The 144,179-nt window shown below is 42.7% G+C and overlaps 1 protein-coding gene across 1 annotated transcript; it reads right to left on the reverse strand.

The window, feature by feature from the left end:
* Nucleotides 1–2,434: 2,434 nt before the first annotated feature.
* On the reverse strand, nt 2,435–101,364 carry LOC124722410. The gene is made up of 5 exons (XM_047247578.1): nt 100,887–101,364; nt 96,666–96,788; nt 93,371–93,499; nt 77,212–78,183; nt 2,435–2,736 (listed from the first exon to the last, which is right to left on the reverse strand). The coding sequence occupies exons 1-5, from the start codon at nt 101,362–101,364 to the stop codon at nt 2,435–2,437; spliced, it is 2,004 nt and encodes a 667-aa protein (XP_047103534.1).
* Between the last annotated feature and the right edge of the window lie 42,815 nt (nt 101,365–144,179).

A 144,179-nucleotide genomic window follows, 5' to 3' on the forward strand; every position in this document is an offset into this window, starting at 1 on the left:
AAATCATAGCAACAGTTAGTACTTCATGAATTATTTAGTCATCTGGAACCCAGTAAGTCGAAATTTCAGCCACAAGAATGTACTCCTAGACGTGATAACTGAAACCAACAACAACAAGAGAAAAATGAAGATAAGTAAAAAGTTTTTCTTTTGTATATCTTACACCTCTTGAAGGTTTCGAAATCTATGAAGAGACAGGAAAAATTAATGTTGATGTGTGGGAGGGTAAGATTACAGCATGCAATGTAGCTATTTGCACAAAGAACTGTGTTCCTCACAGAGTGCTTAATGGTAAGACTCTACAGGTGTTGTGGAAGGGAAAAGTATCTTGTTTCAACCATTTAAAGGTATCTGGTTGTTGAGATATACCAGTTAAAAACAGAAGAAAGTGGGATGCCTAAGATAAAGAACGTTTTTGGATATTACAGTGAAATGACCAAAGGTTAAAGACTAATTGATCCACAGAACCACCAAAAAATTGTGAAAGTGGGAGTGTTGTTTTCCTGGAGAATGAATGCATTACTTACAGTACCAGGACACCAGCTGTATATAATGAAGGTTACTGTACGTTCTCTTCAAGTGAAAAAGATGCTCAATTGAAAGAGGCAGAGGAAGTAGTAGAAGTTAGCAGTGCTGGGAGTGACAGAGCCAACACTGATCGAGATCCACACTACATTCCAGATGCTCAGTCAGTAGCAGACATTCAGGAGACTGAGACGCAGTCGACAGACCCTGATACTATAGAAGAGGACCAGCCACTTGGAAGGTCAGCTCGTGTACCCAAATGCAATGAGTACCCAGTTTACGTCACCTATCTGGTAAGTGATGTTTCCAGTTTGGGAGAAGATGCCATGAACTTGGAGGATGTCATGTCAAGGAGTGACAGAGGAGACTGGGTAAAGGCCATGAAAGAGGAAAGAAATTGTTGCCAAGGAGTTTACCCAAAAGTTTAATACCGATTATTGTGAAACCTTTTTATTAAAAGGTCAGGCAAAAGTTTTGCAATTGTTGCTTTGTAGATAGATAATTTTTATGTCTTGTGTAATAACAGTGTGATGAAAGACAAGTTGTATCAGGCTAGCTGAGCATTTTGAAGTTAAAGATTTAGGAGAAGGAAAGTCCTGTCTCAGTATCTGTATAACTAGAAAGTGGGAGAAAGGTAGATTATAACTTGAGCAGAAGTGTTATATTGCAGATGTGCTGAAACTATTTGATATGTATGATTGTACTCCTGTTGGAACACCAATGAAATCTGCATTAGGACTTTCAGATGTGCAAGGTGATAAAGTTCACATTCCATGTCAAGAAATTGTGGGATGTTTGCTATATATCAGTGCTAATACAAGACCTGACTTCTTATGCAGCTAGTGTTTTAGGTCAATATAATTGTAAATTTACTAGTACGCACTGGAAGGCAGAAGAAAGAGTTCTTTACTATAGCAATCGTACTATGAATTATGGCAGTGTATTTGACAAATGAGATTTCAAAGATCTGTAAGTAACTGGGTTTGTTGGCTCAAATTTTGTAGATAATTTAATTACAGGGTTATCACAATTCACAATATGGAAGTGTTTTTCTGTTGGGGAAAAATACCATTTCCTGGGAAAGCTAGAAACTGCTGGACAAAAAAATGGTTCTGAGCACTATGGGACTTAACTTCTGAGGTCATCAGTCCCCTAGAACTTAGAACTACTTAAATCTAACTAACCTAAGGACATCACACAAATCCATGCCCGAGGCAGGATTCGAACCTGCAACCATAGCGGTCACGCTGTTCCAGACTGTAGCGCCTAGAACCGCTCGGCCACTTTGGCCGGCAACTGAGGGACATTGCATAGGCAGCTTTAAATTCTGTGGCTAAAGAGGCATTCTATTTGCAACAGCTGATAGGAGAATTGTTAAATAATAAGCATCAAAATACTGTAACCATTTTCCATACCAAGAAGAATTCTGCTAGACTACCCCAGAATCCTGTATTGCACTCCAGACTTAAAAAATGTTTGTACTAGGCCTAAAGGACATTTTATTAGACAACGTGTAAGAGGAAGTGAGATTGTTCATAAGTACTGGCAGTCAAAGGTAATGCCTGCTTATGTATTAACTAAACCACTTACTAGAGAGCAACACATGTATCTTTTTCATAAGCTGAAACTGTCGCCAGATTAAGTTGTAGTGAGGTTAGGTTGGTAATCTGGCTCCTTGGTTCATCTTGATCATTGCCATTTACAAGGTATGGGCTATCTCTGAGTAGTAGTTCTTTCTCTGTGTGTACCATGTGACACATATTCTGTGAATACAAGTATTACGAACAATGTAATCGTTATTTATCTTTATCGCCACAAACCTCGCTCTGCTAATAGCGCTCGAGGAAAAATAAAGAGCTTCAGAATGTGTGGATGTGCACAGCTCTGTTGGGTTTCATTTAAACGAAACTTACTCCGACATTGGATCTTCGCGCACGGATAAGGAGATGGCAACACTAACAGCAAGATCAGCTGTTGCACGGTCGGCCATTTGGATGACGTCACTGGTCTTCCGCTGATGGCCGCCACGGTCCAGCGGCGGTCGGAGCGGGATGGCATAAGGGGCAGGTGGGCATTGTGGAGCACTGTACTTCATGAAGAGGTGTGTCAGCTGCAGCAGATGTGCCGGTCGTGGCATTGGCACTTCCTGTGGGCCATCTACCAATGTCTCAATTGCCTGTGGCGCCCGGCGTGGGTCGCCGTACACAGTCGCTGCAACAACCAGTACAATCATGTTACTGAAATCAAACTATCATTCTTCTTTAATGAGTCACAGAAATTTTTGAACGCTCCACTTTGGTTGGAGGTAGTTTACCACTAAATTTCTCCTAACTCTATAAGAACAGCACAAATGGTCACAGGTTTATTTTGCCTGTGGGAGAGCATCACGTACATGCTGAAAAAACTGAACTGTCAGATTCTTGTAAATAGGCGCAAATTATCCCGTGATAGCCTACTTACAAAGTTTCAAGAACAATATATTCCAACCCCTTACATATCGCTCCAGTAGGGATCTCAAAGACAGCTATAGAATGTGAGACTTAAGCAATTACTGCTGATGACAGAGAAAGGGATTCATGTGAGATTTTTCTGAATGTCTTCGCTGAAAATTAATTCGCGCAGACAGTTACATGAAGTCAATGTCTTAGGCGTCCTAGTACCGAACTAGCCCGAACTTTTCGTACCAGTAAACGTTAAGCAGGGAACCAGTGATAGCATCAATGAACCAGGAGAATTTAAAAAAATAGGAAATATCTAAGGACTCTACGTCAAATATTCAGCTCTGAGGACGAAGATATGGAGCATAAATAGTTAAACTCAAAAGATTTGAACAAGTATGTACCGAGAAAAGTACTGAAAGTTAGAAAAGAACCACTGTGGTTCAGTAGCCGTAATAGAAAATTGCTGCACGAGCAAAGATAGCTGCATCTCTGATTTAACTGAAGTCGAAGCCCAGTGGGCAGGCCTGAATGATGTCAAAATGAGCGTGAGGAGAGTAGTAGGAGAAGCATTCAATTAATTTGAAAGTAAAATCTTCCCAACGATGTGACCAAAAATGGCAAACAAATTTGGTCTTATTTAAAGTCTTATGCGGATCGAAATCACCTTTTCAGTCCTTCTGACATTATACTGGCGCTGAAACAGAAGGTGACAGAGAGAAGGCAGAAATATTGAAATTGCTCTTCTGAAATTGTTTCATCGTATACGACCGTAATACGGTTTCTCCTTTCAATCATCGCAAGAACGCCAAAACGACAGGAATTGAGATAAGCTATCGCGGAATAGGAAATCAACCAAAACTGCTCAATGGTGGTAAGGCAGCTGGACCGGATGAGATACCTGTGAGAATTTGCTCCCCTCTAGCAACAGCGTATCACTGGCTGATGGAGTAGCAAAGGGTACCAAGATATTGGAAAAGATCACAGGTCATTCCCTTTTTCAGGAAGGGTTATCGGTCACATGTCAATGATCCTGAATGTAAATAAATGTAACTCGTTGTGCATAACTGGATAAACAGATGCATTACTGTTCGATCAAACGATTGGCGATAAATACTTGGAAAGAAAAATAACAGTAAATTATATAGAAGAAACGATTCAGTGCGACCTAAAGTGTAATTATCTCATACAACTAATTGTAGGAATAGCAAATGGCAGGCTGAAATTCAGTGGGAGAATCTTAACGAAATGTAATTCAGCCACGAAAGAAGTGGAACACAAAACACTTGATAGACCGATTCATAAGTATTATTCGTCAGTGTGAGACCCTTACGAAATTGGACTAATACAGGAGGTGGAGAAGATCCAACGAAAAGCGGCGCTTTTCTTCGTGGGTTTGTTTAGTCGGCACGAGAGCGTTACGCAGATGCTCAAAAAACTCCAGTAGCAGACGTTACGAAAGAGGCGGTATGCATCATGGACAGGTTTACTATAGAAATTCCGCGAGAGTATGTTCCGGGAAGAGCCAGACAACATATCACTTCCCCACATACGATTTCGCGAACTGATTACGACGAGAAAATCGGAGAAATTAGAGTTCATACGGAGCTTTACCGGCAACCATTCTTCGCGTGCGGCATTCCTGAATGGAACAGCAAAGGGTGGAAAAGATAGAAGTGCCAGAAGTCCCTAGTGCCTTGGGTGTCTAGGGTGGGTCGCTGAGTATAGATGTAGAAGCACAGAAGACTAGCTACGGCACTCATTCCCCTCGTGCTCCACGGAAGAAGCCTTAATAACTGGTACAATGAAGCATCCTCTTACATGCACTTCACAGTGGTTTTCAGAGCATACAGAATGTCCTAGAGGTGTTGCGACAGACTTCGAGTGCTTGTAGAGTGTGTCTTGAGTAGCAAATCGAAGAGTTAACCCGTGTCTGGAAACGTCATCCAACTACGCTGCAGAGCGTCGGGTTTCCATACATAGTTTATTTTTCTCCTGGAGCCCTTTAGAATCTCCACTGTTTTTCGGTATACAGGAGATAAATAAACTACAGATGGAAACTCTTGTCCGAAACTATCATCCACAAGGGTAACAGGGCATCGCATTCATAGCAGACAAGGCCTTTCCACGCAGCAGCTAGCTTCATCTTCTCCAATGGCGATTGTGATAGTCAATACGAACTGTTTAACAAACAACATTCCGAGACGTTCCACCTATTGTCCGTCAGCATACAAAGTCATGCCTGCTGCCAAAGAGCTAGCCTAGTGGTAGGCGCTGGGACCTATAACTTCAATGCTCTGCAGCATCGTTGGATGACGTTTTCAGACGCCGGTTCACAGCCTCGATTTGTTCCTCAAGACACCCTCTACAACCCCTCAAAGTTTGTTCCAACACTTCTGGGACACCCTGTAGATGCAGATGTAGGAATTATAGATGACTTGTTCTCAACCACACTAGCTACCACTTATGATGCGACTGTTCAATCGCGAACTCAGTTAACTGGTTTTAATCACGGGTGTGAAAAGCATCTTCATAATCGGCAGCTGATGAGGAGGATGGGAGAGTTGATTATCCCCACCACAAATCCTACCTCAGTATCCTCTATGCAGTTTCCCAGGTAGCAAGAAAATTATGTTACAGAGGGTTTCTCGGTTGATGACATCCAAATTGGTTACCACGTTGATTGGGTTCGTCATAACAGACTACCAGGGACAGACAAAGAGTTAATTATGACCTGTAATAAATGAAGTTCTGTAAATAATGTTTTTTCTGTCTGCAAGTACATGCCTTCAGTCCTGATACACACTGAAATCGTCGTGTCAAAGTACTATAACATGTCGATAGAAGAATCAACAACAAAATGGCGCAGCCCTTTGATAAAGTGAAGTATTGTGCGTTCATTCATTTCTCTGCATTTGAAGAGGGACAATGCTGTAATAATCCATGGTGAGTTGGTGGAAGTGTATGCAACAATACACCAGCGTACGACACTGTAGTCAAGTGGCAGAGACGTTTTTAACGTGGTCACACGAGTCAGAATGACGAAGATGAAATTAACAAACCATCACTCAGTGAAGAACTGCGAATCGCAAAAGGTGGTGGCCCTGGAGATCTAAGTCCGGCGTATCACCGTCGGAGCGGTAGTGGAAAATGTAAAAATGGGCGGAAATGTGATATTTGTCTCTGATCAATACATACGACTTCCTCAGCCGCCTAATTGCCATGGACGAGTGCTCTGTGTACAAGTATGACTCCGACTCAAAGAATCAGAATAAGTAATGGAAACATGAGGATCCAATACCGATGACAAAGGTGAATACCCAGACTTCATAGGGCAAAGCTATACCGACTTTTTTTTTTTTTTTTTTTTTTTTTAACTGCCAGGGTGTTTTGCTAACAGACAACCCTCTTGAGAGCAAACCATCAGAGGAGCATATTACCTACACTTCTTACGAGGTTACAAGGTTGCCTAAGAGGGCGTGTTGAAAAGTAACACCTCCGAATTTTTTGTGAAAACTCTCAAAGCTTTTTAAATAAAACAAACGTTATTAACATTCTACATCTTTATTCTTCATGTCTACATCTCTATTTCTCAGTATAGTTATCCTGGCAATGAACACATTTCTCCCAACGAAAGACTAGTTTCTTGATATCGTCACCGTAGAATCACTTTGTTGACGGAGCCACAACCTCACCTCTACTTGCACCGCTTCATCACTATCAAAGTGAAGTCCTCGGAAGTGTTTTTAAAGTTCTGGAAACAGATGAAAATGGGACGGAGCCAAGTCAGGACTGTATAGAGGATGATTGATGACAGTGAATCCAAGACCTGCCTAGGGCAGTGTTGGCTCAGGTGACTATTAAATTAGGGGAGTTATGTAGGAATTTCATCAAAGAGGATCAGGTAGTGTTGTGGGTGGGGCTGGAAGTAGTCTTGATAGGGACGGGGAATATTATGTGGTTGATGTGGCATACTTCCCGTTTCAAGTGGTCCGAGGCATGCTTAATAAGGCTAAATTCAGAAGATACAGTAGAGCATTCAGTTCGGTTAGTTCTCGCCCCCTGGGGAACACGTAATTGCATTATCGTCTTGAAAACCTTTAGCCGAAATACCCTTTAAAGCGATGAAACGTGTTGGATATGACACCGACCCAAAACGTGATTGACACACCCTGCTGACCTGTGAGACTGCGTGTCTGAGACGCGTCGTGGTCTCTTATCACCTCCAACTCTCCTACGGCGATAATCACGCCCCAGACAAGTCATGCACTTTTCGGTAAAGAGAACATGACGCCATTGATTCACACTCTATTCCAAGTCGTCCAGGTCATCCCTTGATCACCTACTATGCGCACCACTGTGCTAAGTAGTTCATACTATTGCTCCTAATGAAACCTACAGACCAAATTGATCGTTGGGAGAGAATTATGTTGCATGTTGTTGGCCACGGACGACCACGGAGAGGCAATTTTTCAATATTTTGTGTCCCGCTATAGCGGCTGAGTGTTCGAATGACGTCGCTGTTGTGTACGTCAAGTCGGTGGGTAACGTCGCATATGACAACCCTTTCTGTTGCAAAACGGCAACGAGCGCACGCTTTAGGTTTAATTTACCTTTAGAGGGAGGTTGACAAATTCTACATTGTATACGAATCCACATTGTGCCGTTCACGACTGAATGTACAGCGCGTTCTACCGAATTGCACTAAGAATTTAAGCTCATTCTTATTTCTGACACACAACTTTTCCCTGCTGTCAAAAGAGTATTGAGAAAGAGGTTTATGATTAAAAAAAACACATACTATGCAATTCACGAGGGCTGTGTAAAACTTTTTTGAGCAATTTATCATTAATTTAACTTAATTCCACTTACCACAGAGCGTTCTGGTGTCCTGATAGACTGAAGGTATCACATCTATTACCACGAGTCCACTTCTTGCACACTTCTTAAACCTTTGGAACTTTGAACGTGGATATCTTCTTCCCAGTCCGGTAGTTGGATGGACAGCCCGGAACACAGCGCTTATTTACTATAAACAGAGCTCTGCGCGGCTAAAATAAATGCTGTCGCATCCACAAGTCTTTATCAGTATCGATGGATGTTAAAATTTTGCAGATCTCCTTAAACCGTTCGTATCGAACGCTTTAAGGCGATTTGCAAAATTTTTTTGCCGGTGCTCCGACGGTAGTCCCGAACTTTTGTCTGCTGGAAACTAACCTTGTAATTTACGTTCTATTGACTAATAATGTAGAAGACGATCTGGACAACACATTTTAATACAAAATAGGCTAGCATTTTCTTGATACGTTCCTTGAGTTACAGCTCCCTGTCACAGTTACCGAAACGGGACATTTCCGCAACAACAGGAAGTAAAATGAAGACATTACTGGTTGTCATTTATTGTATAGTGTCAAACGTTTGTAAATTAGCTCATTTATTAAATGTACGTTAATTCAGCACAAAATTAATTCGTGTTAACGTGTTACACTTCTTAATGTAATAAGCGTTTCTTTGTGCACTTTTAAATATATGTTTAAGAGACATGTTGAGAGAATTTCTGATGTTATGCAGTAGTTATTTATGTAGTATGCGAACCACAGAGAGAAGTCGAAATATGGAACGAAATTCCAAAGGAACAGCAGTCACTTCTCTTTGTGGCAGTTTCCCGTAATTTTATTAACGACAGCTGTTAACACAAACGAAACAGAAATGACTGAAACTCAAGAATGTACGTGAAGTAATTTGAAAAAGCAGAAATATGGAAATGTCACCATGTTGACACTCGCAGGTATCGGCAATTCATCTACCCACTCCAGACTGCTTCCATCCGAAATAGTGGAATTCCATCCCGAGTGACTTAAGTATATGTGGATACTGTCTGCAAAATGTGGCGTGAATGCATGTAGTAAGACGTAATAAATTAAAACAACATGCCTTGAGACTCGGGCTCCGTTTCGAAAGTGTTAACTTTCAACAACATTATTATTATTACTGTAGCTTTACACACAGGGCGTGGCTGTAATCCAGAGAGTAAATATTATTGTTGGTAACCGCGATATAATAAATATACTTTCAGTGACTCATTAGTCGATGACAACCCACTCGTTGTTTAGTGCCATTGTCATTCTGCGAATCTACTCTGGCCTTGGGTGACAGTATCGTCTCACACAAAGTTCAAGTACGACACAACTTTCAGACGATGGAAAACGGATTTCGGGAACCGATTTCCGCTGTCGTGTTTACATGTTAGCCCTGAATCGACTTTGCTGAAACATCGGTTTTCCGCGCGTCATTTGTTTTACGCGATTGGTGTCAACTGGCAGCAACTTCGTGATTCATATCCATACAAATGATAAAAATTGATGTACATACGTACGTATATACGCACGCATGTATGTTCCACATCTCCTCATAAACCACTGGACAAAATACAACCAAATTTGGTAAACGTCTCTCTTACTACCGAAAGTATCGCTGTGGGGGTAAGGACTGCTTACCTAACAAACTGGTAGGGGTAGGGAAGAAAAAGAAAATGATGAAAGGAGAAAAGTTTGTCACTTAATATATTTTCGTTGTTCATGCAGTAAAACTGCCACATGAAGTATGACATTTTAATTTATTACTTCTTTACTACTGAATGTATTTGTGAAAGGTTTTGGCAGACAGTATTCACGTATACCACTGAATATACCCGAAAAATTAAATCATTGTACGACACTTAATTCAGGAGACACGACATAAACGCTGAATGCGAAAACAGAAAAATATATATTGTACGACACATAGATCAGTAGATGCGGCGTCATATACACTGTGATGCGTGAGAAACTGCCTCACCATGCATGACGTTTTAGTTTATTAATTCTTTACTACATTTTAATTTATTACTTCTTCACTACGTTTTAATTTATTACTTCTTTACTGCGTTTTAATTTATTACTACCTTACTACTAACATTTCCGAGACTGTGGCTACATATACCACAGGACGTACTTGCAAAATTATATCGCTCTACAGCACATAGTTCAGGAGATACGATGTTATAAACATTCAGCTGCGTGAAAACGAAACTGTAGGGCGATATTCGCTAGACATGCAGGTGAAATATGTGTACAAATACGAGTGAAATTTGTTAAATATTTGTCAAATTTACTTGATGTCGTGTACGAGCAAAGCCACAGGTAAAAAGCTCATTCTAAAGCCATGAAACGATTTCAATCAATTTGGTACATATGTTAGTTACAATCTGGAAAGTATTAGTTAGAGTCTGGAAAGAAGTACTGTAGGTGTAAGAACCACCAGCCTCGTATTGAGATGTGATAATGTAGAGAGAGAAGGCAAGACGAGGAGACTGGCAGGCAGCGAGACGGGAGAAGGAGATCGGCCCAGATAGAGGAGGGGAAGACGGAGAGAGATGGGTGAAGGGGAAATGGACAGGGAGAGGGGAGAGGAAGAGTCGGAGAGAGAAAGGAAATGGGAGGAGATTAACAAAGAGAGAGGACAATAGGAGATGGATAGAAAGAGGGGGAAGGAGGAGATGGACAGAGAGTGGGAGGCGAAGGAGATGGACAGAGAGGGAAGGAGCTGATGGATGGAGGAGGAGGAATGGGATCACAGAGAGAGGGGCAGGGGGAGATGGACAGAGAGAGGGAAGTATAGGAGATGTACAGAGAGAGGGGAAAGGAGGAGATGGACCGAGGGAAGAGGGAGGAAGAGGTGGACTAATAGAAGATTGGAATAAATAAATGCCCGGGCGATGCTGGGTTTCTCAGCTAGTATTTCTAATAAGCAAAGAATACGGTTTTAGTACGAATGTAAGTGAACTCGTAAGGAGGAGGAGGAGGAGGAGGAGGAGAAGAAGAAAGAGGAGGAGGAGGAGAAGGGTGAGATTGTTGAAGAAAACATTTTGAAAAATTGTATCAACTGCAATTAATGAGCGCGAAACTATTTTACCACAAACAAATCGATCATGCGCGTCGCGGAAAAAGTGCGAAACGTGTTGAGACCTAGAACGGTTACAAAACTCCCTAATGAGTAAAGAAACCTTCTTAATCCTGGAGTAGAACTTGCGAATACTTTATGGCCTGCCAACAATTGGCTGTTTTCCTATGTCAAAAATATGGTTCGTATGGTTGTTATTCGGATTGATTACAACATTCAGATCAAATTTATGGTCAGTATTCTCACAAAATATCTGTTATTTTCATGTAATTAAAGCTTAAAAATCATTAAACATCAGGATTTGGTCACGCGATCGAAAACGCACTGTTATTGGCTGAAGCGCTGTTGACGTCACAGACTGGGAGTAGAAGCTATACGTGTGTTACAGGAGTGTTAGCCAAAGTTTCTATGTTTTTATGTACTTTTCCAGCAAATAGTTTAGCTATTTAGTGATGGAAAACGCATTTACAACTTTTGAGTGATAATAGAAAGGAATTTTGTTAACACTAATAGTGGACACCTTGCGAAAATTGATGTGTTTATGCTTCACTTATTTACAGCGGCGATATGTTGTGCAAGGACGGACATTATTTTTCTTGCTGCCTGCAACATCATTAAACCCGCTCAAAACTAAGGAACTGGGGAACTTTTGCTAATGGGTCCATAACTTATATCTAGATTGTCGACTATCAGTCATGAAATACGACCCAAAGCACAATAAAATTGTTCTTGGCAAGCTGTAGTGCTGATTTGCGGTGTACAATAAACTCAGCTGAAAAATCTGCAGCAGCACGCTGTCTGTGGCACATCGGATAGCGTATGTAGCTGTGGATAAAGAGCACAGGCTCGATCGTGCTAAGGTTATACATTTTAAAATTTTCACACGAAATATGAAAATAGCGTTAGCAAGAACTAATCGTAGCAATTGTTTCGATGGTGGGATGTATTGTATACAGCTTCACATTAATCTTAGTCTGAAAAATGGACAACAGGGGATAAACGCATTTACTTTGCTTACAAGCAATTACTATTTTTGGAAAGCACTACTAGTAGTAAAGATATCACCATAGTCCTACAGTACAAATAGGTGTAGGACTATGAGGTTTTGTATGCGGAGAGATACAATGGATGTACAACATGCAGGTAACACAAACGTAAGGGCTGTGCTGATTCTGTGTGTAAACTAGCGTCAGTGTGCGAAACAAAATTAAAACAATAGGGATCCTAGCTTGAGAGTACGGTGATTTGAAAAAAAAAGCACTGTTTCTAATAAAGTAAAAAGTGTGTGCTCACATTAATTAGAAAATATGTTTTTGAACGTCACATGTGAGAACAGCTATTGCAAATGTAAGAGGATGTAAATGCCATGGAAGATACGGTAGTACTCTGTTTCTAATCGGTGAGGTGAAGTTTTGTGATGGTGGTTTCGTTTTCATATGAAAGGACTGTCGATTTGTGTCATAAATAAGTTAAAATATTATTACACGCAACATTCGAACCAGCGCCTTGCGGATATCATCTTTCAATATTCAACGTTCCACCGCCCTATCAACCGAGCTACCAGCGGTGCACCCGTAAGCGGAATAACGATAATTCTTACTATAAGTTTAATTTCGACGACTGCGCTGTCTTTTGTAACAGTGGGATAGCGTATCTCTCGTGTACATGAATGTTAACTTCAGAGTGCAAGGCAGTTTTAACTAAGTGAGAGAAATTGGGCATCGATGTGGCAGCGTTTTGCCGGTACGGAGCAATCAACTTTTACAGACCTTCTCATCCTCTGAAACACTCAAAACCAATTTTTCAAGAGTTTTTATGGATGTATTTGTACAGTGTGGTACCACACACCGTTTGTAAACCATTTTCCGAAACGTGCATTCCAAATCGACGTATAACTGTGAGTTAGCTTTTGACAGTAGGGGCAGTGAGCCAGCCAATGATGTCACAGGCATCACATGATTAGAAGGGAGAGTTTTAGCGGGCTTTAAAATTATTTGAATTTAATTTCCGTTTTTATAAAAGAATACTGAAGTACAAGAAGGAAACAAGCATGCTACGAGCATAAAACGAATTAATTAACTATTTAAGACGATTTCCAGGAAACAGTCAAATACTCTATTGCGTATGAGAGTCTTTACCACTAAAAGCGGGCGTGGTTGTAGCAATTCCCCCTCCCCCCTCCCCATCTTGATGGTCCACTGAAGACTTTCTCTTTCCTTCACTTCACATACAGTTATTTCGTTCACAGTACCCATCATTTTACACTGAAACGCCAAAGAAACTGGTATAGGAACGCGTTTTCAAATACAGAGATATACAGGTAGAATACACCTATATAAGACAAAAAGTGTCTGGCGCAGTTGTTAGATCGGTTACTGCCGCTACAATGGCAGGTTATCAAGATTTAAGTGAGTTTGAAGTGGTGCTTTAGTGGGCGATGGAACACAGCGTCTCCGAGGTAGCGATGAAGTGGAGGATTTCCTGTACGATCGTTTCACGAGTGTACCGGTAAAACATCAAACCTCCGACATCGATGAGGCCGGAAAGAGATACTGCAAGAACGGGACCAACGACGACTTAAGAGAATCGATCAACGTGACAGAAGTGCAACCCTTCCGCAAATTGCTGCAGATTTCAATGCTGGGCCATCAACAAGTGTCAGCGTGCGAACCATTCAACGAAACATCGTCGATATGGGTTTTCGGAGTCGAAGGTCCACTCGTGTACCCTTCATGACTGCACGACACAAAGCTTTACGCCTCGCCTGGACCTGTCAACACCGAAATTGGACTGTTGATGACTGGAAACATGTTGCCTGGTCGGACGAGTATCGTTTCAAATTGTATCCAGCGGATGGACGTGTTCGGATATGGAGACAACCTCATGAATCCATGGACCGTGCATGTCAGGAGGGGACTGTTCAAGCTGGTGGAGGCTCTGTAATGGTGTGGGACGTAAGCGGTTGGAGTGATATGGGACCCCTGATAAGTCTAGATACGATTCTGACAAGTGACACGTACGTAAGCATCCTGTCTGATCACCTTCATCCATTCATGTCCATTGTGCATTCCGATGGACTTGGGCAGTTCCAGCAGGACAATGCGACATCCCAGATGTCCAGAATTGCTACAGAGTGGCTCCAGGAACACTCTTCTGAGTTTAACACTTCCGCTGGCCACCAAATTCCCCAGACATGAATATTATTGAGCATATCTGGGGTGCCAGAATGAAATTTTCGCTCTGTAGCAGAGTGTGCGCTGATATGAAACTTCCTGGCAGATTGAAACTGTGTGCCGGACCGAGACCCAAACTCAGGACCTTTACCTTTCGCGTCAAATTCTCTACCGACTGAGCCAGCCAAGCATGACTCAAGGCACCCCTTCATTAGGGGGCGAAAAAGAGTCACATTATGAACGTTAGTGCGAAACTAGTTGCAGAATAATAAAACAAAAGGTTTTATCAGTTTTCTGTGGTTATTTTACAGCAAAATGTGTTTTATGCAAACTGTGGCGCATTTTTTAAAATGCTTCCATCACAGTTCTGATATACACTACCGATCGAGACGTCACAGTACTCGTGTCCCGTACTACAGTGTAGCTCGAGATAAAGAACGCCAGCTGGGCAGCCATGGAAGCTATCCTATACATTTCAGTTACATATCTAGTGTTATATCAATCCCAGGAAACTTACAAGAGTGTCTCTAGATTTTTAATGACATTTCTATTTTTTTTGCTTACAAAAACATACTATACTGTTGTTTCAAACAGAAATCCAAGAAAGTCCTGATGGTTGTTACAGTAAATATTACGGTTCTCTGTCAACAATTAAAATATGTACAGGTAAATTTTCTGTAATTGAAATGCTATTTTTACTGGATGTTTTAAATAAACAAAATTATCTCTCATTTCTTTCAAAGGGTCTGCTGTTAGCTTACATGCGACATTCCGTTAACGAAAGCCTAGAAAGCTGCATCCTAAAACGCCAAGGACGCCTATTTTCTGGTTATTGCAAGAATGTTTGTCCGTTTGCGTTACAGTAAACGCTTTGTGACATGTGGAAGGACTCCTCATCATGCAGGTGAGGATTACTCTGATTTAGGGTCTTACTAAACTCTCCAAACGATCAAATTGTTGCAAAAATGCCTATTTCCCAAATTCTGTTATTAAGTCGCGGAAAATTCTGGCTATGATTTAGTGTACTTTTCATAAAGCTAGTTTTAAGGATAGCAACGGTAGGAAGAAAATTTTTTTCCTTCAATTTCCGTAGCTCACAAATGGTTCCGGTAAAGATGTTTTCTAACTAATAGACGTTCTCCATCTAGAGCATGTCCCGCAAATTCTTGTCATAAATTCCATTGTGATAGGTATATTACATATTTAATCCAGAATGATAATTCAAATAGTTTCAGAAGGAAAAGGTGCTGACGAAACGAAATTCAGCACCGTATTGTTAAGTACACCATACATACACGAAATTGACTTCCAGTGCCAACCATATCATGGCACATATGTTTTCCGACACCCGAGTCGGCTTATGTGTCCTCAGAGTTCTCAGCTTTGATGATAGAGCTTAGTTCGGCAACAGTTAGAGAAGAAACACGTGGTAAAAGGGGTGGCCATCTCATAAAGCGAACTTGTGGGTACATAGCGGCTCTTTATCGTTAATACAAACAGTGAGCGCATCCAACACTGTCACTGCAGTTGACAAAGAGCAATCAGTTACTCGTTGAAATATCATGCAGAAAACTTGAACCACACACCCGGCTGGACAACTGGAATTAGTAGGGTTGTCAAGAAAGTAAGGTTCACGAGGACTGTAAACATAAATAAAATATAGTTGTGTGGAAACATTTATTATTTAGCTACTTCTCAGCTCATTCATCACCTGAACTGAGACATTCTCCATACAATGCCATTACCATTAGGTTTATATATCATGTATATAAAATTTTATTAATGTAAGAAGTTGAATGGCTGCAGGGAAAGGAGAGAAACTTTATTAAGACCAATGCATCAGGCCTGGTGTCGAGTGGACATCAGAAAGCGGGTCAGCAATCTGTATGAAGTGAGATTTTTTGTCAGCATGCAGAGGAAACAGTGTGACGTAATGGCTAGGCGAGCGACCAAGCTGACTAGCAGACGATGGAATACTGCCAGAATGTTCGAGAACGTTCCGGTAGGTTCTGGAAGAATCGTTAGTAAGATCTTCGGAAGAGTCAGGGAAAACGTCTCTAGAGGAGAAACTCGCATATAAGTCCCTTTTTTTTTAAAAAAAAGTTTAGAAACCGCCAGTACAGGGGACCAATCCAGTCATTACTATGGATTAGGAGAAGTGATTACCAGGAAACAGCTAGTGGCAGTATAACAGCTGAGTCATCGGGAGCAGTTAATACAGAGTGCCGGCCGCTGTGGCCTAGCGGTTCTAGGCGCTTCAGTTCGGAACCGCGCTGCTGCTACGGTCACAGGTTCGAATCCTGCCTCGAGCATGGATGAGTGCGATGTCCTTAGGTTAGGTAGGTTTAAGTCTAGGGGACTGATGACCTCAGATGTTAAGTCCCATAGTGCTTAGAGCCATTTGAACCAAACATTTAGTACAGAGTGACACTTCGATGCTGATCCACTAAAAAAAATCAGGTAGGGAAACCATGTGTGCCACCTGTAAGTGACTCGTTTAGATTCTTTTTCTGTGTGTTATCATATTTTAACTGTTTGTGAATGGTATTTTCTGAGCTGAAAGGTGAAAAACTTCCTAAAAGATACATTTAGCTACGTCGGCGTACTGGACCAAGTGTCGTTAATTCACAGCGCGGATTTGAGATAGATCTGGCTCATTTCCTCATACTGGAAGCTAGCGCGACACGTGTTGAATTATCGGAACAAAGTGTAACAGTATAAGCAGGTAACACACCTGTGAGGAAGTGTATAGATCTGACTCGCTTAGCGCCCGTATAGCTTCTTTCCTAAAGGAGTAAGCTCTTGTTACAACGCAGTTAACACTGATGAGGACTTTCATGAAAGACCAAAACTTCCTTCAGGAGGAGTATCCCAGTTTAGTTGTTTGCTTTATGATGATGTATCTTATCCATGAGGGATATGTAAACATGCTTGAGGGACCGGAGCTCAAACTTCGATCCATTAGCAATTCCCAACTTTTTCGTAACCTCCGTAGAGCCATTCCCACTGATCAGTTTGTTCTGCCGCCTCCGCAGTAAAGATGTGATAAAGTTCAGTGGAGGAGAACAGCTTGGGGCGAGTCATAGAAGGCAGAAAGAAGGAAACAGAAATTCAGTAACTGTATGAGGTGGTTTAAATGATGGAATGCTGCACACAAAAAGCAAACATATGAAACTTCCTGGAGGATTGAAACTGTGAGCCGTACCGGCACTCGAGATTGGGACCTTTCCTCCGGAAGTTTTACTCCCGCAAGGTATTACGAGAACTTCAGTGAAATTTGGCAAGTAGGAGAGAGGCTGGTCGTAGTAAAGCTGTGAGTGCTTGTTGTGAATTGTGCATCGAAAACTCGGTCGGCAGAGCACTTGCCTGCGAAGATAAAGATCCCAGTCTCGAGTCTCGGTCGGGTACACACTTGTAATCTGCCAGGAAGTTTCAAATAAGCGCACATTTCCCTGAAAAGTGACAACTCACTCTGGGAGCCCTAAGTGGATTTATTCCACTCAGGAAAATAGTTCTGACCTCTCATAAAAGTCCAATTTTTGTCCTGTTCGGATAATTGCTTTGTGGCGTGTCTTTTTTTTGCCTTAGAGTGTGCATTATTGCATTAATGTTTCGGTTTAGGTTCGAGGTAGCCGATGTGAGATTATCGGTGTCATATACAGTATACTGCACTGACATTTACACAGAGAGTCGGTGACTTGTCGCGTTTTACCCTATGTGATTAAAAATATCCAGACACCCCCCAAAAAATACGTTTTTCGTATCAGGTGCAGTGTGCTGCCACCAAATACCAGGAACTCCATATCAGCGACGTCAGTAGTCGTTAGACATCGGGAGAGAGCAGGATGAGGCGCTCCGTGGAACTCACGGACTTCGACGTGGTCAAGTGATTGGGTGCCACTTGTGTCATACATCTGTACGCGAAATTTCCACATTCCGAAACATCCCTAGGACCACTGTTTCCGATGTGGCAGTGAAGTGGAAACGTGAAGGGACACGTACAGCACAAAAGCGTACAGGCCGCCCTCGTCTGTTGACTGACAGAAACCGCCGACAGTTGAAGAGAGACGTAATGTGTGATAGGCAGACATCTATCCGGAAAATCACACAGGAATTCCAAACTGCATCATGATCCATTGCAAGTACTATAATAGTTAGGCGGGAGGTTAGAAAACTTTGATTTCATGGTCGAGCGGCTACTCATAAGCCACACATCACATAGGTAAATGCTTGGTGTAAGGAGCGTAACCATTATTGGACGATTGAACAGTGGAAAAACGTTGTGTGGAGGGACGAATCACGGTAGACAATGTGGCGATCCGATGGCGGAGAGTGGGTATGGCGAATGCCCGGTGAACGTCATCTGCCAGCGTGTGTAGTGCCAACAATAAAATTCGGAGGCGGTAGTGTTATGGTGTGGTCGTGTTTTTTATGGACGGGGCTTGGACCCCTTGTTGTTTTGAGTGGCAGTATCACAGCACAGGCCTACAATGATGTTTTAAGCACCTTCCTGCTTCCAACAGTTGAAGAGCAATTCGGGGGTGGCTATTGCAGCTTTCAACACGATCGAGCACCTGTTCATAATGCACGGCCTGTGGCGGAGTGGTTACACTACAATAACATCCCTGTAACGGACTGGCCTGTACAGAGTCCTGACCTGAATCCTATAGCACACCTTATGGATGTTTTAGCCGACTTCGTGCCAGGACTCACCGACCGACATCGATACCTCTCGTCAGAGCAGCACTCATAGAAGAATGGGATACTATTCCCCAAGAAACCTTCCAGCACGTTTCCCTGTGAGAGTGGAAGCTGTCATCAAGGCTAAAGGTGGTCCGATACCATACTGAGTTCCAGCTTTACCGATGGAGGGCGCCACGAACTTGGAAGACATTTTCAGCCAGGTGTTCGTATACTTTTGATCACATAGTGTATTTCTCGTCTGTTCACTTCAAATTTGCCTAGGGTTCTCTCATGTAGAGTACTTGAAAGTTATTATTGCCCACTTTTCCAGCTTGTGCAAAAGAACTGAGACACAACAAAAAATGATTCAAATGTTTCTGAGCACTATCGGAATTAACATCTGAGGTCATCAGTCCCCTAGAACTTAGAACTGCTTAAACCTAACTAACCTAAAGACATCACACACATCCATGCCCGAGGCAGGATTTGAACCTGCGACCGTAGCGGTCGCGCGGTTCCAGACTGAAGCGCCTAGAACCGTTCGATCACAACGACCGGCAAGAGATAGCATCTGCATCGTAAAATCACCTTACAATAAGCGCATTACTTACATACGTAGTTCAGACATAAACCTAATGTAATCGGGTAGCGACCATAATGCCAATATAAAGAGTATTCCAAAATGATACCGAAAAACTTGGACGTACTGTGGAAGGTACTTGAAGGAACAAGTTGTTGTTGTGTTGTTGTTGTTGTGGTCTTCAGTCCTGAGACTGGTTTGATGCAGCTCTCCATGCTACTCTATCCTGTGCAAGCCTCTTCATCTCCCAGTACCTACTGCAGCCTACATCCTTGTGAATCTGCGTAGTGTATTCATCTCTTGGTATCCCTCTAAGATTTTTACCCTCCACGCTGCCCTCCAGTACCAAGTTGGTGATCCCTTGATGCCTCAGAACATGTCCTACCAACCGATCCCTTCTTCTAGTCAAGTTGTGCCACAAACTCCTCTTCTCCCCAGTTGTATTCACTACCTCCTCATTAGTTATGTGATCTACCTATCTAATCTTCAGCATTATTCTGTAGCACCACATTTCGAAAGCTTCTATTCCCTTCTTGTCTAAACTATTTATCGTCCATGTTTCACTTCCATTCATGGCTACGCCTAATACAAATACTTCCAGAAACGACTTCCTGACACTTAAATCAATACTCGATGTTAACAAATTCCTCTTCTTCAGAAACGCTTTCCTTGTCATTGCCAGTCTACATTTTATATCCTCTCTACTTCGACCATCATCAGTTATTTTGCTCCACAAATAGCAAAACTCCTTTACTACTTTAAGTGTCTCATTTCCTAATCAAATTCCCTAGGCATCACCCGTTTTAATTCGACTACATTCCATTATCCTCGTTTTGCTTTTGTTGATGTTCATCTTATACCCTCCTTTCAAGACACTGTCCATTCCGTTCAGCTGCTCTTCCAAGTCCTTTGCTATCTCTGACAGAATTACAATGTCATCGGCGAATCTCAAAGTTTTTATTTCTTCTCAGTGGATTTTAATACCTACTCCGAACTTTTCTTTTGTTTCCTTTACTGCTTGCTCAATATACAGATTGAATAGCATCGGGGAGAGGCTACAACCCTGTCTCACTCCCTTCCCAATCACTGCTTCCCTTTCATGTCCCTCGACTCTTATAACTGCCATCTGGTTTCTGTACAAATTGTAAATAGCCTTTCGCTCCCTGTATTTTACCCCTGCCGCCTTTAGAATTTGAAAGAGAGTATTCCAGTCAACATTGTCAAAAGCTTTCTCTAAGTCTACAAATGCTAGAATCGTAGGTTTGCCTTTCCTTAATCTTTTTTCTAAGATAAGTCGTAGGGTCAGTATTGCCTCACGTGTTCCAACATTTCTACGGAATCTAAACTGATCTTCCCCGAGGTCGGCTTCTACCAGTTTTTCCATTCGTCTGTAAAGAATTCGTGTTAGTATTTTGCAGCTGTGAGCCGGCCGCGGTGGTCTCGCGGTTCTAGGCGCGCAGTCCGGAACCGCGCGACTGCTACGGTCGCAGGTTCGAATCCTGCCTCGGGCGTGGACGTGTGTGATGTCCTTAGGTTAGTTAGGTTTAAGTAGTTCTAAGTTCTAGGGGACTGATGACCACAGCTGTTAAGTCCCATAGTGCTCAGAGCCATTTGAACCATTTTGCAGCTGTGACTTATTAAACTGATCTGTCAACACCTGCTTTCTTTGGGATTGGAATTATTATATTCTTCTTGAAGTCTGAGGGAATTTCGCCTGTCTCATACATTTTGCTCAGCAGATGGTAGAGTTTTGTCAGGACTGGCTCTCCCAAGGCTGTCAGTAGTTATAATGGAATGTTGTCAACAAGGAATAAGTAGAGTATGTGAATTTATGTCCCTACACCCCATCCAACAAAGTTGCGAAGCATCGAAAACTTGGGGACAGTGGCAACCTATAGGCCAATCGATCAACACTTCGTGTCGTGTTCTCCACCTGATATTGCAACATTGGCAAGATCCATACTAAAAATATAGGCATTAAGAACTCGTCAGTTTTCTTTAACGCTTAGGAAAGGAAACATAAACACGAACATAAAATATAATTAGTGACCGAGAAGTTTCCGTCTTAGGGCGTTGCTGCAACGTATATGCAACGTACTGTAACTCCGATGCGGGTATATAAGCACCGACATATATGCAAGGGATCAGAGTGACATTCGTGCCTTACCAACGTGCTCGCAGTAAATGAGAAAACGTAAACTATGGTGACATTACCAAATGAGTAAAACAGGAACAACAAACAAAACCAGGTTATGACTACGCTGCGCCGTTAAACAGAGTTCAAGGCTCTAGTTGCACACGTTCGTGTTCCATTAGAACGCTCGAGTGCTGTTCACAGGTTTTCAGGATCAACGTCAGCAAATTTTGCTCCACCACACCCGCACTGATCATAAATTTATGTGCAATGGAAACATTTCTTCTTTCACAAGCATTGATTAATTTTTCTTAAGTTAAAAAAGCAGGCAAAGATTAAAAGTATTAACAGTAAGACTGCACACTTGTCTTGGACAGCAGCGAGTTGACATGGACATTAGAGGAGAACGGCAGAATCTTGCTACTCGACATTACCTATCACCAGCTGCCCCCCCCCCCCCCCCTTAGGGAAAAAAAAGATCTTCAGAACGCGCACTTTTATCCTGCCCTGTCACAGGACAGACGTATCAGTTTTAAGAAAAGCGGAAATATTTAATGGATACTGAGTAGTAAGTTGACCCAGAAACATTTGCTGTGAAAAGCCAAAATTATCACACCGTGAAACTAATACATAATATGAGTTTCCGCCTACCTCCTTCCCCACCTAGGTTAGATCCTGGATATACTCTTAGCAAACAACAGAGTTTGGAAGCTATGGCATCTTGCGTGATAGTAACCGTCTCCACGGGCTGCAGACAATGAGTACGAGGCATCGATCAGAGCACTGCTCTCTGCATAACTATTGGGACTACTAAGTACGATATCAGATGTTTCGTTTGAGATAAACACAAATGAGCCAAAACATTATGGCGACTACCTACCGCGTGACTGAATGCCGCCTGGTGGCGTGGCTGTCACGTGACACGATAAGGAACGTATAGAGGGTATCCTGGCAACCAGCCCTCTGACCGAACACGCTGAGCTACCAGGACTTGAACCCAGGTCTTCTGCTTACTAGACAGATATGCTAATCACTACACCACCGTAGCACTGTGCCCACTACAGCTGCACATACTACCGTACTCCAATGCACTGCCTAAAACACACTGCAATTCACACTTTCAGGCCATTTTCCCTTTCTCAAACCGTCGCTATTGCGGAGCTATGCGATATTGGAATAGCATCTCAGCTTTGTATGTAATGGGGAGATTCTGCCGGTACTTCAGGCGTAGGAGACCTGGGTTCAAGTCTTGGCTGTGGCACAAATTTCAATTTATTGCTTCAGATTCAATCCTTAGCGAAGGTAGTGTTGAGACTGATATGTCTTCAGGAAAAATCCCAACAAATTAATAGCATGTTATAATATTTTTAACTGTTGTACACATATACGTATGTAAACACGACAAGTTAATGAATAATACAGAGCATAAAAACAACATACATTGAATGTTTTCTATCTCGGAAACCATTCGGGATAGGGCATAAATCCGTATGGAGGTTTTTTTTTTTTTTTTTTTTTTTTTTTTTGCTTTAAATGACCGTTCCTGTCATATCCATGAATACTGATCATTCCTCCTGGGACACCGTGTACAACCGGAGCAGAGACGGATGGGGAATCATTCTTGCGACGATACAGGCTGCAAGTGGGGAAATGTACAGACATATGCAATTTTGACAAAGGGCAGATTGTAATAGTCGAGAGTCTAGGAACAAGTATCTCAAAATCGGCGAAGCTGTCAATAGAAAGTGGTTGAAGGACAGTGAAACCACGAGTTGGCGACCAGGTGCTGGACATCCACACCTCATCACAGAACGTAGAATAGGAACCTTGTCCCTCTGTAAAGCAGGATAGGCAGCGGTCTGTGGTAGACCTGACGACAGACAATGCTGTTGCTCGCACAACTGTTTCAGAGCATACCGTTCATCACCCGTTGAAAACGGGGCTCCGCAGCAGACGACCCATGTCGACCTGACGACATCGTTGATTACAATGAAGTGGACACAGGGTCATAGAGATTGGACCGTAGACCGATGGCACGTGTTACCTCGTCGCATGAATCACGTTTCTTGTTGCAAAAGGTCGATTGTCGTATCCGTCGTACATGCGCATGGCTGCTCGAAACGGGCATCGCGCCACGTACGCTGGCCGATGGGGGCAGTATTGTGCTATGTGGGACATTCACAGGGGCTTCCATGGGATCTGCGGTAGTAATCGAAAGGCACCATGCCTGCTGTTGACTACATGAGCATATTTCGGACCACCTTCATTCCTTCATGCTTCATGTCTCCTCCGAAGTTGATGCTATCTCCCAGTGGGATTGCAGTCCTTGTCGCAAGATCAGGATCGTGTTAACATGGATTGAGAAGCATGATAATGAACTCACGTTTGCTATCTGGGCCGCTAGATTTGCCGATATGAACCCGATGGAGCTTATCTGGGGTGCTATAGGGCACCTGCTCTGCGCCCACAAACGATCGGCCCGTAAGTTTCGTAGTAGATATCTGGTGCCACATACCTCCGAAAAGCAACCAAGAACTTTTCGAATCCAGGTCACACAGAATAGCTGTAGTGGCAAATTCCAAATGTGAAGCAACATGCTATTAAGCAAGTGGTAGTAATGTTTTGGCTCATCGGTGTATATCGTCTTCTTTGCTTAACATAGATAAGTAATATCAGAGCAGAACTGAAAGCAGCTACAGAGGTGCGTCATTAACATACCTATTCGTGGGAGATAGGTCCAATGTAGCTTTTGAACAACAAAATGAATAGCTGGAGGGTTAAACAACAGTGGGGCGAGCATCTTTACGCGGTGCTCTGCTGGAACTGGCTTCACTGCCACTGGAAGCTTCTCCAATGGTTGCACCGTAGTACCTGCCACATATTTTGCAGAACGTTGGCCTCGACCTCGTCCTAAATTTTTGCCCATACGTCGCCTCTGTTGTTGCATCTTGGGCTGTGGCGGAGCTTGCTGTGGAAATTGTTCCCGGTTTTTTTCCAGAGGCGTCTTTGGCCGCTGCGCTGCATGTCGAATGGATGAAAGACGTGTCACCTGTTCTGCAGACTGAGCAGGAGTTGTAGGTGCAGGCTGAGCGCAGCACTGAGCTGTAGGCTGTGGAGAACATTGTGCCGTGGACACGACTGAATATTGGGCAGGGTATCTTGCAGACCCTCTCCTGCAAGGTCGACCTCGGGGCCGCCGTGGACGTCGCTCCGACGGCGTTCCCGCAGAGGTTCCCTGCAGTGACGGCTCCGTTTCTGAAGTAAGATTACGTATTTTTTGTCGTCCCCTCTTTGGTACACATGTAGAGACAAGCTGCGGCATCACATCTGCAACGTCTGACTCGTGCCAAAACGGTATCTTGTTCGCCAACGACTTTGGCACGTATGTAGAGTTCGGTGGTGGCATCAGATTCGGCATGTGATCTATGTCCGGGGCTATCATTTGATTCAGTGATGGTTTTGAAATACATGTATGATTATGCATTGCCTTCAGTACTGTCTGTCTCGAAGCCAGGGGTATGAAGGGATTCATCACATCGGTGGATGTAATCTGATGCCCGTTTCTAGAAACTGACGGTGGCACTGTTTTCGGCATTTCAGGCACAACTGAGAATGATGCTTGCCAGGTGTCATGCGTGCCAGCGCGGTCCTCTGCAAAAATACCAAACAGTTCTACGGTCCAGGAGCGAATATTCTGAAGTATAGTGAAAGAAACATAAAGTAGAAACGTAAATATAATTACTGATGAAGTAATTATGACAGCAGCAATATAAGATCTTCAAAAAGATTTTCCATTAATTATCACGTTAAATATGAGGTGTCTAAATACAAATCCTGATATTCTTAGTCCTCAATGAAAATAATTTCATATGCCCGCTACGAATACACGCCAGTACTCCGATTAAATTGTTGGTAAACATTGTAAAAAAAGAGTTATAAAATGTGTAAACTGTATGGTAAAGCAAATGTAATGAATATGAACTTATTTTCTACACAAATTAAAAAAAACAGTCAGTATAACTTTTTTTCTGGTTTGAAAAGATTGGAAAACGTGATGTAATAAGCGCAAACTCTATAGCATATTTTACCATACAAAGAAGTAATACGTTTCTATAACCAATCAACATTTTAAAAACATAAACACGTATTTTGAACAACTGTGCTGTAGTTCTCAACTAGCTGCTTCGAAACTGCATTATGAGTTACCTTTAAAAATACTTGTCGAGAGATCGATCACTTTAAAAAATCATTTTCTTAAGGAACTTCTTTTCTGCCTCCCAAAATTGGAACTGTTAATGTAAGAATTTCAGGATTGCATTTAGACGCCAAAAATTCAGTTTATATGTGATATCTGCACGAGTGATAACGTCGTTTTTGCAACCATAAAGCAAATGTGACACATACATACAAACTAGCGGAAATTGACACCGAAAATTAGAAAAGCTAATTTACTTTCGTGAAAATGCAGCTGACTTGAGAAATTAGCTGGCAGTATTTAGTTCGTCATCACGGCCGCAAGGGAGATAACGAGTTACGTCCTAATTAAGAGCACTGTGATCGTTGCATCAAAGATTTCTGATACATTGGTGTGGGATACTGCACCACTAGATTCCAAGTGTGGTCATATTCCTGGCAAAAGTATGCCGTGTGTGTAGTGTGTAGAAACGCATTATGTTCGATTTTGTTGTTAGATGGGAACAGTAATGCGTGAATAGAGATTTTTATGTAACGTTGATTTCCGAATTTCCTTGGACACACGCTTGAAGCAAGCAAACATTATTGGAAATCACAAGTAATGGCGTCACGGCACGAAATGATCAAATGTAGAACTGAATTTCGCACAGTGGATGTTCCTGTTCAGTATCTGCTTCACTATCCCTGTAATCATTTGTTAACGTCAATCCAGCCCTAAAAATCGTTGCAGTTGTGTTCGGGTGCAGTGGTTCTGACTGTCCTTTATTCTCGACGACACGCTAACCTTCTCATGAAAGTGCAGCACGGTTGGCCGAATATATTGTGTATCTCTCCTTGAGCGGATGCAAGAACTGTGGGTATTGTCCTCTTCACTGATGAGTCACTGTTTACTCTTGAGGGTATGTCTCACCTACGTTCATCTGGCGCGTCACTGGGATACGTTAAAACCCCAACATCATTTTGAGAAGGGACTCATATGGCGACGCCATTTTCTTGTGTGAGCCGGTATTCCGTTAGGAGTGTGTACTTATATGAATGTCTTTAGTAGGAGGTTGGCTACGACTGCAGTCTGTAGGAATATCACGCCACAATATATATTCATGGTGCAGATGTACATGGGATCCACATGATGGATGATAATGTCCTGCCACTCAGGTATCTGGGAAATGAGCACGTCACGTATCTAGAGCTCTAATTTCACGTCAGACCGTTTGTAAGAATACGAGACAAAAATTTAGTCACCCGTAAGAGCCATCAAGCTAAGATTATGTAACACCACCTCCACCCTTGATAATGGCCTCAATTTGGTGAGGCAAAGCGCCTAGAAGTTTCTTCAAGTCTGCCATTTAGAGCTGATGATTAGATGTTGGTTGCTATGTTTCAATCACAGCTCCAAGTAGTCCATGACACTTCTAGGGGATTATAACGGTTGATACATCGGGCCAGCAGAAATGCGATAGGATGACTGATTGCTCACCGAACATCTTGTCATCTTGGAAGACGGGACGTTCATAGAATACTCATAAGAGGATGTAAACAAATGGCTACATTTCGTAATCGTGATTGTTGACACAAATAACCTGACACATGTTCATGTTAATATGAATTATTGAGCTCAGGTCATGGTACGAAAATCATCCCCAAAACATCACCGAACCACCTCCGGCCTGATCTATACCCACCGCACATGGCGGGTTAAACGTCTCATTGGCCGGTAGTGAACTCGGCGCATCGTACTTTTGAAAAGAGGGAAAAATCACGACTCGTCGGACCACACTACACACCTCAAATCAGCTTCTGTCCAGTTTCAGTATTGTTTGCCCCACTGAAGGTGAGCAGCGTTATATGCTGTTGAGATCAACGGCCTTTTGCGAGGTACCAGAGTCCAAATGTCCAAAGCATGCCGCTCCCTTCCCAACGTTTACTCGGAAACTAGTTGAGATGAACTCGCATTTGCCGACAGCCAGTGGTCTGGAACCGATTTTCATTGACAAGGCTTGACACTCGTGTCCGGTTCCTGACATTTAAGTTTTTTTTATGAACATTGTTTTTAACGTACTGTGAAATGTTTACTAGTGGAACATCATTCTGCATAGACACGTTGGACAGAATGCGTTGATACAACAACAAATAGAGCAGCTTCAAGGGTACATCCAAACACGGTACTTCCTTGCTGTCACTCGGTGACGTCTTCATGTCTACACATCTTACTGGACTGATTCCTTTATGGAATCACGGAGTCATGGATTCCTGACTGCATAGGTACATACCTTCAGCATCGTGACATTCGCCAGCTGTGGAGGGTCACATGATCGCTTGGTACCAGTGCTACACCAGCTACAGAGTTCCAAATCGACCACTTTACTCTTTTAAGTGGATGACTAATATTTTGTTCTGTGAGATTACACATGTGGGATCCATAGAGCGAAGAATTCCAGCTCTAATAGCGCCGTAGCGAACCATTTTCGATTTCTGGTTGTCTCTTGTTATGCTGTTGTGAAACAACTGCATCCATGATAGAAACCCTGATCCAGTTTGGAAGCGTTCTATATTTTGTATTGCCATGCGAGTACATGGGACTCCATGCTAACATTCTCTATACGATTGGTGGAGCGACACAACACCGAGGAAGAGTCCCCGGGGCCCACTGTTCATTTCCGGTATACCTCGCACACTGATGGGCAGCACGTAAGGACGAAAGTAACTTCCGCGTGATGTGTCATCGCTAAGTAACATAGCTCGATTAAACTTGGACCATGCACAGAAATAACTGCTACAGTACAAAGTAACTGAAAGAAATGCGCAATCTGACGAACAGAAATGACGCTGTTATCCAAACACAATAATTACGCTGAAGTCACCACGATCGTTCCCTGGACAGTATAAAAGGCGGGAGATAGTTCTTAATAGGGTGTATAATCACCACGTACGGGACTGCATGCTCTGCAACGTGCTCCCATGCTGACCACAAAATAGGTAAGAATTCTTGTGGTAGGGCGTTCCATTCCTTCTCTAGCGCGGCTGACAACTACTGGATGGTCGTTGGTACATGTGCAGGTACTGCAATAAGTATCCCCAACGCATCCCACACGTGTTCGATACGGTTTAAGTCGGGGGAACGGGTAGATCAGTCAATCCGTTGAATATCTTCTCGTTTCAAGAGCTCTTCCACCTGCACTTTTCGATGCAGTCACTCATTGTCATCCACAAAAATGTAGTCAGGGCCAAATGCAAACGTGAAAAAAGGCACACAGTCTCACAATAACGTTGACCGATGAATTTGCCGTATTCAAAGGTTTGGAGGTCATTATGCGCATGCAACATTATTATTTGCCACACCTTACAAACAGGACAACCAAAACGATCATGTTCGACAATGTTACTGGTTGCATTACGTGCTCACACCACTTGCCATATGAGGAACAGTGTCGAACATGATCATTTTGGTGGTCTTGGTGTTATGGTGTGGGCAAGTACAATGTTGTTTGGGCATATTTAATCCCGTAGAGCACGAGTGGAATGCGCTATGGAGACGTACTGAAGCAGGCCCACACCCACAAATGACCATCCAGAAGTTTCCAACGCGAATATGGGAGCGTGGTGACCACACTCCCTATTACGGACCATGTCCCGCCTTCTGTAATGTCTAGAGGATCATCGCAAATTGCGGTGACCTCAGCGTAATTATTGAATAAAGTCCCCCCCCCCCCGCCCCCCCCCCCCCGGTAGCTGAGTCGTCAGCGCGGCAGAATGTCAATCCTAAGGGCTGGGGTTCGATTCCCCGCTGGGTCAGAGATTTTCTCCGCTCAGGGACTGGGTGTTGTGTTGTCCTAATCATCATCATTTTATCCCCATCGACGCGCAAGTCGCCGAAGTGGCGTTAAATCGAAAGACTTGCACCTGGCGAACTGTCTACCCGACGGGAGGCCCTAGTCACACGACATCTACATTTTTTTTTATTGAATAAAAGTGTCGTTTCTGTTAGTCTCATTGCATATTTTTTCAGTCGCCGTCTGTGCTAGAGTGTTGCAGTTGTTTCTATGAACGGAAAAATTTTAATGTGCTATGTCACATGGCTGTGACACATCATGTGAAAGTTACTTTCGTCCTTAAGTTTTGCACTCACGTGTCACAGTTTTGGCAGGCCACATTTTAGTATGTACAATTTCATCGTTTCTCATGATGTTTCGTCTGTTTAAAAAATACCCTCACAAACATGAGTGAACGTATTGGTTCCATAGAACTAATTATTTGAGTGACTGTTAACTGTCATGGGACATCGAATCATAGCCCCAACTGAGGTCTTCCTTGGTTCTTTGTTTCTGTTTTCCGCTAGTATATGTATGAGTTTTTCGTTACAAATTACACATGTCGACATATTTATCACTCAGGCAGAAACACTAATTTAGTTTTGACAAGGGCTGCGAAGAATTTGACCACGCATTGGCTCAAGAAACCATGCTGACTGACTGAAGAGATTTAGGACTCTATAAGTGAATTCCATTAAATTGTCAGGAATGTCATGTTTTATACTTACACAGTTATCCTACCGGAGACATTTGAAGCGCTTACTATCAAAAGTTACTTATAGATGAGGTCCAAAGTGAGTCTCATACACTTTGTTGCACAGAAAGTGCTAACCTATTGGATTTCAGTGCACACAGTCAAAACTGAAATGGAATAAATAAATTTCAATTTCTTGAACTGCTACTAGAATCTGAGCAACCAGCGAAAAATTTGGTCAAGCATTAGTCAGGCTTACAATTGGCCAGCTGCTCACTTATTTGAAACCTATATTATTTGAGTTAGGTATTTGTGTTAAAGAATTTATCATCAATGGGATGTTGATGAGCCACCACTATATTTCGCTCACTTACTGCGGGACAATCTAACTAATAGTAATTGACGGGATGGTTTTGTTATGAAGGTACAACTCTATGCTTTCCTTAAGAGCTATACTGAACCCGGCTGGATTTGTTTCCTTAAAAGTACGCCTGGCATGTTTATTATTCAAATGTAAACAGTGACTAAAATTTCGTTGACTAGATTTTGGCACAGCTTAAGAAACCGATTCCGCTGCACATGGCTTTCAATGAAGGTCCAAACGTACGGAAAAGGTTCCTAGATATGTGAGTGGCTCGAAGACATTTTAAGTAGCATAAGGGGCAGTCCAATGAAAACGAAACAGTTGGGAAAAATTAAGCAAACAGTTTATTATTTCGAAAGTAATCGCCGTAACTGTTCATACATTTTCCCACTGTGAGACGAGACAGTTAATGTCTTCATGGTAAAATAGCTGCGATTGTCTACCGAACCGTGATTGTACCCAAGCATGCACCTCTTCATCCGAAGTAAATCGGTGGCCACGAATATCTTTCTTCAGGCTTCCAAAAATATGGAAATCCCATAGGGAGACATCGGGTCCACATGTTGCCATGATTCTTTCGACTAAGCTGCAGAAATTTCACTGGGAAGCCCTTACACATCATCCATACAGTCCCGATCTCTTACCACACGATTTCCATATTTTTGGAGCCCTGAAGGAGGACATTTGTGGCCGTCGATTTGCACTCTGGGTACAATCATGATTCCGTAGGTAACAGAAAAATTTTTTTTTCCATGAAGGCAGTGACATTCTTCACTCGCAGTGGGATAATTAAATTAACAGTTATGGTGATTACTTTTGAAATAATGAACAGTTTATTATTTATCTCCACCTGAGTCGTTTTCATTAGACTGTCTCTTATAGAATCCAGTATGTTGTCCTTGACGGTGAGTGTTCATCTTAGGCAAAAGTGTCGTCAGGACTGCCCCAGAAAAGTGTGAGAGGACCGCTCTCGTTCTCAACATACATAAATGATCTGACAGTTATGGCGAGCAGCAATATGAGAATGTTTGCCGATGACGCTGTAGTACATGGGAAAGTATCGAAGCTGAGTGGTTGTGGAAGGATACAGAATGACTTAGGCGGAATCTCTATTTGGTGTGATGAATGGCTTCTTCCTCTAAATGTAGATAAATGTAAGTTAATGTAGATGAGTTGGAAAAACAATTCTGTAATGTCTGCATACTGTATTAATGGTGTTCTGTTTGACGCAGTCACAACGTTTAATAGTATTGACGCAGTCACATCGATTAAATATCTAGGAGCAACATTGCAAAGCCATGTGAAAAGGAACGAAAATGTAAGGATGATAGCAGGTAAGGCGAATGGTCGACCTCGGTTTATTTGGTGAATGTTAGGAAAGCGCACCTCATCCGGAAGGATACCGCGAAGAGAACACTAGTGCGACCCAGTCTTGTGTACTGCTCGAGTGTTTGGAATCGTCACTAGGTCAGATTAAAGGAAGCCATAAAAGCAAATCAGAAGCGAGTAGCTAAATTTCTTACCAGGAGGTTCCATCAACTCACAAATATTACAGAGATACTCTGTGAACTGAAATGGGAATCGCTAGAGGGGAGATGACGCTCTTTTTGCGAAACACTATTGAGAAAGTTTAGAAAACCGACATTTGAAGCAGAATGACTGTATTGCTACCAACATAAACTTCGCATAAGGGACGCGAAGGCAAGTTAAGAGAAATTAGGGTTCTTAGTCGTTTCCCCGCACTCTATTTGCGAGCGAAACAGGAAAGGAAATGACAAGTTGTGGTTCAAGGTACTCTCCGACATGCACCAATTTTCAATTGTTGCTACCAGATATTCTCATATGGATTATGTTGGGATAGCTCAGAAAAATGTTCAGATATGCTGAACTCGTAATAGATTGAATAGGTAGAGAAATTTGAAAATTTGTGCCCGGCCACAAGCCGAACTCAGAGGCAATGCTTATTGCAACCAGTCAAGTTAACCATTAGGGCACATGAAAACGCAATGGCCTAACAGAAAACCACAAGTAGAACTGACGTAAGCAGCCGCCTCAATCGTTAAGCAATAAAGACATGCTACACGGACTACAGAAAACCTAAAATGTCTTGATGATTCCACTAACTATTTGGGAATTAGCACTACTGTGAGTAGTTAGTATGTTGAGGCTGGGGCATAACATGCAACAAAGTAAATACAATGTTGTGCAAAACTTAAGGACGCAACATGGAGCGTGCACAGAAACAACTGCAACAGTAGAGTGTAGAAAGAAACTGAAAGAAATACGCAATGAGACGAACACAACTGACACCGTTATTCGATCACAATAATTACATCGAAGCCACGGCGATTCATGATGGTCCCCCAGTACGGGAATGACATAATGTATACGAGTGCAGGTTGTGACGCATGAAAGACGACATATTGAAGTTTGTATCTTGCCGCAATCGTGCACAGATAGCCAAAGCAGTTAGGTGGCCGCTCTCGTAAAGGGGAAAATCAGCGTTCGAATCCAGGTCCGGCACAAATTTTCACTGTCGTCATTCCAATATACAGCCTATGGTATCCCATATTCGTAACTGCCAATAAATTTCATTTATTTCACGTCGACCGTAGTCGCCGTTGAATCTTACTTCTTAACAACGTAGGCATTGAAATATCGCATTTGAACCTGTTTACTGTACTTGTCTCTTGGTCTCCCTCTGCAGTTTTTGTTGCCGACGTTTCCTTCCAATACCAAACTAACGATTCCTTGATGTCTTAGAATGTGCCCTCTAACCCGATCCCATCTTCTGGTCAAGATTATTTTCATCCCAGTTCTGTTCAGTACCTCATCATTACTTACATGCTCTACCCATATAATCTTCAGCATTCTGCTGTGGCACAACATTTCAAAAGCTTCTATTCTCTTCCTGTCTGAACTGCTTATTGTCAATGTTTCACTTCCGTAGAAGGCCACATTCCCGAAAAATGCCTTTAGAAAAAACTTCCTAACACTGAAATTTATATTCTGTGATAACAAACTTCTCTTTTTTCTTGCCATTGCCATTCTGCACTTCATTCTCTACCTCGGCCTTTATAAATTATTCTACTACCAAAATAGCAAAACTCAACTACTACTTTTAGTGTCTCATTTCCTAATTTAATTTCATTCACACTATCGGTGAAAAATTGCTGGAACAGTAACTACCGTAAAATATCTGAATCTGAAAGAATCTTAAGGAAATGAATTAATCCACGGAAGAAGTGGCTTACGAAACACTCGTTCGACGAATTCTTGATTACTGCACATCAGTCTGAGACCCTTACCAAGGTGGATTAATAGACTAGATAGATAACGTACAATGAACAGCGGCTCGTTTCGTCACGGGGTCGTTCGGAGCGAGAGCTTAGGGACATGCTCAATAAACGCCAGTGGCAGACGCTAAAAGAGAGAAAATTGTGCATCACGGAGAAGTTTGCTGTTGAAATTTCGCGGGTGTAAGATGCAGGAAGAGTCGGACAACGTATTACTTCCTCCCACATACGACTTGCGAAATGACCACAACGAGAAAATCCGAGAAACTAGAGCTACTACGGAGGTCTACCGAAAAGCAAGGAAGAGGGGATCAGACAGTGGTAATAGGAGTACTCACCGCCACACGCCATTACGTGGCTTGTGGAGTATAAATTTAGATGAAGATATGAGAAGAGCGTGCATAGTTGCTGCCTAAAACGAAAATTAAAAAAAACGGTTCATATAAAGTGATACATATCTACGAGAGCGAAACGGAACTTAGACAAAAATACTGAACGAGACCAGTAACTGCTGTTTCTTAGAAGATTCAGGCAATTGCAAGAATACAGATATACGTTTTTCGTGATTTCCCTAAATAGAACAGGGGAAATGCCAGTGTAGTTCCACTGAAAACATCATGGCCGATTTCGCGTCTTATTATTCCTATTCCGAGCCTGCGCTCCGTTTCTAATGACATCGTTGCTTATGGGAGATTAAGTCGCTATGTGAGTGTGTGTTTTTAATGTTCTGTAGATCATACATTCGCGAGAACTCATCATGTGTAAGTAATCTATAACAGAATTTGATAAAAGTAAATCAACCTTATTCACACATCTCTGGAATAAAAAGAGTTGTCAACTAGAAAGGATTCGAGTCTGTTTTTAAAACTTTCATTAGGGAACTGGTTAAATACTTTTATGGCCTTCCCTTCCTTGTTCACAGGGATGTTATTAGAGATTTTATGATAGGGCTCTAATTAGGACTAATTTTCTAAAATTGCATGGACAGAAACGGGAACTGAAAAGGGAAATGTTATGTCTGACGGAACCTGTAACACCTCATGATGACCCTACCGAGTAACCACGTGTAATTGATAAGTGGTTTTCAAGTTTATAAATTCAGAGGGAGACTGATTATGTCACGACTTTTTCCGAAATATATCACAGTAGATATGCTGTTTAACATGTAATTTAACATTTAGGAGGTTAACCGATTCAGATGTTGCGGAGCTAATGCGGTAAGCTCGTATTATGAAGGGCTGGATTTCGTATGTAATGCCATGGCCAAATTCTTCGCAGTCCCTCCTTTGAAACAGTAAGGTACATACAAAAAAATTACACATGAATAACAATTATAAAACTTTCACGCTGCAAGACAGATTTCTGCTAAGTTAATTTGGAAAAGCAGATAATGTGCCACGCCTGCTCTGCCAGTGGTGAATACTGAAAGCGGGTTAGCTCTAAATTAGTAGTAAGCGCATTCCAGGACGAAGCGGGACAAACACGAGGGAATGACTCTTCAAGTTCTGGAAGCATAAGTAATGAATCATGCACAGTCATGCAAACATTATGTAATGATATGTACTACTTGAGTCACTAGTACAGAACAGAGACTATGTAAGTTCACACTGTGAATAATTCCACAAAATCTCGAAAGAAAATAATCAGCATTGGAAGATTATGTGTCAGACACCTGTCCACGGGAAAATGATTCCTTACACTTGTTGAACACCTCTGTCAGCTACCTTGATTTGGAAAACAGGAGCACGTCCTGTCAGAGATGGGAAAAAATCTCTAATATAGTTTTCGAAAATAAGGAAACGAAAAGAAAACATAGTTTCAACTTTTATGCTCACGTAGGCCGACGGGGCGCTATACACAATAACAAATATGCGAAAGTAGAGGAGTTACATTCAGTCTGCACCACTTTCAGGGTAATAATATGGCAACAGGCGAATAAGGTTCATTATTACTATGTTCCGAATGTTGTCTGATGAAGTGAACTCATTATTAGACTCTTCCTTCATTAAGAAATGGTCAGCCTCGTGGATGGTGATAGCTGCGCATACGCAGGTTACTTGCAGCTATGTATAGCTACAGCTATACAGTTATACAAAACCTGATCAGATGAAGAAATGTGTAAGTGGTGTACGACAGCCACAGAACACAGAAACACAATCAGGGACAAGTACCATCGAAAAGTAGTGATGTCTGTAAGAACGACTGAAGTGCTGTGTTGCACCGCAATGGAAATACATGTGATTTACGTGTTCAACACAATCATATGAAGTAATATGCCACTCTCCGGTAAAGAAAATCACCTACACCTTAAATGCTTAACTTTCGGCAAAAGACGGGCCTGCAATATTGGTAAATAATGTACAATGACAACAGAAAACTTGATAATAATATTTGTTTTCAGTAACTTTTCAAAATGTGAATATTTTAGAAAACATCATCAATCCTCCATAAGTTCGAGAACAGTTTTCATTTGGAAAGGATAGCTAAAAAAAGAGTGGAGAAAATAATCCCTAGAGTTAGCATAGCGAAAAAAGTTATTGTCCCTCTTACAAACTCGTCTACATATGCGATAGTAAAATAAAAACGACAGGAAAGAGATACTTCAATTTTGCACAGACGATTACATGCAGTCACGAGATGACGAGTGGTTTGAGCATCACCAAGCACCGCTGGGTATTGTTCTCCCGAAGACAGTATGATCTTACTTTTCTCTTGTTCAGAACTGGCTCATACAATCACTTATAATAGGAACTATATTTTAATGTGGTATTCAAAGCAAAGTGTCGCTTGAATTTTCATTTACACCAACACCGCCGAAATAAAAAGCCACGTTAATTGAGAAAAAACTGAGCATCAACAGGGGATCTAACAATGAATCTTTACTATTATAACTGATCAATTAACTGCGAATTCACTAATCTCACTGTCTTTTCATTTTAGCATAAAGAAGATCCTAAGCAATTCGGCCATGTTAGAAAAAAAATACACAAGATTTTTTCAGTTACTAAAAGAGATATGAAGGTTAGATTTTAGTTATTAGCATTACACATGGGTGTAAAATAGTATTTGCAGCAAAATAAAATACACGTAGCTTGAGATACTACAATAATTCGTTACTATTCGACGAAAGATATACACGAAGACAACGTCCGTTACAAAGCGTAACTTATTCCGTTCTGTAGTCTGGTGTCTACGACTGTGTTGCAGAAATGATAAAATGTGGGAAATTACTTTAAACAAGACTAGCAACAAAATTTAGTAGAAGCAAAGTTTATAAATCGTGCAACAGAGAAGATTTTGTTTGAGATACAGATATTAGTGTTTGTATATGAAAAAGGATGATTTGCTCGGCTACTGCATTAAAAATGCTGTTAATTAGTTTTCGCTAAAGGTTGTAGCCAGAAATGCAAGAGTTAATTCGTGCACAAACCACTGATGTAAGCTGCTACGTTAGGCAGCCTTACCTCGGCGCCGCCTCTTAGAAGTCTGTGCTCTGAAACCCTCCATATCGTCCAGTCACTTCGGGTGCGCTACGCCGAATGCGACCGATGGCGACAGTTGAGGGCTTATCAGTGATTCGCAAGCAGTAAAAAACACGTCCATCCTTACGCGCCCCGCCTCCCTTAAACGGAAACACAGACGCGCTCTGCTGTACAGAGTGCCAAGCGCTATCCTCCACGATACTTCTGCTTGGAGACCTAATACTGGTGGCGGGTGTAGTTCACCCGCTGAAAGACCGGTATTCGAGTCTTCTTGCGTCCACCTACCTTCAGATTTTCAACAAAGACAAATTCCGGGGTTTCTTTTAAAGTCCTTTTTTCTATTCGGAGAGGCGTGGAGTGACTAATTCAAAACATCTTAGAACAACGAGTATCGAATTGCGTGACAGACAATAAGTGACATCCTTTCTTTTTGTCATTTAAGTTTTGACGTAATAAAACTAAAATTATGTGCATGTGATTATCGTTTTATTGCAAGCCAAGCATCATATTTCCACCACTACAGACACACAATTGCTGACTAGGTGAGGGAAAATAAAGAGAAACAAATCCAGTCATGTTACATAAAGAGCACATATGCCAATTTTTTTTTCCTTAATGACTTGCCGTTGTTTCAACTGGACTTTTTAAAATTCTGTACTTCTTTGATCCAATGTATGTTTGTACTCGTTGTTTCATCGACATTATTATCTCGTACTTGAAATAAGCATCATCTCTGTACGAAATTTTCCTACAGATTCCAGTAACTATTAACGTGTGACACGTCTATAGGTAGACACATAACAAAGATACGTCGCGTTTTCGTCAGATTTGTGTTATTATTACAGTTGATGGCTCTTGTTTATATAAGAAAACTTAGTTTAAAGTACATAGGAAGCAATAAACAAGTTATTTTAACCAATTATCTGTTCCAAAATATAGGTTTCATTCAACAAACTGTATTGAAAGTAATTGCTGACCATGCGGAAAGACAAATGCTTGAATGAGGCTATGAGACGATTATTGGTGTGCTATTAACTGTGCTTTTCAACTAGGCACAAGAGACCTATGGAAGTAGTTCAGGAATCGTGACGCTTAGGACAATGTCACAGGTGCGCTACGTCTGACTGACGTCTTGATGTACCCTAGCTACCGACAGAAATTTTTATTTTTCGACTTAACGTCACGTTGAGGTTAGTACAAGCGTGTTAAACTAAGCGCTCTTAATCGAAAGAATGTAGGGTAAAGAAGAATTTAACTGATGTAGGAGTACCTCACTTCGACAGCGGAGTCATTAGAGGTGGAATACTTACAGGAAGATCTGGTAACATGGGTTTTGTGTAGAAAAGATTCCAGCGTTTACCTGAAACTACGTGAGAAATCACGGAAAAGCCAATAGAAGACAACCAGATCAATATTTTAACTTTACCTCTCACGACTACACCTCCATTGTCCTCCCACTCCACAATCTAGCTATGTGTTCATGTACAATATGGGTTAAATATTTACGTTTGTCAGCAGGTTGAGGTGGAGAGCCCAAACGAAAATATCGAAAAACGCTGTCGGGAACGACCTGACCCACTGACTGCCAGTCATGTACAACAGAAACTGCCGAAGAGAGTAATAACTTCATATACATAGCAGGACATGCAAATGACGGTAGAGAGTGCATCACCTGGCTAGTGATTTCCAATTTTGATCCGAGATTACTCTATAGTTATTTCCGATTTTTAACTTGTATTGTCATTCTTTCATTTGGCTGCGAAAATATCTCAGTTTGAATGACATACATATCAGGATTACAGTTAATCTGAGTAGCATTACATTCCGGCAAACAGCTGCTACAATGTACTAATTACTAATTCCCACGTCGAAGGCTTTCGATCGATTTTTCCTTCACTGGCCAATTACATTTTTTTTCTAGTATCGTGTCTTGTATCAATCACGTTGTTCAGAGCCGGCCGGGGTGGCCGAGCGGTTCTAGACGCTAAGGTCTGGAACCGCGCGACCGCTACGGTCGCAGGTTCGAATCCTGCCTCGGGCATGGATGTGTGTTATGTCCTTAGGTTAGTTAGGTTTAAGTAGTTCTAAGTTCTAGGGGACTGATGACCTCAGAAGTTAAGTCCCATAGTGCTCAGAGCCATTTGAACCAATTTCGAACGTTGTTCAGATAAAGCAAAACGCCACATTTGTCAATGACGGATAAGGCTAATGTAAGAAACACTTGTCATCTAGGGAAATGAGCTCAGTAACAATACTGACTGCAATGACTGCACATCAAAAATGGGGCTATATCCGAGTGGTTTTGACTGAGTACGCAATAAAAGAATCTCGAGGATGAAACTTCGTTGTCAATGTGATGTTTAACTCCAATTTTAATTCCTTCCTTTTTTTACCCTCTGCATAGTATTTTGGTGCCCTTCCAACAACCATTTTTTTGTACATTCGCTGAATTGGCATTCTCGTTGGACACCATCTGTATGGACAGCTACGTGCGTACATCTCAACTGTTCCCATCGCGTATTTTCTGCAGTCTTCATAAAGGATAAGCATATCGAGTTCATCTTCGTTCGTGAAAAACATTCATTTTTTTTCGAGTTAGACAGTACCCGACAAACATGAACTACATACAGAATGAAAGCTACATTTCCGGTGTACCCTTTTACACAGGTATCGCGGTGCTGCAGCACCCTATCCTTCAATCTTCCTCCCCCCCCCCCCCCCTCCCCCCTATCTGAGGTGATGTATTTTCTTATTTTTATGTGAAGCACAGTCTAACACAAAAAATAGACCCACCATGGAGGAGTTATCCGAACGGGATGGAAATTGTTAGATGTGATGTAAATGTACAGAAAAACAAATTATTACAGTTTCAGAAAAATTAAATGAATTATTCAAGAGAAAGAGTTTCACAAATTGAGGAAGTCAATGATGCATTGGTCCACCTCTGGCCACTACCAGCAGTTATTCGGCTTGACACCGATAGAGTTGTTGGATGCCCTCCTAAGGGATGTTATGCCAAATTCCGCCCAATTAGCCAGTTAGACAGTCAAGATCCAGAGATGATTGGAGGGCCCTTCCCATAATTCTCCAGACATTCTTAGTTGGGCAGAGACTCGTCAACCCGCTGGCCAAGGTAGGGTTCGGCATGCACGAAGACAAGCAGTAGGAACTCTCGCCGTGTGCGGACAGTCATTCCCTTGGTGAAATGTAAGCCCAGAATGGCTTGCCATGAAAGGCAACAAAGCGACGTGTCTAGTATCGTCGAGGTACAGCTGTACTGTAAGGGTGCCTGAAAAAAAAAATAGACCCCAGACCATCACTCTTGACTGTCGGCACGTATGGCCGGCGACAGTCAGGTTGGTATCCCATCGCCGTTCGGTGCGTCTCCAGAAACGACTTCGGCCTGGAACCTCATTGACTGGAGTGTAATTGTGTTCAGTGGTGAGTCCCGCTTCGAACTGAGTTTCGATGACCAGTGAAGACGTGTCTGTAGGCACACTGGACTGCGGTTGAAGTAAACTCGCCCGCCATACGGTCGACAATCAGGAGTGACGGTCTGGGGTGCCACACCATTTCATATCAGCACCCACCCCTTTGGCTGCCATCCAAGACACCCTTACAACGTTGCGGAACATTGACGATATTCGAGGCTTCATTTTGCTGTCCTTCACGTCAAGCCGTACTGGGCTTGCATTTCAGCAAGATAATGCCCACCCGCACCCGGCACCCGTGCTCTTCAAACGCTACCTTGGCCAGCAAATTCCCCGGTCTCGCACCAACTGAGCACGTCTGGAGCATTATGGGCAGGAAGCTCCTACCACCTCGAGATTTTGACGATCTAACTCGCCAATTGGACAGAATTCGGTACGATATCCCTCAAGAAGACATCTAGCAACTCTATCAATCAATGCCAAGCCGAATAACTGCTTGCAAAAGGGCCAGTGTTATAGACTTGCTCAATTTCTCAAGCTCTCTCTCTTGAATAAATCATACAATTTTTCTGAAGCTGTAATCATTTGGCCGGCTGGTGTGACCGAGCGGTTCTAGGCGCTTCAGTCTGGAACCACGCGACCGCTACGGTCGCAGGTTCGAACCCTGCCTCGGGCATGGATGTATGTGATGTCTTTAGGTTAGTTAGATTTAAGTAGTTCTAAGTTCTAGGGTACTGATGACCTCAGATGTTAAGTCCCATAGTGCTCAGAGCCATTTGAACCATTTGTAATCATTTGTTGGTCTGTACACGTACATCACATCTACCAATTTCCGTCCCATTCGTATAACTCTTTCGTGTTGCGTCTTTTTTTTAAATGCAAATCATGTTCAAAACAAATAAATCTTAAGTTCTAAATATTGTAATTTCTCCGAAACTAATAATCTTATTTGGAGGAGTTAAACCCAGTAGAATCCGCCCTCTTTCGGAACCATGAATAAGCAACAGAAATTAATATAGTTCCATTTGAAAGTTCTACGTAGATACCGATATTTCTGTAATTTATTTCGATAAGAAAATATACTGTAACTCGTTTAGTGAAGACTTCCTCATAAATCAGTAGGGTGAAAACAAAATTGCGTTTACGTTGAACATTTCTGGAAATTATAAATGAAAAATCCAATGTTGTGTATGTTCTACAAAGAACAGAGCACACCTAACATTGTTCTTTTCAATTGTAATTATGTTGTTGTATCAAGAAGGGATGGAAGAATCAGTTAACATGGTTCCGAAAACATGCGAGGTGAATAGCTTAGCTGAATCACGCTGCATAGAACAGGCTAAGTAAATTACTGCCCTTCACTTGCTTTAAGGAAATGATGTGTGTCATAATTTTGAGGAACATTCAGAATCGTATCAAAACTTGAATTTTACTTTAAATTTCCAGAGAGATTTCTTCAGTTGTTATTGTGTACTGACTTTTCAACTCCTTTTCATAGTACAGACCACAACCACATAATCTTAGTGGTTGCACAGCATACCGTTGCAGTTATTTGTTTCTGTCGGTTATTTTATGATAGGATCTATAGTGGCGTGACACAGTAAAGTGACGTAATTTTTATGACACTTTTCTCACATTGGGCAAGAGCAAGGTTTCACTCCTGTATGAGTCAAGTTACGTTGAAATGTCATCGACGAAGAAATCATCTTCAGGGTCGCTGAAATTAGTAGTCAAGTGCGTATTTACAAATGTTTTGCTTACCTATGCAAAGACCAAGTGAAAATGATAAGGTTTTACATTACATTACTTGCCTAACATACTTAATAAACCTACTCTCTTCTTAATAATTTGTTTTTTCTTGGCGATGGCATTACTTTCTCTTGCTATAATGTAAAATGGGGTATGAACCTCTGCAGACACATGTCAACATGAATAGTTGTCTTTATGAAACTTAAACCACGAAACAGTGGGGCACAAGGGTTCATTTGTGTCATGACTTATTTTAGCCTCAGAAAACATGCTGGTGCACCTACCAACAACTCATGGTGCTTTGTTCATTGAATGTATATGTAGGTCCTTACTCAGCTTCTGCAGTTTCACAGTTTCAAACAAGCCCTCCATCTTATTCACGTTATTTGTTTTATCAAAAAGCATCGCATGCACCCCCCTCCCTTGCTCGCCCTGTTGTCTCGTTTGTCAGTACTTAATTGTCGTCCACTTTCTTTTTTAATTTTCTAGGAATCTGCGCTTCTATGTTATACTCATGTTTTGACTGTAACTACATTTTTTCCAGGACTCAGGGAGAAATCTGAGAAATTGACAAGTCTATCTGCAAACTGAAAAAAATTGTCTTGGTTGACAGCATGTTCTGGCTTTACTGTAGTTGACTTAATTTTTTCTTATGGGTGATGTACATACTTTGAATTGAAGCTGAAGTTGTTTACCTTCTTGTACTGTCTAAACATGAAAACTCAGCCGGCCGCGGTGGCCGAGCGGTTCTAGGGGCTACAGTCTGGAACTGCGCGACCACTACGGTCGCAGGTTCGAATCCCGCCTCGGGCATGGATGTGTGTGATGTCCTTAGGTTAGTTAGGTTTAAGTAGTTCTAGGTTCTAGGGGACTGATGACCTGAGAAGTTAAGTCCCATAGTGCTCAGAGCCATTTGAAGCATGAAAACTCACAGAGATGCAGGGTGTCAACTGAAGGTGTTCTAATTTTAAATGTGTACTCACATTGTTAAGAAAAAGCTAAAATTCTAGCTAAAACACTAGTATACGCACCAATAGTGCACGAAATGATTGGCAGAAAAAGATCTGTATTACAATTTATTTAGCATTTATTGATAGACTGTGTACCAAAACAGAGAATATTCTGAAGAAAAGGATACATTCTGACTTAATATGCCACAGCGGCAGTAGCTGAAAATTGGTTTAACTGCAAATAGAAGAGGCCCCAATGAACAAAAGTGGAGTGTGCAAGATCAGTTGTATAGAGTGTGACTTATGTTACACAGGAAAAACAGATAGAAACTTCACAGGCCTTGGAAGCTGCAGAAAACAGGCATCACCTTTTCGAAGCATTGTCCATAAGCCAGACACAATTATGTAGCAGATGTCGAAACAGTCCACTCTGGTACAGTGGGCAAAAACTGTCACTGTTTGAAATACTGGAAATCAAGATGCGCCACAAACAGCTTCAGAATGGGTAAACAGATTTCACTTACTCTTCTCTACTTGATTTTGGTAAACGAAGGAAGGAGGGATGAATAGAGGTTAACGTCCCGTCGACGGTGCGGTCATTAGAGACCGAGCAGAAACTCCGATTACGAAAGGATAGGGAAGGCAATCGTTCGCGCCCTTTTGAAGGAAACCATCCTGGCATTTGCCTTTAGCGATTTAGGAAAATGGTGCAAAAAGTAAATATGGATTGCCAGAGGAGTATTTGCAATCCTTCCGAATGCGAGTCCAGTATGATAACTAGTGCTACACCTCTCTCACTATTCGTAAACCAGATAGAATAGGGATTAAAATTTTGCTACACTGTGCCCCACTACAATTCTATTGCCACTTATTTATTTATTTATTCTAGTGTTCTTCAGCAAGCACGAAAGAAAGTTCAACAAAAATTTGGAGAAGGATTTAAAGTTCAGGCAGGAGAAATAAAAACTTTGGCATTTGTAGATGACACTGCAGTTCTGTCAGAGACTGTAAAGGACGTGGCAGAGCAGTTGAACAGAACGGGCATTGTGTTGGAAGGAGGATATAAAATGAACACTAAAACAAGCAAAACAACGGTAATGGAATATAGTCTAATTAAATCAGGCGATACTGGGGAAATTATATTAGCAAATGCGACATTAAAGTGGTAGATGAGTTTTGCTATTTGGGCAGTAAAAAAATGATGATGGTCGAAGTACGGAGGGTATACTATGTAGAGTGACAGTGGCTGGGAAAAATTTCTAAAAAAGATAAATTTGTTAACAGCGAACATAAATTTAAGTGTTAGGAAGTCTTTTCTGAAGGCATTTGTCTGGAGTGTAGCCTTTTCCCGAATTGAAACGCGTACGATCAACAGTTCAGCAAGAAATGAATAGAAGCATTTGAAACATAGTGCTACAGAGGAATGCTGAAGATTAGGTGGGTACATCACGTAGCTAAGGAGGAGATACTGAATAAGACTGGGGACAAAAGAAATTTGTGGCTTAACATGACTAAAAGAAGGGATCGATTGATGTCTTCTGAGACATCAAGGGCTCACCAATTTAGTGTTTGAGGGAAATGTGTGTGTGTGTGGGGGGGGGGGGGGGGGGGGGAGACAGGGAGAGGGATTGCAAAGGGAAAAACCAAGAGACGAGTACAGTAAGTAGGTTCAGATGGATGTGGGTTGCAGTAGTTAGTAGGTGATGAAGAGGCTTGAACAGAACACAGCAGCGTTGAGTGCCGCATCAAATCAGTCTTCGGACTGGGGGCCACAAGAACAAGATGATTAAGAACGTATTATTTTGCTTATAGAGTATTAACAGTTAATTTCTTTGATGAAAAAAATTCTTTGCTCTTTACGTGTGTACCATTACGAACGACTTCATTTTTGCTAGTATTGCTAGACCGTTTGGTTAATAACCCGAAACTGAGGTGGCAAACAAGTGTGTTTTCTTTCTCATAACAATATTTAATTAATGTCTAGTATATTTCAATTACAGTTTTTCTTTATTATTCGCATTTTATATCTTTTACCAATTCACAGTAATCCTTTGAACTATCTACGTAAAATTAGTTGTTTGTTTGGTGGACTCGATACAAATGAGGACCTTGTAGAATGTCAGAAGCTTTCATGACATGAATAACGGCATCGGTATTGCTGGAGCGTAAAGGAACGCATACATCTGCAACTAATGTGCATTTTCAGTGTCTGTGACTTGCGTCGTGACCCGATTTTGGAAGCAACAAGTGTGATGAACGATGGGTACTGAATACGACGAATCGTACATTGATTGTCAGCAGTCAATCATAACGTTCGTTCGTAATTTCCTATTGTTCGTAAATAAAGTTAGTTTTGTTGTGTTTGGTTATAATTGAATCACATCGTCGGAATTTTCGACAAAATTGTTAACAAGACACAAATATCAATCTGTCAGCACATCTAGTTTTTTTCGTTCATATCGAAAAAATTTCTTATCTTCGATTAAAACAAATCATTAGATTCACCGACTCTCATTGACTACTCTATACTATCACCCAAACTGGAAACATTAGCACGCAGCGCAAGACCTGTGGACACCGTAAATACACGTTATACAGTTAGCCACTTGTGTTTCAAGATGTGTTCTTTTCAGAGCATTTGCCGGACGTGCAGTATACGAAAACTCGGTATGTTGACAGTGTTATTAGTAGTGTGCCCTTCATTAAGCGAAAACAGATTCTCTTCTTTACCGCCTGTAAGCGCAGTGTGATGAATAAACGCCTATCTGTCTCCTTTCTAGAAAAGGTAACCACTATGGCCTTTAGCGTGTAATTTCGCAAATTAACTGAGAAGCTGAATCAGGATGCCTAGCGAGGAAATCGATATCGGTTTGCGAGTGGACATGGAGAGAGTAATTTCCCTGAATATAAAATTTAGTGCACAGTACAGCTGTCACACAAACGGAAGTTTTTCATTATTTTCCAACTGGTTTTTGTGCTTAGATATTCCACTGGAGGAGGAAATGCGATTCATTTACATGCCACTGCGCAGTGTTTGGCGTCGACAGCTAAACTTGCCAGTTAAACAACAAACGGTTCAAAAATAAGTATGTGTTTCAACACCGTTACACACAATTTTCAACATCATTTCAACAAATCTTGTGCCATGGTCTGACAATGTTTCGTTAGTTGCTCTCATGTTAGAACTTTTTCAAGGTATTTTACAATTTGTTATTTTTTCTGGTATCGAGAAACATGAAGCCACTTGCCTATTTCCCGGTAAAAGCACTTTATTTCGTTTCTAAGAGCTACAAATAGTATATTAATCTTAACTCAAGTAATCTAATGTAGTATCAAACTTAAGTCAACCTTTTAATTTGAGAATTAAATGGAATAGTCTACGCGCGCACTTTCAACAGTTTTAATGGACTGTGTGAAAAAAGGCATTCCGTTTCCTGCATTGTAATATTGCTAACTGGTGCATTTCTGATGTAGTTTCTTATACTGAAACAAGTTTCATTCGCCGACTCGAGAGCTCACCTGTTCAAATCCGCACCCGGCAATCCTGATTTTGGTTTCCCTTGATTTCCCTAATTCGGCAAAAACCGGGATGACTCCTTTGAAAGGGCATGGTCGATTCCCTGCCCTATCCTTGAAACATCCTTGCTTGTACTCTGTCACTAACGACTTCGACGCCGACAGGACGTTGCAGCCTAATCTTCCTTCCTTCTTTCTTTGGCCATTACGCATAATGATTCTGTCAACGTTATGGATAATTTGTTCACACACATAGGATTTAGGTATCTGATATTCGTGGCTTGCAATGAAAGAAGGCGAGAATGAGGGCGTTACAAAACAGGAAGATGAGGCAGAGGATACTTAGTAAACGACTCACGGAAAACACTATAGGATGCTGGGATTTATTTCACGTTTTCTGTTGCATTACGTTAGTACTACAATTTTTACAATATTTATTAAACCGTTAATTTAGTTTTAGGTTTCAAAAAATACTTCAAGACAAAAGAATGACGCCTCACGAAGAAATTATCCGAATGGGACCGAAATCGGTAACATGTACTAACAAGCAACTGAGTACAATTTCGGAAAAATCAGCTGATTTATTCAAGAGAAAGAGCTTCACAAATTGAGCAAGTCAATAATGCGTCGGTCCATCTTTGTCCCTTATGGCAACCGCTATTCGGCTTGGCATTTATTGATCGATTCGTTGATGTCCTCCTGAGAGATAGCGTACCAAATTCTGTCCAACTGGCGTGTTAGAGCGTCAAAATATCGTGCTGGTTGGAGGGACCTGCCCATAATGCTCCTAACGTTCTCAATTGAGGAAGGATCTGGCGATCTTGTTGGGCAAAGCAGGGTTTGGCAAGCAGGAAGACAAGCATTAGTGTCTCACGCTTTGTGCGGGCGGGCATTATCTTACTGAAATCTTAGTCCCGGATGGCTTGCCACGAAGGGCAACAAAACGGAGCTTAGAATATCGTCGAAGTACCACTGTACTGTAAGGGTGCCGTGGATGACAACCAAAGGGGTCTTGCTATGATAAGAAATGGCACCCCAGACCATGACTTCTGGTTGTCGAGCTGTATGGCGGGCGACAGTCAGTTTGGTAACCCACCGCCGTCCGGGGCGTCTCCAGACACGTCTTCGCTGGTCGTCGAGGCTCAGTACGAAGCGGGACTCACCACTGAAGACAACTGCACTTCAGCCAATGAAGTTCCAGGCCGAAGACGTGTTAAATGTACAATCTTGCACAGACGCCCCACATAGACACTAGACGGAATGTAGGGACAAAACACTGGGTTGGCTAAGGATTACATTGTTACAAAAGTCATAACAAGTACAACCTACATAGAGCTTCGGCTCCAGAGGTCCTAATATAATAAAGTTCTGTAAACAATGAGCAACTAAAGCTTAACTTTCAAGTCGTCTCGAGCACAAAGGGCGGTGAATTTGTGTTTGTAACATCTTTTACAAAGTTTTCGATATCGAACCTCTAAAATAAACGGACTGCAGAGGTTACGCAGTTATTTCGTGATCAGAATGTGTCAGAGCTCCCTTTTCGTCTCCACTCAGAAGTAATGTCGAACTTCATTAGTTATTTACAATGCATCGTGTATTAGTGAAGACCATGGACAAGCCGTATAAACGAAAACACGTAGCTACTGAAATAATCCTTGAATCTGTATTTGTATTACTGTTTCTAAATGTCAATTGATTTATAAAACCCTTTGGAATACTTAGCTGTGAGATGTTGACAGTCTATCACCTTCATTGGTTTTGTGAAACAGAAGTATGAGATACGGTGTTGCACATATTTATTTGCTTAGGTCAGTTGTATGACTCACAGGTGTTGTAGCCTGACACAGATCAAACGTAGAAACAGCTTAATAAAACTTGACACAGTTAAATATGGAGCACATCGCGATTATAAAATAACAAAAGTCTTAGTTTCTCAGTACTGAGCGGGAAATAATAACTGATTACCAGTGTGATGAAACCGAGAGTCAAGGTTGCTCTTTTACGAACAAGACAGGGAAACAAAATGCATTGCAGAAACAGTTACCAAGAATGCATTGTGTAAAAAGTCGGAATACTTTTGGACTGACTTTTTAGATTAAAATAGCAGCTGTGGCATTGTAACAATCGTCTGTGTACCCGAGATCGCTTGTTAAGGTTAGCGCATTGATCCTTAAAGGGGAGGTATCAATTTATATTTCTGGTGGTGAAAGATGTTTGGGATTTGGCCCCCAAGGGAATGCGGTGGTGATGCTTAGTTCCAGACAGCCAGATTGTGCGCCATTTTCCTGTGCTAGATTTGCAACTCTCTTCCCAACGTCTCGTGGGGGATGTATAACAACGACAGTAATAATGCGAATGATTTACGGGTACCATGAATAAACCTAAACCTGAATACGCGAATGGGAATATGAACACCAATACCACCCCCTCCTCACCCCCCGCCCCCTCGCTCATCTTTTCCCACCGATACGAGTCGAGTGGTTCGACCGTCTTGCAAAAGGACACTCTGTGCGATGCAACAGGTCTTACGCGTCCAATACTGCAATGTGAGGATAACAACTGTTGCTGGGAACACGTTAACTGGGCGCTGGCGAAACAGCCACGCAGATAGCGTGGGGTAGAACTGGTAAAGCTGTTTTATCGTAGATCCTTAGGTAAAACAGTATTTTATACTCTTCATATCTTGGAAGCTTAACTGGCGGTACGAATGTTGTACCGCACGTCGTCACTACCCTGTGTTGCACCGTATCACAACTATCAACGTTTGCGATGAGTTTTATTAAGAATTAATACGCTGTCAGAATGAAGTATGCGACTTAATAATGTATATCTCATAATTTATTGAGCCAAGATCGCCTAATAACTGCAGTATTCATATTACTGGTTTCGGAAATTTATTGTAATCTTCAGATGTGCTTAATCGACTAAAAGTTTCCTCATGAAACATAAAAACTCACGTTATGCTCTTTGAAAAACATTAGGGGGTATAAAATATGTCATTGAATTATGTATCAAATCGTTACATAGTAAAACAAAGCTTTATGAGCTGCTTCCAGGACACCATGCCGAATATGGTTCAAATGGCTCTGAGCACTATGGGACGCAACTGCTGAGGTCATTAGTCCCCTAGAACTTAGAACTAGTTAAACCTAACTAACCTAAGGACATCACAAACATCCATGCCCGAGGCAGGATTCGAACCTACGACCATGCCGAATAGACATAGGTTAGTTGTAAACACAAACAAGTACAGATCTGTAATCCACTTGCTAAAATAAGGATTCTTTCTCAAATGACCCGTTATACAATGGCACGTTGCATCATTCACATTCTTTGAAGTAACTCTAGAGGAAGCTATTTATGGTCATTTGGCAGTAAGTAATAAAAATGAAGAGAATATGGGTGAAAACTCTGCAGTACGCATACATGATCAGATAATGAGAAGAACTTTTTGAAACCTGGTAAAACACGGTCTTCAGAACTTAGTCATAACCTTTCAGACACTGAAATCCACTTGGTTTCTCCAAACTGGCTCCAAAGGACACAGATATTGAAAGTGATCATACGAGACAAATAATTAATAAATTTAGATAGTATCCAAAAGGCTTTTTATGTTAAGTTCTACATCTTGGTCAACGTACACCACTCAGCTGCTGCATTCCCCATGCCCAGTGCCACACCCAAATAAATTTTATCAGCAGCTGCCTGTTATATTATGAATCTCAATATTTATTCCTAGGTATTTTGCTTTTAACATTTGTATTCCTTCTTCTGTCTACATCGTAAAAGCTGAGCAGACAGTTTCCTTCTTCCTTTAAGGTAAGAAGTATGCATTGTTCAACGATTATTTACTCAATAACGTTATCTTTTTTATTTTAAAAGTATTACGAGACCAGAGGTAGGTGAAAAGAAGCCAGTGTGCTCATTTGTGCAAGAAGTAACAGCTGCATGTGCTAGAATAATCTGATTGCACTCATCTTATACCACTGATGGTAAACACGAAAAGTTTGATTCCTGAAGAAATTGTATAACTGGAATAGTTTTGAAATACAGAGAACTGAAGTATTTAGTTTCCTGCCTCCCAAGGGAAAAGGTTGCTGTTTTCAGTTCCGATCTGGAACAATGTATTAATTTGCCAGGAACTTTCTGTCGCGCGGAGTGGTCGCGTGGTTTGAGGCGCCATGTCACGAATTGCGCGGCCCTCCCGCCGGAGGTTCGAGTCCTCCCTTAGGCATGCGTGTGTGTGTGTTGTTCTTAGCATAAGCTAGTTTAAGTAGTGTTTAAGTCTAGGTACCGACGGCTTCAGCAGTTTGGTTCCTTAGGATTTCACATACCCGCCAGGAACTTTTAAATCAACGTTCACTTCGGCACACGGAAAATTCATGCTGGCAATGTACTATCAATGTAAACGGCCTTGTCGCAGTGCTAACATCGGTTCGCGTCAGATCACCGAAGTTAAGTGCTGTCGGGCTTGGCTACCACTTGGATGGGTGACGGTCCGAGTCTGCCGAGCACTGTTGACAGGCAGGGTGTACTCGGCCCTTCTGAGGCCAGTTGAGAAGCTGCTTGACAGAAGTAGCGGCTCCGATCGCGAAAACTAACAACGGTCAGGAGAGTGATGTGACCCTCCACTTACGCATCCAGTGACGCCTTATGGACCGAGGTCGACCCGGCGGTCGGTCGGTACTCCTGGGCCTGTCAGTTGACTGCCGCATGAACGACCATCCATCAACAGACTATGCTTCACAGTAAGGCAATTCGTGTTCCGTAATGTGCTTCGCATATCATTTCGTCAGACGAAAGCTAGCGAACAGGCGTCGTAGTTTATCATTCGAATGAAGGACGGATGATTTACTGCGCAGAAATGCGTTATCAACCAAATGTTGTTACAGGCTGAAGTATTTATCATGGTACACGGCAAATTTCAGCTTGTAGCAGTGGAATTAATTCTCTGAAATATGTCATGTATAAAGCTGATCAAACAACTGCAATTCGATGAAGTAATCATTGAGGACCAAGGAACGGTTGGAAAATTACTGAATGAATTAAATTTCAGGCCAATACTCTCACATCATTTCCATAAAATTAAAACTTAGTGAAACTGCTATGATGAGAAAAAAGACCTTCTGCTGTTACAGACTCCAGTTCAAAGAGTTTTTGGGCGACTGTATGCCAGTTTGTTTCGAGCTGAGCCCACGTTTGATGCTGAGGTACGCATATACGGCAGTTACCAAGCGATCGTGAGCTATAGGTCGGCGAAATTTCTTGTAATCTAGAAGGTCAACGATGAAGCTTTTCTTTTTGTGCTGTGGAGGAGACTTCGACAGCCTGAGTACCATGGCGTTCGGTGTTATCTTGTTGGAACAAAGCTTGAGGACTGAAATGAAAGCAGGACATGAATGTGACCGTTTCAACTATTCTAGGAAAGGGTTTGCTCTTGAGAGTCCTCCAGGGGCTACCCATAGGTCATCCCCTTATTATGCCCAATACGTAGCCAGTATAACCCATAACCTGAAACCAATCATGTTTGGTTTAGACGATGATAAATTTCACATTCGGCGACTGCTATATTATCATGTAAATTTTAGATCTTCGTGGGAGAAGAACGGCTAGATCTGCGTTGCATTATGTGGTAAATATCATGGGCAGCGACGGCTATTACGAACTGATGATGTTTCGCCACATTTATTACGGCTGCGAAGCTGGCTAGTGAAAATTTATTCACGCAGTTAAGCATATATCTGAGACTATTTTTCAATAGGACAGCACCCCGGCAATACTTCACGGGCTTCGGATACTTTTTCTTCCCTGACTTTTCAGTTGGTCTAGCATATCATTACTAGAAATATAGGGTATAAGGTAATGTAGAAAGGAATCAAATACTGTCCGGCGTAATTACGCACCGACTTGAGAATCAGACAGAAAGAGTGTGGAAAGTGTGGAAAGTACTTAATACGCAAGAGACTTAATTGCAGCTCAACATGGCGTCATATAATATTCCTTTACGGCAGCATTATATTTGTAATGCCCTATAACTATAATCATGTGTTTACACTTTAAGTATGAATTTAATGCTTTTCCGAAGAGAAAAATAAGTCAGATATTCATAACAATCATTCAAAATATACGTCGACTGCTTCTACACACTTACGCAGTCATCAGGTCATAGAAGGCTGTATCCTTTAAAATACCTCTAGATCGAGTCACTGGTCACACAACCTCAATGTTGAGCTACATTAAACCGATCAACAACAAAATCGACGACTGGATTCACAGGCTTCTATAACAATTTCGTGAAGTGTCTCTGCGTTAGGAATCTCTGCTGCATGAATCAGTTAATAATTATCTTCCACGGCGCACAGATAATGATAAAAGAGATCGAGGTCGGCAAAACATACAGGCCATAAATTATCCTCCTCCACTTATCCATTTGTTGCTATAGATATCATTCAGCGCACCTCTAACAGCGCGATCGAAATTTGATGGAGCCCCATCATCAATAAGCCATATACTTATTGTTTTCTGGGACACATTCTGTACCAATTCTAGAAGAGGAGACGGAGGAGATTAGTATTTGACGTTCGGTCGACTACAAAATCGTTAGAGACGGAACACAAGCTCGGATTTGGGAAGGATGGGGAAGGAAATCGGCCGTGCCCTTTCAAAGGAATCATCCCGGCATTTGTCTGAAGTGATTTAGAAAAATCACGGAAATTCTATGTAGGATGGCCATATGCGGGTTTGGATCGTCGTCCTCCCGCATGCGAGCTCAGCGTGTTAACCACTGCGCCGCTTTCCTCGGCCAATTTTGGAAGAATGTCGTGTATGAAGTTCTTGTAGACAGCAACTATGAACCAAGCTAGGAGAGTATATAATCCTACCAGACAGTCCGCTACAGTTCCAACCAACGCATTACCCCTAAACTTTTGCTGGTGTCTAACCTTAATTGCACAACGAGGATTTTCATCCGGTCACAAATGCTGGCTGTGAAAGGTCACTGTTCTCTCTCTAGGAAGTAGCGCATAACTTGAAAACAAAACTACGGATACAAAGAACAGACTCACAGTTTGTATAACAAAGCATTGGGAAAAAATAATCTCGCGATCGATGATCGGCAGGCGAAAGATCCTCCACATGCTGGAGATGATAATCATACAAAAATTGTCCTTGAAATATCGCTCGTGAGGTATTATGAGATGAATTAGACGCTTTGGCGACGTCTCATGATCTCATACGTGTATCTTCTGAGACAGCCTGCAGAATGTTTTCTTCGTTGTCAGGCCTACAAGCGAATCGTAGTACATCTAAATCCATCATTTGTTGTGGAGAGGAAACTGCCCAATCAACGTGACAACAAACAGCGGAAAACTCGACCGTTTTCTGCCTGGAAACGCGTCCTGATACAGCCGTACAGCCTTGTGTCCATTATCATTCACGCCATCACACGTAAAAATCATATCTGTCTGCCTAGGAAATGAGTAGCTTGCTGTTGGTAAACGGATCACTTACCAGGTACCTTAGTACTACGACACACGTGAAACGATGATGACAGATAAGACACAAATGTCTCAATCGAAGATACAATGAGTTCATAAGCCGTCTGACAAGTATCGACAATAACACTACTTACAAAAATTAACTCAGTTGTTAGAGTTTACGTCGAAATGTGCTGAACGTAACCTTTCATTAATAACATAGAAGTAGGATATTCAGAGATATTTTTATGTCGACCTTTTTCCTTGTTTCTAAAATTCGTGAAAGTGTATAGTATATACAGTTCGCACCATAGGATGAACTCACAAAATTAAGAGAAATTTGTTGTAAGAACTATCACATATCCTACAGTGAATATTTGAACAATATTTGAAGACCATTAAAAACCTACAGTGACAAGGAAACTGCTGTACGCATGGTGTCCACGTCTATCTACTTCCTTTTGCTCTTATCACATAAACAGAATGTAAGTTAAATATTAGCATAAACATAAAGAACATGTAGTGCAGTGACCACTACGGTTCGACGTGTAGTGGCGGTGTTGAACATAGTTGATTTAGCCAATTTAGGGAAAGCGTGGGCATTTATCGTGTGTGTTGAAGAGCGGACAATACGGTGCACTGCTTAACACATCAGACATGCATTCAGGAGGTGCAGGGTACGAACCTTCGTCTAGCCACTCAGACTGAAGTTTCAGGAAATCAGTTAATGTAAATACCAGCTTCGTTCCTTTGAAAAGAACAAGATCTATTTACCCTATACCACATCATCTCGTCGTCCTAATTTTCCACCTTTTCTTTTCTGGAGAGCAACTTTCCCTGATTAGTTACGAAGCGGCAATTTTTCCGTTAATCTAACTGCTCTTGCACTGTTCCACAAATGTATTGCTCTACTACAGAACTTTATTATCTGTGTAAGACTGTAAATAATAGTCTGATGTACAACTTCCTCAAGGCCCCTGCCATTTCATGAAGTCGTTTCCGACGTGAAACACCCAGGCATTTGCATTTTTCGCATGGAGTCCAGACAATGGATTAAAACCCGTAAAATTAAGCACTGTTTCTGTGCGTCTGTAGAAGTGAATAATTCCAGAACTTCTTCTCCATCTTTGTCTCGTGTCCCCACTACGAGCACCGATAAACACGCCAGCTTCGACCATCCACAGGTAATGTAATCCCCCCTTTCCCCACCTCATGCCCCTCCTACTACACTTCTCTCCCCACCACGTGGCTGTCTTGTCCATGCTACTCCTGCCACTTCCTCACTGTCGATTAGGTGCATCCATGCAGTAGTCGCCGAACCATGAACTGCGTGTATTGTAGGATACGCCAAAAAAATAATAAAAAATAAATTAAATGATCGTATAGCATTGATGGCCGGCGGGAAATGCGGCCGCCGAGTTGTAAGTCATTTCTGTTGACGCCACATCGGGTGACTTCCGTGTCGATGATGATGAAATGATTATAAGAACGACACCCATTCCTGGAGCGGAGAAGATCTCCGATCCGCTCGGGGATCGCATGCGAGCCTACTGCATGGCAATTAGACGCGCTGAAGACTCAGCCAAGGGGGTGGACATACGTTCCAACAACAGAAAAAGAGCGAGAACCAAAACATATAATGACAGAGACAGGGTGAGTGCGTGAGAGAATCTACAAATTTAATGGGCTTTTACTAACTCTGAAGGAACCGCGTGATCCAGGGAAAATCTTATATTGTAGTTAATAGTAAATGGTAAATCATTATGTGTTACATGAGCAATAATGCCCATATCGCATATCCCTGGAGCACACCTGACATAAGTTAGTATCTGCGTAGAACTCTGCTTTTGACATAATGTAGGGCACCGTGCCTGCGAATAAGTTTTAAATTCAGTGCTAACTTGTGTGTTTATCCCAAACAAACGTGTTTTCTTTGGCAGTCGTCGGTATGATGCTGAAACGAACGTTTCTGAGAGTCTATTCACTTTATTCGTGGCTCTTAGGATACCACGTGTGGATTCGAATTAGCACATTTTTTTGTTATACGGAGTAAGTCGTTTTATTCACGGGAGATCTTAACTTTTGGACTAAAATAATTTTAAAAATGGCGGTAAGTGATACATGGTAGTAGCTGTGTGGTTCTGTTGATTTTCTTGTGTAACTTAGACAGTCACTTGAGAACATGTCGAAGAGTTTTAGACTTAATCCGGCCTCCGATTAAAAACACAAAATCTGATTAATAACGTTCAAGCAGCTTTCCTTTTTCTTTTTACTACTTAAGCTTTAGAATCATGGTACAGTGATCTGACGAGCATGGTAGTGAACTCAGGTAGATGTCTTCGTCACCAAAGTCGTCTGATTTGAAGGCGATGAAACACATCTGGGATGTTATTTGGCCCCAGCTACGCGTCACATATCACCGGTCCGTAATTTACGGGAATTGCATGACCTATGCCTGGGCGTCAAATGCCACATACCTCTGTAGTCACTTGTCGAATTCGTGCCATGCAGAATCGCTACTGGATTGTGTTCCATTGGTGAACTAAGACGCTATTAAACAAATGGTCATGCGTTTTGGCTTCCTATGTATTATGTCGTCTTGTCTCCTTAATTTTTTAAACGTTTTTAGCAACTTTCTATGAATTATATAATTATTCATTCCATTACCGAGTAGCTGTAACTTGGTTACAGGACTAGGAACAGAAGTTTAAAAATATGAAAGACATGTCCACTGATTTATCATCATTTACCGGCAGCGCTGTGAGTTGTCAGGATCAAGGGAGTGGTCAGCGTCTCCTGAGTGCCAGAGATCGATAACCGGCACTGCAAACTCTATTCCAAAAGCTAAAGGACTATTAGGGATTCCCTTCACCTTTGTGACAAAGACTGAAAACTGCTTGAAGGAAAAGAACTGGCGCTGCTTCCTAGCGTTGGCGTAAACACCCCGATCCTGGTGCACTAATGCACCCATTGGTTAGAATATGAGTAAGCATGCTGTTACGTCGTTCTTTCATTAGTGCACAGTGCCGTTATTAAAATAACGATGCAACGACGTCACATTTCCTGACATTTTTGGACAATAAATCGTACCAAAAATTGGTGCGCTTTCCAGAGATCTTTAATGTGGAGCTGCAATTAAACATTGTATTTTCTTAACACACGAGTAAAAATACGAAAATGAACAAATGCGCCGCTCTAACTTCACAACACACAAATCAATGTGGAGCCTGTTGGATTTCCTTCCATCATCCACTTACAGCGCAGGACATGTGACTTTACGTAAACGTATTTCTGGAGGTACGACAGAATACTGATAATATGCACCACCGTATTTATTCAGTATTAGTTCAACTATTTTATGAAATGAAGTTTGTGATGACACTTAACCCAAGGTCTGCGCTAGGTTAAATGTGATATTTTGGTTTTGGTTTGGCGAAGCCAACGTATGTGATATGACAAAAATCTATGTATTGGATTTGTGATGACAGATTGATCTGTAGAGTAGGCTGAAGTCTGGCTTAAGCATAAATGCTATAATCTGGTTGTGAATTGGCGCATCCGATGAATTTGATACCATACAATGTGATCACACTATTCGTGCAGCACGAATTAATTTAACTTCTCATGGTTGCGATTCACAGTTATGTGAAATTTTTTAAGAGACACCATAGTCGTCACTAACTGTAGAAATGATGTATTATGGCGGTTGCAAGTTGGGCCTTAAGGTCATTATCACGTTATAGACTGCCAAAACCTGTGATTTAGCACACAAAGAAATTAAAAAACCTTCCGATATGTATCCATGTCTTGGTCGTATTAGAGCCTTTTAACAATGCTAACATCTTTAAGATAAATCCCAAGAACAGAGAGTGGATGGATGTTAAAGGTGGTAACATTCTTAAAAGGCTCAGATACCACGATAGCATGTGCACATGTCAGAACATTTTTAAAGTTTCACAGGTGCTAAATCACAGTCTCTTGTAGTAAACGACTTGATAATGGCCCTTAGGTCGAAATTTCACTAGTGAAAATGAATAATTTCTACAGTCAATGACGACTATGACATCTTTTAAAAAATCTTTTATAAAAACACGAATTAAATTCATACCTCCATCGTAACTGACGATAGTGACCTTTGTGAGAAATCACGCAGTCTGTCCTTTTATTGGCTGGTGAAGTCAGGCTGAGAAGGCACTATGTTGGTTCAGCTGTCTGTGAAGCTGAAGTGTCCTGTTTGATTGTTGTTTTCTATACACTTGCTTACTGCGAAAGAGTGACGTGTAACTGCAGCACAGTATTTAAGATCACTAAAAAAAACTTGTCGTTTGTGGTACGAAGTGTTGTGAAGAAATCTCGGAGAATTTGACGTCGGGGCATCGTAATGTTACCGAGTTATCTGTTTACGACGTCACTTGGTAGCAGTTAACAATTTCATAAGTTATGGAGAAATGTTTCTTTCAATGCTATATTCAATAACGAAATTTCCACGACTTACTACTCGAAAAACATCTGTTCATTCCTAAGGTATCTGCAGATATAAACTCTTGAAATACTGTAGGAGGCTGATAAGGAGAAGCCAGGAGCAGAGAGGACTGAAACGAATAAAAGGGAAGAAACATGGACCACACGCATCGTGGAGGAAATAACGAAGGAATGTGCTGTGATACTTGTATTTCTCGATTTTTCCTTCACAAGAAAGAAAACTGCAACGCGGAACCACACGTATCACAGAAAACAGCCAAGTGGGCGAAAAAAAAAAGGAGTTCATTAGCATCGTCTCGTCTCCCTCAACCCCCCCCCCCCCTTTCCTACTCTTTCCCCACCAGCGGCTACGATACACAGAGGCGGCACAAGGCGTCAAACGTGCAGCCAGTGCACGGCGGCCTATGCCTCAGCTGGAATGCGCCTGCGCCAACACCGACGCGATAACACTCTAGCTCCTCCTCCTCCTGCCTTACGAGTTCCACGTGTTCGCTGCGTTGCGAAACCAGGCAAACATTTAGCGACGCGCGGTTAGAGGCGTCATGTCACGGATTGCGCTGCCCCTCCCGCCGGAGGTTCGAGTCCTCCCTCGGCATGAGTGTGTGTGTCGTTCTTAACATAAGTTAGTTTAAGTAGTGTGTAAGTCTAGAGACCGATGATCTCAACAGTTTGGTCCCTTAGGAATCAACACACACACACATTTAGCTAGAAAAATATCAGAAATTTACAGGGGTCGATAAAAATATGGAAACACCAGAAACAACACACAGTCATGCCTAATACGGTGTAGGAAAACCGTCAGCACTAAAAACAGCTTTCAGTTGTCTGGGATTGGATAAATAGGTTGAGAAACTTCACCATTCTTCTTGCAAGGTAGTAACAACTTTGGGTAACGATGATAGAAGTGGATAGCGGTCACACACCCTTATCTGCGAAGTAGACCACAAAGTCTCAATAATATTAAGATTTGGTGACTGTGGTGGCCACGTGATATGAGACAATTTGTCCTCGTGCTCAAAAAACCAGTCCTGGACGATGCTAGTTGTGAGCAGGGGCTCGGTCGTCTGGAACACAGCTTCATCACTGGCAACAAACATTGTGCTATAGGATGGACCTGATCAGCCACAGAGATCACATTTTTCGTGGCAGTAATGTGATCTTGCAGAGTAACCATTGGGCCCCCGGAATTAACATGATATGGCTGCCTAAATCATCACTGAAGCCCCGCCATACTTCATTCTTTGGACGTAAATTCGGCCAAAAGTTTGAAACTGTGTGAAAGGCGCTCCCATTGCTCCATAGCCCATGTTTTGTGCTTTTGCACGAAGTATCACTGATGATTGGTTTTCAAATTCCAGCTCACCCTGCAATTCCCTACTATAGAGATCCCTTTGCGTTGTTTTGGTGCTGATAAGGTTGGCGAGTACGATATTCAGTATTGGTGATAACTTTGGTAGCTGCTGTCCCCTTATTTTCGGCACAATGTTCTTCAATGAGCGTCTGTCACGATCACTCAACACACAACTTCGTCCTCGTTGTGACTTAGCGAATGATGGTTTTTCGATTTCTCTGTGTGCGGCACAATTCTTCGATACGGTGCCTCTTGAAACACCAAACACTTCGCTACCTTGGTTACGGAAGCACCCACCATACGAGTACCAACAATTTGGCCACATTCGAATTCACTTAGCTCCGACAGAATGCACTCACAACAACATAGAATACTGTTGTGACCACGGCTCATTCCTACAATGAACTGAGGATATTCCACAAGTGCCGTTTATAGTCAAACACGACAGAGGAAACTGCAGGATTGGATAGCATTTGCATTTATATTCAAGTATGCATTGCTAGCGGTGTTTCTATATTTTTGTCCAACCCATGTAATTCGAAGTTGAAATTCAAGCTTGGTCGTTATGGGTTAATTAATAACGCCTTATAAGTCTTAAGTGCAGGTTTCAGAGCCTGTGCCTATGAGGTAAAAATTTTGCCCAGTAAGGCAAGGCAAAAGGGTTAAAAGTTAGAAAGGAGAATAAAAAAATACCACTTGGTAAAAGTTTTGCCTTTGAGAAAAAAGATTCTGGGTTCAAGTCTCTGCCTGCCACACTATTATAATTTGTCAGAAAATTTCAGGACAAAGTTTATATCCTGGAAGATAGCTGAAATAACGAGAACCTCCATATAAAACTGAATAACTCGAGATTAGTAAGGACTGCCGTAGAGAGTATACGTGACGAGTCTACCGTAGTCAAAGGAAAACTTGGGTAACAGATTCCAGGAACATTTTAACAGAAACGACAACAAGAACAACTTTATCCGTACAGGCCTCGGAATGCCCAAGGTTCCCGACCGCCCAACGTGTCATCCTCAACCCAAAAGGGTCACTAGATACGGATATGGAGGGTCATATGGTCAGCACACCGCTCTCCCGGCAGTTGTCAGTGTTCGTTTCCTTCTCAAACAAGTGGCTCCTCATTTGGATTCAAAAGGACTGAGTGCAACCCGCTTGCCAATAGCGCTCAACAGACGCAGGTGGTCTCCCATTTAAGTGGTAGGCAAACCCGACAACGCTTAAGTTCGGTGATATGACGGGAACCGCTGTTACCATTGCGGCAAGGCCTTTGGCCCTCTGGGAAAAATACTTATTGTTAAAACCACGCTTGGTGGTTTTTGTTTTGTGGACATTAGGCCGTGATCTAAGGCATTTAATTGTGCCTAATATTTCGTCTCTTAATGCTGGAGGAATCTTGAGGCTATAAATAAAGCAAACAGCGCCAGTCCTTCATCATTAAAGCACCATAACACGTCGGAGGGACGCCGCGATCTTTAGCAGCGGTCTTGTGACGTCACGACCCGATCGTTGCGCAGTTACGCATAAACAATTCCGCTTGCTGTACTTGTTGTGTTTCAGAAGTAACCAACTGTATCTGTAGTCTGCTTACTTAGCTGAGTGGTCAGCGCGTCTGACTGCCATGCGGGGCCCAGTGTTCGATCGCCGGTGCTGCTAGAGAATTTTCCTTGATGGGAGGACTGGGAAGACAGCCTCGGGAGGCCAACTGTGAAGCTACTAGACCGACTAGTAGTGGTTCCAAAATCAAGGAACCGCTCAGACCGGGAGATCTGTGTCCTGTACACATGCCTCTCCACACCGCATCCGATGACACCACTGGCAGAGGATAACGTGGCGGTCGGACAGTCCCGTTTGGCCCGTCTAGTGCCAAAGTGCGTTGCTTAACTTGTCATTACAAATATGTCTGTCGCCTCTGAGGGTATCTCTAAAATGAAGAGATGGTAAATAAGACAAGTGGTGCAGATGAAAATGCCAGAAGATACATACTGATAGCTACCGCTCTCCGGGTCGATGTCACACACACAATCAACGGTCACTGACACCAAGGCGGAAGCTATTCTTTTCACTGAACTCAACTTCGCGCTATTCATCCTTTCAGATGCGTCTCCCGCTATGTCATCGAAAGCGGGATGCGAGCTGCAGGCTTGCGCGTATCCCATCTTCTGACAATCTATCCCTAACGTTCCTGTCTGACACTCCGGTAAGAAATTGCTGCTGAAGTTACCGTGCCGTCGGCAAAGCTACCCGTCTGATACAGCGGTCAATGCGTGACTGTGCATGCCACTGCTGTCTGTAACAAAGGTGATGAGTACCTTCCTTAGACCACTGACACAAACATCAGCACACAGTTCACGTATTCGCCGCGAAATTTTCCGGTACCACAGCTCAGCCTTCTACAGACACATGCTCTCAAAAATCCAGTTCTTGCACCAACTGTGCTCACTGACTACGTCGGACCTTGTATACAATGTTTCCTTACTCAGTGCTGTGTTCGAGACAACAGAGCACTGTTCAGCAAGTCAAAAGCACTTGTTACAGGTAGTAACATATTAGCTGAGTACCCGGCGTTGCCCAGTTATGTCATTATTCCAATCAGCCAATCTCCTCCTCCTCCTCCTCCCTCTCTGTTTATCTCTTCCTGCCTCTCTCTCTGTCTATCTGCTCCTTCCGCCAATCTCATTCCATCTGCTCCTCATCTCCTCCCTCAATCTGCTCCTCCCCCCTCTGTCCATTTGCTCCTTCTCCATCTCCTACTCATACCCTCCAAGTCCATCTCCCCCTCCCCCATCTCCATCTCCTACTCTCCCTCTCTCTGTCCATCTCCTCCTTCACTTCCTGTCCGCCTCTTCCAACCCACACTCTTTGTCCATCTCCTCCTCCCCTTCTCTCATCCATCTCCTCCTCCTCTGTCTCTCTGTCCACGTCCTCCTCTAGCTCTCCTTGTACACCTCCCCCCGCTTTCTCTGTCCATCTCCTCCTTTTCTTTTCTCTTTCCAATTTCCCCTAACCCTTCTTTCTCCACATTACCGCACTTACCCCAACAGGAGGCTGCTGGCTCTTACTCCCACAGTGTCTCTTTCCAGGTAGTAACATGTGCAGCAAGTTTGTTTGAAGCTGATACAGGGGTTTAGGAGGAGCTTTTCCCCGCAGCTTTGCCCACGTGCGCACTTGGCACATGTATTTCACATATATTTAACATATTTCACTCATATTTATACACATATTTCATCCGTATCTCTAGCGAATTTTGCCCTGAAGTTTCGTTTTCACGAATCGCAGTATTTATGACGTCATATCTCCTTAACTATGTATCGTACAGTCATACATTTTCGCATGTACATTCACTGGAAATAGTGGATACTGTCTACACAATGTGTTGCGAATAGATTTGTAATAAAGGAGTAATAAATCACAACGTCATTCCTGATGTGGTAGTTTTACTGCATAAACAGCGAATATGTAGTAAGCGATAAACATTTTTCCTTTCATCATTTAATTGGAAATTTCTGTGAGAAAATGTCTCACAAAAGTTTGAAATTATGTTTAAAGTTTGTTGCAAGTCACTAAGTGCTCCCATTTTCAAATCCTGCGTGAATATAATCTCCGATTTGTGCGCCGTGAGCTCCGATGCTTTCTCACCCCCACCCCTTTGAGAGGGTGGTGGTTCTTACCACCACGGTGGTTCTTTCCAGACAGTAAGTGATGCGTACCATGTGTGGTTGGAATCGATTCAACGGTGTAGGAGGAGATGTGGGACATACCCAGACTCACACATCCCTTGTATAACATGTATGGATTCTGAGTTCAGACTGGAGGTATCTCAAATAGAGTGAGCATTAGAGCTGCCTTACGTATTAAAATGTAGCCCATAAAATAAATACACTCTGTCACCAATCCTCCTGTGCCACTGAATCTCTGTAATTATAAAAGAGATTATCGAAGTCAGAATCTGGTTGATGACAATTGTCACTCAGCGTTTACACGAGAAAGTACACATACACGCAATTAGCGACACCTGCAAGGTAGAGTTTAATATAAACGATACAGTAATGACTTTTATTTGTAACACTAAGTTTATAGCACCAAAATGCAATTCAAAACTCAGTTTTTATCACCTCAAAGTTTTTTTTCTGTGTTGGTCGGAGGTTAGACGTTGCATCCGAACTGATGTTCCGCACTGTTCTAGTTCGTATTTATGTGAGACTTCTTTCTCGTTAGCGAATACACACTCCATGAAGATTCAAATTGTACCTTATATTGTTTCCAAACTTAGTAGAAACGACATTGTAGTTTCCTTTGGAGCTTTTAATTGCGGTCATCCACACACTCCTGCACCAAAAAAGAATGATCACAAAAAAACATGTATTTTGTACAGTCATTCCTTTCACAGTCTGTGTTGTCATTGACTACATCAATTTCCAGTGGTTGCCTCTTACTACAGGTTAACTATAATACAAACAAATTCTTAAGGAAATATTTTCATAAATAGCGTAATTTTTCACGAAACACAAAAAATGTAGACATTACGCTCTCGGCCTGCAATTTTATGCTGTGAAAGATGACCTACATAAATCTGTTGCCGATAGGTTTTACGTCTGTCTATGGGTATTTCACACGAACGTCACTATAGTGGATAGCATGTCTCATGAGAGCATCATATGAACACCCTGGATAGCAAGGAAGATGCCTAGAACGTAGTCCATTCCTCCCCAGATGTGTCCCATCTTGTCTCCCGTTCTTCGCTTCAGTGCAAGTGAAATGTAGTTTTTAAATCCATCGAGTTGTTATGGTACAAGAGGAATATAAACAAATCACTTATTGTGTCGTTACAACAAAAAGAGAGCACTGGGTCAAGCAAGGTGATCACACCGGCCAGAGTAGCATCTTCATATTCCTGGCACTCGGGTAGAGAAGCAATAGGATGTTCACAAACACAGATGCGAGGGAATATCGTATCGCTGAAGGACAGAAGTAGCACGTCCTCTTTGTAGATGATTCGTTCATAGCCATTCTGTTGACATGTCCGGGTAGGTGAGGTAACTGACATTGGACTCTGTAGAAAAGAGGGATCCGTAGGTTTTCCCTCTTTTCATTGTGCAAATGAAGTTCACTTTCTTAGGTCTCTATTATGCAACACAGGGATAAGCAGGCTTCCTCTGACTCACAATCTAATACAGGGTGTATCATAATTGATGACATAAACGCATACACTTCAGGGAACATGACATCATTAGCAAAAAAGTCCAGAAAACATGGGTTGTAAAATGCGTACCTGAAGAACTAAGGGAACTTTTGATCTTCGATACTGTGAAACACATCTATTCGACTGCAAACGCTTTGCTTTCCACGTTTTGAGATGAGGCAGTATGGGTCAAAGTAAAAAAAAACATTGTCTAATAAACATGGGCTCCAAAATCCATACCTTAAGAGCTATGCGCACTTGTTCAGTACAAGAGATGTGTTTAAAGTATCGAAGATGGAAATTTGCCCATAGCTCTTCAGGTATACATTTGAGAGCCCACGCTTACAACATGGTTCAAATAGCTCTGAGCACTATGGGACTTAACTGCTGAGGTCATCAGTCCCCTACAACTTAGAACTACTTAAACCTAACTAACCTAATGACATCAAACACATCCATGCCCGAGGTAGGATTCGAACCTGCGACCATAGCGGTCGCGCGGTTCCAGATTATATCGGCTAGAACGCTTACAAGACTTTTTTCCATGCGTTTACGCCATTAATTATGAAACACGTTGTATATGGTACTTGCACTGTGCTGGTATCTCATCATTGCAGACTAGCCTATCAGGGAATCCACCGCATTTCAGTGCAGAAGTAGCGCTAATTTCAATTTCTAATCCATCTGCAATCTATATGGGTATAAAACAGACGATGTAGTAGAAAAAAAAACATTCAGTGGGTTGTGGTATATTTAATCTGCGACTAGTCAAGCTCACCGATTTCTTTGCGTTTCTGAGATACGGAACTCGGATTTATCTCATTTGTTCTCTTGATATCTGTCAGAGACGATAACTTTTCACAGGGCACAAACATATAGCAAATTCTAACTGTTGTATTGCGCGTGATACACAAGGTCTTTCAAAAAGATTCTTCTGTTTTCTAAAGACTATATCTTCTTTGTAAGTGAATATAGAAACTTTTAGGTAAATTTCAGCTCACGCATCGAAACTAAAAGTTTACCTTGAAGCCAGTTGTACGTTTTCCATTAATGTGACTGCTACTAGGTGTCCCATGGTGCAGCTTGCTTGCTCTTTAAGTGCTCGATGTGTCGAGATTTGCGTTGAGAGTACAGCGCTACACCTCTTACAGCTCAAAGCATGCAACGAAGGCATCAGCATTTTCAGGATACTGGTTGTTTCTGTAAGAAGAAATCTACAGTTCCGTGGGCTCGTTCAAGACGTAAAGCCCATTCAGCACAGCTTTGCGCGTAGTCCACAAAAGTCTACACGTTATCTAACTTAGAGTTAGCCACTCCTCATGAGTCTGGCGTGTTTTGCTGCAACATTTGTGATTCAGCTCATACAATATTCACTTGCTGCAAGTCCTTAATGGCGGTGAAACCAGCAACGTGTAGAGTTTTGTGAATATGTTCGGGGCATAGAGATTGAAAGTAAAATTTCCTGTCGCATTTAGTGTTCGGCGGTGAGTTTAAGTTCCATTTAGTCGAAAAGTGAATAGCAACAACGTAAGAATATGGGAAACACAGCAGCCACATACCATAACCGAAAACAGGAGGAACTCTCCGAAGTTTCATGCGTTTTGCGTACGAAAAAGACATTTACAGAAAGATACTTGACATCTGGCTGTTTCTAAAGCTACGAAAATGGGCTAAAAATCTCATTTTTTAATATGACGGAGTACAACCTCACTGGAGCCTGCAAGTAACATCATTTCTTAACAGTGTACTGCCTCTGCGATAGATTGCCGTAATAGTTGTTCGGATCTCGCATTACAACAATGGCGTCCAAGGATATCTGATCTCGAGGTATGGGATTTGTTTCTGTGGGTGTTTGTGAAGGACGCCGTTTGTGAGGTTCCGTTTCCAACAACTTTGGGTTAACTGTAGCGTTGCAGAACAACAACAGTGAATGGAATATCTGCAGATGCGCTCCCAAAAGTATGAGGCGATTTTGACTATCGTCCGGATGTTTGCGTCTGGCATCGAGTACGTGAACCACAGAGACAGACATGAAATATATCGATAACAGATCTATGATGGTCGCCAGTCTCTATCATTGTTGATCTTAAATATCATACCAGTAGGAAATAAATCAACTTCACTTTTGCAACAATCTTGCTGAATATTATTGCGGGTTGACAGTGTTAAATATCCTATGTGCAGTAGGTGAGTCGCTTTTGCTGGTGCCCACCGCGCAGCGGGGACGCCTCTCAGTGAGCGTATGCTGGGATACGAAAGCGACACGTGGCAGTATGAGGCACACAGGCAGCGAGGCTGTGTCTCTGGTTATCTACTGCTGTTTTCGTCGGTCACCCGGTCGGCACGACGAAACCAGCGTTTATCGCTATTGTTTTTAAATATAGACACCAATCCAGTCCACTATCCATGATTTGTAATTTTACGCCATAGTTGAGACTGATTTCGGGTAAAAACGCTCGATCTTTATTAATCTAAATCCAAGTAGCAGATGTTATTAAAGTTTACGAAACGACATTAACAAACACTGAAACACAAGCAACAACTGGCGTGATCAGTGGTTCTGCGATGTCCATGGAGACGCGCTTTTACATACGAATCAATGATACGCATTTGTATTTACGTCTACATAAAACAGAGTTTTCCTAGGAGCAGTAATTCCGTGCCACTCGAACTGGACTGGGCGTTTTTCGTCAGCAAGTACGGAAAATTTAAATACGTTGCGCATTTGCGTTTTCTCAGAAAATGAAGCCACTGTCTAGCCTACACGTGCTGTCTGTGAAGTGCGTTAAAACGAAGTGTTGTTACACATATTCAAGCGGCCCGCCAGATACAATCAGTTGTTCTTACAGCGTGGATGATAGCGCACGAGACCGCTCACCCTTTGGCTCGGGCTCGATCCTTACTACCGTCCAACGTCCAATATTTTTATCGCTGTCTTCTTCGGTTTTATGAAACCACACGAAGAACACATTCAGCGACACCGTTCCTGGCAAGCCGCTTGATTTGCGCGCAACGGTCTGATGGCTAACTTCAATGCTAATTAACTTGGAATCAGAACAACGTATCGAATTTATTTCTTAAGAATTATTTCTCAGAACAACGTAGCCTGTAACGTCCTGACAAACTTTTCATACTGTTTCTGACCGCCCTGAATAATGGACGATGAGGAAGAGGATTATTTGTTCCAGACTTACGCAAAGCTCAGAGAACCAGTTAGTAATCGGTTTTTGACACTCTGTCAATTAACGGTTCATCTTCTTCTGCACTGAAACATACTATTAGCTCCTTTGCACACTTGTTAGCCATTTTACACATGAAATTTACCCGACTTGTAGCAATTGCTTCACTAAAACGCAGCGCGCAATGCAGACTAGTCCAGAACCAGTTGGCCTGTCACACCTGACGTAAAGCGTTGGTGCACTACGGAATGCATTCCTTCACTATTTTAACAGAGTTGAGAGGACCACGCACTACGCCTGGCGCATTACGCACAACACGGCGCCAAATTCCTGCTCCTAGGGAAATCCGGCTTAAGGGTCGCCGAGAGTAGCGTAGTTCGCTCGCATTTCAGAGAAATCGCGATAAATAATTGAGGAGTTCACCATACATCTAGATTCTCTAATTGTAAGTGGAGTACTCACCCAAATACGGCAGTGGCCTCGAACTCAGCGAGTAATGGGGAGGCAAGCTGTCTGATTTCTTCTGAGACGCAGATTCACCTGAAAAGATGGCCTCTGACGGCACCATTTGGGCTGCCGACTCTTGTGTCGTAGTCCACGGCCATGAGACCTGTGGTGCATCGTCCCTTGGATCGCAAATCTCCGTCCTTGTCGCTCTCGGAGGATCCGTTGTCGAGACAACTTCAGTAAGCAGCGGTGATTGGGGACGTCCTGATATAGGCTGGTACCAGGCCCGGTTATCAAACTGACCACGCACAGAACTCGCTGCGCGGGCTGCCGTGCTGTGTGGGTCTTCCCAGGCGCGAACAAACGCCTGCTTCTCTTCTGCACCTACATCAAGAATAAGACTCGATCAATGCTTCGACCAGTCTCTTTCAAATTAAAGAGTAAGTCTGTAACGTTCCTATTTATTTACATAGTTAGGTTAGCTGACGGAAAATTATTCTGTTACGTAGCCCTGGTACATTATTATGTGAATTTAAATAGGAATTTTATTACAGAAGCTATCTCGGGTCGCCACCCGACTTGACTTACCACTTAATTACCCTGAATGTTTGCTAGGAAAGAGAAAACAGTTAGTGGATAGGCTTCAGTTCAGGAAAAATTAATGACAGTTTAATTACCTCGATAATTCTTGATTAATTCTGTAGGAGAATCAGCTTGGGAAATGCTCTTAAATGTACTAAAAAATATTCCAAGTGTGACCAAGCTTACCTAGAAGTGCCTGAGTAAATAGTGATCGGGTTACTGAACATCAGGAATGGCTTTTACTATACACATATTTCATGATTATATCTTTAAGAGTGAAGCACATGAACAAACGTATATTTAACAGAATAATCTTAACCTACCATGGTGTTTTGGTTCTGAATGTTATTCTTGAAAAGGTCCGAAATGTATACGTGAATAACACGATTGTTTGAAATCGGGAGTCCCACGGGAAAGGTGGATTACACACGCACACATTCAGACTAACCATTCATCACAGGGAAAGAAGTCGTTCAATAATTTAATATGGGAGACAAGATCCACATTGGGTTGGAGAGACAATAGTCTCGATGGTCGAATACTTTAGCAGAAAATTATTCCCAAATTTATATAACAAAAAGTTTACACGAGATTGCAGTTAAGAACAATGAACAGGACTAGGTCCTGTGAGTAATTATTGCAAAGTGTAGAAGCCACCAAAAAATCGATAGTAACCACGTCGCTACCCACTACAAAGAAAATTCCATAAAATATAACAAAAATTCGCTATAAAGAAGATCACGAAATCAAACAATAAACGCGAGAATGTACTTAAGCAAGGAAACTGGTTTAATTCCTAGCAAAGAATATTGAAGCACAATCTCACGAACAAAACACGTTGTAACGGCTACCAACCATGCACCAAGAAAACTCACTCTTATCTGTACAAAACACAGTGGCTCTTTTCTTATAATAACTACCGAATGTTAAAACCACACGCACTGCTCAAATCAGTTACACGATTTATTCAGGAATCTAGTCATACTCATAGATCAACATGGCCTCTTGGTTCAAATGGTTCAAATGGCTCTGAGCACTATGGGACTTAACATCTATGGTCATCAGTCCCCTAGAACTTAGAACTACTTAAACCTAACTAACCTAAAGACATCACACACATCCATGCCCGAGGCAGGATTCGAACTTGCGACCGTAGCGGTCACGCGGTTCCAGACTGAAGCGCCTAGAGCCGCACGGCCACACTGGCCGGCTCAACATGGCCTCTTGCCCCACAGTCACAAAGTTATGGAGCGCAAAGAAAACACTTTGACCTACTGATAACAAACAGACCCGAACTTTTCGACTCTGTAAGCGCAGAATAGGGAATCAGTGATCATACGGCCGTTGCAGCATCCCTGAATATGGAAGTAAATAGGAATATGAAAAAAAAGGAGGAAGATTTATCTGTTTAGCAAGAGTAATAGGAGGCAGATTTCAGACTACGTAACAGATCAAAACGAAAATTTCTGTTCCGACACTGACAATGTTGAGTGTTTATGGAAAAAGTTCAAGGCAATCATAGACAGGTACGTGCCGAGTAAAACTGTGAGGGACGGGAAAAACCCACCGTGGTTCAACAACAAAGTTAGGAAACTACTGCGAAAGCAAAGAGAGCTTCACTGCAAGTTTAGACGCAGTCAAAACCTCTCAGACAAACAGAAGCTAAGCGATGTCAAAGTTAGCGTAAGGAGGGCAATGCGTGAAGCGTTCCGTGAATTCGAAAGTAAAATTCTATGTACCGACTCGACAGAAAAACCCAGGAAGTTCTGGTCTTACGTTAAATCAGTAAGTGGACCGAAACAGCATATCCAGACACTCTGGGATGATAATGGCGTTGAAACAGAGGATGACACGCGTAAAGCTGAAACACTAAACACCTTTTTCCAAAGCTGTTTCACGGAGGAAGACCACACTGCAGTTCCTTCTCTAAATCCTCGCACGAACGAGAAAATGACTGACATTGAAATGAGTGTCCAAGGAATAGACAAGCAACTGAAATCACTCAACAGAAGAAAGTCCATTGGACCTGACGGGATACCAATTCGATTCTACACAGAGTATGCGAAAGAACTTGCCCCCTTCTAACAGCCATGTACCGCAAGTCTCTAGACGAACGGAAGGTTCCAAATGATTGGAAAAGAGCACAGGTAGTTCCAATCTTCAAGAAGGGTCGCCGAGCAGATGCTCAAAACTATAGGCCTATATCTCTGACATCGATCCATTGTAGAATTTTAGAACATGTTTTTTGCTCCCGTATCATGTCATTTCTGGAAACCCAGAAACTCTGTGGTAATCAACATGGATTCCGGAAACAGCGATCGTGTGAGACCCAACCTGTTTTATTTGTTCATGAGACCCAGAAAATATTAGATACAGGCTCCCAGGAAGACGCCATTTTCCCTGACTTCCGGAAGGCGTTCGATACAGTTCCGCACTGTCGCCTGATAAACAAAGTAAGAGCCTACGGAATATCAGACCAGCTGTGTGGCTGGTTTGAAGAGTTTTTAGCAAACAGAACACAGCACGTTGTTCTCAATGGAGAGACGTCTACAGAGGTGAAAGTAACCTCTGGCGTTGCACAGGGGAGTGTTATGGGACTATTGCTTTTCAAAAAAAAATGTTCAAATGTGTGTGAAATCTTATGGGACTTAACTGATAAGGTCATCAGTCCCTAAGCTTACACACTACTTAATCTAAATTATCCTAAGGACAAACACACACCCATGCCCGAGGGCGGACTCGAACCTCCGCCGGGACCAGCCGCACAGTCTATCACTGCCATTGTTTTTCACAATACATATAAATGACCTAGTAGATAGTGTCGGAAGTGCCATGCGGATTTTCGCGGATGATGCTGTAGTATACAGAGAAGTTGCAGCATTAGAAAATTGCAGCGAAATGCAGGAAGATCTGCAGCGGATAGGCACTTGGTGCAGGCAGTTACAACTGACCCTGAACATAGACAAATGTAATGTATTGCGAATACATAGAAAGAAGGATCCTTTATTGTATGATTATATGATAGCGGAACAAACACTGGTAGCAGTTACTTCTGTAAAATATCTGGGAGTGTGCGCACGGAAAGATTTGAAGTGGAATGATCATATAAAATTAATTGTTGGTAAGGTGGGTGCCAGATTGAGATTCATTGGGAGAGTCCTTAGAAAATGTAGTCCATCAACAAAGAAGGTGGCTTACAAAACACACGTTCGACCTATACTTGAGTATTGCTCATCAGTGTGGCATCCGTACCAGGTCGGGTTGACAGAGGAGATAGAGAAGATCCAAAGAAGAGCGGCGTGTTTCGTCACAGGGTTATTTGGTAAGCGTGATAGCGCTACGGAGATGTTTAGCAAACTGAAGTGGCAGACTCTGCAAGAGAGGCGCTCTGCATCGCGGTGTAGTTTGCTGTCCAGGTTTCGAGAGGGTGCGTTTCTGGATGAGGTATCGAATATATTGCCTCCCCCTACTTATACCTCCCGAGCAGATCACGAATGTAAAATTAGAGAGGTTCGAGCGCGCACGGAGGGATTCCGGCACTCGTTCTTCCCGCGAACCATACGCGACTGGAACAGAAAAGGGAGGTAATGACAGTGGCACGTGAAGTGCCCTTCGCCACACACTTACACGATCACAAAATTACAACACTAAGGACTAAAACTAGTCGTTAGCTGATAGACGACACCCAGAGCAGAGACATTGGTCGCTGCTCTCTACTCACCACGGACCGGAAGCCGGCGCACAGACATTATCCATATTCTACCTGTGCCAGCTTAACAAAACCGACGAATATTCCTCGCCGAAGTCTCTCTGAGCCAGAAGAGTTCCCTGTTGCTACACACTAAAGTTGGCCAAGGTGACCCCAAGTCCAAAGACATATAGAAACGCCAGCAGACGACAAATACTCTTTCAAATAGACAACCAGAAGGATGGAACAAGGAAAATATAGGGTGACAACGAAAATATATGATGATTTGCTTTTCTGTATCAACTTAAACTCTTAATATACATCTAGCTAATGTGGAAGGTGATTTGGATATAAAATACAATTTATATATGATTATTTAATGTTGAAATGTCACCATGGCTGCCAGATGTATCACCCAGCTGACCATCTTTCTCTCAGTTTGAATTTATAGGAGCACCGACAAATAAGCGATGCTGTTCAGAAATGTGAAAGTGGGTATTAACGCTGAAAGTCAATGAAATTGCTTATATAAAGACTCCTCAAGATATGGCGACTGTACCAGATAAGAGGATTTTCTCTGATAAGAGTGCAAAAAATATGTTCGACTTTTTATCTGTTTCTTATCCACAAATACTTTCACAGGGAGTTAATGATGGTGACGATCATACCAATGTTTGTGCGCGAGACAGTGAAGCCGACTCTAGAATCTTACTCTTGTAGTGGAGGACGTGTTGCGTTCAAGCGATTTTTCTTTTCTAGGTTAGGAGAACCTGTCGATTACGAATTACGTACAATAATCGAAAAACAAACACTTCCATCAGTCACATTAATTACGCATGAGAGATTCAATAAGTACAAGTGCCTGCGCGGGGACAGCAACACATTACTGAATTGGTGCAACGTAGACCAACTACCAAAACACGGCGACCTTGTGCATGTATCAGTATCCGACGAACACTTGCATGGCAAACATTACATCCAGAAAACCTGTGCACGTACAGCGTGTCCACAATCTTCATACTGGTGGCAATGCCACACGGCTGGTTGAATAAAAATCGTCACTTGCTTCTATTAATACAATTCACTGATGAAGCTACGTTTGCACGGAATTGAATCAACAGCACACGTAATTATCATCGATGTTCGCAGGAAAATCCACACGTTACAGTGGAAATAAATTTCCAAGTTCTTTTTACTATCAGTTTTTGGTGCGGAGTTGCCAGGTCCAGTCTTTTTAGAAGAGCGAATGACGGGACAGAATCACTTGCACTTTACGGAAAATTTGTTTGTTGAACACCCTGAGGACGTTCCTTTGGCCACGACGATTGCAATATACTTCCAGCATGACGGAGCCCCTCCACATTTTACCAGGCGTGTGAGGGAACATCTCAACAGCACTTACCCTAATTGTTGGATTTGTCGTTTTAGTACAGTTAACTGGCCATCAAGATAGCCAGACCTTATGCTATTAGATTTTTGTTTATGGGATTGGATGAAGCCTGAGGTGTACAAACGAAAGGTGAATATGCGGGATGATCTGCTTGGTCGCATCATGGACGCTGCTGTCATCATTAGGCACTCAGACAAGCAACACAACATGAGCTCCTAAGAGTGCACAAATGCGTTGAAGTTGACGATGGGATATTCGAACATTTATTGTGAATTGTACAATAGCTACAATATGACATGTATGATAATGTTCGAAGGGGCATGTGTTAAAATTACGTATTTTTCAATAGATACTTTGTGAAACGCATGTTATAATGTTTATTAATTGTACATGTGTATATGTGTAAACTAGACTGTTGATATTTTTATAAATACCGATATTTAAAAAACGTCATTGATGGCACTCTATATGTCGAAAAACGTATCGATATATCGATATGACGACGAAAAAAATATCTACGTGCCTGCCTATAAAAAATACCGGCAATAGAATGAGATTTCTACTCTGCAGCGGAGTGTGCGCTGATATGAAACTTCCTGGAAGATTAAAACTGTGTGCCGGACCGAGACTTGCCCGCTTAAGGCAAAGGTCCCGAGTTCGAGTCTCGGTCCGGCACACGGTTTTAATCTGCCAGGAAGTTTCATACCGGCTATACATTGTAAATATACTGCCAGTTTTAGAGCTGCATATTTAAGTAGTGATTTATTATAAGATATTCTGTACATCAACAAGCTAGCAGCCTGCGTATCCCCCTTAGAGCATGAATTGAAAGGAAAACGATGTACGTTCACGCTTTGCGACAACCACTTTGCTAACAATGGTAACTGTATGGATGTGGCACAATAAAAAGTGTCCAATGGGTCAGTCATTCGGTTTCCTCACATTTCGGGTTTGTCTGGAACACTTCATATCGACTTACCTTTTTTTCATTTCTGCCAACGCCAGCGACCTAGCAGTTGTAGTGTCAAAGCTGCGTGGTGAAGCTAAACATTGCAGTTTCTGTTGGTAAGACAGAGGCCGATTACGTCAGTGTTTTCCCTCACACGTCTCCGCACACCATATAGACCAATCTTATAATTTACATTTTTGTTCATAATTTTCAGCAACTGTTTTTGAAGAATGCCGATATGAAGAAATAGCACACAAATTTCGTTAAAAATGCCTTTTAACGCAACTGATGTGTTATTTCTTCACATCGGAAGTCTTGTTATCAAGAGAAAAATTTCAGGTGATCAAAGCTCAAAAAGTAGTAAGATTCCTTCACACAGTGAAAATAAAATCATGTTCTACTGCGATTTCAAAAAAACAACTTCAAATATTTACCGAAAATTGTGAAAAAAATATAAAATAAAAATATCGGCTTTTGATATTGCCATGTTGATATCGATGTATCGAGTTATCAGCCGTCGCAGGTCGCCGACGTATATCGATATTTTCTGATAAAAATTCGATATATCAGTAATTTTTATACAGCTCTAGTCTAAACTTGAAAATGTATCGAACAGTGCAGAAAATGAATAACAAACGCATTAAATGTGTTTTCTATCGCAAACCATTCGCAATAGAGCGTATGTCAATATGAAGTTCTTTGCTTCAAACTGTCGTTTTTGCCATATCCCTGAATACTGACAATTCCTTCTGGATACCCTGTGTATGTAGCAAGCGACATTCTCCGACAATGTTCAAAATCTTTATTTCGTCTTCCACTTTAGTCTTCGCCGAGACCAATCGCTTTACTCTCTCTCTGTTGTTTACTTATTAAGGTTCACGTACTAATGAACAATTCTCGGGAACTGAATATACAAATGTTTCATAAGATATCTCCGTCATGAGTATATCAACTCCGTTTGGATTCTTCGGATAAATCTATCTGGAATCTCGCTTCCCTACAGCAACGTTTGTCTGGTGGTTCCACCTTCAATCACTTCTACATGGTTGACCGCTGTTACTGTTTCCATGTACTGATAAAACGATATCGGCTAATTCTGTTTGTTTACATGTAGTACGTTACATGTATTTGTACTTAGGTCTGTCAGTCTTTTCACCATTTGCTGAGTATCTACAATTCTCCCCGTATTTTGTAACACTGTCTCACTATTGGATCGGCTAACCAATCGTAGAAGATAATTTTTGCTAATGACGATTGATTCAATGTTGCAAGTAAAATTGTCTCGTATTAAACGATTGCATCTCCCAGACTATAGTTGCAAAATGAAGTCTCCTCTTATCATAATGACATGATTAGAGAATGTTTCTTAGATTTTCGTGTAATGGCTACGGTGATTGCTCACCATTTTGCCTCCATTATACTTCATTTCTGGACAGTAATGTATAATCAATAAATATGATTTAAGTTCCATTACGTACGATCGCGAAATACGCAATTTGGAACGTATGACTGTTGGAGCGGACTTACCAGAATCTGCTTCTACAAGCTGAACCGATGAGTTGTCGGACGGAAGCTGAGAGTGGGTCGGCGTGGCTGACGCCGTACATAACTGAGGCTGCGGTAGTAGTGAGTTGCCAGCAGTTGTGAGAGGCTCCAAATACCGTCGGAAACTTGACACTTTTTGAGTTTGTGGCGTGGACTTCCGCGGCGGTGGTTTCGGGAATTCCGTCGTTGCAGCGGTACGCTGTGTTTCACCTCTGTGTAGTTCCAATAAGCTAGCAGCTGCCGCTAAGGTTTCTAGAGAGTATCCGCTCATCGGCTCTGGTTTGTTCACAAAGGTGGATGTTTGTTGTTGTGTCATCAGCGAATCAAACGTTGGTGGCGCTAAGTCTGTAGCCTGTATTTCAGATCGTTTTGATACTGACTGTTGCATTTTCACTGCGCAGGCAGTTGCAGCCAATGTATCTAGCGAACTTGTCACTCCTTCGTTCACGAATCTGGACGTCTGCTGCTGTGTCGTCGGTGATTCAAGCGTCTCTGATGTTGGACTGGAACGTCGTCTTTCAGATCTTTGTAATTCTGGCAGCATGTCTGAGACTGTCTGCTGCTCCGTAGATGGGTAATCTGTTACCAGTGGTGCGCGTAACATCCATTCAGTTTTCAGTTTTCTGTATCCTTTACAGTGCGGGCGTACATTGCTAGTAGCCACAGGTGACTGTATTGTGCTATCTGATGCCGGCTTAGCTGATAGCAATGCACGCAACAGCGGCTGCCTCTCCTCCTGTACTGCAGAAGCGAAAGGCACTCTTTCAGTCGTCGGGTCATCAACCGTCGCAGGGGCACGCGGTTGGATTCGTTTGGCATTTGCCGACCTTAGGTGGCGTGCTGGCCCATCGGCGGCGGCTGCAGTGTGGTGCATCTGTCCAGCATTCCCTGGAGTTCCCTGCACCCGCACTAACGGTTTCTGCTGCTCCATTGCCCGACTGCCTTTGCCCAGACCTGCAAGAAATTCAGTACATTTCACATATGTGGTATACATAGAGTTTCGCTGTACCAAAATTATGGTTCGGTAGTTTTGATACACTAACTAAATGACTTAGTAAATGATAGGATTACCGGTAGCACTGGTAGAATTGGTATGGAAAGAGACATAAATGAATGCGTAAGAGAGAAAATGGGAGCCGACGACTTCTCTGTCTTTTTTATTTTTATGTTTGTTTTGTAGATAATTAGAAGTGCACGTCATTCATTGTTCGTCCAGTGTGAATTTTATATACTTACAGAATGTAACTTTTATTTCATAAGTAATAAAAATTAGTTGATCGAGTAACTTCTGCGTTTTTGTGTAACAATAATTTACACGCAGAAGCATAAAAAATACGTATATAATAATAATTGTTGTTGTTTTGTACCGCCGGCCAGGGTGGCCGAGCGGTTCTGGGCGCTACAGTCTAGAACCGCGCGACCGCTACGGTCGCCGGTTCGAATCCTGCCTCGGGCATGGATGTGTGTGATGTCCTTAGGTTAGTTAGGATTAAGTAATTGTAAGTTCTAGGGGACTGATGACCTCAGAAGTTCAGTCCCATATTGCTCAGAGCCATTTTTTTGTTTTGTACTCAAGAAAAATTTCTTCATCACGAACAAAGGCTGAAGATTCCTGTTATTATTGATACATGCGGAAGTTGTTTATGAATACCAAAAACATGTTTTATATAAGTTCGACAAAATACTAAGGTGATGTGTGACATATTTTTGTGTTGCGTTTTGTTTTATATTGCGTTTTTGTTGAGAAAATTGCGTTTTCTAGCGCTATATGATAAATCTGTAGCCAACGCTCTTGCCGCAGTGGTAACACCGGTTCCCGTCAGATCACCGAAGTTAAGCGCTGTCGGGATGGGCTAGCACATGTATGGGTGACCATCCGGTCTGCCGAGCGCTGTTGGCAAACGGGGTGCACTCAGCCCTTGTGAGGCAAACTGAGGAGCTCCTTGATTGAGAAATAGTGACTTCGGTCTCGGTAACTGACATACGGCCGGGAGAGCGGTGTGCTGACCACATGCCCCTACATATGCACATCCAGTGACGCCTGTGGTTTATGGACGGTTCGGGAGGAGTTTATTTTTAGTTTTATATGATAAATCTGTATTGTTTTCTTTATTTTTACTACAACATCCCTCTGCTTCATGTTACAAATCAACGATTTTCGAATAAAACCTGAATTAAGAACCAAAAGTTTCAATTTTGCCATAAATACCGCTTATTCTGAAGTAACAGAGAGGAGGATACCTATGTACAACAAAAGTGTTCTGCAAGTTACCTGTCCCTTTGTGCATCCTCACTCAGTTTATACAAGGTTCACCACTTCCGGCTTTTAGGGGAATCCAGAGAGACTATACACAGGAAGAGAGTGGCCATAGGTGAAATCGCATGTAATTAGCTGAGCCGGTGCGACGCCATGTTTATGCCACAGATCTCTCGAGTGCTATGGCTCTGAGTACTATGGGACTTAACTTCTGAGTTCATCAGTCCCCTAGAACTTAGAACTACTTAAACCTAACTAACCAAGGACATCACACACATCCATGCCCGAGGCAGGATTCGAACCTGCGAACGTAGCGGTCGCGCGGTTCCTGACTGTACCGCCTAGAACCGCTCGGCCACTCCGGCCGGCTCTCGAGTGCTATATTCGCAGTGCAATTCGGAGTTAGATTATTGTTTTGATGACTTTTAGAAACAATTAGAAGGTAATTTGAGTTATTTACAGATTTGTTATGCATTTTGTATGTGTTTACACGCCGGCCGGAGTTCTAGGCGCTGCAGTCTGGAGCCGAGCGACCGCTCCGGTCGCAGGTTCGAATCCTGCCTCGGGCATGGATGTGTGTGATGTCCTTAGGTTAGTTAGGTTTAATTAGTTCTAAGTTCTAGGCGACTGATGACCTCAGAAGTTAAGTCGCATAGTGCTCAGAGCCATTTGAACCATTTTTGTGTTTGCACTTTACTTGGAGAGCTTTTTGCACAAAATTTACACGTGCGAGGTTTAATATGTCATCAAACAAGAAAGTATTTTGTAAAGAAATGAGTACTGGTGTGAAGTAAGCACAATATCAGTGGTACAATATGTAGCCGGCTGGAGTGGCCGAGCGGTTCTAGGTGCTACAGTCTGGAACTGCGCGACCGCTACGGTCGCAGGTTCCAATCCCGCCTAGGACATGGATGTGTGTGATGTCCTTAGGTTGGTCAGGTTTAAATAGTGCTAAGTTCTAGGGAACTGATGACCTCAGCAGTTAAGTCCCATAGTGCTCAGAGCCATTTTTTACAATATGTAGTTGACATCGTTTAATTCATTCTGCAGACATTCAGATGTACCAACAGAGGCGAAGGTGGATTTCGTATACTTGTATTTCCGCAAAATGAGGAAAGAAAAAAGCAGTGGGCTAGTGCAGTTAACAGGGGTGATGTAAAACACATAGAATCCTTGTGGAAACCGACGAACTACTCTTTTTACTGGTTTTAACTTTACAACTGCATACAACTTGAATTGTAAACTAGATGCTATTGTGATATGTGACACATGGCCTGTGTATTGACAGTGTGCAATTTTTAATAGCACATCTAATTCTTATAAGCATAGAACTAAAATGTAGCTATGCACCAGATGTCGACAGATTCTTGTCATTCCAGATGACTGGACTATTTGTTTATCAATTTATTATTACTTCTGTTTGGGCAGGAAGCTTCACAGTCTTTTTAGAGTTTGTGTCTCTCTGTTTTCTCTCTAGTATATTTGTTCAAACATGTTTTTCATATATCACTTTACCACAGCTCCTTTCTTTTGCTTCTTTATTATAGAAACATTTCACTGGTGACCAGTGGGAGAAAGTGAGGGTTGATGGCAAGAGAAAGCTCTAATCCAACGCCATACCAACAGTTTTTCTCACATAGTAGCAAAAGTTAAAAGAAGGAAAATTAAACTATGCCATTAGCATCCAACTCAAAAAAGGGAAAGCAGTAGTCCCATATCAGAAACTGTTGCAGAAATCCAGCAGCAGTGTAATGAAGATTCCATGTGTAGTGTGCAAGATAGTGATATAAGTGAACCAGTAGAATGTGAATGCACAGAAAGAATTACATAAACTAGAAAGTTACACTCATGTACAACAGTGACAGATTTCAGCTCTAAAGAAGGTTAGTTGTCTTACTTTCAGGAATACAAGACTAAAAAAGAAACTCCGCAGTATGTGTCACTCAGTTCCACATAAACTAAAAAACTGTTTAATGACAATCAACTGGAGAGTTTCAATAAGAAAAAACTGAAATGGGCAGCGAGTAATGCGAAAAAAGCTCTTCAGTTGAAATTTGCTTGCGGTAGCAAAGGATTTGATTTTTTAATTAGTTCAAGTCTCCCATTGCCATCACAGCGTACACTAAGGAGGAGACTTCAAGATTTGAATTTCAGTATTCTAGACCATGTCTTCACACTTCTCAAAGAAAAGGTGAACGTATGAGCGAAAAAGAACGTGACTGTGTTCTACTGCTTGATGAAATGCCAGTTACTCCCAGCAGGGAATTTGATGTGGTAACAGGTGAGTTTCTGGCCAAGTTACCCTTTCAAACAATGAAGGTGTTACCACACATGCTTGCGTTTTTCTTTTGGGCGGTATCTCTTCCAGATGGAAGCAAGTAGTGATATATCATTTTGCTGGAAGTAGTGTAAGTGGTAAAGTTTTGTGTGACATTGTTTTACAAGCAATTAAATGCAGTGAACATGTAGGACTACGTGTACAGCATGTGACATCAGATATGGTTGCTGCAAATCAAAGCATGTGGAGACATTTTGGAATTGTTTTCGGAAAAAACTCTGTCATTCAGAATTACATTCTAAATCCTGAAGATTCAGTAAGAAGAATATACTTTATTGCAGATGTGGCACACCTTTAAAAAAACGTTAGATAATGTTTACAGTCCCACACTGTTACAAACATTTTCGAGAGGATAATGATTTGAAACTTGTTACCAAGCTAACAACAGATGTAATGGAATCAAATAAGTTCAACAAAATGAAAGGTCCTGGGGCACATACTTTTCTCAGTCACGAAACCAGTTGTGGTCTAAAGTCATGCCCTCTGAAACTGATACTGATGAATATAGAACGACAGCATGGTTTGTTGAGATAGTTGACAAGTGGTCTTCGACAATAACTTCTAGGAATCCAGTTACTGCCCTTGTCACTGTCAATTAAGAAAGATACAGTGCGGCTATCACGTTTCTGAATGAAGCTATGATGATATTTGAGCGTATTGAAATTGGAAAATTTGGTCACTGGAAACCAGTTCAAAGTGGTGTGAGACTGTCTACGCAAAGTTCACTTGATCTGCAGGAAATCTTTTTGCACAAGAATAATTACAAATTTTTGCTGACAGCTAGATTAATACAAGATTGTCTAGAACATTTCTTCTCCTGTGTCAGAAGTGATCATAAGGTTCCCACAGCACTGCAGTACAAAAGCAATTTGAAAACTATTTGTGTTGCTCAGTATTTCACAGATGTAGGGTAAGTATCCTACGACGTAAGTGATTCTGTCAACCTTTCAAGTTTTCTTCACCAACATTCCATTACATGCCCCACATCATCTGTAACTCAGCCTGTATTTAAGCTTCCAAAAGGTTGGGAAGAACATGTAATCTGTTGTGAGGATGACTTAAGTAACACTGAAAGAATTGCCGGGTATGTTATATATTTGACTAGCTATGTGACAAGTGCCTGAATGTAGTAACTCCGTATACCAGACAAACCAAAGATTACTGCACTTTTGTGAATTTGAAATAGTTTAGACAGGGAAAAGACAGAGGAATGCTTTACCTTTTTTTGAAAATGAAAGTATTTTTAGGAATATTGCTCCTACATTTGAAAACTAACAGAATTTGAACTGTTTTCAGTTTGTCATTGATAAATTTCATAGTCATGATCAAATCCAAGGAATCCAGTTTCCTGATTGCCACAAAATTAAGTTGAAATTGGTGAAATGATTTGTCAGACTTCACCTGAAGATATTCTGTCTAAAAATGAATAAGAATACGTGCTTGAAATTTGGCCATGCTATGGCCAGAAAAACCTTTGCTATGCATGCTCTGGCTCAAAATGTTAGGTAATTGTAGTGAATCTTATATGTATTATGTGACAGCTATAAGTAAATATTTCTTGTGCTTCTGCTCTGAAACGTTTCTGTGCTGAAGGACTGTGTTTCAGTTTTATCTAATCACCAGTACAAGTTTCATGTCCCATCATATCCCAGAATGACAACACCATTTATACCAAACAAGTAAAATGTTTTTAACCATGAGGAGTTACATACATGGTACAGTATTTGTAGTGTATACATTATATTTTCATGGAATTTGATGTGCTTGTCCTGTACCAGTTGCTTATCAACATACACAGCAAAGAATTTAATGTTTGGGAAACAGATAATTTATGTTCAGATTTACAAGGACAGATTTCTTTGTTATGCTGAAGTTCATTCTGTTTAGTTTATCTGTGTAGCTCTGTTATTTATTGCCGATATTTGTGCTACTATAGGTAAAATGATCACTTCAGTATTTCTGGTGACTGAGCAGTAAATAAAAAGTCGCTGTTATCTGTCAACAGTATTGTTTCTGCCAGTGTGGCACATTATGTGTAATCGTTAATGTAAGCTTGGAGTATTATTGTACCCAATGTACAGCAGCCTCTGTGTTTGCATACTCTTGTTCTGAGAAATGCTTACAAATCCAGTTAATTGTTTCAGTAATCGATACCATTCTGTTTTCTGGGTAGGGTAGAAACCCTTTCCTCACTATCCTCAGCATTTTAAGCATGTCAAGTTTCTTTAACAAAATTCCTTCGTCTAGTGGGTCAAAGGTTTTAGTTGGGTCTAGGAAGTTTCTGGTTACATGTTTTCTTCATCTAACATTTTACAAAACTACTACTGTAAATGGTGCCATCACATATGTTGTACATTTTCTGAATCTGAAGTCAAATATTTCTTCACCAAGAAGTCTGCTGTAAGTGATTCATAAATCTGTCTTTTCGGATAGCTTTTCTTATCTTTGTGAAAGATGACAGTGCTGGGAACTGTTGTAATTTCCTATATTTTGAATTCCACCTAACCTGTGCAGAAGAAGAAACTTAGTGTGTTTGAAATGTAGTGGGTTTGTAATTTGGTATCAGTGGTATATTAACATTGTCAAATGAAGCCCTTCCATCCTGTTAATGCATTCTCTTGGCAAGTACACTCTTGTTTAAAGCTCCAGAAGTTTTATTTTTAATACTGAACACTATATTACTGACTGTTTATTACCAGGCAATAGCACAAACACTAGTGGTTGTATACAGAGGCTTGTGTAGGTAAGTTTCACCACTGCTAGAGCATTTTTTAAATAAAATATACAAGATTCTTTGGATTAAGTATCACACTAACCTTTTTTATATTTAGCTGCTTTTTAGTTTATGAGTGTCCTGCTGGACATTATTACATAGTGTTAATTGATGTGTATATAATGAAAATGAATTTCAGTTATTGTATGCAACAAATCTGTATGTCTACATTGTTTATGCACTGCATGTTGGATTTTCTTTCTGCTTTTTAATTATAGCCTTAATAAGGGTAATGATGTCGTTCATTAGTGACAGATAGAGTTATTGCATTCTATTTTACTCAGTATCATTAATTGCCCACATTCTTACTCATGTACACTTTGTTTCATATCCATTTGTTATGCTGAAAATAAAGTAACTAGCTTGGGTCATTCTGTAGGTTCTTAATAAGCCTGAAGTACTCGGAATTTCCAGAGGATTTCCTGTTGCCAATAGCCACTCTACTCCTGGAAAATCCAATTAAATATTTCAGGAAATGCTTCATCATATAATTGTTTGAAGAATGTCATGTACTTCCACATTCATACATTCATATCTCATTATGTTCTACACTTACTCTTCTTTCTGCCTTTGACTAAAATATTTTTAAGGTGGGTGGAGGCAGTGTTTTCTGTCTGCCCACAATATTGGACCCTGTTGTAGGAATAAAATAAAACAACCAGTGCCAAATGATGCTAAACCTGGCTCACCATACGAAAATGAGGACATGTTGGTATGAGTGTCCTGCTGGACATTATTCCATAAATGATTGAGATGTGTGTAATAGAAATGAATTTCAGTTTTTGCATCTAGAGAAATAAGCACTGAGCAGCTCACAAGCACGCGCCCTCGCGCGCACGCGCGCACACACATAGTTCTTTTTTTGTGCCAGCCTGCCACTCAGTGCTTTTTTGTCTGGTGAATCCTGACCTGCTCCTATGTGCTTTTTTTCCTCGCTGTGGGGTCTATGGACCAATGCATCTGATCTAATTCAATACCATAATAATAGAAAAACTCCACAATAAAATGCAAACAAAAACCAAAGAGCCACTTCACAGCAATCCACACAACATGCACTCCAAGCCAAATCAGTGTGCCACAGAAGCCAAACCTAAATATGCTACTCTCCCATACATAGGCCCACTATCATAGCAAATAGCAGACTTATTTAAAAAGGAAAATATCACAATAAGCTTTTCCACAAATAATAAATTACAACAAAAAGTAATCCATGATGTAAATACCCTCAAGAGTCTCTACGGTAAATCAGGAATATACAAACTCAAATACGATACATGCCCAAAATTCTACATTTGAGAGACAGGGAGAAGGTTTGAAGTTAGATACAAAGAACACATTGCTGCTTTAAGGCTTGGCAACTTGAACAAATCTGCATTTGCAGCCCATATTGTTGAAGAAAACCATTCAGTAAGAAACATTGAGAACAACTTAAAATTTTTACATCTAGCAGAAAAAGGAGCCACTATGAATATATTTGAAGAAATAGAAATACACACACACAAAAACAGCACCGCAGACTATATCCTTAATGAACAAACTGAGTTGTCTAACACCCCTTTGCTGAAAAATTTCCAAAAGTTATTTTCCACCTTTCAAACAAAATAACATTCCTACGCCTCTCTGCAGGTCAAGTAGCAAATTTACATGTTACTGCAATTCTCATGATGCTAAATGTAAATAAATAATGTACTGTCTTACCTATACAGTCCTAAAAATGGAACAACTGTATAATTAATGTAGCACTATCCGCTCTAAAACTCACAAAATCAATGTCTCTCTGGACTTTCTCCAAACATGGGACATCTTTATATATTACGATATGTCACAGCATCTTTGACACTCGTATGTTTGTAAGCACTTTGTATGTATCAAAACATGTGGTGCGTGTTATAAATCTATTCTGTGAAAATCTAAGGTGTTCAGTGAGTAAAATTTACGTGTGCAACGATGAGAATGCAGTGGGAATGTATTCACATCTGTTGTACGAAAACTAGGTAAACAAACATTCCAAACCGACATTTCACGTAAGTCACATCCAATGCAAAACTCTAACGCAACCATCTATGTGGCGTGCTTATAATTATGTATGATTTATATTTTAGGACAATTAATCTGTAAGAAAAACGCACCACATGTTTTAACGAAAGCATCAGAACTGTCTGAAGATGAATCGTAATGATTCGAAACAGGTAACGGTACCTTTTGTATAAAGGAACTGAAAATAAATTTGTGGCTGGTTGCTGTGTCAACACCATGAGCATTTGTCTTCAAATAATACCCACGGTCTCCAACCATGTCATCATGTGACAAAATTGCATTAATTCAGTACCGTTGATGATGGCCATGTGAATAGGAAACTACATTGGATGGCAATGAAAACAGCTTGTCAAAATTCCAGGCCACCCCAAAGCTATCCATTGCACAGGTCAATTGGGAGATGTAATTCTTCACTGATGGTTGCAACTTGAATATTCATATTCATTGGCAAAGAGAGTGTATGCCCATGATTTGTACTAGACTCAATAGAAAATTGTCTATATGGAACTCTTGTTTCAAATTTGTACCTCCTTGCTGCATTCTGTAATGTACGGTCAAGAGGAAGTGACCGGAAACTTTATGTAATTGAATGCAGGACACAGCCACTCTGAGGTAAGTTCGGGCACATATAAATGCATTGTATATTATAGATTTGTACATAGTATGAAAGTTTAAAGACGCCTGAAAAGTTTGAGAAGCAGTTTAAGATGCTATGTACTTGAGCAATGCTCATGCTTTACTACTGTCATCTTTGTAATGACAAATGGCTGAAAATATGTTCTGTATCATCCAACTTAGAAATAGGCTGAGGAATTATGACCAAACGATAAAAAATGGTAATCCCAATCAGTTATAATAGGAAAGAAACATGAATTTAACACACATTCGTGTTTTTGACATCTTATCTCTTACAGAATCACTTAATAGCATATGTTCATAGATTTTTTTAGGTTATTCTTGTAACCAAAATTGTTTGCTTCTTTACTTCACTGAAGTAACTCACAGTTTCAGGCGCCTTTTATTGTTTCCTTATAAAACCATCGCACCAACAAGTATTGTAATGTACTGATTTTTTATGTACTGTATTTCTTTAAATTTTCGTGCACCTCACCACCAGTTTTTTACGAAGCCTGTATCCGCGAGTCCTCACTGGTAACGAAAAGTTTCATCAAATGCTTTGCAGTGGGCGTCCGAATTTGGGACGTCAATTTGAGGTTCATTTGCGAACCAGAACACGAGGCATTTTTTGTGTTTCACTATTATTATCGCCTGAGTTTCGACATGTATAAATTATTAACACATGTTTTTCGCAATTGTAGTTCGATGCGTCAGCACTGTTCACTTGAAAACTTTTTGCTGAACTTGAAAACTTTTCCGTTCTGTGGCGTACCGCGTCAGCAGATTTACTGAATTAGGTTTCTTGTTATATTTGTTCGTTACTGCAGGGCATTTAACATCGCCTGATATCAGTAAAGTTTCTTAGTGGTGAATTTACCCCATGTGAAGCATTCTGTCTGTGAGAACGTCTTATGAATACTTTCTGTCATGTCTTCAAACATTTTTGCGCGTTGAAGTGACACGCTGCTTATGATTTTATTTTATCAGATGTAATGTGTGGTGTCACCCTAGGTGGTAGCCTTTAAATCGGCCACTGTCAGTGATTGCAGACCGAGCGCCGCCACACGGCAGGTCTAGAGAGACTTCCTAGAACTCGCCCCAGTTGTACAGCCGACTTTGCTAATGATGGTTCACTGACAAATTACGCTCTCATTTGCCGAGACGATAGTTAGCATAGCCTTCAGCTACGTCATTTGCTACGACCTAGCAAGGCGCCATGATCAATTGCTATTTATCTTGTGATGCATGTACCGTCAGATCGATGTTCACCAATTATGGATTAAAGTTAAGTATTCCAGAAGCTACGTACTATTTTTGCTACTATAGAGACCTTGTCATTTTCCAGACCTCACGCCAGCCTGCGTGAGTTTAAACGCGTGCCTTTCGGCTACCTGTCGTAGTGAATTGGCTGTCTTGCCAGTCCACAAGATAATGTTTGGTACATTTTTCACGTTTTGCACTTGAGATGGAAAACAAATCCCACAGTGCCTATATTTGTTGTTTACGTTCTAGTTATTGCCGTGATTTGTCTTTCAAACGAGCTTTAAAGCAGAAATATCTAGGTGTCGAATAGTTGTCACATTCACTGTAGGAAATTGTACTACTAGGGATATGTATTACTGATCCGGTAAGCATCCAATCGTTCGAAAAACGTTTACTTGAGTATTTTTCGCAACTGCATCTCGTGTTTTTGTCTCACGGACAGAGGTGTTTCCGCGGACTTTGCAGTCCACCATCGCACGTTCGAACTCTACGCCTAAGTTTGGCAGAAACGTGGCTGCCGTAGTGGCGTTGGCCCTATACAGGCTCTCTAGGGGAATCTAGTAAGACACTGATCGTATATGTAAGGAAAGCGTTCGTTATAAGGTAACGCCCAATACGTATGCAACACACTCAGTGTGTAGGTAACGCAGCTACGACCTTAACTGACCAAAGCTACTAGGAAAACTACCGTAGTCTATGCTTACTTGTTCAAATGGTTCAAATGGCTCTGAGCACTATGCGACTTAACTGATGAGGTCATCAGTCACCTAGAACTTAGAACTAATTAAACCTAACTAACCTAAGGACATCACACACATCCATGCCCGAGGCAGGATTCGAACCTGCGACCGTAGCGGTCGCTCGGTTCCAGACTGTAGCGCCTAGAACCGCACGGCCATTCCGGCCGGCTGCTTACTTATGATAGTCTACGGAAGCCTACAGTAGTTTTATAACTAAGGGCATACATAGTCGCGAAGTAACCGTCGTTGAACTGTCTTCCTGGAATGTCTTGTGGTGTTTCAACCTTTCAAGTCTGTCAGTGACGATAAACAAATAGTTATGGTAGTATCCCAGAAACGTTGCGACAGACTTTGAGGGGCAGTAGAGACGGTCTTGAAGAACAAATCGAGGATAGGAACCCGTGTCAGGAAACGTCATCCAAGGACGCTGCAGAGCGTGTAAATTATAGGTGCTGGTGCCTATCACTAGGCTACCCCTCCGGCTGCTAATACGACTTTGTACGTTGACGGACAGTAGGCGGAACGTCTCGCAGTGTTGTTTATTATTCATTGATAGCGACTGATTGCCACGATTGCCAGTGGAGAAGATGGAGGCAGCTGCTGCTTAGAAAGGCCTTGTTCTCTATGAATGCGATGCTCTGCTGCCTCGGTGTATGAAACTTTCCGACACGGGTTTCCATCCGCAGTTTATATTTCTCCCGTAACTCCCTAAAATCTCCAAGGCTTTTCAGTATTCAGGAGAAAAATAAAACGTTCGTGGTCTAATACAACACTGCAACTTGGAGGATTGCCTAGCATCTGCTTTTGTGTTCAAGCATGCACTCCTAGAGCTGTTTCCATATTTTAACCCAAATCCTGTAGTTCGATCACAGCGAGGCTATCTTGACGAGATTTTGTTGAGCCCAACCTACACAGGTAGGAATGATCATCAAAATGAAATAAGAGAAATCAGAGCTCGAACAGAAAGGTTTAGGTGTTCGTTTTTCCCGCGCGCTGTTCGGGAGTGGAATGGTTGAGAGATAGTATGATTGTGGTTAAATGAACCCTCTGCCAAGCACTTAAATGTGAATTGCAGAGTAATCATGTAGATGTAGACACTAGGATAAACCTTGTCCTCGTCTCTAAGATTGTTCAAGATGACTTCCAGGATCGGGAGATTTAGCTCTATTCTGGATCCATACGCTATCTCTATAAAAAGTCTACTATGAAAGTGTATTAACAGTTTGTACAAGGAACTGTGTCCTCGCCAGCCCCGCCAGTGCTAATCAAAAAGCATAAAATTCGAACTCTGTGCAACCTGTAAACTCCTGTTCTACAATGGCTCAGGATATCACTCAGCCAGCGCCACGTTACGTAGAAGCATTTGCTGGTGCTCGAGTCAAGTTAACTTATCAATAATCCTTTTTCTGAGCTCTTTTGCAGCGCTGAATACTATATGTGGTACTTTTTTTTTATAGAAGTAGTAATGTTCACTGTTAATCTTATTCCTGTGATTACTTTATTCAACTTATTCCCAAAACAGGGAGCATACGCTACGTTTAATGTAACAAAAATTATGGGATTGTTACATAAAAATGATCAGAAAAAAACATTGCAAAAGTTAGGAAAACTAGTGTTCGACAGTTATGTAACTTACCGCCACTCTTTGACCTCGTGTTTTTGTAAGGTCCCCCCTTTCTGGAGGTTGCCGGCGCTCTGGAGGGTCCAGCTACTGCGTGATCTGTTGTCTGCAATGGGATATTGTTCGAGCTCGAATCTGAAACATAAGCATATCTTACTGTTAGAAAATGTTATCGTACTGTTAACAGTTGTCGGGAAGATGAAACCTGCAACTGAAGACGAGACGGAAGTGTCGTACTACAGCTACTGCCTACGTAGAAATAAGCAGAATACTCCGTCATGAGTAACTGCTCACGTTCTTTCAGATATAGAGCATTTCCTCATTCACTACATCATGTTGATATCATCAGTTTATAGGACTCAAGCGAATCCAGTAATGTTCATTTACCATCAGAAGAAAATAAAGTTTTCATTAAAAAAAATAACTTGATGTCTTTCACGAAGACTGAGTGTAGCATACTACTACGCCTCGAGAGGAAACCTTACGCTCTTAACTGCGAATTCTGTACAAAAACCATAAGCAATGGCTGCTGTAAGAAAACGTCTACTGGTCTCAAGTATTTATTAATGTATAAGCATATTTGAATAAAAGATTACATTTCTCTCAAATAGCAAACTCTTCAATGTACTCAGATCTTCTCGAGTACATATCAACTATTTCGCTGTGAGAATCAAATAACGTTTCATTATTAGTTTTTGATTCCTCTCCCATTTTGAGCCAACTACCTCGCTGACACTATCAATCCTATTTCTCCATTTTCTGAAGCGATTTCAGCCTCCTTTAAAATTATTTTTTGTGCTTAGATATTTCTTGTTAATATGTGCATAACTGCTGTTAATAAGGGAGGTGAATTATGTGATCCCATGCAAATGGAGTTGTTCATGATCAATGACTGTGATAGACATGTTTAGAGTACAGAGAGTATAGTGCTATGTTCGTGCCCCTTCTGATGGACTTATCTCCAAACGATGAAAAGGCCATCAGCGTTTAATGTTCTACGCCGCAAAGACTAGGAATAAGTTTAAGGCTTAACATGAGAAGGAGGCATATAACACTGATCAAGTACATTGCGACACAACTCTTGTGGCTAAATTTCCGTGATAAAAATTCGTTTATCACTGAAATTACATCCAGATATCTACGAGTTTAGCGTCACTGAAAAATAGAGATTCAGCGACGTAGAACACAGAGTCGCATAATGACCTCGTTTTACTTCTATAGAAAATACGCGTCCTGCCAAAGTGGAAACCGAATTTAGTTTCTCGTAGCATCACAAAAATTCCAGTCACTGCACGGAATGCCATTTCCTCTTGCTTGGTCGTCCTTGCTCACGGCTGAATTTCTAGGAAATGCTTGGGCTGGCGCGCCCAGAGGTTCAGCGGTTGGCGTGGCCGCACGGTCAGCGTTGGATAGGAGAGTGAAGCGTTCCGTGGGAAAGACCAAAAACAGTCGTCACTACCGCCTGATCCACGTACTTCTAAGGTGCTGCGTATGACCTCCAACACTACACGGAGCGAAAATGGGCGTAGTATGGCAGCTGCAAGAAGGCAGACGACAGCTACAGTCTTCCATGTAACAGAAAATTGTCCAGCCTCTCATCAAATATTTGCCTGTAGTCTAGAGATACAAATCGGGAACCAATAACGACGTTAGCTGCGTCTTCACAATATTCAAAACATTAAAATGGCCCGCATGCATCTGAGGATCCATATTTACTGGGATGTCTTTGTTTGTATTAACGTATACTTCACCTGCGTCAGTTTAACTGTTAACTGTAAAAAACATTGCGTATATATGCGTGTATCCGAGTTCTCTTCGAGGGATACCATGAGTACCTTGGCAGAATGGATGGTGGTTACCTATAAGCGGCATGTAACTGCCCCATCCCTGGTTTCCAGAGAAATGGATGTCCTCAGCCAGTATAAGATATGCGACAGAGGTTGCTTTTATTGTGGGACTGAATATACTGACACGAGTAATAACTAAATTTGACCCGCCAGGTTAGCCGAGAGCGCTAATGCGCTGCTTCCTGCACGGCACGCTGGCCCCGGATCGAATCCGCCCGGCGGATTAACGACTTGGGCCGGTGTGCCAGTCAGCCTGGATGTGTTTCCACATCCCACTAGGTAAATATCGGGCTGGTCCCCACGTCCCGTTACACAAGTCGCAGACATTTGCAACACATTCACACCGTTTCATGATTTACTTTAGACGCAGACACATGGGGTACACTGATTCCGTCCCTGGGGGTACGGGGTGGCGGCAGGAAGGGCATCCAGCTACTCATTCAAATTAACCATGCGGAATCGATTGTAACCATGCCGACCCTGCAAAAACTGCGGGACACAGGCGCAAGCAAAGTAAGAAGAAGAAGAGTAATAACTGATTTTACAGCCTTTGTTGGCGGAAAATGGAACAGAATGTACATACAAATACACAGCAAAATACATTACAGAACTTAGGAAAACTTCTGTGTGGCAGTACTGGAACTTACCGTTATCGCTTGACTGACGGTCATTCGGCTCTCTGTAGCGTCCCCTCTTTCTGGATGGTCCCAGCACTCCGGAGGGTCCTGCTACTGCGTAATCCGGCGGCTGCTTTGGGGTATCGCCTGAGCTCGAATCTGTAACATAAGCACATCTTACTGTCAGAAATCATTAACGTACTCTTAACTGGTGTCGGGAAGATGGAAACTGCAACTCAACATGGCTCAGGAGCATCTTACGACAACTACGACCCACGTACAAGTTAGTGGAATGGTCCATCATGAGTACCTGCTCACGCTCTTCCAAAATTCGAGGCTTCCCTCATCCGCTAGATAATGCTGATACCATCGAATTGTTGATTAGGGGGCTCTTACAAGGGAATTTAGAAATACCATCATCACATTACCAAAATGCTATATCCCAGTTTAAGGTTATCTGGAACAGTTTTTTTAATGATGTTATGAGTTTATTATCTTTATCTTTTTTTAAATGCAAACTGCCTCTGTATCTTGAAATTATCCGTTTATCATTTTGAAATTCATCTCAGCCGTGGCTGCCTGCCGTGTTGGTATTTGTGCGTAATGATCTGATAAAGTATTCCATATTTTTGTAAGAACGTGGCTCTCAGCTGAAGAACAGTCTGTGAAGATATTGTCAGTGTCAGTGTTACAGTTAACCTGAACTTCGGTTAGAAAGTACTTTGTATCAGTTTATGTGACTCAAGAGAATCCATTAATATACATTTCCCTTGAGAAGATAATTTAGTCTTCATTAAAAAATGAACTTGATATCTTTCATGAAGACTGAGTTTAGCACACTACCATGTCTGGAGAGGAAAAGCTTACTCTCTTCACTGGGGAATCTATAGACTGTCATAAGCACCGGCTACTGTATGAAAACGCCATACACTTGTGCACAGGGCTTCAAGTATTTATTAGCATGTCAGCATATTTGAATAAAACATTACATTTCCCACAAGTAGCTAATTCTTCCATGTACCAAGAACTCTTTGAGTAGATGTCGACTAAAACAAATCCCTTTTTTTTTCTTCTCTGCATAAATTATGCCGGGAGAAAAAAATGGTTCAAATGGCTCTGAGCACTATGGGACTTGACATCTGAGGTCATCAGTCCCCTAGAACTAAGAACTACTTAAACCTAACTAACCTGAGGACATCACACACATCCATGCCCGAGGCAGGATTTGACCCTGGGACCGTAGCGGTCGCGCGGCTCCAGAGTGTAGCGTCTAGAACTGCTCGGCCACTCCTGCCGGCTATGCCGGGAGAATCAAATAAGGTAGCATTAGTGGTTCAGCATGAATAAATCGATTTTATGTCAGATTCCTCTCCCATTTTGAGCCAATTACCTCGTTGACACCAGCAACCTTTTTTCCCCATTTCCTGAAGCTATTTCCGCCATTAAGAAAATCGCTCTTAAGCTCTGAGCCGTGCTGGTTTTAATTTTGGCAGCATGGCTTTCTGCTGGCGCCACTAACTACTTTGGTTGCCGATATCAACATGATCATATGTCTGAAGTTAGGATCTTTGGTCGAGGCGTGTGCTGTTGGTATGGCGGGCCCTGGAACGGAGGGCACGTGGCTGCGAAGTTGTGGCTTTTGGGGGACTCCTGCTGTGCGGTACGTGCCCCGAGGAGCCGCAAGTAGTAAAATCGGTCGGAGGCAAGCCTTGCCGGCACGCTTAGGGTTTGATAGCGACGATTTGCGGGAAGAGTAGTGGACGTAGCGTGCAACCTGGTCGCCAAGTTACCGGCCTACTCTGCAAGCTTAAATTTTACGGCACCTCGAAGGCCGCGTGTACGGATTGAAGGCAATAACACCCCGGCTTAGAATCCTGGAAGTCACGGCTCCTTCAAACCTGAGTTGAGTTAAGCGTCCTTTTTTGGGTAATTTTTATCTTAACGCCACGTCTGAGTTAATGTGGAATTGGACCTATCGCATCTGAGTAATTATGTGTATGAACATCGGTCAGTGTAACTGAAGGTAATTTGTTGTTCCAGGCCATATTCCGTGCACGTGTACGAGAATTATCTATTATAAATTGACTTATTGAAATTAAATTTGTAACATAGTCTGTGTTGTAAATGAGTATGCCCTAGTCATTGCATTGACAGGTGCTGATATTTCGCCTTGTCATTTGTAAGTAATTTTAAGAAGTGTTAAATTTGTAACCTGTATGTGTAGTAGCTTCCGCTATAGGTCAATATTCTCTTCGCCTTAGGCATTCTCGTCTCTGGCCTTATTTGGGCAAATTACTGTTCCCTTCTGATGTGTGGTGGCAGAGTAGTTTTTGCAGCGGACGTCGCGTTCCTGTTCCCTGGACCCAGAGCAGAGACGTGGTTTCTTTCTCCTGCGGCGGCACTCCTGCCGTCGCACGACGTCTGGGTTGGCTTGTAATCTGGCTGAAGTTAAGTAAAGTTGATCTCTGATACGTGCCAAGGCGGAGTGTCACCAATTAATCTGGAATTATCAATCTATCCTATATGGTGAATTCAGTAAGCTCACTAGGTTTAAAGTGTGTTCTGTAAGCCTAAAGTTCCTCCTCACTATTCCTGCTCTTTAACTACGAATTTAAATGTTGCACCGTTATTGCTAATTCTGAAGCGTGTTAACTTTTAAGGCCTTTTACTTATGAATATCAACTTTTGAGCTTTTCCTTTTACCCACATTAATTAACTAACTCCACTCGTTGTGAGACCTGCCTGCTTGTTCCCTGTTGGTTGTGATAACTGCCTGCTGATTTCCCAGTTTAACTTGTATTTTGGGCAACTGTGTACTTATTTAAGGATCGTTGTCAATGTTTCTGCTGGTGTGTAGCAGCTGGGAGTAAAATTTATATTGTACACCTTCCCAGCTTTGCTTGTTTTTTGGGGATTGTGTATTTTATTAATTAACGGATTTGATTAAGGCTTATAAATTGTTAAGGGCTTTCCAACAGCCACAGTCAGTGCCATGGCGTGTTATCCTTTCTTTGTTTTGGATGGGCGTTATCACTTGTTAATGTGTTATCCATACTTCAAAATTTTTAGTAAATTTAGTGGCAGTCATTTAAACTCATTTTACTGACGAAACTCAGTTTGTTGAACCTGCTTGCAGCCTCGCCTATTTGGTGTGGCTTCTTACATGTATTTGGTGACTGTAAAGTTGTTACATTATTTAATCTATTTCCAAAACAGAGACAATACACTACCATTAACACAAAATTGCGGACTGATACACACAAATAAATAGAAAAACACATTACAGACCTTAGGAAAACTTGCGTGGGGTAGTTATGTAACTTACCATCATCGCTTGACTGGTGGTCTCTAGGCTTCCTGGAGGGTCTACGTATTCCTGAGGGTCCCGCTACTGCGTAACCCGCGCTCTGCTCCAGTGGCTGCAAAGGGATGTCCTCTGAGCTCCATTCTGCAACGTAATCACGGCTCACTGTTACAAAACATTATCGTACTGTTACCTGGTGTCGGCAAGGTGGAAACTGCAACTCAAGATGAGTCGGAAGTGTCATACGACAACCACGGCCCACGTACAAAAGTGGAATGGTCCATCGTGAGTAACTGCTCACGCTCTTTCAAAGTTCGAGTACTGCTCATCCGCTACATCGTGCTGATATCATCAGACTATCGATTAGAAGGCTCTTACAAATAAATTTAGATATACTGTCACCACATTCCGAGACTGCTTTATTCAGATTTCGAAATCCTAAAACCCTGCTTTACTTCTATTGAAAATACGTGTATTGACCAAGTGGAAACCAAATTTACGCCACCTCCTCGCACTTGATCTTCCTTGCTGACGGCTGATTTTCTAGGAAGCACTTGCGTTGGGACTACCACAGGTTCAGAGGTTGGCGTGGCCGCATGGCCAGCGTAGAGGGAGCGACCAAGAAGCGTCGTCGACACCGCCCCATTCCATGCACTATGAAGCTGCTGTGTAGTGGAAGGACGGGACTGGAGGCGTAGTTTCTTGGAAGAAGTCGCGACAGTACAACTACAAGAAGGCAGACGACATCTATTTCCGTCCATGTAACAGGAAATCCTCCAACATCACATCAAATATTTTCCTGTAGCCTAGAGACACAAACAGGGAAACAATAAAGATGTTAGCTTCGTCCTCACGATATTCAAAACGTTACATTGGGCCACATGCTTTCGTGGATCCAGATTTTCTGAAACGTTTTTGTCTGTATTATCGCACATTTCACCGGTGTTAGTTTTCGCTGTTAACTGTGGAAAACCTTGTACATACACTCGTGTATCCGAGTTCTCTTAGAAAGATACAATAATTCCCTTGACAGAACGAACGTTGGTTTGCTATAAACTGCATTTAGGCCGCCGCATCCCTAGTTTCCAGGCAATGAGCGTCTTCAGCCGGTATGAGATGTGCGATAGAGGTTGCTTTTAGTGTTCTCGGCGGTTACTGTCATACGTGGTGGGACTAAATATGCCACCGCGACCAAAAATAGAGTTTACAACCCCTGCAATTTTAGCTGCATTGACCCATGATACAATGTATATAAAATAATCTAATACCCTTATCCTCAAAACGACACAAGGGGAGCTGCCTATAACTGTAAAAGATGCTAAACTTAACTTCTTGTCAAATTTATGTATGCGACGACTTAATTTCAACTTCATACCTAGCTGGGCTCTATGGAATTTCACATACAGTACTTCATTTAGTGAGAGGCTATTGATAACCTATCATTGGGACGTCGTGGATTACTCGGAGAGTTTGTACGAGTGTTTGTGCAATAGGACAAAGCTCACCTCGTACATCATGGTACGTCGATCGAAGAACTCAGTACCCTCCAAATACTGCGCTTTTGTTATGATAATATAACAGGAAAATTTATGCACTTGCGGTCGCAGCACTACCAAATAACTGACGGAAAGTAGCCAGTGAAACAGTGAGGCAAAATCCGCAGATCTACCTAAGGCACTTAATGTGTAAAAACCAAACGGTTTCAACTAGTTTTAAGTCAAGAAATACCTTTATCCAACGGACAGAAGCTGAGGCCCGCCGCATTATCTTTATGGTCGGACTCTCTGGACATTCACAACCTCCACCCTAAAGAGGAATTCACACAATGGTGGCAACCCCAGCACGCGGAAGTTACTGAATATGTTAAGAACAGAAGTCGTAAAATGCAAACTAAATGTGGTTAAGCCTGGCTGCTCTGAAGATGATCAGCGCAGATGCGGAGAAAAATAGATGACTGAACATTTGCTCATTTGAAGGTTGGAGTTTTTTGCACAGCGGAAGTACTATTTTTATGCAAAGACAGGGCCATTAAAGCTGCAGTATTTTAGAAGAAGAGAGCTTAAATGTTGTCTCGTGGTCAAGCAAAGTAACTAAATGGAGTAAGCATATCACCGAAAATCTCAGAATAATTTTAAATTATTCGTAAAAAGACCTTCGGATTTCTTAGTCTTGTTTTAAGGATGCTGTCTTATTACACCATGAAGTTAATGTAGTAACGACGACAATATGCCAACAGGTATATTCGTGCACACAAACGGATGGTGACTTTTCATCTGGAGATACGTTAAGCGAAACATTTCTGGTTCTTTACGAACATAAAAGCGGAAAGCGTTTGAGTTTTTTTTCTTAATATGTTGGATATGTAATATGGAAAATATGTTTTGTAAGATATAAACGATGTCAATAAGGCAACACATGAACTCCAAGCCAAGCATCCTTCGGAAAAATGTTTCCATCTTCAAATGGTTCAAATGGCTCTGAGCACTATGGGACTCAACTGCTGAGGTCATTAGTCCCCTAGAACTTAGAACTAGTTAAACCTAACTAACCTAAGGACATCACAAACATCCATGCCCGAGGCAGGATTCGAACCTGCGACCGAAGCGGTCTTGCGGTTCCAGGCTGCAGCGCCTTTAACCGCACGGCCACTTCGGCCGGCTCTCCATCTTCATCAAAATTTCACACTATGGCTATCTGGTCACATTAAACTGAGTTACCACGTTTCTTGCTGTGTCTGCAAGAGTAAAAGTTAATGATCGAGAATTAAATTTCAGAAGGTCAAAAATGTGCTTCAGTCAGGAGTAGTATAACTGAAGAAGTGTGATAATGACACTGTCTGATCAAAAGTATCCGGACAACTATTAGTGGACCGTAATATAAGGTGTGTTTGCCCCTCGAATTTATGACGGCTTCAACTCTTTTGGGGACACTTTAAACGATGTGTCTGAATGTGTGTAGAGGAATGGCAGTCCATTCTTCCGTACAGCTGAAACCAGAGAAGGTAGTAATGGTGGACGCTCTTGCCTGGAGCGAAGCCGAATTTCGAACTCATCCCAAAGGTGTTATGTGGGTTCAGGTCAAGACTCTGGACAGACAAGTTCATTTTAGAAATGTTATTGTCTACAATCTATAGTTTAACAGATGCTGCTCGATGACAGGTTGTATCGTCATGCTGATGCAAACGAAGTGTTCCTTTACTGTACATAGGACACAATGCTGTACAATATATTCATATCGTTCCGCATTTAGCGTTTCCTTAAGCGCCGTAAGGAGACGACACGCTAACGGCCAAAACCACCCTCATACCGTAACACTACTTCTTCAGTACTTCACTACTGGGACTACACATGATGGCAGGTAACGTTCTCCGGGCATTCGCCAAACCTGTACACTCCCATCGGATTTTCACAGGGTATAGAATGAATCAGCACCCAGTTCTCTCGTTCCCAGTCATCCACTGTCCAAAGGTGTCGCTCTTTACACCACCGCAAGAGTCGCTTAGCACTGACTGCAGAATTGTGTGACTTATGAGGAGCTGTTCGACTATTGTACCCCATTCCTTTCAATTCCCTACGCACATTCATTGTGCTAGCTGGACCTCTGTTAGCACTTCGGAACTCACAATGATTCTGGGTTTAACAGTGGTTGTTCCTTAGAGTTTCCTCTTAACAATAACGTCATCAGCAGTGAACTTGGGCCGCAGTGGAATGGTTGAAATTTCCCTGACGGATCGGTTCCTCAGCTGACATCGGATAAACAAACTACTTTCGAAGTCGCTGAGCTCTCGAGACCAACCCATTATGTTGTTGCTGCTTTTTTACTGGCAACAGAATACTCCTCACGTCCTTTTATATTGCCTTGTCTGTCTCTCATGACATCTAGTAATCAATTCCGCATTACATAGGGATGGCGGATATTTTTGATCAGATAGCGCACATAATCCTTGCTTCAGCTACTTTTGGGTAAATAAAGACATTCAACAACTGATGTATGTGGCAGTATGGTCTGTGATCTTAAAACAATAAAAATATGAAATAACTCACGTCTAGGTCTTCCAGGAAGGGCCCAGGTTGAGCGGGTTTGGCGATTTGGCTGACAATCTGGAAGATCCAGTTGGATATCCGGCAACTTTACAGCACCTGTAACAGTTTTCACTCAGCGTCAGTTGCCTCATTCTAAATAAAAGTGATGTACGGTGGCACAGATGACCTATCGATATTTGTCATGGACTCATTTACTCACGGCTGCTTCGACGTGGTCTCCCTCTGCCGCGTGAAGATGTCCCCGGTGTCGGTTTTGTTGTACGAGGCCGCAATACTCGCGGCTCCAGCGGTGGGGGAGAGTACTTCGGTGACTGTGGAGGAGTGTGCTGTGGAGAAACAGATGGTTGATCGGGAGGATCTAAATCCTCTGTTTGTTGCCCTTCGTTCTGCTGATAAGTATCCATCTCTTGCTGAATTATACTCTTTCTTTCCTCAAGTAAATATATCTCCTGCTGAATTTGCTGGCAGGTTTGCGATTTTCGTTTAGGTGCACTCACATTCCGCTGCAGTTCATTCAGTCGCTGCTGAAATGAAATCATTTGTTCCTGAAGCCACTGAAATGTCTGCTGAGCTGAAGATGATGTTTCCTCCTCAGATGATGTGTCTTCTTCATCTTCAGATGAGGACGACGACGTTTCCCTTCGCTTCCTCTTTCTTGAGTGTTTCGAATGCCCCATTGTATCTTCTGTGAAATGAAGAACAAACATCAATTTTCTTTTAATAGTTAAGATTTTATATTTTACTCGCAATATAGTCATCAAACATCAAGCTTCCTAGATACCATCACGAGGAGGAAGCCCTTTGCAACAGGTAACAGCTATGATGAATTGCTTCTTTTTACTATATTAATAACGATCTTTAAGGGTGAGCTGTATACATTATCTGTCACACTCGATTTCACAATTCTGAAACACAGTACATACATATTAGACGTGGGGTGGTATATTTATAACGAAAAATGGTGCAGATTTCACCTTGTGGGAAAGCAGGATAAAAGATGTAAATACCGTTCATGTTTGGCACATGTCAGACTCGCAAAACAACGGTGGATATCGGAGTCCCAGTGAGGGATATGCCCTCCTCGGGCACTAACACACATCTTGCGTCTGTTATTCATGCTGGCCTACTCCCCCCCCCCCCCCCCCCCCTCGCCCCCCATGAACAATGGACCTTGCCGTTGGCGGAGAGGCTTGCGTGCCTTAGCGATAGAGATAGCCGTACCGTAGGTGCAACCACAACGGAGGGGTATCAGTTGAGAGGCCAGACAAACGTGTGGTTCCTGAAGAGGCGCAGCAGCCTTTTCAGTAGTTGCAGGGCCAACAGTCTGGATGATTGACTGACCTGGCCTTGTAACACTAACCAAAACGGCCTTGCTGTGCTGGTGCTGCGAACGGCTGAAAGCAAGGGGAAACTACAGCCGTAATTTTTCCCGAGGGCATGCAGCTTTTCTGTATGGTTAAATGTTGATGGCGTCCTCCTGGGTAAAATATTCCGGAGGTAAAATAGTCCCCCATTCGGATCTCCGGGCGGGGACTACTCAGAAGGAAGTCGTTATCAGGAGAAAGAAAACTGGCGTTTTACGGATCGGAGCGTGGAATGTCAGATCACTTAATCGGGCAGGTAGGTTAGAAAATTTAAAAACGGAAATGGATAGGTTAAAGTTAGATATAGTGGGAATTCGTGAAGTTTGGTGGCAGGAGGAACAATACTTCTGGTCAGGTGAATACAGGGTTATAAATACAAAATCAAATAGGGGTAATGCAGGAGTAGGTTTAATAACGAATAGGAAAATAGGAATGCGGGTAAGCTACTACAAACAGCACAGTGAACCCATTGTTGTGGCCAAGATAGATACGAAGCCCACGCCTAACACGGCAGTACAAGTTTATATGCCAACTAGCTCCGCAGATGACGAAGAGATTGATGAAATGTATGATGAGATAAAAGAAATTATTTAGGTAGTGAAGGGAGATGAAAATTTAATTGTCATGGGTGACCGGAACTCGATAGTAGGAAAAGTATGTCCGCCGCTCGTGGTCGTGCGGTAGCGTTCTCGCTTCCCACGCCCGGGTTCACGGGTTCGATTCCCGGCGGGGTCAGGGATTTTCTCTGCCTCGTGATGACTGGGTGTTGTGTGACGTCCTTAGGTTAGTTAGGTTTAAGTAGTTCTAAGTTCTAGGGGACTGATGACCATAGATGTTAAGTCCCATAGTGCTCAGAGCCATTTGGGCCATTTAGGAAAAGTATGAGAAGAAAACGTAGTAGGTGAATATGGAATGGGATTAAGGAATAAAAGAGGAAGCCGCCTAGTAGAATTTTGCACAGAGCATAACTTAATCATAGCTAACACTTGGTTCAAGAATCATAAAAGAAGGTCGTATACATGGAAGAAGCCTGGAGATACTGGAAGGTCTCAGACAGATTATATAATGGTAAGACAGAGATTCAGGTACCAGGTTTTAAATTGTAAGACATTTCCAGGGGCAGATGTGGACTCTGATCACAATCTATTGGATATGAACTGTAGATTAAAACTGAAGAAACTGCAAAAAAGGTGGGAATTTGAGGAGATGGGATCTGGATAAACTGAAAGAACCAGAGGTTGTAGAGAGCTTCAGGGGAAGTATTAGGGAACGATTGACAAGAATGGGGGAAAGAAATACAGTAGAAGAAGAATGGGTAGCTTTGAGAGATGAAATAGTGAAGGTAGCAGAGGATCAAGTAGGTAAAAAGACGAGAGCTAATAGAAATCCTTGGGTAACAGAAGAGATATTGAATTTAATTGATGAAAGGAGAAAATATAAAAAATGCAGTAAATGAAGTAGGCAGAAAGGAATACAAACGTCTCAAAAATGAGATCGACAGGAAGTGCAAAATGGCTAAGCAGGGATGGCTAGAGGACAAATATAAAGATGTAGAGGCGCTTATCACAAGGGGTAAAATAGACACTGCCTACAGGAAAATTAAAGAGACCTTTGCCGAAAAGAGAAGCACATTCATGAATATCAAGAGCTCAGATGGAAACCCAGTTCTAAGCAAAGAAGAGAAAGCAGAAAGGTGGAAGGAGTATATAAAGGGTCTATACAAGGGCGATGTCGAAGCAAGGCCCCGGGAATAGACAACATCCCATTAGAAATACTGACAGCCTTGGAAGAGCCAGGCCTCACAAAACTCTACCATCTAGTGAGCAAGATGTATGAGACTGGAGAAATACCCTCAGACTTCAAGAAGAATCTAATAATTCCAATCCCAAAGAAAGCAGATGTTGACAGATGTGAAAATTACCGAACTATCAGTTTAATAAGCCATGGCTGCAAAATACTAACACGAATCTTTACAGACCAGTGGAAAAACTGGTAGAAGCCGACCTCGGGGAGATCAGTTTGTAATCCGTAGAAATGTAGGAAAACGTGAGGCAATACTGTCCCTACAACTTATCTTAGAAAATAGGTTAAAGAAAGGCAAACCTACGTTTCTAGCATTTGTAGACTTAGAGAAAGCTTTTCACAACGTTGACTGGAATACTCTCTTTCAAATTCTGAAGATGGAAGGGGTAAAATACAGGGAACGAAAGGCAGTTTACAATTTGTACAGAAACCAGATGGCAGTTATAAGAGTCGAGGGGCATGAAAAGGAAGCAGTGGTTGGGAAGAAAGTGAGACAGGGTTGTAGCATATTCCCGATGTTATTCAATCTGTATACTGAGCAAGCAATGAAGGAAACAAAAGAAAAATGCGGAGTAGGTATTAAAATCCATGGAGAAGAAATAAAAACTTTGAGGTTCGCCGATGACATTATAATTCTGTCATAGACCTCAAAGGGCCTGGAAGAGCAGCTGAACGGAATGGACAGTGTCTTGAAAGGAGGATATAATATGAACATCTACAAAAGCTAAACGAGGATAATTGAATCTAGTCGAATGAAATCGGGTGATGCTGCGGGAATCAGATTAGGAAATGAGACGCTTAAAGTAGTAAATGGGTTTTGCTATTTGGGGAGAAAAACAACTGATGATGATCGAAGTAGAGAGGATATAAAAAGTAGACTAGCATTGGCAAGGAAAGCGTTTCTGAAGAAGAGAAATTTGTTAACATCGAGTATAGATTTAAGTGTCAGGAAGTCGTTTCTGAAAGTATTTGTATGGAGTGTAGCCTTGTATGAAACGTGGACGATAAGTAGTTTAGGCAAGAAGAGAATAGAAGCTTTCGAAATGTGGTGTTACAGAAGAATGCTGAAGATTAGATAGGTAGATCACATAACTAATGAGGAGGTATTGAATACAATTGGGGAGAAGAGGAGTTTGTGGCACAACTTGACTAGAAGAAGGGATCGGTTGGTAGGACATGTTCTGAGGCATCAAGGGATCACCAATTTAGTACTGGAGGGCAGCGTGGAGGGTAAAAATCTTAGAGGGAGACCAAGAGATGAATACACTAAGCAGATCCACAAGGATGTAGGCTGCAGTAGGTACTGGGAGATGAAGAGGCTTGCACAGGATAGAGTAGCATGGAGAGCTGCATCAAACCAGTCTCAAGACTGAAGAACACAACAAGCATTGCAGGCTTGCGTTATAGGGTTTACGTCCCGGAGGGGGGAGGGGGGTGGTGGTACGTAGGCCATTCCATGTGTTCAATATCTTCATTTTTCATTGTTTCCGACACCTCAGCGGTCCTATGTGAGCGGGAATTGTCATCCATAAAGAGAACGTTGTGATCTACCACACCTCTAAATAAACGGACATGATCCAGAATAATCCCCCCGCAATACCGCTGTGCTGTAACGCACCAAGCCCAAAGATATGCAGTGATGTTCGTCCATTGTGCATAATGCCTACCCACACCATAACGCCTGGGCCACACCGATGACGTTCATGAGCATTCTGTGGTGTGTAACGTGTTCCCCTGGTGGCCAAAATCACTCGCCACATTGAAGCGGGATTTATCGGAGAATATCACTCTGGACGACTGTTACTGACCCCAACCAACATGCTCTCTACGCCAACGGACTGTTTCTCGACGATGTCATGGTTGAAATGGGATGGATTTAACAGGCTTCCGAGCATAAAAACCTGGCTCATTGACTCGCCGTGAAATGGTTCTGGCAGAGACACGTGTACAGGTAGCGGTTGCATGGTCTGCAGCGATCTGCCTCGGAGTAAGATGTCTGTTCTTTTTCTCCACTAGGGCTACGTATCGACCTTCTTGCTGTGTAGTGGTCGTCTACGGCCACCGGTATCCTTTCGCATAATATTTCTTCCTACAGCGGTCTTTTATAATCGCGGTTTGATACTTTTGGATACACCCATTACTGTGGCAGCATTTCTCTGACTGGCTTCGGGCCTTCCAAATGCTCGCCCATAATTGTAAGCACTCAAAAGATGTCTTGCAGACATGTTGCTGGACAACACACAGCGTCGCACTAATCGGTTCCACCACAACCTTCGTCAAACACCGTACTGCATGAACTGTCGAATGCTTACAGAGCGTTCGTGCACAGATTTCGCTGCAGTTAACACGTACCACTCTCTTCATTTCTTTTACTCTCATTGGTCGGGTGTTCCTTAGCAAGTATCAAGTGTTCCTTACCAATTTTTAAGCAGTGTATAATTAGCAGAAAAAGCGAACAAGCAGATGCCTTCATTATTATAATTTTCAGCTGATTTTCATCTACGTCTACAAAAGTTAATGTTCTACTGTGCAAGGAACGTTTATTTACAATGAACTTTATTTCCATCAGTGCTACCGGTGGGTTATAAACTCACAATTCTAATACTCAGGTTTACCATTGCAGCACTGACTGAAATGTTCTTTAATTTAATTTTGAGCTTCTGGAGACTTCTAGCTTGTGTGGGTAACTTGTTGAAAAATTTTGCACCACATGAAATGACACGCCTGTATACCTCGGACTAAATGCAAAATCATAATGGAAAATATTCTTAATGTTGCACTGGTTTAGTTTAAATAGAATTATGTAAGGATTAATTTGTGACTGTTTTGGCATCTTTACGAGATCTGCATACCTTTACCTACAGATAACAAGGGAAACCAAAATTAGAATGACTAGTTTAGAATTAGAGCCACAATCCACAAGATATTAATTCAATTTTTTGTTGATAGCTCTCTCAGCTGACAGTAAAGAATTCTTCCTTGTTGCTCTATAATGGTACTGGAAACAACAACTAACCCAAATCAAGACAACCAACGAAAATTCACATCGTGCTTATGAGTTCAGAATTTTATTACTGTTTCCTGTCTCTTGGCTGATTTCTTACTTGAATAACGGAATAAATGATTAGTGTTTGAAATGTTCTCGAATTCAGTATCAGTGGTGAACTGCTTTCAAAAAGGTTTAGGTAAAGCTTGAATTATGTTCAGAAGTACGAGTACATCATAGTGATTGTGGTTATCAATTCAGTATAAGTCGATTGGTCCTCCCCTCCCTCCTACATATGCTGGCGTCATTGAAAAACACCTGTAGGAGAGAGACGAGGGAAGGCAAAGCCGATCCTCCTACACGGACACGAACTTTCTGCAGACTCTACTATATCATTTCTTGATACAGTGTTAACCATTGCTGTGTACATAAATGCTGTATGCTGCTCATCTTAATACATTTCATTGCAATCTTTCTCTTCGATCGTTACTATTTTTTACTCGCCAACATCGTTAAATTTTGCACATTATCTCTGTTAAAATATTTGATAGCCATACTGGCAGATGGGTATTAGGTATGTAGGTGTTAATGAAAGTGAAATCTCCCTAGTTTCAGAAGTCAGGGAGGTTAAACTGCAGTTTATGTCTCAGTCTTATCTGGGACCGATACTGAAGCAAAAAAAATGTGTGTGAAATATTATGGGACTTAACTGCTAAGGTCATCAGTCCCTAAGCTTACACACTACTTAACCTAAATTATCCTAAGGACAAACACACACACTCATGTCCGAGGGAGGACTCGAACCTCCACCGGGACCAGCCGCACAGTCCATGACTGCAGCGCCTTAGGCCGCTCGGCTAATCCCGCGCAGCAACTGAAACAGATTTCGTTATGTTAATCGTGTGTGAACACACGTTTTACCTACATTGTTGCAGACGTTGCTCACGAAACGTTAAATTTGACTGTGCAGCTACCTTCAGTCTAAAAGTTCCAAACTCGATGGTACTATTGAATGAAATTTGTCTTTGCCATTAAGAAACTGTACTAAGATGATCTGAGTAATGCTGTCATTCTGTGATGGTTATTTACTTAAATATATACAGAACTGAATTTCTCTAACGACTGTGGAAGTTCGGTTCCTGGGAAGATATAATTTTCCAATTGAGGTTTTCGACAGCGCTGGCACACAGCCACAGTCTTGGGTAAAAATTAATTTTGTGAGAAAAAGTAACATAAAATCCTTGCGAAGTTCTTAATCATGTAATAAACATGACATGGGAGTTAGTGGCACCATAATGGCAAAATTCCCGTAAATGAGAAGTTCCACTAACTGGGAAAATGCAAGATTCCGTTCGCGAAATGGTTTAGAAATTTTCAGCGTTGTTTCATATTTTGACAGTGTACAATTTTGTTCCTGATTTTTTAAAGATGCAACAAACTTAGTTATTAATAAATTGTTCTAAATGACTAAGTTATTCTAATAACAAAATGCAATGCTGCATCATGTTAATATAGGTCATTTTAACTTTAAACTTTAGCAAAAGCTCCGTTTTCACAGTTACTTCAACGCTCCGAGATCGCTTCCCGAAAAATGGAATGTTTATATTGTAATGACTAGGAATTCATCTGTGATGAATGGAAACCGGGTAAACTTAAGCATAATGATTTTCGTTCGAATATCTCAGCTTTGCTTACCGTATCCAAAATATGACATTCTCAGGAAAGATTTATTTATTTCAGCCTCATGATTCGCATGCGTTGTGCATTTTTTTTTTACTGGGAATCTTTTTCTAAGTTCTCTTTGGACTGCACGAAATTGCAGTGCACAGCCACCTACGCAGTAGTGTTAAAAGTAAACCTGCATCCTCGCTCATTTCAGAAGACCGTGGTGTGTATTCAATCATGAAAGGAACAACGTAATTTAGACCTATGGAAATATCACTTCGAGGCATGTTGATAGACTGAACAGCATACATATCTTTGCGAAGATCATACTATATAATTTACGCCATCCTTGAATTATTGAATTAACTATCCTAAAAACTTTACTTATAAAGTGGTTTTCGTAGGACGTTTCCTGACGTCTGCTGCTACTTAAATACACTACTGGCCATTAAAATTGGTACACCACGAAGATGACGTGCTACAGACGCGAAATTTAACCGACAGGAAGAAGATGCTGTGATATGCAAAAGATTAGCTTTTCAGAGCATTCACACAAGGTTGGCCCCGGTGGCGACACCCACAACGCTCTGACACGAGAAAAGTTTTCAACCGATTTCTCATACACAAACAGCAGCTGACCGGCGTTGCCTGGTGAAACGTTGTTGTGATGCCTCGTGTAAGGAGGAGAAATGTGTACCATCACGTTTCCGACTTTGATAAAGGTGAGATTGTAGCCTATCGCGATTGCGGTTTAGCGTATCGCGACATTGCTGCTTGCGTTGGTCGAGATCCAATGACTATTAGCAGAATATGGAATCGGTGGGTTCAGGAGGGTAATACGGAACGCCGTGCTGGATCCCAACGGCCTCGTATCACTAGCAGTCGACATGACAGGCATCTTATCCGCATGACTGTAACGGATCGTGCAGCCACGTCTCGATCCCTGAGTTAACAGATGGGGACGTTTGTAAGACAACAACCATCTGTACGAACAGTTCGACGACGTTTGCAGCAGCATGGACTATCAGCTCGGAGACCATGGCTGCGGTTACCCTCGACGCTGCATCACAGACAGGAGCGCCTGCGACGGTGTACTCAGCGACGAATCTGGGTGCACGAATGGCAAAACGCCATTTTCTCGGATGAATCCAGGTTCTGTTTACAGCATCATGATGGTCGCATCCGTGTTTTGTGTCATCGCGGTGAACGCACGTTGGAAGCGTGTATTCGTCATCGCCATACCGGCATATCACCCGGCGTGATGGTATGGGGGGCCAGTGGTTACCCGTCTCGGTCACCTCTTGTTCGCATTGACGGCACTTTGAACAGTGGAGTTACATTTCAGATGTGTTACTACCCGTGGCTCTACCCTTCATCCGATCCCTGCGAAACCCTACATTTCAGCAGGATAATGCACGACCGCATGTTGCAGGTCCTGTACGGGCCTTTCTGGATACCGAAAATGTTCGACTGCTGCCCTGGCCAGCACATTCTCCAGATCTCTCACCAACTGAACACGTCTGGTCAATGGTGGCCGAGCAACTAGCTCGCCACAATACTCCAGTCACTACTCTTGATGAACTGTGGTATCGAGATGAAGCTGCATGGGCAGCTGTACCTGTACACGCCATCCAATCTCTGCTTGACTCAATGCCCAGGCGTATCAAGGCCGTTATTATGGCCAGAGGTGGCTGTTCTGGGTACTGATTTCTCAGGACCTATGCACCCAAATTGAGTGAGAACGTAATCACACGTCATTTCTAGTATCATATATTTGTCCAATGAATACCCGTTTATCATCTGCATTTCTTCTTGGTGTAGGTATTTTAATGGCCAGTAGTGTAGTTATTGCCCTACAGAAGCACCTCATCGATAACCCGACTTCCACGTCCCACGGCAGCATAAATCACTACATCTTGTTGACGAACTCAAGCGTTTAGCACAGGGGAAGATGTTTTTGGGGTTCTGTATCTCATTCGGTAGAAACGGAACAGTTATTGGTTAACTTTGTTGTCTGTCTTTTAAGATCCCTTTCTCTCAGGAATGGGCAGAGGCATCAAGTTTTGCATCAAATACTAAGATCTACGGTTCCTTGGCTTATGAGTCAATACCGCCTAAATACAGTTAATACAGACAAAATATTCGTCTATTTACGTCATACATTTTGATGCAAACGCACCCATCAAAGCCTGTAGAAGAACTACCTGTACACATAATTAAGTTTACATGGAACACTCAGAGTGTGAATCCTGCTCGCACTTTATCAAAACGAAACGCATTTTAGAAATTATAACACTACTACGCTAAGTAGCTTCAGCCTTCATAAGAAGGGTGACCCTAATTGGGAAAGACCAAAAGATGGTATGGCCACCTGTAAAGGATCTTCACAAATTCTCAGCTCCCTGCCTCTCCTCCAAGCTACAAGCAGCAACTGAATTGATGCGTATACACTGAAGCACCAAAGAAACCAGTAAATGCATGAGTATTTAAATACAGAGATATGTAAACAGGCTGAATACGGTTACAATGTCAGGCTATCAAGATTTAAGTGAGTTCGAACGCGATGTTACAGTCGGCGCACGAGCGATGGTACACAGCATCACCGATACAGCGTTGAAGTGGAGATTTTCCGTAAACCATTTCACGAGTGTACCGTGAATATCAGGAATCAGGAAAAACATCAAATCTCAGAAATGACTGCGGCCGCAAAAGATTCTGCAGCAACGGGACCGACGACGACTGAAGAGAATCGTTCAACGTGACAGAAGTGTAACCCTTGCGCAAATTGCTGCAGATTTCAACGCTGGGCCATCAACTAGTGTCAGCGTGCGAGCCATTCAACGAAACATCATCGATATGGGCTTTCGGAGCCGAAGGCCCACTCGTGTACCCTTGATAACTGCATGACACAGAGATTTACGCCTCGTCTGGTCCTGTCAACACCGACATTGGACTGTTGATGACTGGAAACATAACGCCTGGTCGGATGAGTCTCGTTTCAAATTGTATGGAGCAGATGGACGTGTACGGGTGTGGACACAACCATCCCGCCCGGCTAGCCACGCGGTCTAACGCTCTGCTTCCCGTGCGGCAAGGCATGCCGGTCCCCGGCACGAATCCGACCGGTGGATTAATGCCGAGGTCCGGTGTGCTGACCAGCCTGTGGATGGTTTTTAAGGCGGTTTTCCATCTGCCTTGGCGAGTGCGGGCTGGTTCCCCTTATTCCGCATCAGTTACACAACGTCGGCGATTGCTGCGCAAACACTGTCTCCACGTACGCATACACCATCATTATTCTACCGCCCAAACACTTGGAGCTATACTCGTCTGGTTTGAGACGAGACGTTTCCGGGTGGTGTGGGGGTGTGGGGGAGTGGGGGTGGAGGGGGGGGGAGGGAATCCACTGGTGGCCGAACCGCACAATAACCCTGAGTTTGGTGTGGGGCGGCGGAGAGATGGGTGGACTGCAGTGGCCTGTTGTGAACTACTGAGGGCTACGGCGGGACGAAGCCTTTCCGTCGCTTCTAGGTCCCCGGTTTAATACACAATACACAATGGAGACAACTTCCATGGACTCTGCATGACAGCAGGGAGCCGTACAAGCTGGTGGAGGCTCTGTAATGGTGTGGGGCGTGTGCAGTTGAAGTGATATGAGACCCCTGAAACATCTAGATTCAACTCTGACAGGTGACACGTGCGTTAGCACGTACCTGCACCCATTCATGTCTATTGTACATTCTGACGGACTTGGGTAATTCCAACAGGACAATGCGACACCTAACACGTCCAGAATTGCCACAGAGTGGCTCCAGGGACACTTCTGAGTTCAAACACTTCCGCTGGCCACCAAACTCCCCAGAAATTAACATTATTGAGCGCATGTTGTATTGCTTGCTACGTGCTGTTCACAAAAGATCTCTACACCCACATACTCTTACGGATTTATGGTCAGCCCTGCAGGACTCATGGTGTCAGTTCCCTCGAGCACTACTTCAAATATTAGTCGAAGCCGTGCCACGTCGTGTTGCGGCACTTCTGCATGCTCGCGGGGCTCTACACGATATTAGGCAGGTGTACTAGTTTCTTTGGCTCTTAAGTGTATATAACAGAGTAGTCATATGTTCTCCATATCTACCCTCCATGAAGTTCCAGACAAAGAGGTTCTTTCAGATCCCACTGAAAAGAGTTGTCATAATCTTTCCTTTGAAAATTACTTCGAAAATAGGATGTTGGCACAGCTTCTGACCCAGGTCTCGAGATATGGAGCATCTTATCGTGTGAGAAGTGATATGTCCTATGAGCCTGATGCATATCACGCATTCGGCTCTCCTATTCTTATAGCGGAGCCAAGGTAAGCCCCTGAGGGCCGGCAACCCATATTACACCACAGAGGACGAGCTTGTCTATGTCAAAGGCGTACCAAAAGCACCATGGTAAACACCCGCTATTTACATACAAGATAATGGAAACAGACATTCCGAGCACTACTTCCTGCAGGAGGAGCTCGAGCCACGGCCTGCAGGAAGTATCACTACGTCAAAACTTGATTGACTGGAGACTGCTATTTAGAGGCTAGAACCAGCCCCGAAGTTTGCCTCCATTCTCCCCCCCCCTTAATCATTTTGTCTTGTCTTCCCATCCTCTGCTTTCCCCACTTCCTGTCGCGTCTGCCCAGCACCCTCCACCTCTCTTATGGGTCCTCATCCTCCACTGGCTCCTTTCCCCCTCCCACCCCCCCCTCGCTTTTCCTCACCTTCCCCCCTTTTTTATTTTCTCATCATCTGACCAGTTTCCCCCCACCTGCTCTCGGCCGTGGTATGTCATATTTTAGTGTAGTGTTCCAGTGACTGTTAAGTGTTGTTTCGTCTTTTCCCGTGTTGCGAACAGAAACCATGCTGTCGCTGGGTGTGAAATTTATGTCTTTTGCGAACAGGAACCAGACTGTCGCCGTGTTTTTTAATTGTCTGTCTATTATTTTACCTGTCTGCTTCATATGTATTTTATTAGCATCATCGTCTCTTTGTTCTCTGTTTTAAGTTCCACGATTTTTTTCACGATGTTACCCTTTGTCTCCGATTGTGTCGCCTGTTTTTTATGATATATTTTCTTCTCCTTATTTTAAAACAAAGTCTGTAGGCTGAAGAGCGGCATACTAAGCTGCTGCCAGCCCGCCCCCTTCGGGGGAATCGAAATTCAATGAAGAAAAAAAAAAGAAAAAGAAAAAAAACCCGAAGTTCAGTGCACTCCGGATGCCAACCTTGCGTACTTCGACTGTTGAAGATTACGTCTTCGTCTCTGAATTGGACTGTTACTAGTGTGTGTGTGTGTGTGTGTGTGTGTGTGTGTGTGTGTTATCACGAACCTTTGTGGAAAAGTAGAAGTAAACTTTTGTTTGCATCCATTAGGAGACTATTACTGCCATCGTTATTGTTGCCTTTCGTTTGTTGTTCAGTCATCAATCTTGTGATCTTACATCAATAAAAGTTGTGTTTGTGAAAAATTGCGAATTGTCAGTCACAACACCTATGTAGGTCTTGACCTCCACCCGTATGTTGTTATAAAAGTTTTGCGCTTTTAGATCCTGGTGGATGGAAAATGGCTAATGATTCGCGCTCCAGTCACCAACTGTTGATATGCCACCTCCTATCAGCTTGAACGAGGTTACGCAGTGATTAACAAACTGGACATTTGTCTCGGAAGGACGAGTTTCAAATGTCCTCGAAGCTATTCGCAGTTTGGTTGCTCATGGGTTTCTTAAATCGTTTCTGGCGGATGCTAAGATGGTTCCTTTTATTTCAGCATTTTCAGTTAGCTTCCGCAACATGGTCCAAATGAGCAAGTACCCCGTCACTATTGAGACGCATAATCCCAACCTTTTCTTCCACATGTCAGAAATAGCAATCCACAAAAGAAAATACGTTTTGCATAATCAGTTAAGTCTCTCCAGACATCGCGATAAGGATGGAGGAATGAATGTACTACATTAAAACTTTATCAATAGCATCGCTAGAGCGTTCTTTCTTCTATCCTACACGCTGATGTGCTGACATACTTCTTATTGGTGTAGCGAAGAGCTTCGTTCTATTATCTAATGCGGACGCGTGGCACCTCAGAGGATTAGATGCCAGACAGCTACTCAGAACCTCTAATCGTCAGGCTCGCATATTGGGATATTGTTAATGAATTCGTGAAGGCACAGTGTCGTCGATTTCTGAATGAACGTAAACCATTCCACCGATGATGTTAATGTATGAGAGACCAGGCGGAGGATTTTCGGGAATATTTTGAGATAGCCGGTTAATCTTGAAATGGAACATGAATGTTTCGAATCCCAACAGTGGCGGAACACTTACCGATAATAACTGCAACCGACCTATAGAAACCAGCCTTCCTTCCAACAGCGTTTCCTGTTTCATGTGGGAGCTAGATTCTGTATTGTCACTGACTATTATGTGGTGGCAGCAGAATCCATTATCACAAGTTTCGGCATCTTGCATGGACAGCCGAAGAAATTCTCCTTAACCTCCCTAATTTTATCTGAATGACTGGACGATTTCCTGACCCATGGAATGAGGGACTTTTATTCCTTTCCTCAATGTTGTGAAGAACCATATATTCCCGCTTAGGTATCGTTGTGCTGTCTACACAAAAGTTATGGAGAGTATGATACCACATCTATATTCATATAGTAAGGCAACTGGTTGGTAGTTTTCAGAGTGAGTTTTCAAGATATCATTCCATGACTGATAACATGACTGTAGTGGAGTCGGTAACGCAATTACGTATTTCTAGGATCGCAGATCCGAGAAGATATATATTCCTGCTTGCATAAAATCTTCAAAACAGATCTACGACTGGAATTTCCGTAAAATAGTTCCCATCTTAACATAGTTTCTGTCTGGAAGGTATTTTACGAATCGAATCGGTGATGCCTCGTTTAAAACGAGATAATGGGGACGATGAAGTTTTAAGCGTCATCCCCACTGCATCTAACAATCACAGTACAGAGCCTAGTTCAGTTCTCCTTGTCCGGCAATGTCCGCAGCTTGTGATCTAGTGGTTGCTGCTTGTACACCAGTGGCCGTCCAACTTCGGCCCGAATTAAGTATTCGTGCAGCCGGCGGCTCTTAGCCGTATTTCATAATAGTATGATAACACACTGACAGAAAAAATAGTAACAACAAAAATAATTACTGTAGAGTAATGTAATTTCCGGAATACTTTTATCTGGGTAACATATGTAAGTTATTAATATTGCAAGATCACAGAGTAATGTAAGCAAGAGATAAGCTGTTGGAAATGTGAAGTGCTGGTACATTACTAACTCATGTACCGTCCAGATTAATGAACGCAAACGTGCATGCATGGTGTTGTACAGGTGCCGGAAGCCCTATTGTGGGATGGAGTTCCTCGCCTGTTGCACTTGGTCGGTCAATGCAGGGACGGTTATTCTGTTACTGGAGTTATCGTCCGATGATGTCCCCTACGTGCTCGATTGGAGACCGATCTGGAGACCGAGCTGGCCAAGACAACATGTGGACACTCTGTGGAGTGTGTTGAGGTACATCAGCAGTATGTGGGCGTCCGTCATCCTGTTGGAAAACACCCCGTGAAATGCTGTTCGCGAACGGCAACACAACAGGGCGAATCACCAGATCTGCTTCTAACCAACACACGGCCATTACTGCCACCGAGGCGGAACCGGCTTTCATCAGAAAACGCAACAGACCTCCAACCTGCCCTTCAGTGAGGTCTCACTTGACACAACTAAAGTCGCAAATGGTGGTGGGTTGGGGTCAGTGGATTGCACGCTATAGGGCGTTTGGCCTGGAGATGTACTTGAAATAACCGATTTGTAACAGTTCGTTGTGTCACTGTGGTGCCAACTTCTGATGCAGATGCGATACGATGCAACAGAGCCGTGTGCCATACATGATGGTCTTCCGTCTCCGTAGTGCCACTTGGGCGTTCGGGCCCTGTCTTCTCGTGACCGTACATTCTTGTGACCACCGCTAACGGGAGTCATGTACAGTGGCTGCTTTCCTGTCAAGTCTTTCTACAATATCGCAGAAGGAACATCCAGCGTCTCGTACCCCTGCTACACGACCTCGTTCAAACTGAGTTGTTGATACTAGCGTCTTTGTCGCCTTAAAGGCATTCATCACTTCGAATCTCAAAGGTAACTAAAGCTCACGACCATTATAGCTTGTATTTAAAGAAAACCTGCTTTCTGTTCCCGTAGTGACGCTACTAAAGCCACCTTCATGCGACTGGTGCAAAAATTTGAATAGACATCAGCCTTCAAATATACAGTGTGGAAAGTATTTAAACCGACAAACTCTGGAAGGTTGTAGGTGATATCAAAACAAATATTTTTCCGTACTGTCATTTTTTTCCTATGAGGATTATTTAAACCGGTGGAGGCCATATTACGCTCTTCAGTTGTTAGAGGCCGTATTACGATCTTCAGTTGTTCGAGGGCGTATTACGCTCTTCAGTTGTAGGCAACTGCTGTCCACCAGTGTAGTAGTGCATTGTCTGTGTTTACTAATGGAGCGATACACTTGGAGTGAGTACATTGATATGGTTGGTGCATACTACGTAGCGCACCACAATGGACAATCTGCACGGCGGGTTTATCTACAACAATATCCTAATCGCCGTATACCGCGTCATACGACCTTTGCTGTTGTGTACCAACATCTGCGTGAGACCGGGTCATTTAGCAGATTACCCGGACAGGGACGCCGTCGTATGGTAAGAACGCTGCAGTTTGAGGAAGCTGCCTTGCAGCACGTGGAGCGGGATCCTTCAATCAGCACTCGTGCAATTGCACGTAACATGGGGACGAATCAGACGAATGTAAGAACAGTCCTTCGAGAGCAATTTTTACGTCCATTTCATTTACAGCGTGTCTACAACCTGGAACCAGTTGATAATCCACCCAGAGCACAGTTTTCGAGGTGGTACGTGGAATAGTGTGAAATGCATCTTACATTTCCATCCTCTGTGTTATTTACCGATGAAACAACGTTCTGGCGTGATGGAGTCTTCAATATGCACAATTAGCATGTTTGGAGTGAGGATAACCCACGCGCCAAAGTTACTAGGGCTCATCAAGTGTGGTTCTTCGTTAATGTGCGGGTCGGTATTGTTGAGGACTATTTAATTGGGCCATATCTGCTACCTAGGCCATTAAATGGCAGGCACTATTACAATTTTCTCGCCAGAGTATTTCCAGAATTGCTGGAAGACGTCCCGCTCCCTTCAAGACAACGCATGTGGTTCCAACATGACAGGGCGCCGGCACATTTCAGTCGTCGTGTGCGTCGATTCCTGGACCGACGGTTCCCAGAAACGTGGATGGGCAGGGGTGGTCCTGTACCATGGCCTGCTAGATACCCAGATATTTCCCCTCTGGACTTTTTTGTGTGGGGAGAGATGCATAACCTTGTTTATGCAACTCCTGTTGCATCAGAAGAGGATGTGGTTGCACGGATAGTAGCAGCAGCAGGAACAATTGAGGATACTCCTGGGGTTTTTGCCCTGTCAGACAGAACATGATCCGACGGTTTAACCTTTGTTTACGTGTCAATGGAGGCATTTTTGAAAATCTAGTGTAATGGAAATTGTGCTGTGCCAATCTGTTGCCTCTTTGTCATAAAAAAAAAATAGAAAAGTGTTTGTTGGTTTAGTTAATTTGCCACCAGAGAAATTTTCCTCTACCGGTTTACATATTCCTCATAGGAATAAATACTTTTCACCCTGGCCGGCCGAAGTGGCCGTGCGGTTAAAGGCTCTGCAGTCTGGAACCGCAAGGCCGCTTCGGTCGCAGATTCGAATCCTGCCTCGGGCATGGATGTTTGTGATGTCCTTAGGTTAGTTAGGTTTAACTAGTTCTAAGTTCTAGGGGACTAATGACCTCAGCAGTTGAGTCCCATAGTGCTCAGAGCCATTTGAACCATTTTGAACTTTTCACCCTGTAGAAACACGTCTACCAACTTTCGTTTACGTCGCACAACACCTTCTTGGCGTTGTATTTTTATTTTCCGTTAGTGTACCAGCAACCCGCCTCGGCTTATCACTCGTTAACACCAGCTATCTACTACCAGACGATTCGTCTGCCGTAGCGGCAATTTTGTTTGCAAGACACTACGTAGAGCTATAATTAACAATTGGAAAAGAACTTTAGGTAACTGAATACTATAACTTCCGTCTAAATTAAATGATTTAAACAGCAGATGCGACTTGCAGGCGTACTGCAGCACCTAAAGGTGTGAGCGGGCTGGCAGACAGCAACCCGCTAATAATTCCAGCTGTGCATAAAAGGCGCCGCACCTCCGCGGCGGGGCGGTCGCTCCAGTCCGCCGCGAATATCCACATCCCTACGCTATTTCCTGAGATTAGGCCATACAGACAGACATCAGCGTGCTGGGAACTTCAATTGATATACTCTGAGGAGACAAAGTCATGGGATAGCGATATGCACATATACAGATGGCGGTAGTATCGCGTACACAACGTATAAAAGGGCAGAGCCTTGACGGAGCTGTCATTTGTACTCAGGTGATTCATGTGAAAACGTTTCCGACGTGATTATGGCCTCACAACAGGAATTAACTGTCTCTGAACTCGGAGTGGTAGTTGTAGCTAGATACATGGGACATTCCATTTCGGAAATCGTTAGTGAATTCAATTTTCCGAGATCCATAGAGTCAAGAGTGTGCCGAGAATACCAAATTTTAGGCAGTACCTCTCACCACTGACAACCTAGTGCTTTACGGCCTTCGCTAAACGACCGAGAGCAGCGGTGACTGCATAGAGTCGTCAGTGCCAACAGACAAGCAGCACTGCATGAAATAACCGCAAAAATTAATGTGGGACGTACAACGAACATATCTGTTAAGACATTGCGGCAGAATTTGGCGTTAATGGGCTATAGCAGCAGACGACAGATGCGAGTGCCTTTGCTAAGAGCACGACATCGCCTCTAGCGCCTCTCCTGGGCTTCTGACTATATCGATTGGACTCGAGACGACTGGAAAACTGTGGTCTTGTCAGATGAAACCCGATTTAAGTTGGTAAGATCTGATGATAGGGTTCGATTGTGGTGCAGATCCCACGAAGCCATGGACCCGTGTTTCCAACAAGGCATTCTGTAAGCTGGTGGTGGTTCCATAACGGTGTACACGGAATGGAATGGGTTTGCGGATCCAACTGAACCGATCATTGACTGGAAATGGTTATGTTCGGCTATTTGGAGACCGTTTACAGCCATTCATGGCCTTCTTGCTCCCAGACCGCGATGGAATTTTTTCGGATGACAATGCTCCATATCACCGGGTCTCAGTTGTTCGCTATTGCTTCGAAGTACATTCCGGATAATTAGAGCGAATCATTAACCACGCAGATCGCCCGACTTGAATCCCATCGAAGGTTTATGACGTATAATCGAGAGGTCAGTTCGTGCACAAATTTCTGCACCGGCAACACTTTCACAATTATGGACGGCTATAAAGGCAGCATGGCTCAATATTTCTGCAGGGGACTTCTAATGACTTTTTTAGTCCATGCTACTTCGAGATACTGCACTACATCGGGCGAAAGGATGTCCGACATGATATTAGTAGGTATCCTATGACTTTTGTCACCTCATTGTATGTAGACAAGAGAAGAGATGCATACAGCAACTAGTAGCCGAATCGAAATACATACAGACTGAGGATAGGGCCGTGGTCTTTAATTTATAACGTGTATAGAAGGAGAATGTAAGTATTTGTGTATAAATTTTGGTAATAATAATAATAATAATAATAATAATGATGTAGTGTGGCTCGATGTCCTGGTGCAAGTCCTTCAATTGGACGTCACTACGCTGACTTGCGTAACGAAAAAATTGTCACTGAGATAGTAATATTTTAAGATGCTCTTAATTTTAACTGACGTTGGTAAATTCTGCCGTGGGCTAAGTAAAGCTAGTCGCTTACTACAGGAGCAGTGGGATAAGTAGTGCAGCTAATGTTGGGTTGAGGGATGCGAGAGAGGGAATGTTTTATTGTTTGTCTTCCAGTACTGACAACTCGCAGGCTTGCGGCATTCGCGCTGAGCAGTTGCTATGGCATACTTCTTGACACAGATGTAGCACTAATTCGTGAATGCACTATACAGAGTCCGTCATCTTCAAATGTAGTACACACTGTATTTGTAGCAAGGAATATGAAATAAAACTTAGGGTGTTCCATCAAAATGCAGTGAGTAGAAGAAAAATGACCTTCAAAACATTCACTAAAAGATTTGTGATCTTGTATCATGTTGCACAATGCATTTAAATAACAGTGCAGTCACACACATTAATCAATTAATCATCCGTTCACAAAGACAACATAACAATTCTTCTTCAGGCAATTACAGTGTCGCAGTTTTGAGTTGGTACGGGGGCAGTAATCTACAACAGAGAACAGTCCACACGAAGTGTTCTGAGGGTGTCGACTTTTAGCAATTAGTACTTGGAGGTTAACGGCAAACCTGTAGCTTTCTTGCTATACCCAGTCTATTGGGTGCTCATTACCTACTAATTAATGTAGGTTATCTATTAATAATAAGATCGGTACATATGCGGTCGTATGTTAGGAATGGATCTTGAACAAAAAAGTTTGATGATCACTGCTCTGCGTCATGCGGTCCTGAGTTTGGTTCCGGGCGGCGTCGGGGTTTTTCTCTGCTCGATAACTGGGTGTTTGTGTTGACTTCACGATTCCCTCCCGTCTCGTCGTCTTCATCGACGCGCAAGTCGCCAAAGTGACGTTAATTAGGAAGACTTGCACTAGGTGGACAAACTACCCCAGCCAATAACGCTACGCGACCATTTTAGTTTTTTGTCCAGGAATGAGTTTTCTGCTCTCCTTACAGCCTTGCAGCTACCACAAGTCAGTGTATTTGACGACTTGCATGCTGAAGAAGTGGGAAGAAAGAGCTTATTTTTAAGGCTTCAGCTGAAAACTCAGTGTCATCTTTTTAAATGCTCAAATGTAGTTTTTATTCGTTGAATTTTGTGTAAGGGATATTATTTTGAATTTTATAGATTTAGTAAGAGCTTTCTGTTTCATTTACAAACAAAACACTTAATTTATAGAAGCATTTCACTTTGTGGTGTGAAGTCCTCATGTCACGACTGTCGTTAGTTAAACCTAAGGGAGGTAAGTCGTTTGCGCCGTCTGTGCATTAGTCGCGTAAACATTTGTCTGTGTGATATTGTACTTCAACTCTTTGTGTACAGTATTTTATGAGGCAGAGGTAGTAGTCGAGCCCAGCATTTACCTATACGAGCGATGTAAATCGACGAAAACTACATTTACGTTGGCCGTTGTACCACATCAATAGACCGACGCGTGGATTCGATCCAGGTCGGTCTCACCTCGCTCTCTCGCAAGATAACGCACTGCGCGGGCAGGTAACGAAATTTTCTGTGTTACAGAATTGAAAATACCTAGGTGAAAGGAAATTGTAATAAATACACAGAAGCGACTAAGAAACAGGTATAGGCATGCGTATTCAAATACAGAGATATGTAAACAGCTAGAATACGGTGCTGCGGTCGGCAACGCCTATATAGGACAACAAGTGTCTGACACAGGTCGGTTACTGTTGCTACAATGACAGGTTATCAAGATTTAAGTGAGTTTGAAAGTGGTGTTATGGTCGGCGCACGAGCGATGGGACACAGCATCTCCGAGGTAGGGACGAAGTGGGAATTTTCCCGTACGACCATTTGACGAGAGTACCGTGAATATCAGGAATCCGGTCAAACATCAAATCTCCAATATCGTTGCGGCCGCAAAAAGATTCTGCAACAACGGGACCAACGACGACTGAAGATAATCGTTCAACATGACAGAAGTGCAATCCTTCCGCATACTGCTACATATTTCAACGCTGGGCCATCAACAAGTGTCAGCGTGCGAACCATTCACCGAAACACTATCGGTATGGGCTTTCGCAGCCGAAGGTCCACTCGTGTACCCTTGCTGACTGCACGACACAAAGCTTCACGCCTCGCCTGAACCTCTCAACACCGACGTTGGACTGTTGATGACTGGAAACATGTTGCCTGATCGGACGAGTCTCGTTTCAAATTGTATCGAGCTGATGGACGTGTACGGGTATGGAGACAACCTCATGAATCCATGGCATGTCAGCAGGGATTGTTCAAGCTGGTGGAGGCTCTGTAATGGTGTGGGGCGTGTGCAGTTGGAGTGACATGAGACCCGTGAAACATCTAGATACAACTTTGAAAGGTGACACGCACGCTAGCATCCTGTCTGATCACCTGCATCCATTCATAACCATTGTACATTCCGACGTACTCGGGTAATTCCTGCAGGACAATGCGACACCCCACACGTCCAGAATTGCTGCAGACTGGTTACAGAAACACTCTTCTGAGTTTAAACGCTTCCACTGCCTACCAAACTCCAGAGACATTAACATTATTGAGCAAATCTGGGATACTTTGCAACATGCTGTTCAGAAGAGATCGTCACCCCGTCATACTCTTTCGGATGTATGAACAGGCTTGCAGGATTCATGGTGTCAGCTCCCTCCTGCACTACTTGAGATATTAGTCAAGTCCATGCTACGTCGTGTTGCGGCACTTCTGCGTGCTCGCGGAGGCCATGCACGATATTAGGCAGGTGTACTAGTTTCTTTGGCTCTTCAGTCTATATGTCCATAGAATCTAGGCTTCAGAAAAAACACCATTTCAGAAAATAAAAAAAATATTTACAACAAGAAATGCCTGTCTTTGAACTGCAGAATCCGACATTATACGGCAACGATTAAATAATACGTACTATACGCATTAGAGACATACGTCCTCCAACATAAATTCTATAGGCAAATTCTTAAAATCACGGTTGCTATACGTGTGCAAAGAATCCAAACATGGAACACTCAGAAAGGACAGACCTAGACAGACTAACCTATCAGATTCACACATTCTTAGGAAAGACAGCAGCCTATGCTCAAAAAAGGCCTTAAGGTATTATGATCACCAAATCTACAGGACTGAGATGTGACGAGGTAAGTCACACAAACAAGGGGTTTTGATGAATAAGAGAGAAGTACTAAACAACATACGAGGACGTGCTGAAAAGTAATGCCTCCGAAATTTTTATCTGAAAACTCGTACAGCTTTTTAAAGAAAACGAACGTTATTAACATTCTGCATCTTTAGTCTTCATGTCTACATATTTATTTCTCAACACGGTCACCTTGGCGACTAACACATTTCCCCGAACGAGAGGTTAGTTTGTTAATACTGTCATTGTAGAATGTTTGAATTTGTTAATGGAGACAGAACCTCATCTCTGCTTGCTCCGCTTCATCACTATCAAAGTGAAGTACTCGAAGATGTTCTTTAAGTTTTGGAAACAGGTGAAAATAGGAAGGGGCCAAGTCAAAACTTTGTGGATGATGATCGATGACAGTGAACCCAAGGCGTTAGGCTGTTGCAGATGTCGCAGCACTCGCGTGTGGCCTGGCATTCTCATGCTGAAGGTGAGGGTGTTCCATGTGTGGACGAACTTTTCGGATTCGAAACTCGATTACAGTACGCTGTTTCCCACGCGCCGATGTAGTTACGTTCGGCACCGCCATGTTGCACACTAGAATTCGGACACCACTAGCGGCAGAGGAATGCAACTTGTGCCAACCAAGCGGGAAATTCGACCAGATAATATGCTTGGCATGTGATACCTCAATGGATATTGGGAACAGAATAAAAAATCTGAAGCCATTACTTTTCAGGTCGCCCTCGTACATTGACTAAACAATGGATATACATTGACCCGTTGCATAAGGAAAGGATATTGGGCTCAAAGAAAGGCCAAAAAGTATTGATGTCGGGTGGTCTTAAGCAATCCATTCGCAAAAGAAGAAGAAATGATTAGGATTACAGAATTAGGCATGATTTTGAGTGTGATAATTCATTATAGATGAGGTTCCCTCCTGCCGTAACCAGGACCTCTGAAGTTCTTGAAAGCAAAGAGAATCGGTTTGATTTCTGGAAAAATCTGCATCCACACGTTTTTTGTATGAGTTCACAAAGCATCAATAGTGACTACCAGAGGAATGTGTCGAACAGCGGAACTGTAGGGCAGGGAAGCTGTAGTGTCGATCGCTCTTCAAATAAGGCCTGTGCATTACTCAGTATACGTGATCACCCAATAGTCTGCTGCAATATGATATGTGCTGTTGCCTCAAAGAGGAGCGGTACCTTTTATTCTTGAGCCGCCATTATGTAGTGACTACTGTGCAGATTCCGCTCTGTACATAAGAACCTTCTAAGACAAAAGCTGCTATCCATAGGACAGGTTGAAGAGGAAGTCGTCCAAACTGGTTCACTTGACCACTCAACGTTCTACGCGTGTCCATTGACCACAGCGGCGTTTGCGATTTCTTGATAATGGAGACGGACGAAATTACGTATGTGCCACCATTTCGCTCTGTAGTTGACGTGGAAGCCCAGACAGGTCCACATTATTCAGCACCTGTACAACATTGTGTGAGGTTTCTTACAATGACATTGATAACATGGTGGTCATCCTGTGTTATGGTCACACTGCGTGCTCCACAACCTGCTCATAGCTGTGTACTACCCTTTCCTGCCCACTGCGTTCACATGCGTTTCACTGTTGTAGCTACACGCTATGAATGGCCCGACATGATACTGTTACGGGAATAAAGTCAAGCGCCGGTACGCCAGTCGGGAGCGATAGAGAAGAGAAGGCTGTGAGAAGAGGTCAGCCAATAGCACGCTCACCGACCTGCCTTCCAGGATGACAATGCGACAGTAGAGGTCCCTAGGTGAAGAGGACATAAGCGCCGCGCTCGATTGTTGGAGCCCGACTTGGATAGCAGCGTCAACTATAGCCAATTCGATAGCAATTCAGGACAGACTTTTGTCAGTTTGAGATCAGCAGTCATTGCAGTTCAGTTAATTTTGTTTGTCGCCCTTAACAGCCGCCACGAATTTGTCTGTGTGCCAACCTTTCCATCCCAAAGCAGCAATTGCAACCTACGTCCTCAATTATTTGCTTGATGTATTCAAATCTCTGTCTGCCTCATTAGTTTTTACCCTGTTTTACACTGTTTTAGAATTCTGAATTTTGATTCATTTGAGCCAATTTAATGGCTGTATCAATATTTGCCAACTGCGTGCACCACTAGGTCTCCCAAATACACCGACGAGCCAAACCATCAAAAGATCAGTTCCTTAATAGCGTGTTGGTACAACTTTGATATGCAATAACCAGCAGCGCTTCTCAGTGGTTCGACAAATCCTTGGTAGTTTTTCGGAGGAATGTGGCACCAGATGTTACGCATATGTCAAGCAATTTCCATAAATTACGGGTGGAAGGTTTGTGAGCGCAGAGATGGCGTCCGATATAGTCGCAGATGTGTTCCATCGTGTTCAGATCAGCTGAGCGTTTTCACCGAGTCATCAACGTGCGTTCACTGTATTGCTCCTTAAACCACTGCCGCACTATCCTGATCTTGTGACAAGGACAGTTATCCTCCGTCAGGTGGTCAGAAACTGTATTCATGTACTACACAGTTGTCACAGTGCCTTCAATAACTACCGCAGGTCCCATGGAAGCACAGTTGAGTGCCCTCCATAGCATAAGACTGTCCCTCATCACCATGCGTCCACTGCAGGTGTATCTTTTGGACAGCCATTCACCTTGACTACGGCCTATCTGAACATTATCAACATGGTTTAACAAGAAAGGTTAGGCATTCGACCAGGCGACACGTGTTAATTGATACGCAATTAAAGTTGATTGTTTCGAGCCCACTGCAATCATAATTGATGACATCATTGGACCGACATGGAAGCACCTAGGAAGATAGAGGGTTTTTACTGTGGACCCCGATGTTCAACGATGTCCGCTGAACATTCTCCTCCGAAACACTTGTGCCTGCACTTGCATAATACTCTGTCATCAGGTCTTCCACAGATCGCTGCCTATTCTGCTTTTCAGATCGGAAAGTCTCCAACCACTGTGTACTGCGATGAGGCGTTAACGTACAACACGTTGTCGCCTGCTCGTGGTTTCACCAGCTTTCAAACACGTTCCATATATCCTCACGATAGTAGTACGAGAATAATCCACCGTCTCTCAGATGCTATTTTCCAGGTGGCGGGGCAGAGCAATCTGCCATTTTTCGAAGTCACTTACGTTAGTGGACTTACCCAACTGCGGCTTGTATCGTTGCTAGAATTATTCGTCATTCAGTTCTGCACCGCTCATATACACTGAGGTGGCAAAGGTCATGGGATAGGACAGTGCGACGAAATTTGGCGTTAATGGGCTATGAAAGCAGACGGCCGACGCGAGTGCCTTCGCCAACAGTACCACATTACTTACAGCGCCTCCCCTGGGGCAGTGACCATATTGGTGTGACTCCAGACAACTGGGAAACCGTGGCCTGGTCAGATGAGTATAGATTTCAGTTGGTAAGGTCTGATGGTAGGGTTCGAGTGTGGTGCAGACACCATGAAGCCATCGGCCCAAGTTGTCAACAAGACACTGTGCAAGCTGGTGTTGGCTCCATGATGGTGTGGACTATGTTTGGATGGAATGGACTGGGTTTTCTGGTCCATCTGAACCGATGATTGACTGGAAATGGTTATGTTCGGCTACTGGGAGACCATTTGCTGCCGTTCATGGACTTCATGTTCCCAAACCACGACTACATGTTACCAGGCCACAGCTGTTCGTGATTGGTTTGAAGAACGTTATGGACAATTAGAGCGAATGGTTAGCCACCCACATCGCCCGACACGAATCTCATCAGACATTTATCGGACGTAATAGAGAGGTCAGATCGTGTACAGAATCCTGCATCGGCAATACTTTCGCAACTATGGACGACTATAAAGGCAGCATGGCTCCATATTTCTGCAGGGGACTTCCAACGACTTTTTGAGTCAATGCCACTTCGAGCTGCTGCACTAAGCCGGGAAAAAGGAGGTCCGACTCGATATTAAGAGGTATCCCTAGACCTGTCGCCTCATTGTACTTTCCTTTCCGCATCATGTGCCTGCAACACTACCAGGCGCCTACTCTCTCGCGTCAACTGTTGCCGTAGCATTTTGGATTATCAGCGTTCATTACTCGCTCAGCAACTGCATGGACGTTAATTTGATCGAACATCTGCTGGATCAGATCAGCTGTCATGTTCACGCTCTTACTCTTTAAGTACGCACTCTTCTGGAAGTTGTGGGAATCATTGTTGACAACAATGCGCGAGATAACTTTTGAAACCTACAATTAGTCGGTTGGGTTACTTCCAGAATGATCTTGTGTGAGTTGTAAGTAGGAGTTATTCTGGATGCCCGTTAGTACTCTCCAATGTACGTCAGTGCTAACAGTGGAGAGGAGAATCATTCGTTATTCGGTACATTTTTCTGATCATGCTTTTAGACATCACTCTGAAAACTAAGAGGAGGTGTTACAGATAGACAATGTCATCAGACCAAATGTATGCACAACAGGAAAAGCTACAAGACACAATGTTCTTCTTACGTTTTTACAGCATTAATTTACGTCATCATCATCATCATCATCATCATCATTATCTTCTCCTTTCTTGCCTTTTTCCGTTTACCTACGGGGTCGGCGTTGTTATACGGGAGTTGGCAATGTTAGTGACACTTGGTGGCCTGATGTCCTTCCTGCCGCCACCACCTTCACCCTTCATCCCCCCCCCCTCCCCCGGCGGGACCACGTTATTTATCCAGGTGGACGTGGGAAACCGCCTGAAAACAACATCCAGGCTGACTGGCTCACTAGTCTTCGTTGTTAACCAGCCAGGCGATTCGATTAGGAGCAGTCTCGTCTCCCCAAATCCCGGAAGCGGCGCATTAACACGATCAGCTGAGTCTAAGAGTATCTTTCTGCAACAGCACTGGAGGGTATATAAGCTCGTTGGAATGAATGGAAACGAATGTACAGTGTGGTCAGAAAGAGTATGAAAAGCTTGTGAGGGTGTTGCAGGGCAGGTTGTGCTGTGAAATAAATCAATACGTTGCGCCGTTCCCGAGTTAATTAACATTGAAGTTAGCTAATCAGGCCTTTGTGTGTGAAAATTCATGCGGACCGGCAGACACGATGTCGTCAAACGTGTATTTCGTTTGATTCCCTAAAACCGAACAAGAGAACGATACAAAGATTGCACTTGGGATGGTAGTAAGGATCGAGCCCGTGTCAAAGGCAGAGCAGCAAGCGATCTGATCGGCTAACTTCAGTATTAATTAACTCGGAAACGGCGCTATGTATCAATTTTTTTCTTAAAAATTATTTTTCACCACAACCCACCCTGTAACACCCCTACGTGGTTTTCAGACTGTTTATGACCGCCGTGTATCTGTATAGTGGGCCAGTATGTCTAAGGAGGATTATGTGCTACTCAGTTTATCATTACAGTGCAATGATTCATCCTGATGTTGAGTCTGACAGGTACGCAAGAGTGCCAAGAAGAGTGGCTGTATGAGAGGAACAATAAGCTATAATTGGTTTACAGATAGTTCACTCACACAAACGAGTTGAAGCCACCCTTACAATTCCTAGCTTAGGGTGCTGTCCGCTTAGGCATGACCTTATCATCTGGTAAAAAGATGACCTTCATCATCTCCCATGCTCGTTCATGACTTACGAATAACAGTTTGCAACATTTTACAAGAGTACGTATGGCGTGCACGTGTGGCTTTTTAGGAGAGAGTAACCTCTCCACAGTCCCAATAGGATTTGTTCTAATTTAAGATTAATTAAACAGAGTAATACACGTCATGGCAGATCGGAGAAGCTAAATGTTAATATAAGGTGTTTCGAAGTTTCTATTACAGACTTCTAGGAGTTGTAGTGGGGATATACTAGAAAAAAATTTTGATGAAGAATCCAAGTCCGGAAATTAGCTGTGGTTCGACAGGGGTGTTAGAAAGCTGCGTTTGAAACCAAATTTATACGTAGCCAAAGAATCTGAGCGAAACCAAATTAGCGCAGAGAAAGTCATGCGTGAATCGTTCAGTGAATTTAGAAGTAAAATTTACATCTACCAGTTAAACAAAAGTTCCTTAGAAGTTTTGGTCTTTTCGTAAATCAGTAAACGGATCGAAACTCTGTGGTTAATGGCAAAGAAACGGAGGATAACAGAGCCGAGGCCGAACAACTGACGTATTTTTCCAGCTCTGTTTTACTAAGGACGATCGCATTCTAACTCTTCCTTTAAATCGTCGTTATAGAACAAGTCCTTTTCACCATATACGTGGTGATTCTTATTAACGTTTAAAAACCCCAAATGTGACGTAAATGACGCTGATACAGTTAGTTTAATATGAGACACATGGGGCCGCAAATGTCGGGAAATACTCAAAAAGTGGATAACTAATGTTGAAGATGTGACGTCACCAGATTGAGCTTTTCCCACCTACCCTCACCGGTAAGGGGGGGGGGAGGGGGCAGTGATATACATCACTCCACTAGGCTACTCTCTTTTCGAACACCTTTTGTACGTGTAATATGTTGTAAACGCAGAAGTTACAAAATTATTGTCCTCTCTGTACCCAAGCAAAAGCTGTTATTATTTTGCGTTTCTTTCCTTTTTTCCCTTCTTTTATTTGCAGACTTTGCTAAGTAAAGAACAAGTAGATCATTTACTGGCGGCGCTGCAGTTCGAAAGCTTACACCTATTTACTAGCGACGCAATATGGTAGGTTTTTGCTGCAGTGTACTTTGCAATTAACCAGAGAAGACCGCGAGACCGGTGAATAAAATAATAAATTTTAACTCAACGTAAACTCACAATTGTCTAACGCAATGCAAGAAAACACTGTCTGCCAGACGCAAGCCTCGAACTCTGAGTCCCACACGGTTAAGTCACACACGTAGGCCGCCACGACACCGATGTAATACACGACTTGGGTTGGGATGATGAGTTGCGACAGACCGGTACCCTCCACCACTGCACGTGTGGCGAAGTATGTCATCTGGTGACCTCGCATGTTAAGCATATGTCATTCATTTTTGGGGTATTACCCGACCCTTAGGCCCCATGTGTCCTACGCTAAATTACTTGTCTCGTCGTCATCTACGTCGCCTCGGGATTTTTAAATGTTAGAAAAAATCACCCTGTATATAAACGACCTAGTTGATAACGTCCGAAGTCCCACGAGGATTTTCGCGGATGATGCTGTATACAGAGAAGTCACATCGCCAGAAAACTGTAGCGAAATGCAGGGAGATCTGTAGGGAATCAACCATTTGTGCAGGGGTTGGCAGTTGATACTGGTGGGGTCCTGCCCACTCGTCACTTATAGGGTGCCTAAAGGATGCTGTGTTCGCGGAATGCTATACAACAATTCAAGCAATCACGTTAATAGTTTTTATTACAATAAAGAAGACTGAAAAAAACTTAACTTTGAATTTACAAGAGTTTCGCAAGCGATGGTCAACATGCAAGCAATCAAAGTCCTTTGCTGTATACAAGATCCATCTAAGCAATTGGTATGGATCACACGTCACTGCTATCGTAGTGCTCCCCTAGTATTGTGCTAATACTGTCCGGCCGAGGCTGGCAGTAGCGGTGCTTATATTCTCTTCGTCTAGAGGGCGCTCCTGTCGTGGTGAGGTCCTTGTCAGCGGGCTACTGGCTGACGTCGTCTCACCGCCTTCTTTGCTCTTGCGATCTTCGTCTTTGTGCCAGCGCTTGTCGATACGCCGGAACAGTCCTCAACACATACAAATGTAATATATTGCGCGTTAATAGGTAGGAATATCCGTTAATGAATGACTATACGACTGCATAACAACAACTGGAAGCAGTCACATCCATAATAAGAGCGTACGGCGCGATGTAAAGCGGAACGGCCACGTAAAACTAATCTCAGGTGAGGTAGAGGCTAGACCGATATTCACTGGGAGAATCCTCAGGGTGTGTTGTTCACCCACAAAGGAAGCAGCTTACAAAACCCTTGCTCGAACAGTACTTGAATATTATTCGTCAGCCTGGGATCCTTACGAGATAGGATTGGTAGAGGAAATAGAGAAAATCCAAAAATGAACAGCGCGTGTCTTTACAGGTTCATATAGAAAGCGCGAAAGTGTGATGCAAATGCTCAGCCAACTCCAGTGGCAGACGCTGCTAAACAAGAGTTGTTCATACAGTGTAGTTTACTGTTCAAGTTCCGAAAGGGTGCGATCCTTAAAGAGTCAGTCAATATGTTGTTTCCTTCTACTTATATCTAACGAAAAATCCATGAAAGTAAAATTAGAGTGGTTGGAGCTCACATGGAGGTTTTCCAACAGCCGTTCTTCCCGTGAACTATTCGCGACCGGAACAGAAATGGGGGTAAGTGAGAGTAGTGCACAAAAAATCCTCCGTCACGCACCGTGAGGTGGCTTGCGGAGTACAGAAGATGATGATGCAGATGTAGCCGCTTCACACGAGCCACCGTGAAACGCATCTCTGCAGCGCACCGAGCCTTCACACGGCGCTGCGTGGCCCAGCGCTACTGGAAAGAGCAGTGGCTCCTTTGTTACGCTGCGCCACTGTGATCTGCCGCTGCTGCCTCGCCGCCGTGTTTCGGTTCCAAAATGGTTCAAATGGCTCTGAGCATTATGAGATTTAACATCTGAGGTCATCAGCCCCTAGAACTTAGAACTACTTAAACCTAACTAACCTAAGCACATCACACACATCCATGCCCGAGGCAGGATTCGAACCTGCGACCGTAGCAGTTTACTAACAAGGCAGTCAATTTACTCAACTGTGTGGTGGGTACAAACGGTAAACTCATACATTTCAACAAGGCAACTGACTGTGGGTCGCTTTATTACAACAAGAAAAACATTTTCTCGGTATGGTTTTGCTGGCCATGTGTGATTTCCACCACAGACTGGTATTCATTGACGTTAGAGCAAATAGAAGATCTGCCAGACTGATTCGTGTTAAAGAATTGATTGCTTTAGAAGAAGTTAATTGACAATGAAACTAAATTTCCTTAAAGAAGGCAGTTGTATGAAAGGTGTGGTTACTTTTCTCTTGTAATCTTTGATGATTAAGATTTCGGCGTATCATTTTTCCTACTTCGTTAATACTGAGACAATTTGTTTCCAAAGAGTTCTCAAATACAGTCTCTGTAGGACTAGGATATATGCTGAATACACTTTTGACATGCTTGATAAAGGGGACAGGATGTTTGGCCGGCCTTCGACTGTATCGCCAGAATTTGCTGAAAATATTATAAGAAGTTGTTACACCCTGCACAGTTTTGTTCATAATCGAGACGGATACAGATTTGAAGAGACTGTTCATGATCGAGACGGATACAGATTTGAAGAGACTGTGAAACAGACCAAACACAAGAGGGAAGTAATGTGGGTGAGGCTCATCAATTGTCGTCTTCTCTGAAGAATGTTTGCCTCCAACGTTCGGTGAAAACGTTTGTTTTCTGCAGTTTGTCTGATTATTTCTCGTACTCCATGTCGCATAACGATGGATTTCAGGTTCACAGATGAAATCTTCTGTATTGACTTCTATTTATAGCCAACAGTATGATCTACACAACCGTACTAGTGAGCAATCTCAGAACGTCGTGGACCGATGACCTCAGCAGTTTGGTCCCATAAGATCTTACCACCGTCGTGAGCCGACCGTTAAAATGCGGCGTTACCCGCCGCTTGAATGGTCAGCAGTGCCACCTAGTGGAGTCGTGTAAAGGCCGCTTTGGAAGCAATGGCCCAGTGGAGCTTCTGCAGTAGCCTGCCGCTGTCCGCCACAGAAATGCGGTGGCGCTGCACGTCAAGGCGCCCATTGCAACCAATCCTTTGACAGCGGAAGTACCACTGAGAAGCGCTTGTGTGTGAAGGGGGCGTAAATGTATGACTGCTGATTGCGGCAGCGGACAGAGGACGGACCGCCACACGAGACGCGATGGCATATCGGTCCAGGAAGACGAGGAGAACAAATATTATCCGATTTTTGGTGCCTGTTGTTGTTACCAACTGATCGAGAGCACAGATATCCCAATAGTCATACAGCTTGGTACAATTATCAGTTTCTTGTCGTTGTGTGATTCCGTCATGAACGTTCCCGATTTCCCCAGTACTGGTTCTTCTTCATTTTTTGCTGTGACTGTTGATACATTCAGTAGACCGCGTATCGCACTAGAGTATTTTAGAATCGCTCAAACAAATGGGCACACGAACTTCTCCTTTAAAACATTTTAATTGTAACGGGACATAACAGGCTTTTTCCATCGACACTGGACATCGCAGTATTTGTTTGGACTGACTCCATCTATTCAACGCAGAAACGAATTTGTGGCCTGTCGGAGTGGCCGAGCGGTTCTAGGCGCTACAGTCTGGAACCGCGCGACCCTGCGGTCGCAGGTTCGAATCCTGCCTCGGGCATGGATGTGTGTGATGTCCGTAGGTTAGTTAGCTTTAAGTAGTTCTGAGTTCTAGGAGACTGATGACCTTAGAAGTTAAGTCCCATAGTGCTCAGAGCCATTTGAACGAATTTGTAAATGACTGCTAAAATCCGAGAGAAAATGAACCTGATGACTGTTATGAGTGTCAGACGATGTATGCAGGATCAGGCAGCTAAAAGAGACTGTCTGAAATGAATGTAGAAAATGAGAGGGCTGGCGGAGCATACTTCACATAGCAACCATTCCCTTAGCGTACGGCGCTAGGAGTCATTGAACAGTGCCGCGCGCTGCCAAGAGGATAGGTACACAATATGCCATCCAGACCGTCATGCTATCGGGTCTGCAGGGCAACAATTACATTATATTTGTGACATCAAGGTAGAAGAAACGTCGGGTTGAATTTATATGACCTTTATTTGCAAACGCTGTAGTCGACAAAGTTGTGGATATTCCAGACGAGACAACACTATGAGTTTTCCGACTTTTACACGGACGTGAACGCGTTGCCTTTGCCTGCGCAAATGCCTGTTTGATAGGTGTTGCATAGAGGGCAAAATCAATGCACACTACGGAGTTTGGTTCGCCAGTTTGTCATCAAATGGGGACACACTTATGTTTGTTACTGGGTGGAGCGGACAGGCAATGGAGCACTATTGTTGGGAGGGAAGGGCAGCCATGCATTGTGCTCACGGGGCGGAGGATGGAAGTGCTCACGCTGTCCAACGTTTGTGCTTCCGTCGGTTTCTGATTCGTCGGTTGCCAGATCCACGTACATTTACTGCCATCCACAGGTTCCCACGACAGACGGGTTCACTTGACGTACGTTTTCCGCTGACATGTTTTTGTAGTAGTACATGTGCAATTAAAGCCAACTTCGAAAGCCGGTGAATTCATTTCGTGTTACAAGTGCGAAGGACTGACGGCCGCGGTCGGCAACGCACAGTGCGTACACCAGGGTTTGGTTTGGCGTGGTTCAAATGGCTCTGAGCACTATGCGACTTAACTTCTGAGGTCATCAGTCACCTAGAACTTAGAACTAATTAAACCTAACTAACCTAAGGACATCACACACATCCATGCCCGAGGCAGGATTCGAACCTGCGACCGTAGCGGTCGCTCGGCTCCAGACTGCAGCGCCTAGAACAGCACGGCCACTCCGGCCGGCACCAGGGTTTAAAGAGACGTTAGCACTGCTCGAAAACACACCCTCATGAAGATGATTTGACCCCTACCGCCTTCAGAATGTTTTCGCCCTTAACCTAGACCATTTTCCACGTCGAACTGAATTCTGCCAGAGGTTTGAGCAAAGGTCTGGCATTCAACCGGACTTTTCGAATCGTGTACCTTTTACGGATGAGGCCTCCTTTGCGCGAGAGGGTATGTTCAACAGCCAAAATCAACACGTGTGGGCACGGAAAACCCGCACCCCGCCTTTGTTAGTGGTCACCAAGATCGCTTCGCTGTCAACATTTGGGCCGGCTTGGTAGACGATAATCTGTTCGGTCCATACCTGTTCTCCTGGCGACTGAACGCATACAGATACTAAATCTTTTTACGAGAAACTCTGGCAGAGTTCTTGGAGCATGTACCACTCAAAGTGCGACAGCGAATATGGTACCAATACGACGGCTGACCTGCGCACTTCGCTCACGCAGTGCGAATGCATTTGGAGGGAACCTTTAACGAGAACTAGATAGAGCGCGGTAGGCCGGTATCATGGCCTGCACGTTCTCCCGACTTGACGCCCACTGATTTTTCTTTTTGGGCCAGCTGAAATCTGTTGTCTATGAAACACGAACTGAGACTGATAAAGAGCTGACAGCGTGCAAAATGGCAGCTTCCGATGCCATTTCCACATTGCCAGGTGTGTTTGAAAGAGTGCGACAGTTACTCCACCGTCGTTGCGCAGCGTGCATTCGAGCAGGAAGGTGTAATTTCGAGTACTTTTGTAACTGTTTTGAAACACAGGTTATAAAACTTCATCCAGACTTCTCATTTACCTTAATGCCACAAATACAATACACTGAAAACGTTCCTCTGCAGACATCTCGGATGTCATGTTACGTGCCTACTCTCATGGTGACGCGCGTTGCTGTTCAACGACGACTACTGCCGTTCGCTAAGGGATGCGGACATGGGTTGCAATGTGAAATACTCTTGTTTTGACACACTCTAAGAGCCGTCTCATTTTCTACATTCATTTCAGATACGCTGTGGTTTTCTTTAAGCTATAGCGGTCATGTGTGATCGGTTTATTAATTTTATCCGCACTCGTCTCTAAGATCTCGTATTTCCTCATATTTCTGCAACAGGCGTATATAGATGTGTATCCGAAATAAATGTAGAACATGAGAGAGCTGGCAGAATGGGTCATAATAAGCATATTTCACACCGTCAAGTTGGTTCTACATTCATTGTCGCATACTGAGTGGAACATGCTACAAAAACTCTGGCAAAGTGTCTCGTAAAATGATTAAGTATCTGCTTGCATTCAGTTGCCGGGGAAAATCTATAGACCGAACAGATTATCGCTTACCAAGCCGACCCAAATGTTGACAGCGAAGCGATCTTGGTGACCGCGAACAAAAGCGGCATCCGGATTTTCCCGTGCCCACAAGTGTTGATTTTGGTTGTGGAGCATACCCTCCCGTGCAAAGGATGCCTCATCCGTAAAAAGTACACGGTTCGAAAAGTCCAGTTGAATGCCAGATTTTGCTCAAACCACTGGCAGAATTCAGTTCGACGTGGAAAATCGTCTAGGTTAAGGGCATAAACATTCTGAAGGCGGTAGGGGTCAAATCATCTTCATGAATTGAGGGTGTGTTTTCGAGCAGTGCTAACGTCTCCTCTTCAAGCCCTGGCGTACGCACTGTGCGTTGACGACCGCGGCTGTCAGTCCTTCGCACCTGTAACATTAAATGAATTCACCGACTTTCGAAGTAGGCTTTAAATTCACATGTACCATTACAAAACTGTGCCAGAGGAAAACGTACCTCAAGTGAACCTGTCTCTCGTAGGAACCTGTGGATGGCAGTAAATGTACGTGGATCTGGCAATCGACGAATCGGAAACCGACGAACTTACAAACGTTGGACAGCGTGAGCACTTCCATCTCATGCTCCGTGAGCACAATCCATGTCTGCCCTTTTCTCCCAAGAATAGCACTCCATTTCCTGCCTGCTCCACACAATAACAAACACAAGTGTGTCCCCATTTGATGACAAAATGAAGCAGGGCGAATTAAACTCCGTAGTGTGCATAGGCGCTGCCCTGTATGCAACACCTATCAAACGGGCATTTTAACACGTTCACCTCCGACTAAGAGCCGGAAAACCAGTATGGTTGTCTCGCCTAAAACATCCGCAACTTTTTTCAACACTGCATTTGCAAGTAATGGTCATAAAAAGTGAACCCGACGTCTCTTTCACCTTGATGTCTCAAAAACACTGAAATTGTTGCCCTGCAGACGTGGTACGATGACGCCTCGGATGGCATGTTGTGTACCTGCCCTCTTGGCAGCACGCGACGCTGCTCAACGACGCTTAGCACCGTACGCTAAGGGATGCGAAAATTGGTTGTTATGTGAAAAGGTTTTTTTTACCCACTCTAATAGCCCTCTCATTTTCTACATTCATTCGAGTTACGCTACGGAATCATTGACAACAGAGGCGGAGTCACCAGAATAAAATGAATCAGGGAGTATTTTGTTGTCAGCAGAGAACCAGTAACAACAGAATGTGTCGGTCCGGAGATCTCAGTGGCTTCGAACTTAGACTAATCATTGGATGCCACCAGGCTAACAAATCCATCAGGGATATTTCAAAGCCGGCCGATGTGGCCGAGCAGTTCTAGGCGCTACAGACTGGAATCACGCGATCGCTGCGGTCGCAGGTTCGAATCCTGCCTCGGGCATGGATGTGTGTGGTGTCCTTAGGTTAGTTAGGTTTAAGTAATTCTAAGTTCTAGGGGACTGATGACCTAAGAAGTTAAGTCCCATAGCGCTCAGAGCCATTTGAACCATTTTTTGATATTTCAACCCTCCTAAAGCTGCTGGAGCTGTGATTGTGAAGTGGAGGCTCGAAGAAGCAACCAGAGCTAAATGGTAACCAGGGAGACTTAGTGTACTGACGGGCAGGAATCATCGAAGGAAGGAAGATTAGTGTTTTAATGTACCGTCGACAGTGGGGTTATTGAGAAGGAGCACAAGCTTGGATTACGCAAGGATCGGGGAGGATATCAGTCATGCCCTCTGAAAGGAATTGTCCTGGCTTCTGTGAGGAACCCGGAAAACACGTAAACCCTAAATCTGGATGGCCGAATCGGGATTTGAGCTGTCGTCCTCCAGAATGCGATTCCAGTGCGCCAACCACAGCGCCACCTTCCTCGGTGGGGACCGTCGAGCATTGCGGAGGATGGTTATAAGAAATCACATGATATCGGCTGAAGGGACCAGTCGTGAGCTCCAAAGTGGTACCAGTAGCTCAGCTATCACAATCACCGTCGAGCAGGTCCTCATTAGCTACGCATTCTGTAGTCAGTGCTAAGCGACGCATGATGTGGTGTGAGGGGCGACGGCACTGGATAATGGATGACTAGAAACGTATAATTTTTAGTGACGAATTATGATACCGTATTTTAGGGACTATAAGAAGCACTTTCTTCTTCTAAAAATTGCCTCCAAAATTCAGGTGCGTCTTTTACTCGAAATTAATATAAAAATGTCCAGTGCTTCATTTAAAATTCCCACCAGTCTTAAAAATAGCCATAAATTTGGTGCCGCGGGAAACCTATCTTTATCTGACAACACTGGATTCGACTTGCCGCAGCTGTGCACCGATGCGACGAACGTGAGTAGCGGGGATTCACGAGCTTGCTAACACTGTCTTCCTCCCGCCCCGCCATCACAAACCCAGAACACTAGATAGCCTATGATGCGTCATTGCAGTTTACAATGCCAGTGAATTTGAATTGAAAGTGACTTCTGTTATCGGTAACAGTACATTATTTTTGTTAGAAGCTAATTTAATAATGGAAAAAAAGTGAAGGCATTCGTCTGATGGCTGCTATAAATTGAAAGTAATAGCATATCCGGAAGAACAGGGAAACAGAGCAGCTGAGCAGCATTTCGGCCCTCTACCAACAGAAAAAACCATTCGCGATTGGCGGGCAAGTAAAGAAGAAGTGAAAAAAAAGTAAGACTAAGTGGGCAAATGGAGGACTGAATGCGAAATGGCCAAAACTAGAAGATGACGTATTGAAACAGATTCAAGGACACCGTCGAAATGGCAGTGGAATTACAACAAAATTGATTCGAATACACGCTCGTAAGCTAGCGCTACAATGAAACTTAACAGACTTTGAGGATGGAGTTGTTTGGTGCTACAGGTTTATGAAGCATCGTGGACATAGCACGCGAACCAAAGCCGAAATATCTCAGAAGATGTCACATGAGTATGAAGAGAAAATTTTATCTTCCCTTCGTTTTATTATTCAGTATCGAAAGAAAACCAGTATGGAGGGAATATGGGCGAAACTCCTCTGACATTTGATGTGCGGAGTAACAAAACTGTTGCCATGAAAGTTGCTAAAGCTGTAACTATAAAAACAAGTGGACATGAAAAAATGTAATACACTGTTGTCCCTTCAGGTTGAGCTGACGGTACATTTTCTAGCGCAAAACAGTTCCAAAGACTTTTGAAATACTGCCAGGTGTTGATCTCCACGTACACGGCAAGGGTTGAATGGACAAGGCTGGTATGAAATTATGGATTAACGGAGTGTGGGAGAGAAGGAAAGGTACTTTACTGATGAAGAGTTTTCTTCTGCTATATCAGTTTAGTATTCATTTGAAAAATTCTATGAAAGAGAAATTGAGACAGGGTAACAAAGAGCTTGCTGTTATTCCCAGACGACTTACTTCACAATTACAGCCTCTTGATGGTTCGAAAAATAAACATTTTAAAGTGTATATGCGAGAGGAACGGACCAAATGGATGATGGATGAAACCTAACATGAATTCACGCCAAATAGAGCCGACCTACAATCAAACAAGTGTCAGTGGATAAAACATTCGTGATCTAGAGTGAGAGAAGACATTATTGTTAAATGTTTCAATAAGTGTGGCGTAAGTAACGCTCTCGATGGCAACGAAGACAATCTTATATATGAAGAGCACAACGATGACTACTACGCGGAAGAAGAAGAAAGTCTGGATGACGATTTTCAAGGATTTTTAAGGTCAGTTTGGTTTTATAAACTAAGAATTTTTTTAGTCTGGCTTTGAAGCCTAACAATAAAAATGGTAAAAATGTTATTTTGTAGAAAATTGTTTAAAAATTAAGGTACGTCTTACAGTCCGTAAAATATCGGATTCCTTTATAAATCCAATGTAAGTGTTTGGGTTTTGCGGATGCCTGGAGAACGTTATCTGCCATCATGTATACTACCAACAGTGAAATACGAAGGATATCTGTGTGTTTTTCTTTTTCGGATGTGGTCGCTTAAGTGCGCTAAAGAAACGCTAAATGTGTAAGGATATGAACATATTATACTGATTTGTATACTGTGTACAGTAGAGAATTGGTCTGGATATGATGATTGTATCAGCATAACAATGAACCCTGTCATAAAGCAGCATCTTTGAAGCAATAGTTTGTGGGTAATAACATTCCTGAAACGGCCTGCGAGCCCAGAGTCCCGACCTGGAAAACTGCTGGGATGAGTTAGAACATAGAATCCGCTCCAGACTCCTGCGTCCAACATCACAACCCTTTCTGGTTTCAACACTTGAGGAGGAATAGACTGCCGTTCCTCAAAAAAATGTTGAAATTTGTGTGAACTGCCGAGGTCATGGGTCCCTAGACATACACACTACTTAAACTAACTTAAACTATCTTACGCTAAGAACAACACACACACCCTTGCCGGAGGGGGGACTCGAACCTCCAACGGGAGCGGCCGCCCAATCAATGACATGGCGCCCTAGGCCGCGCGGCCACTCCGGGCGGCTGCCGTTCCTCCACAGACATTTAGACGCCACACTGAAAGTATCCCCAGCAGAGTCTAAGCCCTCATAAAGGTGGAGTGGAGACGCATCTCACAGTAAAGGTGTCCGTATACTTTTGATCAAATATACAAGGGTCGATCCAAAAGTTTCCGTTTGAGGACATTTCTGCTGCGTTTTTGCAACGTAGCGTGACTGCGATAAGGTGTATAGGCATCTACATGTGGGCACGGGATTAGTGTGGCATCCGTGTCTTTCCGATGTGTGTACCGTAAATCCAGAACCGTGATCTATGGTGACGTTATTATCAAATCCTCCTAAACAGGACCAACGTGCTGTTATTCTTTTCTTGGCTGCAGAATATCAAAAATTTGTAGACACACACCGGTAAATGAAGAATGTGTATGGGACAGCATGTCCGTTGAAGATCGTTGATGGAATAGTGCGCCAAGGGATGTTGCTGCTTCACGAAAATGCACATCCTCATATCGCAAACGGCCGGCCGCAGTGGCTGAGCGGTTCTAGGCGCTTCAGTCTGGAACCGCGCGACCGCTATGGTCGCAGGTTCGAATCTTGCCTCGGGCATGGATGTGTGTGATGTCCTTAGGTTAGTTAGGTTTAAGTGGTTGTAAGTTCTAGGGGACTGATGACCTCAGATGTTAAGTCCCATAGTGCTCAGAGGCATTTGAACCATTGAACCATATCGCAAATGTCGTAACTCAGAAGTTACACCAACTCAAGTGGGAGTCACTCGAGCACTCGTCCTATAGTCTTGAACTCTCTCCAACAATTATCACGCCAATGCTTCCGTAATAAAAGGCCCTGAAGAGTCGACGATTCCGTCGGACGAGGATGTGCAACAAGTAGTTACGAACTTCTTCACGCAGGAGGTTACGATGTTTTACATAACGGGTTCTTCAACCTGTTGCGTTGGGGGGATGATTTCCTCAATACTCGCGGTGATTTTGACTGATTGGCATACCGATTCTGGACTGTACGGCCTTCGAACGGAAACTTTTTGCTTTGCTTATATAAAAGGCAGATGAAAATTTTGATCCTAAACGTTACTGTAAAAAGTACCGCAAACATAATTGTGGAATGCTTTTAAGAGATATAGCCTTGTAAAATCGAACGTTTCTTTCGAGAGGTATCAACGGTCATTTAAAAACAGAAGGGAGCTAATTATGTTCTGAGTATTCAGTGGGAACTGTAGTCAGGCTGTCCCGTGAGAGCCGTCCGGGGTGGCCGAGCGGTTCTAGGCGCTTCAGTCTGGAACCGCGCGACTGCTATGGTCGCAGGTTCGAATCCTGCCTCGGGCATGGATGTGTGTGATGTCCTTAGGTTAGTTAGGTTTAAGTAGTTCTAAGTTCTAGGGGACTGATGACCTCAGAAGTTAAGTCCCGTGAGGCTGTATCTCTGATTCCACCGAGTATGGTTATTTTTCCATCCAAGTTTGAAACCGCCATCTCTGGTCACGCTCCTATATAAACATCACTTATTATTCGGCTAACCAATGAAGAACACGTAATGCTGGATTGAATTGTGCATAGCTACTACAATCTTTTGCAAGAGCTTCAGGTACGTAGTAGGGAATGGCAATTATTTGTTATTTATAATGTCAAAAGAGTCCTCTACATGAGTGAAAAATTTCGTTTATCACGACACTAATGCCAGTAAGGAAATTTACTCTAAATACATTCTGAAATAAAAGCTTGAACCGGCGCTCGTCGTGTCTCACACGCGGCAAACGTCTCCAGTTAATCTTACAGAACTTTCTGCTTCTGTTACTTCTATTCTTTTGTTATTCATGTTAAAGAAATTCTGCGCTTTTCTGCAGCTCACTTGATGGTATTGGCACATAACGATGCGTAACAATACTATGACGAAATGGGAGCGGTCGGAACGTAGGGGAACTGACAAACTGTTTATGCAAAGTTCGATTCATGTTGCCACTGATATAGGGAACGATCATTTAGAGTTGATAGAAACAGGTAATCATAAGCTTCAGGTTAAGTATTTCGATACTTCTTCATTTGCAATTACGACAGTTCTCCAATAACTGGCACGTATGAGACTGGAGAAAGTAAACAGTGCGATTGCCTTCGGAAGGTACGCAATCCGTTCAGCACGCTTATCGTAGGAAGAGCGTGGTTTCCAAGAATAATTCCAGTGTTGTAGGTGGTCAGAGCCTGAACAAACTGACGCTCTTACAAGTATTTTCATAGTAATAAAAAGTTCTCAGTCACAAATTTTCAGGACAATCTGTATAGGGCTAGGAATCTGTATGGGGCTAGGAGATAGCATCTTATACTTTTTAGCCCGATTAAAAACCTGTAATACTAAAAATTTATTTTAATTTGAATAATTATTTACTTTTATAATTGTTGGCTTCACCGTCTCACAACCAATCAAATTCCAACCTAGCCTATATCGTGTGCGAAGCTACAAATCAGTCTGTCAGCACGACCAGGTTTTTTGCTTTCACATTCGTTGGATTCGCCAATTCACAACCAGACTGTCACCTTTCAATCTAATCTAGACCTCGGGATAAGTGACAGATCGGTCTGTTACCATAACCACGTATTTTGATTATTTGTACTTATTTATAGAAATCGCTAGGCTGCCTAATTTGCGTAATAATCATTAGATGCTGGTTGGTTGGTTGGTATGAGGGAGGGGACCAAACAGCGAGGTCATCGGTCCCATCAGATTGGAGAAGGGTGGGAAAAGAAGTCAGCCGTGCCCTTTCCAAGGAACCATCCCGGCATTCGTCTGAAGCGATTTAGGGAAATCACGGAAAACCTAAATCAGGATGGCCGGATGCGGGTGTGAACCGTCGTCCTCCAGAACTGTGCCACCTCTCTCGGCCTTTAGACGCTGGTAATCGGAAGTTACAGCACGACTACTGATATAACCATTTGTAAACTATATAGCTACTGCGTACTGATAAATACTGTTTTCAAAGTCAATAGTATTATAAGTGAACTGATTTGTAAAGGAATTACATAACTCCATGTCTACTGACTTGTTAAAAAGCCCGTCAAATTACTCTGCACTTCATCAGTCATCGTTCCCTGGGCTTACACACTACTTAATCTAACTTAAACTAACTTACACTAAGGGCAACACACACACACACACCCATGCCCGTGGGTGGACTCGAACCTCCGACAGGGAG

Source organism: Schistocerca piceifrons, chromosome X (assembly GCF_021461385.2).
Source record: "Schistocerca piceifrons isolate TAMUIC-IGC-003096 chromosome X, iqSchPice1.1, whole genome shotgun sequence".
Lineage (NCBI taxonomy): Eukaryota > Metazoa > Arthropoda > Insecta > Orthoptera > Acrididae > Schistocerca > Schistocerca piceifrons.

Bases quoted from the DNA above. Each gene is read 5' to 3' on its own strand.
- LOC124722410 (XM_047247578.1), bottom strand. From the start codon at position 101,364: ATGGGGCATTCGAAACACTCAAGAAAGAGGAAGCGAAGGGAAACGTCG. The intron at 93,500-96,665 runs GTAAGTTACATA...CTTATGTTACAG, and splicing joins CCACCAGTCAAGCGATGATG to ATTCGAGCTCAGGCGATACC. The intron at 2,737-77,211 runs GTAAGTCCGCTC...TGGTTGTTGCAG, and splicing joins GCTTGTAGAAGCAGATTCTG to CGACTGTGTACGGCGACCCA.